The 103,874-nt window shown below is 47.4% G+C and overlaps 6 protein-coding genes across 21 annotated transcripts in view; 1 reads left to right on the forward strand and 5 right to left on the reverse strand.

The window, feature by feature from the left end:
* The window catches only part of Flywch1 (FLYWCH-type zinc finger 1), a 22,739-nt gene extending 6,618 nt beyond the window's left edge, over window positions 1-16,121 (reverse strand). The window contains 4 exon segments of the mRNA XM_032912588.1: window positions 788-1,204; window positions 1,585-1,710; window positions 1,713-1,939; window positions 15,937-16,121. Coding sequence (XP_032768479.1) covers window positions 788-1,204; window positions 1,585-1,710; window positions 1,713-1,836 — 667 coding nt within the window. The 5' untranslated portion in view covers window positions 1,837-1,939; window positions 15,937-16,121.
* Window positions 16,122-20,854: 4,733 nt separating this feature from the next.
* On the reverse strand, window positions 20,855-29,425 carry Flywch2 (FLYWCH family member 2). 3 transcript variants are annotated; one of them, XR_004389012.1, is made up of 4 exons: window positions 28,569-28,682; window positions 23,725-24,153; window positions 21,522-22,855; window positions 20,855-21,390 (listed from the first exon to the last, which is right to left on the reverse strand). XR_004389012.1 is itself a non-coding variant. In XM_032912008.1 (3 exons), the coding sequence occupies exons 2-3, from the start codon at window positions 24,044-24,046 to the stop codon at window positions 20,942-20,944; spliced, it is 420 nt and encodes a 139-aa protein (XP_032767899.1). In that variant the 5' UTR covers window positions 24,047-24,153; window positions 29,346-29,425; the 3' UTR covers window positions 20,855-20,941. The 3 variants fall into 3 exon arrangements, 2 of the variants coding, with proteins under 2 accessions (XP_032767899.1, XP_032767897.1); XM_032912008.1 differs by lacking the exons at window positions 21,522-22,855; window positions 28,569-28,682 and adding an exon at window positions 29,346-29,425 and having other exon boundaries at window positions 20,855-21,039; XM_032912006.1 differs by lacking the exon at window positions 21,522-22,855 and having other exon boundaries at window positions 20,855-21,039; window positions 28,569-28,676.
* An 8,964-nt stretch (window positions 29,426-38,389) lies between these two features.
* Srrm2 (serine/arginine repetitive matrix 2) lies at window positions 38,390-72,194 on the forward strand. Of its 14 annotated transcripts, XM_032913665.1 has the most exons (16): window positions 38,390-38,707; window positions 40,266-40,381; window positions 54,422-54,692; window positions 55,549-55,656; window positions 55,825-55,989; window positions 56,962-57,039; window positions 57,424-57,486; window positions 57,732-57,764; window positions 58,055-58,105; window positions 59,275-59,367; window positions 60,066-60,255; window positions 62,569-69,152; window positions 69,864-70,151; window positions 71,246-71,359; window positions 71,462-71,569; window positions 71,680-72,187. In XM_032913665.1, the coding sequence occupies exons 3-16, from the start codon at window positions 54,451-54,453 to the stop codon at window positions 71,687-71,689; spliced, it is 8,127 nt and encodes a 2,708-aa protein (XP_032769556.1). In that variant the 5' UTR covers window positions 38,390-38,707; window positions 40,266-40,381; window positions 54,422-54,450; the 3' UTR covers window positions 71,690-72,187. The 14 variants fall into 14 exon arrangements, 9 of the variants coding, with proteins under 9 accessions (XP_032769556.1, XP_032769555.1, XP_032769557.1 ...); XR_004389105.1 differs by lacking the exons at window positions 38,390-38,707; window positions 40,266-40,381 and adding an exon at window positions 50,641-51,070 and having other exon boundaries at window positions 70,454-71,359; window positions 71,680-72,194; XR_004389107.1 differs by lacking the exons at window positions 38,390-38,707; window positions 40,266-40,381 and adding an exon at window positions 50,641-51,070 and having other exon boundaries at window positions 70,499-71,359; window positions 71,680-72,194.
* Window positions 72,195-72,247: 53 nt separating this feature from the next.
* Window positions 72,248-76,934, reverse strand: Elob (elongin B). Its single transcript, XM_032913445.1, has 4 exons — window positions 76,855-76,934; window positions 76,616-76,750; window positions 75,199-75,304; window positions 72,248-72,421 (listed from the first exon to the last, which is right to left on the reverse strand). Exons 1-4 carry the CDS (start codon window positions 76,855-76,857, stop codon window positions 72,309-72,311), a joined length of 357 nt encoding a protein of 118 aa, XP_032769336.1. The 5' UTR covers window positions 76,858-76,934; the 3' UTR covers window positions 72,248-72,308.
* A 5,152-nt stretch (window positions 76,935-82,086) lies between these two features.
* Window positions 82,087-84,422, reverse strand: Prss33 (serine protease 33). Its single transcript, XM_032914297.1, has 6 exons — window positions 84,363-84,422; window positions 83,967-83,990; window positions 83,689-83,851; window positions 83,287-83,558; window positions 82,888-83,057; window positions 82,087-82,725 (listed from the first exon to the last, which is right to left on the reverse strand). The coding sequence occupies exons 1-6, from the start codon at window positions 84,406-84,408 to the stop codon at window positions 82,567-82,569; spliced, it is 834 nt and encodes a 277-aa protein (XP_032770188.1). The 5' UTR covers window positions 84,409-84,422; the 3' UTR covers window positions 82,087-82,566.
* Window positions 84,423-91,992: 7,570 nt separating this feature from the next.
* On the reverse strand, window positions 91,993-99,796 carry LOC116910406 (serine protease 41). Its single transcript, XM_032914248.1, has 7 exons — window positions 99,730-99,796; window positions 99,607-99,633; window positions 99,489-99,521; window positions 99,103-99,271; window positions 98,016-98,296; window positions 92,569-92,726; window positions 91,993-92,232 (listed from the first exon to the last, which is right to left on the reverse strand). The coding sequence occupies exons 1-7, from the start codon at window positions 99,794-99,796 to the stop codon at window positions 91,993-91,995; spliced, it is 975 nt and encodes a 324-aa protein (XP_032770139.1).
* Window positions 99,797-103,874: the final 4,078 nt, after the last annotated feature.

Raw genomic sequence — 103,874 nt, forward strand, 5'->3', positions numbered from 1 at the left:
ATTCAGCAGATTATGTTCTGGGTCACTCTTGTCCATATTTCTCTAGGGTTTGTCTAAAATTTTGTGTCTAGTTTTGTGTTTTACCATGTGTAGAATTAGGCCCAATGCTTCAGCATGCTGGGCAAGTGCTCTGTCACCAAGTAACACCCCTCGCCCCTCCTTTTCAATAATGTAGACACACCGTCAAATCCTCTTAACAGAAGCTCACTGGAAGAAGCTCCCCTCCCACCAGTGCAGCCGCCCAGACCCTCAGATCCCGTGGGTGAGGAGACACTGAGCCGCCTGGAAACCACCCCACCCACTCCACGCAGACCCCCTCTCACCTAGCCAGGCAATGCAGAATATGACAGGGTTTTCATCAACCCACAAGCTCTACAACAGTCCAAGTTGCCACAACCACTTCAGGCACAAGCTCCAGAGACCCCAGACTTCATGGGAATTCTGAGGCTGCAGCCCTTTACCTGTGCGAGTGGGACTGGAATTTGAACCTGGGACTCAAGGCCAAACCTTGCACCTGGGAATCCTGCCCAAACTTTATTCCAGAACCACAAAAGCCTGCCCATTGATATGCAGAATTCTGGGCCCCATACCGGGTTCTGCTACAACAGAAAACTTGAAAGGCCCAGGATCCCCAGACACAGAGCTGTCTGACCCATGGTGACATGAATGTGTTTGTATTTTTGACTGAGCACTTTTTGAGAACCCATTTGAAACCCCACATTTTTCTTTGGGCATGAAGACTCTAAGGGTTCTTTCCTACCCCTGTGAGGGTTGGACCTGTACTCACCCACTCCTGGGGTAGGGCGTTTCTTGGGAGGCAGGCTCTGCAGTGCCAGGGAGCGGTACCCCTGCTCCTCCTCTGGGGGTTCGATGCTTGGCTGAGGGGTGGGTTCCGGCTCCACAGGGTACAGCCACAAGCTCACCCCATCTCCTTGGCCTTTAGTGCCCGAACTGGGCAGCTTTGCCTTCTGGCGCCTTTTCTTTCCCAGGCCTTCCTTTTCAGGTGGGTGACAATGGTCCCGCATCTCTGTGACTCGAAAGCCACGAGTGATTGCCCGGCCCCGGCAGCCCAGCTCTGAGTGCTGGCGGCATTTCCAGTACACCTTGTCCCCCACGGCCTTCTCCTGCTTGTAAAGGAACGACTTGTGCACCAGAAGGCGGCTCCCAGATGGGGTCTTCAGGAACTCCAGGGGCTGGGGGGCCACTGGGGACATGAAGAGTCGGGATTAGCTTCTCTAGAGCAAGGCTCAAGGTCGGGGCCCTGGGGATGGGACTCGGAATAGGTCAGAGCACTGTAGGCAGAATGCTTTATTGGGCTCCTAGCTGCCAGGCAAGCCCAGGTTCATAGATGCTCTTGTGATAAGGGGAGGATTTAAGGAGTTTAAGAGAATTCTGCGTATAGCTGCAGTTCTCATGAACCTGGGGGAAAGGGCCTGGTGCCCAGGACACTGAACGTGCTTAGAGTCTAAGAGGCTCAACTGGAAGGAGGAGTGGGGTATCCAGTCACCCTGGGATATGGATGGAGGTAGGTATGCAAATTGACAGATTTGACGGAGCCAGGATGGCAGGGCCGGGGAATCTCACCTGCATCTACCCTACTACGTTTCCGGTGAATTATCCGTCCCTGCTTCTTGGCCGGCAAGGCCTGGAGGGTGTTGTTAGGTAGGGTGGTGGTGCTGGATGTCTCCTGGGATATGACATCTGTCGGCTTGGTTTCTCCTTGTCCCTGGCCGGGACCAGACTAGAGGACTCTTGAGGTTTCCGAGCTCCACGGGATGGCTCCTGGCCAGCTCTCAGGCTCTCACCCTCCTGCTCACTGGGCTCAGGCAGGGGCATCCTGGGACCGAAAGCATGGCCCTCAAGGCCACCTTCAGCCCTCTGGCAAATGGGTCTCTCCTCTTCCTCCTCCTAGGCCAGAATGTGACTCAGAGCCTCGGTCCTAGGACAAGAGCCAAAGCAGTCAGTGGAGGCCCCTGGGCCTGGGGTTCTAACAAATGGACCAGGGATGGAGCCTGGGGGACATGGAATTTGCTTGGTGCCCTGGGGCTGAGAGGCTGCAGAGGGAAGGGACCAGCAGGAGCCCGGAGCCAATGCACTATCAGTGCCTTTCCTGACAGCCCCATCCAAACCTCCCTGTTCAGCAGTGAACACTGCCCAGTAAGTGCCTCTCCAGGGCTGCTGCTGCTGCTGCTGCTGCTGCCATACTAAGTTACTGAGCTTCAACCTTAGAAGCCCCAGCAATGTCCAGCACAGACCCCTTCCTTCCAGCATCAGTACTACATGGTGACCATCTAATAGGATAAGTAAGGACAGAGGTACTGAAGCCTGACATGCCTGAGCATGAAGAGGCCAAAATCCCACTGTGCCTGCTCAGATGCCTAGGTGCCTACCTGGGCTGTCTTTGGTCTTGTGCCCTTTACCTCAATGCTGGGCACCTGTCACGAAGAACCCAGGTCAGTGAGTCCTGGTACTCTGCGTGTCAGAGGGCTGAAGCCTAGCCCAGGGAAATGTGACCCTCTGGGCTCACACAGCTTAACCTCTGACCTACCCTGGAAGCCTCAGCTCAGCCAGAGTGACCTTGCAATTACTGTTGCTGGTGTTGCCCCGGCTGGCCAGGCCTCCAGTCTAGAAAAAGACGGTCAGATCTGGAGTAGCAGCCCAGGGTGGGCTGACCTTCCTGTATCTCCTGAGTAATATGGAGTTAACAAGGCGTCTCACCTTTTAGGAGAGCCATTAAACAAGATTGTAGCACACCAGTTTTAGATTCTCTACTTTAAAAAAAAAACCTTAGTGTTACACACCTTTAATTCCAGCATTCAGGAGGCAGAGGCATTCAAATCTCTGAGTTCCAGGCTAGCCACGACTACATAGTGATACCCTATTTAAAAAAAAAATTAAAGATTTATTGGGTTGGGGATTTAGCTCTCAGTGGTAGAGCGCTGCCTAGGGCGCAAGGCCCTGGGTTCGGTCCCCAGCTCCGAAAAAAAAAAAAAAAAAAAAAAAAAAAAAAAAAAAACAGGTAGAAAAGATTTATTGTTATTAATTATTGGGGGGATTTTTGCTTGTTTTTGAGACAGGTCTTATTATGTATTTCTGGCTGTCATGGAACTAGGCAGATCAGGCTGGCCTTGAACTCAAGATCAACCTGCCTCTGCCTCCCTAGTATTGGGATTTAAGGCTATGCCACTATGCCCAGCAAATTAAGATTTAACTTGTGCGTGTGCGTGTGTTCTCCTGTGATCAGATTCCCTGGAACTCTAGTCTCAGGTAGTTGTGACCCACTGATTTGGGTGTAAGGAACCAAATTTCTGTATTGTGAAGAGCATTTTATCGCTCTTAACCACCAAGTCATCTCCAGTCGTATTTATTCTTTTACAGGGTACCAGCCTGTGTTATGATCCCAAGTCCTTCCACTCAGGTGTACAGGCAACTAGATACAGCGAATCACACGGGAATGACCAACCCTAGCAAACACCTGGAGTTCCATCACACATGAACAAGGAATCCTACCCTCACATGTAAAGGACAAACAGCAACAACAAAGAAACAAAAACAAAAACAGGTGAAGAGAGAACGAATGGGCTAGGTGGTGGCGCACGCCTTTAGCTCCAGCACTGGGGAGGCAAAGGCAGGTGGATCTCTGAGTTCAAGGCCAGCCTGGTCTACAGAGCAAGTTCCAGGACAGCCAGGGCTACATAGAGAACCCATCTCACAAAACCGAAAACAGAAAAACAGTATGAATATGCATGAGTGTGGCATATAGGCCAAGTGGGGTCTGAGGGCACCACCCAGGGCTGAGGAGGGAGAGCCGGAAGGAAGGGTTTAACTGGGATGGGGATGCATAATGCACACATGCCCATGAAACATGATCAATAATGGTTTCAAGTTTCATACCGTGTTTCACCACACATCCAAGAACCACCTGTCGTATCCCATTCCCTCCCATCACAGGCAAACAAGATTCATAATTTCTGAATAACTGGTTCTGTTCCCCCCGCCCTGCCCCCATGGAGAATTTCACAGTTCTGAAGGAGCTGGGAGATCGAGTTCAGTGTCTAAGTGCTTCTTCTCCAGGTGGGAGGCCCTGGTTCCATCCCCAAATACAACACCTGGGGTTTTTTCTTTTTGTTTTGTTTTTAGTTCGTTTGTTTTTGGGGTTTTTTTGGGGGGTGGGGGTTGGAGACAGGGTCACTCTACAGTCTGTCCTGGAACTCCTATACAAACCAGGCTAGCCTCGAATTCACAGAGATCCTCCTGCCTCTGCCTCCCCAATGCTGAGATTAAAGGCATGCGATACCATGCTTGGCTTCATTAATACCCTCAGTGACAGAGGCCAGTAAGAAAAAAATCAGTCACTGGGCAGTGATGGCCACACCTTTGATCTCAAGAGACAGAGGCAGGCAGATCTCTAAGGGTTTGAGGCCAACCTGATCTACAAAGCAAGTTCGAGGACAACCAGGGGTGGTACACAGAGAAACCCTCTCTGAGGTGTAGGGGAAAGAAAAGAAAAATCAGGGGCTAGAGAGATGGCTCAGCGGTTAAGAGCACCGACTGCTCTTCCAGAGGTCCTGAGTTCAATTCCCAGCAACCACATGGTGGCTCACAACCATCTGTAATGAGATCCGATGTCCTCTTCTGGTGTGTCTGAAGACAGCGACAGTGTACTTATATATAATAAATGAATAAATCTTAAAAAAAAAAAAAAAGAGAGTGGGCCAGTACAACATAGGGACTGAAAAAGTTGCTGGGTGGGATCTGGAGATTGGGAAGCAATTGCTAAAAGGTGTAGGTTTTTATTTGCAGTCATGAAAGTGTTCCAAAATTGGCCATGGTGATGACTGCAGACTGTGACTGTATTAAAAACACCAATGGAGGGGCTGGAGAGATGGCTCAGCAGTTAAGAGCACTGACTGTTCTTCGAGAGGTCCTGAGTTCAATTCCCAGCTCCCAGCAAGCACATGGTGGCTCACAACATCTATAATGGGATCTGACGTCCTCTTCTGGTGTGTCTAAAGACAGCAACAGTACTCACATAAAATAAATCTTAAAAAATTAAAATAAACACACCAATGGGGTTTAGGGATGGAGTTCAGCTGGAATGCTTGCCTGATGACAGGAAAGCCACTCTTAAGCCCAGACCCAAACAAATCGAATGATGACAGAGTTCACTCCGGAGTCTGAGGCCAGCCTGGGCTAATCAGATCTTATCAAATCGAAATCAGGACCAGAGAGATAGTTTGGCAGGTGAAAGCTCTAACTGCCGGAACCCACATAAAAGCAGAACTGATCCCAGAGCTGTCTTCCAACCTCCATGCAGGTGTCGTGTTATGAGACCCTCTCTCCCATCACACAAACACAATAAAAAATAAAAACCAGATAGACAGTGTAAGATGTTGGCATTCATGTTGGTGGGGATGTGGGTGTTCTCTAATGCTGTGTGGGTTTGGTCTGTTTACCTCTGTGTCTGTGTGTGAGTGTATACACACATGCTTGAATGTAAGTGTGGGCAAGCGCATCATGGCGTGCATGTGGAGGTGTCATGTGTCATGTGTCTCCTTCACTCTGCCTGGGACAAAGTCGCAGAATCAGGGAAAAGACTTGAACATTCACTCAAGTCATACAAGGTCCTAAAGAAACCTTCCTGACTTTTGCAGGCTTACCTCAGCTGTGGAAAGGAGTGTATCAGATTCAGCGCAAGAAAGGCGATAATTGAGTCTTTAGCCTTGAAAAATGCAAATACTGGAAATGCAGGGAAGTAATTAGACCACTAAAGGCAAGGTCCGCACCAATAGATGAGTGGATTAGATATACAGCTGATGTTGGATCTTGTTCTCCTGATACTACTTTGATAGGAGAAGCTGCCACTGACAGCCAGAGATGACCCAAGATTTCAAATGTTTTAATTCAGGTGAGCAGGGCCATCTCAGATATTACTGTAATAAAAACCAAAGTGATACAAAAGGGGGACTGTGCCTCCTAGAATGTGTCAAAGATGTGGCAGGCGGGACATTTGACTAGGAAGTACAGCAACAACAGACAGATGGGACCGCATCCTGACAAAAATCCTCCAAGGGGGCCTCAGAGGCCCCAACACCAGGCAGGGAGAGTTCTCCTCCTCAGAACGATTAAACAACAAGATTTCAAAACGAATATTTTGGCTAACGCCTATAGAGGACCAAAGGCACAAACTAAAATACTGGTAGATAATATCGAAATTGAAGAATGGTTGACACTGAGCAGATGTTACATCATCTCTCCAAAATCTTGGCCCATTAGTTGGCTTACTAAGGAGTGGATATGCAGTTTCAAGGTGTTGGCACTTTATCCCAAATAAAACAAAGCATCAGGTGGTTTTAAATGTATAGGACCAGAAGGCAGGTAGGAAAATTAAGGCCATACGGGCTGATATAGCCATTAATTTATGGGGAAGAGATCTACTACAGCAGTGGAAAAACTCAAATTAATATCCCTCAGTTTCAGGTTCTGGCCCTAAAATTCATCAGACTTAATAAAAACTTTTAAATTAGTCAGAATGTTATCATGACAGTTAGAGACTGTCCAAGCTGTCCATAAGCAAGATACAGCAGAGGCTGACAATTTAGTGCTACTCTCAAGGAGCCACTGCTGTTAAAACAAGAACAGCCTTGTTAATTATAGGCTGACTGACCAACCCATCTGGATTGATCAGTGGTCCATGACAAAAGAAAAACTACAGGCATTAGAGCAGCTAGTCCAGGAGCAGCTGGAGGCTCAGCATATAGAGGAGTCCACCAGCCCCTTGGAATTCTCCAGTATTTGTCATTAAAAACAGTCTGGCAAATGGAGGGTATTGACAGATCTCAGAGCAATTTAATAAGATTATTCAATGATGGGTTCCATGCAGCCTGGGATCCCACTGCCTTTTTGTTGCCTAGGGAGTGGCCTATTATAGTGATTGACTTAAAAGATTGCTTTTTCACTATTCCTCTACATGAAGGCTTATATGAAAGGTTTGCCTTTTCGGTGCCTACCCTTAATAGAGGTCGCCCATAAAAGATATCAATGGAAAGTCCTTCCACAAGGAATGTTAATAGCCCAACCTTGTGTCAATATTTTGTACAGCAGCCATTAGATATAATTCGCAAAAAAAATTTCCCCAATCTATTATTTATCATTACATGGATGACATTTATTGTCTGATTCAGATATAAATATCCTGGAAAGAATGTTTGATGAAGTAAAAAAACATTACCATGTTGGGGATTACGAATCGCTTCCTGAGAAAATACAAAGAGGGGATTCTATTAATTATCTAGGGTATAAAATAAGTGTAAAAGAATTAGCCACAAAAGGTGCAAATCAAAAGAAGCAAATTAAGGACACTTAATGATTTTCAGAAACTACTTGGAGACATTAACTGGTTGAGGCCTGTGATTGGCTTGACTACTCAAGAGTTGAGCAATTTATTTCAAACACTACAAGGCGATAAAGAATTAAATAGCCTAAGGAAACTATCAGCTGAGGCTGAGAAAGAGCTAGCTTTTGTAGAAAGGAAACTGCAGGATTTACATCTGGACTGTATTGATCCAAAGATGGCCTGTATATTAGTCATCTTGCCCTCTACTCATTCCCCACAGGAATTCTCATGCAAAGGGAAGATTATATCTTAGAATGGATATTTTTAGCACATAAACAGAGTAAGAAACTGAAAACCTACATTGAGAAGGTCTTGAATTGATACTTAAAGGAAAAATTGAGACTTCGCCAATTAGTTGAATGGATCGGCTGAAATTGTGGTACCTTTTTACTAATGCAGAAATTAACTCTTTTGTGGGTACAAATGAACATTGGCAAGAGCATGCAGTAATTTAGGAGACATTAACAACAATACCTTTAAAAAAGCAAAAAGACTTCAGTTCATAAAACGAACTAACTGGATCCTCCCTCAGTATAGTAAAGGAACTCCAATATCTGGAGCCCTCACATTTTACACTGATGCAGTAAGTCAGGGAAGGCAGGATATAAATCGGAAAATGTAAACAAAGGTGACTGAGAGTCCTATAAGTCAGTTCAAAATCTGAACTGTATGCAATACTCATGGTGTTGTCAGATTTTCGAGAGCTTCTTAATATAGTAACTGACTCTCAATATGCAGAAAGGGTTGTTTTGCACATAGAGACTGCTGAACTTATTCAGGATGATTCCGAATTGACATCACTATTTATTCAGCTACAACAAAAAATCAGAAATAGGAGTTACCCACTATATATAACACACATAAGATCCCATACAGGTCTGCCAGGCCCTCTGACACAAGGTAATAATGAAATTGACCAGCTACTGATAGGAAGTGTACTAGATGCTTCAGAATTTCATAAAAAACACCACGTTAACAGCAAAGGCTTAAAGAAAGAATTTTCTATCACTTGGCAACAAGCCAAAGAGATTGTGAGGCAATGTCCCATTTTGCTCGTTATATAATCAAACTCCATTGCCTACAGGAACTAACCCTAAGGGTACCCAAAGAATGAAATTTGGCAAATGGATGTTCTCCATTTTACAGAGTTTGGTAAAGCTGAAATACATACATCATACTATAGATACATATTCAGGATTTCAATGGGCAACTGCCTTAACGTCAGAAAAAGGCCGATTCTGTAATTACACATTTGTTAGAAGTTATGGCTATAATGGGAATACCCTATACAAATTAAAACGGACAATGGTCCAGCATATATCTCTAACAAGATTAAGCGCTTTCTTTGACTATTATAATATAAAAAACATGTTACAGGTATACCACAATCCTACAGGACAAGCGATTGTGGGAGAGATCTAATCAAGTCTAAAGGAGATGCTTAACAGGCAAAAAGGGTCAAAAAAACTTCCAGAGATAGGATACATAGTGCTTTATTAACCTTAAATTTTTAAATGTTGATGAACAAAACAGCACAGCTGCTGAAAGACATTGGATTGTGGAAAAGACTACTGAACTAAACCAGCCTGTTTATATTAAGGATATTCTGACGTCAGAATGGAAAATGGGAAATGTGTTACGCTGGGGAAGGGTTATGCCTATGTTTCTACAGGAGAAGAAAAGCTGTGGGTTCCTTCCAAGCTGATAAAATCAGAAATGACAGGGGAGACCTCCTGGAAGTCCTTGGCAACACAGAAGAAAAAGGAGACTAAGGCGATCAACAAATAGGGTGATGTATATATGAGGTTGTTTAGGTCTCCGTGTATGAACTGGCTGAGACTGAAATGTCTATAAACAGCCAGTGATATTTTGAGTGCAAATTCTCATAACTTGTAATTATGTATTACAAAATTATGTTCTGGTTTGATTATATGATTAACCTAACCTGAAAAAAGGTAGTCATTTTTTTTTGATTTTTTTACTAAACTGTACCCTGCTTATCCCATTTGAAAATGCTTATAGAACTATATAATGCTTGTAAAGTTTTGTGTGCTGGATGATGAAGAGAAAGATAGCTCTGAAATGATACACACTCTGGGATGCTGAGATTCCGGACTTTCCAGTCCAACTTTCGTGTTTGATTCTCCCTTAATTACACTGAAGATGCTTGATTTAAAGGCCTGCTTTCAGAACTTTCCCAGAATGGACATCTTACTTATCCAGCCCTTCAGACTGTCATAGTCAAGATATCAGCTAAGCGGCGAACTTTCTCAGCACAGAATGACTGGCAGGCAAATCCCGGCTAGCTCTACTTGACAAAGCCAACTTTCCTAATACCTTGGGCCCCAGAAGGAATTCTTAAGCCTAATCCAGCTAGAAGCAGACAAGAGATCGTCGTCCCATTTCCTTATGTTGGGGTGGATGGTTCTGTTTATTTTAAGAACTGTGGATAAGTTTTCTTTTAAGGGATACAATACAAATGTAGCTTTGGGCAGGGGAAACTAGAGAATGTAAACTCAGGGATTGCTACTTTTCCTTTCCTTTTTTGTATCCTTCTTAGATATAGTAATACGCATAGAAATTAGAGAAATAGACAAACAGATAGATTGGTAAACTTACTCTTAAACAAAATTTTACCGCTATATTTTACATTGATAGAAATGTTTTGTAATTGATACAAAGTTGAAGCTGTAATCTTTTCATTGGTATAGAATGCATTTTACACAACAAATGTAGGTTTTCAATAATGGTATACTTTCTTGTTGATTTATAATTGAGATTAATATTGCTACTTTAACATGGGCATTGTGCCTCCACTATGCATCTAAGAATACAAGTCTTAGACCGGTCCTATAACTGCTGTTATACATTATTTTTAGTTGATTAACCAGTACCAGCTAAGGGTCAGATGGCAAGGTTATGGTTCCTAAGTCAGTTTAGATGGGTTTTGTAAATACTTGATTAGAGAGGGCCAACGGTACTCTATGCTTAACAGTTCAGAAACGCCTATGTAGATAGGAAATCTTCAAGGGCATCAGAAGTCCAAAGAATAACCTGTTTATGGACATTCTTCATCTAGATCATTTTACTAGAGACTTCACCGCTTTGACAGGGCCCCTTAGACTCGAAGAAGAACTTGAGCATCAATGGAGTTGCTCAAATCATTAGTAACGAACAGCCACTGAGCAAATTGCTTCAATTCATCTACAGACAAGACACTGTCCAGAAAGGGACAAATTATGCAGAATAGTCGACTGATAATCTCTGCGAGGCAGGGTGATCAGCCCTTCAAAATCTCTGCATTGATAAGGTCCTGTCAGATGATCCTGGGCCAGAAGGCTGAAGACTGATGCTCCAGCATTTATTAAGGAATAAGGGGACTGTCCAGGTGATCAGAAGTCTTTATAAAATTGGCTAAGCTTGGAAGCCATGTTTTGTGCTTCCTATGTTTTCAGGTAATATTAATCATTCTTGGATTTCTGATGTGGTTGGAGACTAGTAGTCTCATAGACAACCCGAATGGTTTAGTATTGAGAAAGATGATAAATCTGTTAGAGTAGTTTTAGGGTGGCATAGGATCTAGAACCAGGATATAGTCAAGTATAGTTTTTAGTATAGATGACATGGTTAATGAACAAAATTGATGGACTGGGTGATCAGCGTATTGTGGGTGTTATAAATTGCAGAATGGTAATGATGCTTAGTTCACCTATGTATAGGGAAAAGTTTTAACTGGACAAAAAGGGGAAATGTTGTGGTTTGCCTTGCCAAGATGTGGTGTGGATAACATGGTTGGTGAACAGAGTTGGTGGACTGGGTGATGTGCATATTGTTGGTTTTATAAATTGCAGAATGGTAATAATGATGCTTAGTTCACCTATGTATAGGAAAAAGTTTTTTAACTATGGACAAAAGGGAAATGTTGTGGTTTGCCTTGGGGTTTTCTCTGAATTTGTTAAATAAAAGGCAAGAGCGTGAGATTTGGGCAGAGGTAGGAGTTGGGGGTGAGGGGATTAGATTCAGAGGGGGTTGACAGTTGACAGTTGGAGACAGTTGAGCGAGTGGAACCTGAGGGGGGTGAGGATTGACAGTTGAGGGAGGAGGGGTTAGAGGGAAGCCAGGAGGAAGAAGAGAGGAGTTGGAGACGATGGGGAACTGAGAGGAGTTAGAGGAACCAGGGGGGAGAAGAAGCTGGAGACTTGGTAAATAAAAGGTGCAGGGATGAGTAATTTGGGAACTGGGATTAGGACAGTGTAATGTGGATCTGCCAAATCTAGACGCTGGATTGCTTTTAATGCTAAAATGAGTGTGTTTTTTTAAGAAAGAGTCTCAATTTAAGTAAGTGTGGCTGGGTTGTGTTTCTGCCAAGATATCCAGAAGATATCTGGGGAAGCGAGGTGTGGAACCCTAGCAGGGAAAAACACCCTGAGGGAAAACATTCCACCCCCGGTTTTCGTTTATACATTTTTACTTTTACTTTATTTTTATTTATTTACGACAACACTTCACCTCATTTGAGGTAGGACTTCTCACTACTGTGAAGGAAATGCCAGCGAGCTCATGTGTGAAGGGTCCTGAGCTCCTCCTCCTCCCGCCTCACCCCAGGCTGGGATTACAGATGCTTGAGATGCCGCACCCGCTCTAAGTGAACGCTGTGATACAAACCCTCGTCCTCACGCTTGCATGGCTGGAGCCTGACCACCTGGGCCAGGTCTCCAACCCCATTTCAATTTAAAAAACAAACTAAATTACCTTTTATTTATTGCCTGTGTGCATGTGTGCATACATTTGCTTACGTGTGACGGCACAGCGCACAGAGGTCAAAGGGGATGCCACGGGCAATTCTTTTTTTTTCTCGGAGCTGGGGACCAAACCCAGGGCCTTGCGCTTCCTAGGCAAGCGCTCTACCACTGAGCTAAATCCCAACCCCGTCAGGCAATTCTTTACGGCTGGAGAGAGTCTGGCTATCTAACCAGGCCCTCGGCTAGGCAGCAAGCCTTTATCTGCTGAACATCAGTATTTATTCGTTTAGGATTACGACTATTTTCTAACTGTTTCAAGACCAGGTCTCATTTTACAGATCATGCTGTCTGGAACTCAAGGAGATCTGTCCAGGCTGGCATCAAATGCATTAACTGGTCCTGAATGCCCGCTCCTCCTTTCTCTGTCTCCAAGTGCGGAGAAGGAAGGACTGCAGATGTGCCGCCGTGCTCTGCCTTGTACAGTTTCCTTTGCCTGATGACTTAGGCTTTAATATGCTCATTTTGTAACACCGACCTCTCACTCAATAAAGACTGTGAAGAAAACAGTGGTTTCGGGTCAGACAGATGTGAACAGGGCACCTAGCGTCTAAAGTTTGCCGTTTTCCTTCCTACCTCTGCTCCTTCAGTACTCAGGTCACAGCGCTGGGTGACTATGGCACTCCCTTGCCTGCTCCGACACGTGGCCATGCTGGTGGTCACAGCTGCTCAGGGCACAGTAAGAAGCCCTGCAATATTCAAATTTGCCAGTGCCTTTCAGACATAACTAGGTCCAATCCCTAATGACTGACTAAAGCCTGAAAGTCAGAAGCCTCTCTTGTCAGCTAACAGCAGAGCAACAGTTAACTTCACATGGGAGATAAACTGTACTGCCATGCTCCTTGCTGGACAGGAGGCCTGGGCCATGCTCCAAACCCTTTCTGGTTAATCTCACTTGCAAAGTAGGAAAAGCGGTGAACGAGAGATGGTTTGGTGGGTAAGAGTACTCGCTGGGGCTGGAGAGTTGGCTCAGTGGTTAAGAGCACCCGACTGCTCTTCCAGAGGTCCTGAGTTCAATTCCCAGCAACCACATGGTGGCTCACAACCATCTGTAAAGAGATCCGATGCCCTCTTCTGGTGTGTCTGAAGACAGCTACAGTGTACTTATATATAATAACTGAATAAATCTTAAAAAAAAAAAAAGAGTACTCACTGTACAGGTGTGAGGAGTTCAGCTCCCCAGCACCGATGGAAAATCGGGTCACATGCCTGTCTATAACTCCAGACTTGGGGTGCACAGCCAGGCAGATCTCAGGAACTTGCTGCCACCCAACATTGCTGAAATTGTGAGCTTCAGGATCTGTGAGAGAGTCTGTCTCGTAAAATAGGATGGGAGACCCACTCCTGGCTTCTTCCTCTGACCCTCTGACCCCTTCCCCAAGTAGCAAATGATATACTGCAAGTGAGATTCACCCACAAACATAAATCGTTTCACAAGTCCAGTTCTTCATCCAAGCTCAACATGGTCCTGAGCTAAGGAAGACGGAGATTCTGTTGTTTATTTTTAAAACGAAGTCCTGAGGACAGCTGTGGTAGCATATTCCTTTAATCCCAGCAACGTGGATTAAAGAGAGGCAGAAGGATCTCTATTAGAGGCTAGCCTGGTTTATCAGGGAGTTCCAGGCTTGTCAGGGCAGCACAGGGAGACCCTTCCACAACCAACCAATAAACAATAACAAAAACAAAACAAAACAAAAAACAAACAAACAAACCACCTTACTGAGTGCAAACAAACACCCCAAACAACTCCCTCCTGAGCCAAGCATGGTGGGCCACACCTATAATCCCAGCTACAGAGAGTCTGAGGTAGGAGGCTACTTGAGTCTGGGATCTCAAGATTATTTTAAACAACACAGCACAATCTTGGCCTCAAAACTTTCAATTAGAATTTTTAAAAAGTGAGAAATGTCCTATATGATTTTGGTGGCTGAGTAGGCGTAGGCAGAGCACTGTACCTGGTTAATAAACGCTGTGGTTACATCACAGACTGGACACAGTAGTATTCAGCTTCCTTCCATTACATCCTGGCAGTCTGTGTGCAGGCATCAGTCCCGGGACAGGAGAAGGTGGTAACAATCTCCAGACCTCTTACCGTGGACTTTCACAAGCTCTGCACTGGTGACATTCTAGACCTGATCTGATTTCACTGTGATGGGAGGGCAGGGTATGGTGTTTGTTGGCACCTTTGCCCTTTATGAACTAAATAAAATCCACTACCAAGTCACTGTGGAACCAATACTCTTGGGTGTCTTCTGGTGGTGGTGAGGGATGGGACAGTGAACGGAGGACACTGTTCCAAGGCAATTTAGCAACGCAGAGACTGCAGCAGGACGTGGTGGTACCTACCTTTAATCCTGGCACTCAGGAGGCAGGGGGTGGAAGATCTCTGTGAACGTGAGGCCCATCCAAAGCCCAAAGATCAGGGCTACATAGAAAAGCCTTATCTTGAAACAAACAAACAAACAAACAAAAAGGAATAAGGCAGAGAACGACAAACAGCCTCTGCCTGAATGTACACACATACACACACACACACACACACACACACACAAAACAATAAGGAAAACCCACACCAGACATGGGAAGCCAACTGGTATATTTTCCCAATCCTCCTAGATCAGAATCTTGGCTAGATGGACTCCTTTACCTAGCCTGATATACCTCTGTATGTAATCACAACCGTCTTCCGTCTGCTTTCCTGTAATGAAGGGCTTCCTTCCTCACTGCCTCCTCTTCCACCCAGCTAGATCTAGACCATGCTCTGATGCTCTTCACCTCTGACCACTCCAATTCTTTCCAAGAGTACTGAGAACCTGACAAGTTACTCTTCTTAACAATTAAGCTTCACATCCCTCCCCCTGCAAAAGCCATCTCCATCTGCATCGGTGAGCATATATTATCAGCTCTCCCCTGCTTCATACGCTGTTTTTTTTTCCCCCACGTCAGACTAGTGGCACTTGGAAGAACAATGAGGTAAACATATGTGATTCATACCAGAAATCTAAACCAAGCCCAGTAATGGTAAGGACCCTGGAAATCAGAGAAGTTAAAAACAAAACAAAACCACCACCACAACAAAAGGATCTTTCTTTGGAATGGTTATCTGATTGTAGGGTAAGGAGTAAAGGAGGGTTTAAAGCTGTCAGATAAACTAGGTCTAGAATAAACGGGGTTAACAAGTCAGTCATTTGGAATGGAATGGAACGGAACAGAAAGGAATGAATTAAAACAGAGCCTGAATAGATCTGCGTCATGTGAGATTGGTTCGCGGCTCTCTTTAAACTTGTGATTCACGAATCTATCTTCGGGCACAGAATATATACATAAAACATATTTCTCAGTCTAGAATGCGTCACAAAGTTTGAAAGCCATAATGGACAATCTATAGTCTGAACTAGGAGGGATAACAACCGGCAAAAAAAAGTGCAAGGTCACTGGGACCTGCAGCCGCCAAGGATGGGCCGCGACGGAGGACAGAGCCGCATGGACACGCACTTGGTAGGGTGGACACAGTCCAAGGAAGATGGGCGAATGTGTGGTCCCGGATTTAGGGGTTTTTAAGAACCGTACAGGGGTCGGGTGGGCTGATAGATCAGGTAGAAAGGAGGCGCACAAGGAAGCGCCCCAAGTCCGGGCTGCAGAGCTGGAGCCCCTCCCCAGCACCGGGTGCGACCCTAGGTTAGCCGGACCAGGCATCGCTTCGCTGGCCCGACCCTCCCGCCCGTAGGGGCCCGTCCTCACCGACGGCAGCGGGCCCTGCCTCTCCGGCGGCTGAGCCGCCCGGTCCTTCGTGTAAATGTCCGCCAATGGAGGCGCCGGCCTAGCAGCCGGGGCTGCTCTAAGAACCACGACCCCGCCGCCCGCTCCCGCCGCCAACTGCCCCCTGGGGAGCGAGCCCGTGCCCGCGCGCGCGCCCCCGCGAGACACTGGCTTGGAAAGCCTAGACACTACTAGCGAGCATGCGCGGCAGAGGCGCGGAGCCATTCCTGAGGCGGATACCATTTCTCCGGGTCTTCTTTGCGCAGTGTCAGCCTGACACCCTAACCAATCAGAATCAGGGGCGGGTCTAATGACACGAAGAAGGCGGGACAACTCCAGGTCGTGCTACTGCATCCGGGGGGCGGGGCGACAGGTGAATTTGTTTCAGGGATGCAGGCTGGGTGTCATCACTGAAAGGATACCGGCGGTGTTGATAGCGAGAACAGGACCTTTTACAGGATTTGACTGCATTCTTACGAAGTTGCAGTGTTGGCTTAAGTGCGTCTTCAGGCCTGTGACCTTCAGAACTTTCTTTTTTACGTTTTAAATTTTGTATTTTATTTATTTTATTTTTTTGAGACAGGGTTTCTCTGGGTAGCCCTGGCTGTCCTGGAATACTCTCTATAGACCAGGCTGTCCTCGAACTCAGAGATCAGCCTGCCTCTGCCTCCCCAACACTGAGGAGTACTGGGATCAAAGGCGTGTACCACCACCACCCAGTCGTCTTCATTCCTTTCTTTCTTTTTTTATTTTTTAAAAAACATACGTCTGACATATTTTAAATATATTTTTTGTGTGTATTTAGGTGTTCTGTCTGCATGTATATCTGTACACCATGTACATGTCTAGTGCCTATAGAGGCCAAAACATGTGGGGGGCATAGGATCCCCTGGAACTGGAGTTACCCTGAGTTGTGAACCACCATGTGGGTGCTGGACATCAAACCCGGGTCCTTTGGAAGAGCAGCCCAATGGTCTTCATAACTGAGCCATCTCTCCAGTTCCCAAGAACATTCTTATGTAGCACATTGAAGCCCTTAAAGATCCTCCACTCCCAACCCAGGACAATCTGAGATTTGAAACACTGACAGTAGCTGAGCACAAGTTTAAATAAGAATCCAGGAGCTGGATGGGCATGGCACAAATGAAACGGAAGCAGGAGAATCAGGAATTCAAGTCCATCCTCAGCTACATAGTGAATGCAAGGCAAGCCTGGGCTACATCAGACCTGGGTCTTAAAAATAACAGGCCTTGCGGTCCCCAGCTCCGAAAAAAAAGAAAAAAAATAACACTATAGGTGACCAAGTAAGAGAAAGTAAAGAGGTTTTCCTCCCAGAAATCTAAAAGCTAAAAAACAGGAGAAAAAAAAAAAAACTGGCGAAGCCTGCTGTAGAAAGGCGAACCTGTAATCTCAGCATTGTGGAGACAGAGGCAGGAGAATGAGGCCATCCTGAGCTACACAGTGAGTCCTGGGAAGCTGATACTACGTAGAATGTCTCCAAAACCAAACAATGTTAGAAAGATGGCTTAGGCAATGGTTCTCAACCTTCCTAATGCTGGGACCCCTTAATACAGTTCCTCATACTGTGGTGACACCCAACTATAAGATTATTTTCGTTGCTACTTCGCAACTGTAATATTGCTATTTATGGACCATAATGTAAATATTTTTGGAGACAGAGGTTTGTCAAGGGGGTTGTGACCCACAGGTTGAGAAACACTGCCTTAGAGGTTCTCAACACTTAAATTGCTCTTGCAGAGAACAAAATTCTAAGGGGTCCGACACCCTCTTTTGTCCTCCTCTAGAATCAGGCATGTACATGTTATTGACACATGCATGCAGGAAAATGCTCATACACATGAAATAACCTGCCTCCAATAACTAATTAATAAGTAAATATATAGACAGATAGACAGACAGATCTTTGAAAACAAACAAAACTGAGTGTGGTGGCTACATCTGCAATCCAAGCCCTTAAGGATTTTAAGACAACCTTAAAAACAGTAAGGACAGTGATAATTTGGCCAGGTATGATGGTCCACACTTGGGCTCCTAGCTACTTGGGAGGTTAAGGAAGAATAATCAGGAGTTTGAGGACACAAGGAGCCCTGATTTAAAAGCCAAATCTTAAGAATAGGCATGGCGGGGGTTGGGGATTTAGCTCAGTGGTAGAGCGCTTGCCTAGGAAGCGCAAGGCCCTGGGTTCGGTCCCCAGCACCGAAAAAAAGAAAAGGAAAAAAAAAAAAAAAGAATAGGCATGGCGATTGCTTACCTGCAATCCCAGTATTAAGGAGGCAGAGGCAGGAGGATTGCTCCCACAGGGAGGGTGCTCTGCCTTGTACCTCTTTTCTTGCTTTTAACACGACTGAGAAGTCCTGGGATTAGCAGTTTTCACATTTGCCTTGCTGTCCCTTCACCTCAGAGTTGACGAAACACCAGCTTCAGGCAACACAGGCCTACTGCTACCCACACGTCTATTCCACACGTGAGGAGAAGCTATAAGCCCTCTGCAGTTTGGTAATCTCCAAACTGGGCTCTCAGCTCTCCTTCCCGTGTACTGTGTGCTCCTTATGGTCTCCACACTGGGAAATTCAGTAGCCCAAGTAGACAGAGATCCCTTCCCTGGTAGTGTTGGTATGTGGTGTGGGAACGGGGCAGGAAATGGGGGCAATAAATCTAATATACCATACGGTGCGAGAAGCCACGTGCACTTAAGGAGCCCTTGCTCCCGCAGTCTGCAGTGCAGAAGTGACTGAGAATGGTAGTCCAGGACCGCACTCCAGGGGGCGCTCACAACCCACACACCTTAGAGATGCTGGTCTGACGCGAGTGAGCGCCCCCATCTGTGTGGTCGCCAGAAACAACTGTGAGATAGAGTCTCTGGGATGGCGATATAGGAGTATTGGATAGAGCCGGTCACTCTAGCCCATAGGCTACATACAGAGGCTGGAGGAAAACAGACATTTTCACACAAAGGAAAGGGTAGCCTTGTTCCCTTCTGACCCCTCTTCTTCCGTGCTTCCCTCTAGTCATTCACCCAACTCTGTTGTTCTCGGGCCTCCTGTGTGTGTGTGTGTGTGTGTGTGTGTGTGTGTGTGTGTGTGTGTGCGCGCATGTGTGTGCAAGGATCCTTCTGTCTATGAAGTCTGGGGTTATAGGGCCCCACCACAGCACCATATTTTGTTGTTTTTTTTAAAGCATGGATGCTAGAAATCCTGTCCTCACAATTGAGCAGCAGAAGCATTTACTCACTGAGTCAGGTCCTGTTCCCCCACCACATCAGTCTCCTAAATACTGGAATAAAGGGATAACTACCACACCCTGCCCAGGTCCAGTTACCAACTGACAAAACCAGACGACTACTAGCATACAACGAAAGAGAAACCACAGTGGGTTCTATTCTAAAGAGCATTGGGACAAAACAGCTAGCTTCCAGGATTGGAACAGAATAGCGATATTACAAACAATAGCCCTTGTGGGGTGGAGCAACCACTCTGTGGTTAGGAGCACTGACCCAGGGCAAAATTAATAAATTAATAAAGGATTTTTAAAAATTAAAAAAAACAGCCCTGTAAAAATAATACACCAAAATGGCAGGAGAAAAATGCGCCAACTCTCTGTTTCTGAGGCAGTCAGTTCTGAAAATACGTTTGGAAGATAGGGCTTCTGCATCCTACATTGAAAAAGATAACATTTTTCATACTCAGGAGTGGTTTTCAAAGAATAAGGACTGTGAGTAAAAGAGCTGGAGGCCAAAGCCTTCACCCTTTAAGTCTCTGGGAGTTCCCAACTTGGGGATTAGAAAGCAACTGTGCTTTCCTTTCTCTCCAGTCCCCGTGTGTGTGTGTATGCGTGTGTGTGCTCATGTGTGTGTGTGTGTGTGTGTGTGTGTGTGTGTATGCGTGTGTGTGCTCATGTGTGTGTGTATGCGTGTGTGCTCATGTGTGTATGTATGCGTGTGTGTGTATGTATGTGTGTGTATGTGTGTGTATGTATGCGTGTGTGTGCTCATGTGTGTGTGTATGTGTGTGTGCTCATGTGTGTGTGCATGTGTGTGCGTGTGTGTATGTGTATGCACGTATGTGCTCATGTGTGTGTGCTCATGTGTGTGTGCTCATGTGTGTGTATGCGTGTGTATGTGCGTGTGTGTGCTCGTGTGTGTGTATGCATGTGTGCTCATGTGTGTGTGCGTGTGTGTGTGCTTTGCACTCTTGTTAGGGGCTCACACTGTGTGTGTGATCTCTTGGGTAGCCTTGCACTCTTGTGAGGATTCTGTGCAGATCCTTGACAAAAGTCAGGTGCAACTCATCCTTCTTCAGTGGTGCCTATAGGAAGGAGGCTGGGGCTCTGTGCCAGGGAGCCAGCAACCTGAGGGCGTCTTAGGTCGGGAAGGACAGCGGCTCACGGCAACCTTGGAGGATTCAGCTAGAGGAACTCTGAGGCCTCTTGTGGAGGGAAGGGTCAGGCAGGAAATCAGGTTGTCCTGGGTCCAGGGAAGGAGCTCTCAGTGCCCCATTTCAGCAACACAAAGACAAAGACTAGGGAACCACTCTGAGTTATGTCAAAGCTCATTTTCCAGGCCAAGGGAGTGTGACCACGAGGCTAGGAGTTGGAGACCTCAAGAGAGACTGCACCAGGTCTAATGGTCAGGCCAGGCGAGTCTGGGATAGGAAGGGACGTCAGAGAGGAAGTTTCCAGAGTGGTGGGGTCAGAGCTGAGCATCAAAGACCCAAAGTTCTGCTTTATACCTACCTCAGCCTAGCAGTGGTGTCGCATGCTGACAATCCTTGAAGTTGGAAGGCAGAGCCAGGCGGATCTGAGTTCGAGGCCAGCCTGGCCTACAGAGGGATTTCTTTGAATGAGAAATCCTATCTGGAAAAACAAAAACAAAAACTACCCATGGTGGGAAACAGCAGCTTCTTTTATTTTCTCTTTCTTTTTTGTTTCTTACTTAGAAAAGTAACTTATGCAGCAGCAGTTGCCCAGGTTATGGAGAAGCGCTGGGGGCCTTGGGGAATACAGTGGTCTCCGCTGGACTTGAAGACGACCCTCCTGACCCTCCATTGTCTTCTGGTCCATCTGTATCTGGGAGAAAGACAGAGAGGCCAACTTGGTAACTGAACTAAGTATGGCTGGCAGAGGCTGGCCCTGGGCTCCTCCTCTTCTTCTGTAAGCTGAGGGCCATTCTCACCCTAGCATCTTAGGGGTCAGCGTAGGGCTAGATGGCTTTGTTAACTGACTTAGAGAACTGCCACAGTGAGAACACTATTCCTCAAAAGCCACAAACCTAGGGTCACAAACTTGTGACCTTTCTTAAGTCGTTTCCAAGAAAAAGCTGAGCAGGAAGTGACTGAATGGCCACTACCTGGCCAGGGGTGGGGCAGAGACAGGGAGGTCTGCTTGTAGGACAGCAGGTTGTCCACTGATCAAAAGCACCTGCCCGGGGTTGGGGATTTAGCTCAGTGGTAGAGTGCTTGCCTAGGAAGCACAAGGCCCTGGGTTCGGTCCCCAGCTCCAAAAAAAAAAAAAAAAAAAAAAAAAAACCAGCTGTCAAAAGTCAAAAGCACCTGCCCAGCACAGCGCTGAAGGGGGTGCCATCCTTCCTTTGTCTGTCACATCTGGAGAAGTGAGTTTTGTTCCAGTTCTCACAGAAGCCAAAGCACGGTGGAGCCTGAACTTACAGAAGAAGCAAGGCAGGGTCTCCCATGGTTGGAAGGGCCCCACATGACGGCTCTATACCCAGCTCTTGTGGGAAGACTGCTTTCCCAGCCAGAGTCCATCCCTCTCCTTCTGTGCAGGAGGCCTCAGGGTAGTGACGCTAAAATCAGTCTCCTGTGGGGCTAGGAGACCCCTTTTTCTACCCCTGTGCTGGTGAGAACCAGGTGGGAGGACAGGAATGCACCCAGAGCAGGATCGACTATAAAAACACTCACAAAAAGATAGCTTACCAAGGTATTCCTGGACTCCGCCGTACTGCTCATGTTGTGAGTAGGAGGCTGAGGATCCTTATGGTCCCCAAGAAACTCTAGGCTTGTAGCTATATGGGCATCCATCTTGGCTTGCCTGAGATTTTAGCCCCCTAATGGTGGGGATGGGCTGTGTGACTATGAAACTCTGACTTTAGGCCATCCCATTAAGTTTCTCCCTTGCAGCCCAGCTGTCTGGTGGTAGCACGGGGGCTCCCCCTCCTTTCTCTTGCTGGTTGAGCGCATGGGTGATCCCCAGGGGTCTCCTGTGCAAAGGCAGAACATGGAAGCCCAGGACTTTTCTCATCCCCAGCATCTCAGGGCCTGACTGGTGCTGCTTCTGTTGGGAAGAGATTGGTTCATGTATCTGCCGCTGAGTTAACCCAAAGGTGTGTTGAGTTACGGTATCTCCTGCCTCAGGCCTGGGGGTGGAGGGGGAACCGCTAAAGACTGACACCCACCCTTAAAGGTAAAAGTCATACAAATGGACAAGAAGGACAATGACAGAGATGCTCACATGGACGACAGCCAGAGAACACACAGGAATTGTCAATCATGTGCACATACAGAAAGACACATACACACTAAAACACACAGGTTAGGGACAGTTCAGCTTCACCCAGGAAGGTACCTTGTACCCTCCCTGGGCCTCCAGTGCTGTGGGCCTAGAGCTCTCCTTCTAGCTCTAGTGACTTTGGGGACTATGTGTGCTGGCACGTCTGTGTATAAGTACATCCTGTGGCCATCATCTCTGCCATCTCTGCCTACCTCAGCCCCACCCACCAATTTCCTGACACTGATGAGTACTGAAGCTCGGCCACTTGCTGTTCCCCCAATCCCTTGAATGCTCAGAGGATACCTGCCAGTCTCTTTTGTTTGTCCTCAGCCAATCGGTCTGCTACCTGCCACCTCATTCCTCCCATAGTCTGAGCTGGCTGTAGAGAAAGGCACAGTTTGTTTCCATCACCCACCGGCCACCCAGTCACATTGGAGGAAGGGGCAGAGCCATGGTGGAGTGACCAGTAGGACTGAGGTTGCCCGTCGCCTCCTCTCATGTCAACACTGTAAAGCATGAGGAGAGAGCACTGAACCTTCCCAGTAAGTCCTATGTCCCCATCCACCTGCAACTCCTAAGGCTACCCCTTTGCTGCCTCCTGAGAGTTCCCTAAAGCTCTGCCCTGTCCTTTGTGGAGGCTTCAGTGTGGTGAGGCAGAGGAGGCAGAAAGGAGACTGGGGTTGGGGATTTAGCTCAGTGGTAGCTTGCCCGCAAGGTGTCCCCAGCTCAAAAAAAAAAGAACCAAAAAAAAAAAAAAAAAAAAAACAGATGCAAGTCAGATACAAACGTGACTACACTGACTGAAGAAATGAAGGTGCTTTGTTCCTGGCTATGAAATGCTTGTGGAACGTGTGGATGGTGGACCTCGGGCCTTTGGAAACACCCGTATGTAGCTAAGACCCTGAGAGTGGTCCACAGCCTGCTGCATGCAGTTCATGGCAGCAGGCCCACCTCAACCTCCGACACTCCCATGAGGAAGCAAGGCAGGCACACCGTGCAGAGGGGACTCTTTATGAACTCAAAGGGGCAAGGACACTTGGCAAGCCTAGAACCCCAGGCTCACCAAGAAATGCGCAGCCAGCACCCGTACGCTGTGCCCTCCATTTCCCACCTGTGCTCAGAGACCTAGAGAGGCAGGCAAAGAGAGCAGCAGGGACTCTTAGAACTGGAGCCAGATGCCTGGCCTGTGGCAGCTCTGGAAGGGCCCAGCTATCTTTGAGGGGGCAGTGCCAGCTACAAGAGCCTCACCCAGGTTCGGCTTGCTGCGCTTCTGTTCAGGCTCCGGGGGAGTTGCTTCAATGGCCCGTTGAGCCTCAGGATGAGTCTTGAGGAGGGCCTTAGCCAAGGTGGCCGGGCCTGGCACTCCCAGGGACATGATGCAGTGCACTCCTTTACGCTTGGCCCCAGCCACTTTGGCGCTGTCTTTGGAGGCTGTCAGCAGGACCAGTTTGGAGAATTTTCTGGGCTTCCTGGGGGCTGCTGGGACCACATCTGTGCCAGGCTGAGGAGCTGGCTCCTGGGTGGCCTTCATGCTCTCACCCTCTTGCTCACTGGACTGGGGCTGGGGCATCCCAGGACCAACAGCCTGGCCCTCAGGCCACGCTCAGCCCTGGCAGATAGGTCTTGCTTTTTCCTCCTCCTCCCTGGCCAGGAACCTGGGAGTCCAGAGGCTCTGCCCTAAGGGAGGAGGCAAAGCAGTCAGAAGAGAAGGATGGGGTGCTACCAAATGGACTTGGGGTGTAGCTTAGGTTGATAGTGGGAATGAGTGATTTCACTCCTTACCAGTTTCCTATCTTGTCTGTTCATGAACTCATTCCCCTGCCCCCGTGGCAGTATATTTAACATCTAAAAACATATAAGATATACTTATTCACAAGGTAATTTCCCCATTAGTCCATTACTCAAAAGAAGAGGGTCTCCTGGGCACTGTAGATGTCAGACAATAAAATGCACATGAGTGGGCTTGGGGCAGCTCCATGGCAGTGCTCAGGTACAGCACGTGACAAGGTCCTGTTAAGAGCTCCAGAACTTCAAAAACAGCTAAGCAACAATCAAATAGGATGAATGCAAACCACTAGAATAAAAGCAAGCATATTAAAATTTAAGAGCAGGTATGTATGGTGGTAGACGCCTTCAATTCCAGCATGTAGGAAAAAGAGGCAGGCAGATATCTGAGTTCGAGGCCAGGCTGGTCTATATAGGGAGTTCCAGGACAGCCAGGACTATTTAACAAGGCCTTGTTCAAAAAGCAGAAAGACAGACAAACAAACAGAATCCTACTTTTAGGCTGGGGATTGCACAGCATTTTAGTTGTCAATCCACAGCATGGGGGTGGGCTGGGGGGATCTTGTTTCAGACTTATAAACACAACACAAGTAGGCAAAGAAAGAAGTGACCCAGAGTGCTGGGGGTATGGCTCAGTGAGCAAAGTCTTGATGTGCAAACGTGAGAACCCAAGTGGATACCCAGCATTCATATAGAAAGCCCAGTGTGGCAGCCTGGGACCCTAGCACATGGGGGAGGGGAACAGAGTCAGGTAGACCCCAGGGGATAGTTTGCCTGTCAGTCTGGCCAAAACAGTGAGCTCTAGGTTCAGTGAGAGAAGACCAAGTGGAGGTAGAGGAAGACACACACATGCTCAGGAGAACACACCTGAGAGCATAGACACACTGCACGTCACATGTATACACACACACCACACATGCACACACACAACAGAGCGGCCCAGAAACCTCTTGGATGAATTAGTATGAGGAAGTGGTCAGGCACCCTGCCCCCACTGGCCTTCCTGCCCAAGTCCAACACAAAGCAACCTGAGCCAGGAATGAGATATGAGTTCACTTTTGACCTTCAGTACTGGAACCCAGTGACCTCCCTTCCAAGAATTACCATCATCCGGTTCAGCGGTTAAGAGCACTGACTGTTCTTCCAGAGGTCCTGAGCTCAATTACCACAACCATCAGGTGGCTCACAACCATCTGTAATGGGATTGGATGCGCCCATCTGTGTGTCTGAAGTCAGTGACCCTCATATACATAAAATAATTTGCCTGAGCTAACTGGCAGATAGCTGGTCCACCGGCGAATCAAAGTCAACATTATCTGTGATGAGTCATACCTGTGCTATCCTGGGATAAGGGCCTTCACCTCTGTGGGACCCTAGGTCCCACATTACAGGTTGTTCTGCAAAATGCCTGGCTAAATCTCTTCAGATCTGCCAAGATTGTAAACAGTGCCTATGGTCTGGGGTGAATTTGGGGTGACAGTCAGAATGAGAGGTCCCACCTTTCACTATCACCCCAGATTGTTTTTGAAAGACTTATTTCTATTATTTTTAATGTATATTATGTATGTCTGTGTGAGTGAATGTCTTGTGCACAGGCTCCCTCTGAGGCTAGAAGAGGGTGTCAGATCCCTTGGAGCTGAAGTTACAGGGAGCTGTGAGCTGCCTAACACGGGTGCTGGGGACCCAACTTGGGGCTTCTGGAAGGGCAGCAAATGCATAGGGCTAGAGAGATGGCTCAGTGGTTAAGAACACTGACTGCTCTTCCAGAGGTCCTGAGTTCAAATCCCAGCAACCACATGGTGTCCTACAACTGTCTGTAATGGGGGTTGGGGATTTAGCTCAGCGGTAGAGCACTTGCCTAGCGAGCACAAGGCCCTGGGTTCGGTCCCCAGCTCCGGAAAAAAAAAAAAAAAAACAAACAAACAAAAAAAAAACAACTGTCTGTAATGAGATCTGATGCCCTCTTCTGATGCATCTGAGGGCAGCTACAACAGTGTGCTTATACATAAAAAAAAAATGCATAAATACATATTACATACATGAGCCAGGTTTGAGCCAGGTTTGGTGGCTCACACGAAATCCCAGTTGTCATGCATTTCAACTTCCAAAGTGGCTGAGGAGACGTGTTGCACAGGCCTAAGACATGAGTCCAAGTGCCCACCACTTATATAAAAACCTGGCTGAGGGGTTGGGGATTTAGCTCAGTGGTAGAGCTTGCCTAGGAAGCAAGGCCCCAAAAAAAAAAAGAAAAAAAAAAAAAAAAACCTGGCTGAACAACCTGGCTGAACATGTCTGAAACCTAGCACTGGGAAGGAGAGACATTCAGATCCCTGGGGCTTGCTGGCTGACCAACCCGCTGAGTCAAAATGGGAAGCTTCGGGTTCAAGGGAGCCACTCTGTCTCAAGGGAATAAAGTGGAGGTGGGAATGGAGGAGACACGTACTCAATATCCTCTTCTGGCCTTTATGTGCACAGAGGCATTGTACATCTTCACACACACACACACACACACACACACACACACACACACACACACACACACACATCTGCAAAAAGAAGTGAAGCCAGAACTGGTGTAGCCCAGTTAAGAGCTTGCCCACATTCACTGCCCAGCCTTGCAGAGTGAAGCAGCTCTCATGACCTTGGTCGTGACTAAGGATACCCAGACCAAGACAATGAGCAGGAGTCCTTCACATCTTAGGTCTGTGAGCAGCAGAATAATGAGTCCTGAGATGTCCGGGTCCCAGTACCTAGAAGCTGGTGCGGTGGTGGTATACACCTATAATCCCAGAGGTAGGAGAATTGGGGGTTCAAGTCAAACCTACGTTTAAGAACCTGTCTTCAAAACAAGGGTTATCAAAATGGCTTAGCAGGTAATGGTGCTTTCTACCGAGCCTCAAGACCTGAGTTTCCTCCCAGAATCCACATTGTAGGAGAGAGCCAACTCCTACAAGTGGTCCTCTGCCTGCCTGCCGCAGGGCACATGCACACAAAGGACCCAGGGCTGGGGGCTGGATGGCTCAGTGGTCAGCTGCTTCCTTCTCTTCCTGAGAACATGAGTTTGGTTCCCAGCGGCCACATCAGGAAGTTCAGACAACCACCTGTCCACCTCAGAGGACACAATGCCCTGTCTGGCCTTCACACGTGTGGCACACAGACGCATGAAAATAAAAAGGAAAGAGAAAAAACTGTGAAAATGTGATGCGAAGAACAGGAAGGACAAAGCTAGAGGCAAGGTTCGTTATTTGAGAAGGGGCTTTGAAGATGGAGGAAGGGCAAGCCAGCCAGACGAGGTAGGTTTCTAGAAGCTGCAAGAGGCAAATTAAATGTTTCTCTCCTAAAGCCTGCTGTATTCACCCTGCTGTGTAACACCCACATCTGACTTCAGGCCTCTAAAGCATATGACAATATGTCATTTTAAGTCATAGATTGGTGGTGATTGTTGTTTCGGCGGCAACAGACCAGTTAAAAGTCCAAACTCTTAACTGATGAGGCCCTGCAGGCTTAGAACTTCAGCTGTCACCCTGGGGTGAGAGACAGAACTACCTTCATGAAACGCGTTCTCACTGGAAGGACAGGCCCCTTACCCTCTCTGGGCTGGTTTGATCTGTGTTGCAGGAGATGCTAGCATCAGATGAAGGGTAAGTCTTTGAACTCAGGTTACTAACAGCTGCTTCCACTGTCCTGCACAGTCCTGGAGAATTGTAATTGGACTTCCTAAAGAACCGTCGGACACTAGGGTGTGCAGGGCACACCCCACATTCCACAGAAGAAAATGGCAGTAACCCTCCACTCAGGTCAAGAACTGTATAATATGCAGGACATAGCGAAACTTCCCCGATATGGGGGTCCCAAATAAGGGTACCTCCCTTCCCTAATCACCATGACTCAGAATGATATTTTCCACCACCCTTGCCCCGCTCCTTGTGCCCCTCCAACCAATGTCTCAGTCCCTGGAGCATCTCCCCAACTCCCAGCCCTCAAACTCTGCTACTGGGACATGGACCCCCACAGGACATAGGCAACAAAACTGCAGGGGATAAGGATGGGCATACCAGGCTGGGGGTAAGGCGCACTGGGGGTGTGTGTCCCAGATTGGGGATGTCCAGGGGTAGTGTGGGTTTATAAAAGCGAAGTATGGAGAAAGGAAGAGCCTCGCGAATGGCCGACAAGAAAGCGGTCTGAATCTGGGGGTCGGGGACAGAACCAGGGACCCCTCCTAGCACGGGTCCCAGATCCCGGGACCGCCAGTCTGGGAGTCGCTTCTCGAGCCAGGACCCTCCCGCCCGCTGGGGGCCCGTCCTCACCGACGGCAGCAGGCCCTGCCTCTCGGACGACGGAGCCGTGGCGGGTCCCTCAGCCTCAGTGCTTTGGGCCCCCGCCTTGGCTCCCGCCGTCACCTCAAGCTAGGGTCACGGGGCGAGCATGCGCAGTATGGCCATGAGGGGGCCCCATTCCTTTGTCGAATTCCGCCTATCCGGATATTACCTTCGCTGCGATGAGTAGAACGCCCGGTGAATAGGCGTGAGGGGCGGGTCCATTACCCGCGAAGGGGGCGGGGCCAATAGGAATGGAGCAACCTGGGTTTAGGATCCCCGGTATGGTTTACTGACGTCTTTCCATTTACTTCCCCCAGTATTTGACTCTGACTCTCTGCGAAGGAACCTGGGATATTAATTTAAAGGTTTTTGTCTGTCCCGTCAAGGGAAAGGAAATGTGTTCTTCATGGAAACTAACTGGATTATTCAAATACTCCTAACTGCGCAGTGTCCTTGGTCATTAACCCAGCCCTCGCCCATTGGTCAAGCATTCATCATTTGTTCAGCCTTCGCCCATTGTTGTAGTCACTGCCTGCTGAAATAGCCGTGGCTCAATGACTTTGTCCCAGCACCCTTCTACTGTGGAGGTGGAAGCCGGGTTGGCTCAGGGCGCTGCTTTCTTTCTGTATTTGGCGTGCTCGCGAATCCTATCATCCTGGGGTTGCCGGCCCTCACCCACCTGCAGAAAGGCTATTCCCCCTTTACTCCCACATGGTCCTGGCTCCGCAGTTCTTTGGGTCCCACCCTCTTTTCTGGTTCCCTTACCTCCATGGCTCTATCCTTTCTCCCGAGTCAACGTCATTTCCTGGGCCTTCATGAATTACATCATTTGCAATCTATCATAGTCTTGATTGTTTCTAAAATTATTATGTTATAATAATATATTGTATATATGTTAAAATTGTATATTATATATAATCTTCATATATAAATCACTGATGTCACGCCTCTCTCTCAAAAGAACAAAACAAAGGGTCCAATGAGGGGGGGCTCCCTTTTAGATAGCTGGGCTCAACCAGTCTCTACAGCACTTGCTGCCAAACCTGGCTCACCCACGTTTAATCCCTAGGACCCACATAAAGGTGGAAGGAGAGAAATGACCCACAAACCCATGACCACACATAAACATAATCAAGGGCTAGAGAGAGATGGCTCATGGATTAAGAGCACTGGCTGCTCTTCCAGCACCAATATGGCTGCTCACAATGATCCAGAGCCCCTGGAACATAACTCCAGTTCCAGGGCATCTGACGCCCCCTTCTGGCCACCGTACATCCAAGCAAATCACCCAAACGCAAGTGTAAATAAATATTAAATAAAAATTGTGGAAGCTATTTTCAAAACATGAAACCAATAAAGATCTTGTATTTAAAAAAATTAGGGGGGCTGGAGAGATGGCTCAGTGGTTAAGAGCACTGACTGCTCTTCCAGAGGTCCTAAGTTCAAATCCCAGCAACCACATGGTGTCTCACAACCATCTGTAATGAGATCTAATGCCCTCTTCTGGTGTTTCTGAAGACAGCTACAGTGTACTTATATATAATAAATAAATCTTTAAAAAAAAAAATTAGGGCTGGGGAGATGGCTCAGTGGTTAAGAGCACTGACTGCTCTTCCAGAGGTCCTGAGTTCAATTCCCAGCAATCACATGGAGGCTCACAACCATCTGTACTGAGATCTGATGCCCTCTTCTGGTGTGCATGAAGACAGCTACAGTGTACTTATATATAATAAATAAATCTTTTAAAAAAATAATTAACACAAACACACACAGTAGCATATGACCGTACTCTCAGAGATAGCAGGACTGAGAGTTCAAAGCCAGTTTTGACTACATAGGAAGCTATTAGAGGGAAAAATATTTATGTACATTTTATATTTTTTCAATAGTCTCTCACTATGTAGCTCTTGAACTCATAACAGCCCTCCTGCCTCAGCATCCCAATTTTTACCAGTGGCTAGCTAGGGTCTGGGCTAGATGTATCCAGGTCCTTGGTTCTTTTTCAGGGAATCGACATGAAGACACAGATGTGCAAAGGTAGCAAGGAAATCTTATTCAAAGCAAAGAACGGCTCAGATGCACTGTAAATTCTGACTGCAGGTCCTGTTAGTGGAGCTTTCTTTTGTGGGGTTCAGTAGTTACCAGATTTGTACTTTGGGTACTCCTCTATTTTGATTGGTAGCTTCTGCTCATCGTGCAACTGATTTTAAACATATGCATGCCCATTTACGGATAGGTCTAAGATGCGAATAGAGGATTTTTCCTAAATGTTCACTTGGGAGATACACTTTGGCTTGTTACACTTTGTCGTGGGTTCTATGAGAATGTCCTCCATGAGCTCCTGTATTGGAACACTTGGTTCCTAATTGCTGGCGCTGTTTGGGAAGAGTTAGAAAGTGTGGCCATAATGGAGAAGGTATGTCACATGCAGCAGGCTTTGAGAGTTTAAAAACTTGGGCTGGAGAGATGGCTCAGTGGTTAAGAGCACCGACTGCTCTTACAGAGGTCCTGAGTTCAATTCCCAGCAACCACATGGTGGCTCACAACCATCTGTAAAGAGATCTGATGCCCTCGTCTGGTGTATCTGAAGACAGTTACAGTGGCCTTATATATAATAAATGAATAAAACTTTTTTTTTTTTTCGAGCTGAGGACTGAACCAGGGCCTTGTGCTTGCTAGGGCAAGCGCTCTACCACTGAGCTAAATCCCCAACCCCATGAATAAATCTTTAAAAAAAAAAAAAAAAAAAAAAAAAAAAAAAGGGCTGGAGAGATGGCTCAGCAGTTAAGAGCACCCGACTGCTCTTCCAGAGGTCCTGAGTTCAATTCCCAGCAACCACATGGTGGCTCACAACCATCTGTAAAGAGATCTGGTGCCCTCTTCTGGTGTATCTGAAGACAGCTACAGTGTACTTATATATAATAAATGAATAAATCTTTAAAAAAAAAAAAAGACTTGACAATGCGGTCTCTAGCTGTGGGTTGTCTTGGTGTTGTTTATATTTTTATGTTAATTCCGTTTCCTCAAAAGAGGTTGCCCCATGAGCAATCGATCACGCACTCATGATCAGGCAATCTCATGTGAACCTTCTTCCCGTTTTAACTGGTCAATAAATGCTAGAGCCTGTGATTGGCCAGTGGAGGGGAAAGGTGGGACTGGAGGTTTGAGAGTGGGAGCAGGTAGAGAGGGAGACGAGGACAGAGAGGGGAAGGAAAGAGGACTGAAGAAGAGGAGGAAGAAGAGAAGAGGAGAAGGAAGAGGAAGCTATGATGGAGCAGAAGCCCATGGCCAGGAGAAAGCGCAAGTAGCAAGGGGTCTCATAGCTGGGGACAAGTTAGTATAGTGCTAGATCTGACCAATCTAGGCTTATAGTTTATAATTATAAGAACTGGATTGTGTGGTTTCTATATGGGGTTGTTGGGGTTGGAAATTCCAGCAGCAGCCTCTCTGTGGTGCTCATGGTTGAGAGGTGAGCTCTCAGCTTTCTGTTCCTGGCTGCCATGATTTCCTGCAGCAGGAATGTTCTGGAAACTTAAACCCAGACCAACTTTCTTCTACAAGCTATCTTGGTCCTGGTGTTTTATCAGAGCAATAGAAAATTAACCAATACACACATGCTCCTAAAACGAGTTCAGGCTGTGTCTTAGTTAGGGTTTTATTGCTGTGAAGAGACACCATGACCAAGGGACAACATTTAATTGGGGCTGGCTTACAGGTCAGAGGTTCAGTCCATCATCATCATCATCACGGCAGGAAGCATGACCATGGCAGCATGCAGGCAGCAACGCCCGTGGAGAAGAGCTGAGATTTCTGCATCTTGATCCAGAAGATCTGCAGCCAGGAGAGCACTGCATGTTCCACACTGGGTAGAGCTTGGGCATAGGACTTCACACTTCCTCCAGCAAGGCCACACCTATTCCAACAAGGATGCATCTCCTATGATCCGTGCATATTCAAATCACCACAGGCTGGATCATCCCTCCTACCAAATGTATGTATGTATGTATGTATGTATGTATGTATGTATGTGTTGTGGTTTGCCCAGATGTTACTGTATTTTGATGCTAATTCCACTGCCCCAAGGACAGCTGCCTAGTCAGGAATCAGGTGACTTCACCAGAGCCTCCCCAATGAAGTTGTAAAGTACAGGTGAAGGGCAGGTACAGGATAGAAGGAGGCCTGTCATTGGAGGAGAAGGAAGGATGGGTGGGAGAGAAGTTTGAAGGAAGAGGAGGAGACTAGAGAAGAGACAGTACAGAGGAGAGAAAGGGTGAGAAGCCATGGCAGGTGATGTTAAGATTCTGCTCTGTGTATTTACAGGTTGTTATTAATGTTCCTAAGGGATGGATGGTACCAGGCTTTGTATGTTTAAGTGGGCAATTATATCTTATCAATTGGATCTAAGATTATTGTGTTGTGTGTTCTTTTATGTGAGGGTTTGAGTGTAGGAAAGTGTGCGGCTGGGATGTGTTTCCGCCAAGATATCTAGCAGATATCTTGGGACGCCGAGGTGTAGACCTAGCGGGGTAAAAGACCACCATTACTTTTTTTTTTTAAAGATTTATTCATTTATTATATATAAGTACACTGTAGCTGTCTTCAAACACACCAGAAGAGGGCATGGGATCTCTTTACAGATGGTTGTGAGCCACCATGTGGTTGCTGGGATTTGAACTCAGGACCTCTGGAAGAGCAGTCGGTGCTCTTTAACCACTGAGCCATCTCTCCAGCCCTACTTTTTTATTTTTATATTTTTACAACAACATGTATGTATGTATGTTTGCATGTAATACTGTTGAATAGAAACTGTACAAATTTAGCCAGGTGTAGCAGTGCATGCCTTTCCAGCACCTGGGAAGCAGAGGCAGATAGATGGATCACTGTGAGACCATTTCAGGATAGCCTAAACTACATAGAGACACCGTGTCTCAAACAACAACAAACAAACCAACCATACAAGTTTGATAGTCATTAAATAAGAAGAAACATTTTATTATTTAGAAGGGCCTGTGCACTCAGAATGCAGATGGGCAAAGGTTTCAGACTGCCACGTGCATCGTTAGGGGCTGGAGGGATGGCTCAGAAGGACCAGGGTTCAATTCCCATCACCACACAGCAGTTCACAACTGTAATTCCAGTTCCAGGGGATCTGACCACCTCACACAGACATACATGCAGTCAGAACACAAACATACGTAAAATAAAAATAAGTAATAAATTATTTAAAAGTAAAAGCATGCGTATAGCCCAAAGCAAGTGGAATCTCGGAAAGCTAGTCCTCATTCCTGTGTACTTCACAACTGTGAGATTACAGGTGTGTAATACACAGAAAGATTAGAGTCCATCTCCCCTCGGCCCCTTTAGACCATTACTTTTTTTTGAGACAGGGTCTCTCTATTATGTAGCCCTAGCTGTCCTGGAATTCTCAAAGTACACCAGCCTCAAATTCACAGAGCTCTGCCTGCTTCTGCTTCCTAAACACTGGTGTTAGAGGACCACGGCACCGCACCTGACAAACTCTTTATTATTGAGGAATTCAAAGAGATCTAGTCACATGATGTTAACATTTGTCATATAGAGTCTTAAATGGAGACATTAAAAACTTATTCATGGGGCTGGAGAGATGGCTCAGAGGTTAAGAGCACTGACTGTTCTTCCAGAGGTCCTGAGTTCAATTCCCAGCAACCACATGGTGGCTCACAACCATCTGTATTGAGATCAGATGCCCTCTTCTGGCCTGTAGGCATACATGCAGGCAGAAAGCTGTATTATGTATACATAATAAAGAAACAGATATTTAAAAAAAAAAACTTATTCATTAAAAATAGTAGGGCTAGGGACTGGAGAGAGGGCTCAGCAGTTAAGAGCACTGACTGCTTACTCAGAGGTACTGAGTTCAATTCCCAGCAACCACATGGTGGCTCACAATCATCTGTAATGGAATCTGATGCCCTTTTCTGGTGTGTAGGAAGAGAGTGACAGTGTACTTACATACATAAAATAAATAAATCTTAACAAAACAAAAACAAAAAACAAACAAACAAAAAAAGTGGCCCAGGTAGAACTTGGCAGTCATATGTCAGGTTATTGGCAGGTGAGTAGACAAAATAGCATGGAGGGTTGATGTCTTTACAGCTGTAAAGGCTTATTATAAACATAAAGGTTGTGTGTCTTTTATCTGGGAATTAAATGACCCAAGGCAGGGTAGAATCCCCAATTGAGAGTAATTATTACCAACAACACTGTTCACTCCAGAAGATTCCCCCTCAGAGGCCGGAACTCAATTATATCCACTTCAGTGTCCACTGCAAGGCACACTGTGCAGCACCATATTGCTCTTGGCTATTTCTCTCTCTGGCTATGCCTGCCTTGGGCTCCCAGCTGCTTAGAGCAACACAGGCAGCTGGATGAATCAGGACTCCAAGGGCAGGGCAAGCATTCTACTCCTGGTTTTGTTATCTTTACATTTTTTTCTTTGTTGTTCTAATAGGATCTCTCTGATCCACCTATACTGGCCTTGGACTTGTGATCTTCCTGTTATAACTCCCAAGTTGCTAGGGTTATACACCCCTGAGTTCTTACCGACACACACACAGGAAAGGATTTGGGGCCTTCTGTTCTGACTGGAGACACAAGGAAAAACCCTCCCAACCCTGACAGTCAGGGGAGTGTGGAGTCTTCTGGACAAAACATTACCATATGTCGTCAGTGTCCAGTACAAGAGGATTCTAACCTTGCCCAGGAGCTAAAGCCATAGAAAGTTTCAATACCCTTCAGGCTGGGCTCAGGGGAGGTGGGGATTTGCTATGGAGATCAAGTTGAAGCCATGGGTCAACTGAGCCCGCCTGGACTGGTAACATCCCTCCCTGATCCCTCCTGAACATAGGAGTTCCTCGAAACCAAGAAAAGCCTACACATCACTAATATAACTTTAGTTTGTCTTCTTGAGATAGGGTCTCTACCCTCCCAGGTATATGGTTACTGCTGTTCCGCGCTGGCTTACTCACCGTTCTACCGCTGTGAACATACACACAACTGAGACAACTCTCATAGGAAGCCTGTAACTGGGGGCTGGCCTACAGTTTCAGAGGGTTAGCCCATTAGCATCACGGCAGGGAGCATGGCCAGACGACTGGTGTTAGAGTAAGTAGAGATGAGAGCTACAGACTGATCCATAGACAGAGAGAGAGAGAGAAAGAGAGAGAGAGAGAGAAAGAGAGAGAGAGAGAGAGAGACAGAGACAGAGACAGAGACAGAGACAGAGACAGAGACAGAGACTGGGCCCCGTATGGGCTTTTGAAACCTCAAAGCCCACCCCCACTAACACACTTCCTTTGATAAGCCTATAATTCCTTATCCTTCTAATCATTTCAAATAGTTCCACCCCCTGGAAAACAGGCATTCAAACATATGAATTCTATTCTCATTCAAACCATCACAAACACCATGGGGGGGGGGAGCGAGCTAAACACAAGATTTATGTGTTGTAGGCAAGATCTCTATTTAAAAATGTTGCTTTTAGTTCTTTAGAGATAGGGTCTCATGTTGCCCAGGCTGGTCTGAAAATCTTGTAGCAGAGGCTGATCTTGAACTCCCGATTCTATTGTTTCACGTACTGAGCGTACCTTTCACGTCCTGAGAGTACACACTTGCGACTACCTGTTAAACACCACCTATTGGCCTGCAACTCTCTAGGTTATCCAGCATGGCCTGGAACTTTCCAAGCTCCTAGCTTAGCTCCCTGAGCTTACAACATGAGATTACAACCACTACTGGCTTTAGTGTTTTTGTTTGTTTGGTTAGTTGGTTGGGTTTTTTGTTTGTTTTGTTTTTTGTTTTTAGAGACAGGGTTTCACTCTGTGGCCTGGCTGTTCTGGAACTCACTCTGTAGGCCATGTGGTGGAAGAGTGACCCCAGTTCTCAAAATGTGTCCTCTGTTCTGTACACATCACACCCAGGCCCTCGATATTCAGGAACACACACACACACAACACACACACACACACACACACACACACACACACACACACACACACACACACCTCCATGGTCTTCAACCCTAATTTATTTGTGTGTGTGGGTTTTTTTTAAAGATTTATTTACTTAGGGGCTGGAGAGATGGCTCAGAGGTTAAGAGCATTGTCTGCTCTTTCAGAGGTCCTAAGTTCAATTCCCAGCAACCACATGGTGGCTCATAACCATCTATAATCAGATCTGGTGCCCTCTTCTGGCCTGCAGGAATACATGCAGGCAGAAAGCCGTATGATGTATACATAATAAATAAATGTTAAAAAGAAAGATTGATTTATTTATTATATGTAAGTACACTGTAGCTGTCTTCAGACACACCAGAAGAGGGCATCAGATCTCATTACAGATGGTTGTGAGCCACCATGTGGTTGCTGGGAATTGAACTCAGGACTTCTGGAAGAGCAGTCAGTACTTTTAACCACTGAGCCATCTCTCTATGCCTATTTGTGGTTTTTTTTTTTTAATGTTAACTTGTACAAAGAGAGGTAAATAATTGTAAAATAAATAAATAAAAGCAGTGAATTAAAAACTCACATTTTTGTTTGAATTGAATAGTACAAGACTGTATTCCCAGTCATTCAGGAGGCTGGGACAAGAGAATTACAAGTTCATGGTCAAACAGAAGACATCTAGTGATACACTATGTCAAAATAAAAGGTTAAAAAAAAAAGGCTAGACATGATGGTGTGAATGAAAATAAGTATCAGATTCCTCCTAGATATGGTTGGGGAGAAGGTTTTGATTGTAGATATGAGGGGGAGAATGGCTAGAGGCATCTGGAAAGGGCCATGAGAGGAGAGACAGAGGGACAGAGGAGACCAGGAGAGGGAGAAGAACCAAGAAGCCAAAAGAATGGAGACCAAGAGAGTTCCTTGGCTGGGCTGTATAGGAATGAGAAGATGGGGAACATAAGGGAATCTCAGGGGCTGGAGGATTTAGGATACAGAGTGGCGAGGAATGCTCAGAGAAGCCAGGACTCTAACAGGTGCTAGTTGTGCTGAGGGGCTTGACGACCACTATTAGCTTTGATAGATTAGTAGCCACCTCAGCTCTTTGTTTCTCCTGTAATCCCAGCGTTTAGCCGGTTAAGAGGATGGTAAGGCCAGCTTCCACTTACTCAGCAAGTTGGAGGCCAGCCTGGGCTGCCTGAAATTCTGTGTCCAAAACCAAAATCAACCAAACAAAACAAAACAAACAAACAAACAAAACCCAACACATCACAGTGGTAATGTATTAACACCCTTAGCTTCATGAGACCCTGTCTAAAAACGAAATCCCAAAAGTAAAAATAATAAAGAAGTAATATTAACGACATGTTCGTGTGGAAAAATCAAGGCAACAGTATTTTATCCCCCCACCTCCACCCCCACCCCATTTTTACTTCTATTTCCTCCTCTGCCTCATGGCCTGTCACAGTGTCACTCTAGTATGGTGGCTCACTCCTGTAATCCTAGCACTTGGGAGGCAAAGACTGGAGGAGCGTGAGGCCAGTCTGGATTTCTAGCAAGCACCAGGGTAGCCTGAACAGTTTAAAAAAAAAAATAAAACAAAAAACAAACAAAAACAAAAAAACCAAGCGACTGTGAGGGACTCCGGAGCCCGCATGCTCCGGCTCTCATGGCAGCGCACAGGCAGCTGGAGCAGTTGTGCCTTTGTTCTGAGCGCCCCGGTCCGCTGTTTGAGAGTCTAGGGCAACCCTGCTCCAGCCGGTTCCCTAGTCCCTGAGTCCTCCTTAGGGCGACAAGGAGGCGGCTGCGGGGGTCCTGGGCTTCCGCTAAGCGTTGGAGGAGGAGGAGGAGCAGCAGCAGCAGCGGTGGCGCGCCACACTGTTCTCAGCTGGAATCCATTAGGCCTGGAGGATTTTCGAGAAGAGGAGGCTTGGATATCCTGGGAAGGGCAGGAGGGTACTTCCTGGAGACAGACCCTGGGAGGCAGCGTCTCCCTTTACTAATCCCGGGTGTGCAAAGTACCTCTGGGTTGTCGTTCTGTCAGTCAGCTACCTGGAAGCTACCTGGAACCTTAATCCGGCATTTTCACATCCTGTTGTCGCAATGCCACCAGTGTGAGTCCACTGAGGAAGAGCAGGACAAAACGAGGTACTTGGAATGGGCTTATTTCTGGTGGGCAGAAAGGGATGACAGTTAGTCACCAGGGCTCAAGAGAGTGTCAGAGTGGCACTGTGTGTCCTTCACTTGTAGTGCTGAGAGACCACCCCCACTCCCTGCCCCCCACCCCACCCCTCAGGATGCACAGGACCCATAGACCAGTGCTCTGAAAAACAGCCTGCTCCCAGTCGAGGGCCCAGCCCGACCTGAACTAATCAGGTGACATCCTCTAGGAGGAGCAAGAACAAAGCCAGAGGTTATCAGTTCCTGCAGTGCAGAACACTGTTCTCTGAGCACAACGGCCTTTGTCGTGTTTTTGTCGATATGTATATATATGTGTGTGTGTGCGCATGTGCAGATGCCCACAGAGGCCAGAGGAGCTGGATCCCTCCCGGGCTAGTATTAAAGGAAGTTGTTACTGGGAACCAAATTCTGGTCCTCTGAAAGAGCAGTGCGAGCATGCCTCCCTCCCGCCCCTAGAAGTGTGGTTTTTGAGACTGGGTCTCATAATGTAACATTCACTGGCTTAGAACTGTGCAGACCAGGCTGGCCTTAAACTCATAGAGATCCACCTGCCTCTGCCTCCCAAGTGCTGGGACTAAAGGCCTGCGCCACCACTGCCTGGCACTGTTGTCATCTTGATCAGAGGGGCTATGACAGTTCCCCAGAAATCCCCAAGGTAAGATCTGAGCCTTTCCTTCCTGTCAGCTGTTTTTGATTATTGTGTGTGTGCGTGTGTCGGCCTTTTGAAGACAGGGTTTCACTCTGTGGCCCCGGCTGTTCTAGAACTCACTCTGCGGACCAGGCTGGCCTGGAAGATCTGCCTGCCTCTGCCTCCAGAGTGCAGGGATTAAAGGTGTGCACCACTACCACCCTGTTGATTTTGTTGTTACTTTTTTTTAAAAAAAGATTTATTATTTTTTTATTTATATGAATACACTGTAGCTGTCTTTAGACACACTAGAAGAGGGCGTTGGATCCCATTACAGATGGTTGTGAGCCACCATGTGGTTGCTGGGAATTGAACTCAGGACCTCTGGAAGAGCAGCCAGTGCTCTTAACCGCTGAGCCATCTCTCCAGCCCTGCTGTTACTTTTTGAGACTGGGTTTCTCTATGTACCCCTGACTGTACTGGAACTTGCTCTGTAGACCAGGCTGGCCTCCAACTCACAGAGATCTGCCTGCCTCTGTGTCTCGATAGCTGGGATTAAGGGATTGCACCAACATCACCAGGGATGTGCCAGCTGTTTATTACTCTGCCCCAGCTGCGTGTGGTCTCCGTGTCTCAGTAGGTAGCATGTGTATAGGTGGAAGGTTAACTGACGTGGGGAACCTCATTTAAGCTGCTGGAAAGTCATCATCAAGGTTGGGGTGAGATATTTGTGTAGTGAAGCTGTTTCAGGGTCACCCATACTCCCATAAGTAGCCCCTCTTTCATACTCTGTAGATAAGCTCAACAAACTAACTGGTTCAAATCACCCGACTTTGGTACTTTAGCCTGTCATTGGTGCCTGTTCCGGGCAAGTAAACTTTGTTTTTGTCTCCCCAGGAAAGTTCCTGAAGCACTTCCTGTGTCTGACCATTGTCCCTCCAACACGTGTGACTTGGGTCTGTAATCAAGGGAACGGGAGGGAGAGCAGAAGCCACCAGGCAGACTGTAGACAGGTACGTGCTACTATGTCTTCCTCTGTCTCTTGTTTTGCTCTCAGGCATTACTGAGACCTGGTATGTGTGTGCGCACACGTGAGCACCTGGGGAGACGCCGGAGGTCAACCTTAGTTCATTCCTCTGGTGCCACCCACTTTGTATGTGTGTGTGTTTTAAATTTATGTGTATTTATTTTGTGTGGATAAGCATGTGGAGGTCAGAGGACAGTTTGTGGGACTCAGTCCTTCCCTTCCTATGAGGGTCCCTGAAACTGAACTCAGGCCACCATGTTGGTTAGCAGGTGTCTAACCCACTGAGCCATATTGCCTGCCCTCCTTGTCTTCTGAGACAGGTCTCCCAGTGGGATCTGAAGCTTGCTGATTAGGCTTGGCTGGCTGGTTGTTAAGTCCCAGGGGGCCCACAGTCTTGACCTTCCGACTGCTGAAGCTACAAGCGGGCACCATCATGTCTGGCTTTTGTTTTTACCTGGATTTTGAAGCTTGAATTCGGTCTTCCTTCTTGCACAGCAAGCACTTTACTGGCTGAGCTGTTTTCCCAGCCTCCCCTTTTCCTTTTAGTAAAGGCATTAGTCACGGATTTAAGGTCTGACCTAAATTCATGACGTCTTCTTAAGACCCCTTAATTATATACGTTTATATACATATATATTTTTTTTCTTAATTATATCTGCAAAACCTGTTATCTGGGGCCAGACTACATGTCTGGGTGGACATACGTTTTGAGCAAGACTGCTCAAACTGCTTTACTGCATGACGCAACTTTTCAAATGAAAACTGAAAGCCCATTTGGGAGGCTGTGGGAGGCTGAAAGGAGAGCAGTGACTGGGGCCAGGGTGGGTGGTGGCAGCTGAGAGCCACAGAGAGACAGGATGAGGGAGAGCTGCCAGTCTTCTGGTCTGTAATGTTATAACCCAGCCAAACAGAGCTGACAGGAGCGTATTTGGGGAGAAGGTTATGTATTACATTTAAAACATTTTATTGTCATTATTGTGTTTTGCATGGAGTGGTGTGTGTGTGTGTGTGTGTGTGTGTGTGTGTGTGTTACAATGGGTATATGGAGGTCAGAGGACAATCTGGGAGTTGGCGCTCTCCATCCACCATGGGGTCCTAAGGATCAAACTCAGATGTTCAGGCTTAGAAACAAAGCAGGATCCCACCAGTCCCTCCTTTTTCTTTGTAGAAAGACAAGAGGAAAATAGCTGAGAGGTCCTGGGATGTAGGTCAGTAGTAGAGCACAGGAATACACAAGGCCTGGGCTCAGTCTCTGGCATACTTCTCACAAGTGAGGACAAAGGACTTGAATAGATTTCCTTCAAAGGTAAGAAAATCTCCAGCACGTCTGATTTCGTTAGTTCTTGGAGACGGCCAGTCAAAGCTATCGTGGTAGTTGGCTACCGACTATGGCAATGTGGAGATGGCTCAGCAGCTTACGATGCTCTTCAAGGTTTCCTCCATCACCTACATTTGGTTCTCAGAGTTAGGATCCAGGGCCTTCTTCTGGCCTCACATTTGTGGTAAACAGACATACATGTAGGCAAAACACTCATAATATAAGTACATCCTATACCAAAACATTATAGTAGATCATTGGCTGGGCAGGTGGCTCAGAAGAGTGCTCAAGTGCCCGGTGTACACATGGCCCTGATGTTAGCCTGCGATGAGGGGGCAGGTGCAGATTATATCATTTACACCTACTGGAATGGCTACTATAAAAACACCAAAATATAAAGATCATCATGTGAGACAACAGTTCTCCTTAGATTTAAGAAATGAAAAACGGGCTGGAGAGATGGCTCAGCGGTTAAGAGCACTGACTGCTCTCCCAGAGGTCCTGAGTTCAATTCCCAGCAACCACATGGTGGCTCACAACTATCTGCAATGGGATCTGATGCCCTCTTCTGGTGCGTCTGAGGACAGCTACAGTGTACTCATATACATAAAATAAATAAGTCTTGCTAACATACCACTTATTTAGCGTACTAATAAAAATTCACAAGTATTACAACTCCCTCTGTTGGAGAGGCTGTGGACAAGCGGCCCATTCATAGTCTGATAGTGGAAACTGAAAGGAACCTTGTGTCACTGATAAATGCTTATGCTTGCTTACCCGCCTCCTTCAAGATGGTCATTCCAGGGTTGGCTTCCGTTCATTCGTTTTTTTTTTCCTCCGTGCTGGAGACCAAACCCATGCATATTAGATGAGTTCTACCACTGAGCCTCGGCTTCCAGGCCTGCGTCGTTGCTTGGAAACACTTGGGAGTCATTTCTCTCTCACACATGCTCTTAGTATACTGCCTACCATGACGCGATACAGCCAATGACTGGGGGCCTCATCAGAATCCGCACAAGGCCACCTGCAGCTTCAGCCTCTAAAGCTGGGATCTGAACAATTGTAAGGTTGCCTGCAGTGTTTCATAGCCCTAAGGAATAGGAACTAATAGACCTCTGTGATGTGATTTTGTTTTTTGGGTTTTTTTTTCTTGTTTGTTTATGTGAAGTGCCCAATGTGAAATGTGTTTAGAAGGCACATCTGAATAACAGTTTATTCATCAGTACTGAGAGGCAGACATGGAGGATGGTAAGTATACTTAGATCATGAGCTCACAGTGACACCTCCAGTTCTAACTAATATTGCCAGGCTTGCTCCATCCCTCTACCTGTGCATTTGTGACTCCCTTCCCCAAATATAAGACGCTGGAGAGATGGCTCAGAGGATAAGAGCCCTGGCTACTCTTTCAGGGGTCTGGAGTTCAATTCCCAGCAAACACATTGTGGCTCATAACCATCTATAATGAGATCTGCTGTCCTCCCCCCCCCCCCACCCCCCCACCCCCCCCCCCACCCCCCCCCACCCCCACCGCACCCCCCTACCCCCCCACCGCAACCCCCCACCCCCACCCCAAGGACCGAACCCAGGACCTTGCCCTTGACCAAGCTAAATCCCCAACCCCATCTGGTGCCCTCTTCTGGCCTGCAGATATACATGCAGGCAGAAAGCCGTATACATAATAAACCAATCTTTTAAAAAAAGAAACCTAGTTTCCATCTTCCGGATACACTTCTACTTTGCTAGAAATATAAAAAGTGGCTTCAGGATTCTACTCAATTCTGGCATGGGCAAGAGGAAATGCTTATGCAAGAGTTCCATACTTGCTTTTGTTTTTTGTTTTGTTTTTTTTTTTAATCTTAAGGCTGAGGACATACCCTGTATATACAGTATTTACAATTTGCTCCATAGGAATAGAGGTGTGTACTAGCATGCCAAACTACACACAGATATTTAAATAGATTATTGCCTTCCCACATCCTCTGTTCTTTTCTTGGAAGCTGAGCCTCCAGGCAGCAGTGTGCTGATTCTGATGAGGGTCCTCCATCATTGGCTGAGTCACATGGTGATAGGCAGTATACTAAGAACATGTGTGAGAGGGAGAAATTACCTCTAAAAAAATGGAGTCTAGAGAGGCTGGACTCCCTTGATCCCTTCTGAGGATCCACCCGCAGTTGACTTACAAATCTTCTTCTAGGGCAGGTGAGATGAGCGTTTAAAAACATTTGCCGGGCTGGAGAGATGGCTCAGTGGTTAAGAGCACTGACTGCTCTTCCGGAGGTCCTGAGTTCAAATCCCAACACCCACATGGTGACTCACAACCATCTGTAATGGGATCTGATGCCCTGTTCTGGTGTGTCTGAAGACAACTATATATGTAATAAATAATACTTATATATAATAAATAAATAAATCTTTAAAAAAAATTTGCCATTCAGCCTGATGACCTGGATTTCATCCCCAGGAGTCACATGGTTAAAGCTGCCCTCTGACCCCCACATCCATACATAATCCCACACATTTAAAAGTAGGTGTGAAAAAAACCAAAACGGGTTGGGATTTAGCTCAGCGGTAGGCGCTTGCCTAGCAAGCGAAGGCCCCGGTTGGTCCCTAGCTCCAAAAAAAAAAAAAAGGAAAAAAAAAAAAGAAAAAAAAAAAACAAAACAAAATAGGAAGCTGGTACTGAGCCTGACACCTGAGTTTGATCTCTCAGACCCATTTGGTGAAGAAGAGAAATAACTGCAAATCCATGGTACTCATGAGCCTTTACATGTAAAGATACACACACACTAAAGAAAAGTGGAAAACTATTCTTAAGCTGCTTTTGTCTTTCTCCTGAGACAGGGGTTTCCTATGTAATACAGGCTGGATTCAAACCTTCTGTGTGACCCAGGCTATGCCAGAGTTAGACCCTCCTCTGCCTTAGGGTCCTGAGTGCTGGGGTTATCTGTGCACTACCCTGGGCTATACCTTTTACTTTTCTTCCTTTCTTTTAAAAACAATATCTTATTCTGTAGTCCAAGCCTATCTGGGACTCACAATGCAGACACACCTGGCTTTGAACTCATGGCACTGCAACCATCCCGCGCCCTGCTTCCTAGGTGGCGAGATTACTGCCGTGAGCCTACATTTGTCCTCGCCTCAACCTTTGAAGATCCTGCCACATCTGAATACCTCCGGTCTGGGCTCGAGCCTCCAATCCATGAGTCTTTGGGGGAACTCATTTAAACTACATGCAAACCAAAGCTTAAGGGCAAACTAGAGACCTTACAGCCAAGAACCTTGGTTGAGATGGGCGTAGTGAATGCTTACGCCTCATCTCGGTACTTGGGAGGCTGAGGCAGGAGGATCACTGGCTGTATAGTGAATTCCAGACAAGCCTAGACTACAAAATGAGACCCTGTTCAAAACAAAAGCCCAGGGGGAGAAAGGAGGAGAACTGGTTGATCACTTGTGACTAAGTGATTTAGAGTTCATGTTAGCAGTCATGAGACTGACGGGAAGCACGCGATTAAACCGATGTGGTAGCATCCTTTCCTGTATCTTCTTGCCTAAAGTGTGCTGTGTGAACATAACCTGACCATACGTACACCAGACAAACCAACTGAAGGAAATTCTATTAGTAAATGGTCAATGTTCTTTTCCTCTGTTTTTCTATTCTGAGATAAGGCAAGGCCTTGCTATAGAGCCCTGGCTGGTGTGAAGCTTGTTGCATGGACCAGGCAACTTCCAGTTTGTGTGCCCTTCCTGCCTCTGGCTGTGAAGTACTGAGGTTAGAGACATGGGACACCATTCTCAGCTTTAATACTTTACAAAACGTAGTCACATCAATGTCACGAGTCGAACAGTGGAACTCTTATACTTTAAAAGGCATGACAACAGAACTGGGTGTAACTGTGTACGTGGAAGCATTTGGAAAGAGCCAGCAGGGGGATTAGGAGTTTAAGGCAACTCTTGGCTGCACAGGAGGACTTTGTCTCCTCCAAACAAAAGAACAACAAGAAGAACATTAGAGTATTGGGCATGGTGACACACACTTAGGAGGGGGAGACACAAGAGAGACAGGAGCTATAATCCTAGCATATTTGTGCTCTTGTGGTATAACATATTAGATTCTAATCTAATTAGAATTTTGAGCTTGTGTCTCAAAAGAGACAAGTGGTGGCACGCACGTATTTTTAATTCCAGTATCCAGGAGGAAGAGGCAGGTAGATCTTTGGAGTTTCAGGCCAGTCAAGAACATGCAGTGAGACCTTGTTTCAAAGATAAAGAGTTGATAAAGTATTTGCCTTGCAAACAGGAGAACCCAAATTCGAACCCCAGAACCTGTATAAAAACGCATTAGGGAATAGTGGTGCGTATGTGTAATCTCAGAACTGGGAACTCTTTAAAAAGAGTTCACTGGCTAGCCATCTTGGACTATTGGGTGTTCAGGTGAGCAAAAGAGCCTGTCTCAAAAAAGGTAGCGCTTGTCCTGTTTTGTTCTGGTTCTGTGGTAAGCTAGTGCTGGTACCTACATGGTGATAGAAGAGAACTCACTCCAGTAAGTTCTCTGATCTTCATGTGTACACTGTGGCAAATGGATATGTGTGAACAAAGTAAAAATTATTACTTTTAAGTTTGTTTTTTTTTTGTTTTTTTTGTTTTTGTTTTTTTTGTTTTTTTTTTTGAGTCAAGTTCTCCTTATAGCTTTTGTTGGCCTGGAACTCCCTATGTAGATCAGGGTGGCCTCAAACTCATAGATGTGCTTGTCTTGGCCTTCCTCATGCAGGGATTATAGGCATGAGCCATCACACTCAGCCGTGTGTGTGTGTGTGTGTGTGTGTGTGTGTGTGTGTGTGTGTGTGTATTCCCTGGGCTCCATATACACACATGCACATGCACTAGCACATACCTGTGAACACATGAGTGTTCAGTAAATTTAAAAAAGACATAACTGTGTGCAATGCATGCGTGCATGACTTTTCCTGAGAACAACAAATATCTATCTACTCTAATTAGGGCACCAATAGTGGGCCAAATAAACGATTCCACCCAAATCGTGTTTGGTAACCAAGTAATTTATTGGTGTTATAAGAAGATGGGTGAGGACTCACAGAGTGCTGGTGATCTGGGCAACTGTGTTACAGCACACCCATTCTAGTGTGGACAAGGACACATGGCAGTTGCATTGCTGGGCCCACTGCCCCGTTTGCAGGCAAAGCCATTAGAGACTTTCTTCTTACCTAGCGGTTGTTTCCTGCCTGTGTACTTTGAAGATGGCCTCATGTTGTGAGCTTTGTACATTTTGTTAAGATGTTGAGTCTTAAGTACCTTCCACCAGGAGGGGATGTTTTAACTCAGAAGAAATAATTAAACAGGGGTTGGGGATTTAGCTTAGTGGTAGAGCGCTTGCCTAGCAAGCACAAGGCCCTGGGTTCAGTCCCCAGCTCTGAAAAAAAAAAAAAAAAGAAATAATTAAACAGCCCAAGTGGTTCAAAGCATGCTTCTAATGTATATATATATATATATATATATATATATATATATATATATATACATATATATACATGATTAGAACAAATAAACTCTCAGGATTTGTATGTTAAAAAAAAAAGTGAAGGTTTCTCCAGAGAAGAATAATCTGCATAATCTTTGTAAATGAGGTGGATTTTTTTTCTCCTGTTCTTCCTTTGTTCCAAGCTCTTAAAGCCACTAAGCAACATTGTTCTATAGCACCATCATCAAACTGGATCTATTCTTCTATGTCAGAGTACTGCCCTTCACCAGCAACAGACCTCTGACTATATTTGTTTCTTTGGCTCTATCTCACTGTTCAATATCCTTGGCTTCTTCCCTCCACCGTGTGAACCACTCCAACCGTGGATCGGCCTCTAGTACAGCAGTCACCAATCCCTTCTAGTTAGGGGAATAAGCTGTTTTGAGCAGCCCAGTTATTTATAATGTTTCACATAAATCGAGTGCATCCCATATGAAATCACGGCCTCTTTAAACTGGCTTAGATCTGTCATTTCTACAGGACTCCATCCTATCTCATCATAACCCTGTTCCACACCATTAGCAGGCACATGCTGGGACTACTGGGAAAGCTGAGGGTGATCTGTAACCCAGGGCCACCTCTGCTCTAATTCTGGCTGTGCACTTGGTTTGAGATTAGCCCTTCTTTTGAAACGAGCAGTTTCATCAGATTGTCCTCCTGCTTTTTCAACTTTGTTACTGACCTGACCACCTACCAGCAAGTTTCTTTCCACTTTTCCTCTTGCAGGAAACTTGCTTCAATCTCCACCACAACCTCTCCAGTTGTGCCACCTTTTCAGAGAAGAGAGAGCAGAGTGACCCCTTTTGTTTTCCCATTTCAGCCATGTTTTGTTTGTCAGGCTCCTCCATTTCCATCTGTAATTTTTCCAACTGTTCAGCCAGTCTTTCAACCTTTTTTGAAACAAAATATACGAAGAAGATTTAAAAAAAAAAAAAAGCCCAGAAAATCCCCTCTGGGAGCAAAGCAGGGGATATCCCAGGGGTAGTAATGGCAATACATTTTTTGCTTGCCTCTTGAAAAAACAATCCATTTTTTCGTCCCCTGACATTTCCTCTATGGCATTTGAAATCAGATTCCCCATGTTTACTCTTAACTTTTGAGCCCCACAGTGAGAAGCCACTAGTAGCTGGTCTTTGCTACTTTATGGGTTCTTCTTTTACCCACCCTTTATCCGATAACCCTTACCCTGGTTTCACCTACTATCGCTAGATAGTATAGAAAGGAAGGGGGAGCAGGGAGGGAGAGAAAGAGATTTTCTTTCCTTTTGTTTCTTCTTTGATCACAGCTAATAACAAACTGCAAACAGCCGCCCTGAAGACCAGCAATCCCCAACCATGACTCTCGGGGCTCTAGTATTTTTATATACTCTCTGAAAAGTTCCCAGAATTATAAATGTCACACAATCCCAGAAATTATCTGCAGCTGGCAAAAACATGCTTCTGCTGGTGTATGAGACAAATCATAGCCCACACCTCCATAGCTGGGATTCAAACCCAAACATATGCATACATATCTGTGTTTTAAAGAATTTTCACCACATCCGTAGATTATAACAATGCTTCTGCGTTACATTTATTTATTTCATGTATGTGACTGGGGGCTTGGAGTTGGTGTCGTGCCACACTTTAGGAAGTCAGAGGACGACTTTGCCCTGTTCTCCCACCTTACGTTAGGTTTAGCTCCTTTCCCAGCTGAACCAATCTTGTTAGCCTACATTCCTGCTGCTATTACTGTTGAGAGAGGGTCAGCTCGGAGCTTGGGCTGGCCTTGAACTCAATCTCTTGGGTCCTGGGATTACAGGCATGTGCCAGCATGTCCAGCTTTTACGCTAATTTGATTTTGAAAGTTGCACTGTGGACATATAAAGGAACTCACTGCTGTTATAGAAAGAGAACATTTTCCCCATGCCGTTGTCACAAACATTTAATACACTAATACAGACACAAAATTTGGTACAAAATAGGAGAAATTTAGATGGGAATTTCCCTTACAGGAACGTTCTAGATAGAAGTGATACAATCTTTAAAGAAGCCACCACCCTTTACTTTCAACCTAAAATGCCTTTACTGCAAAGGTGTGCCCAGCTTATGGAACTGTAAAAGTGTTGGGAGACTTGAAGGTAACAGGGGCAGCACAACTCTAGAGCACAGAAATGGAACTCAGATTCCTACACAGATGGCGGCTTTCACAATCTTGGAATTCTAGTACCTGAGTATATTCTTTTGTTGGTAAATTGAAAAGAAACAATACCAGATCTCATTTCTCATACTCGAGCCTGCTGAGCTCGGTACTACATCTGTTAAGGCCACAGGGCATTAGCTTGAAGGGTACAAGGCCAGCTTCTTACAGCTCTGCTTCCTGGAAGAAAGCTTCCTGGCCACCTTTAAACAGCCCTAGAAAAAAAGGACTTTTAAAAATTAATGGGAGTAGGCTGGAGTGAAGGCTGAGCGAGATCTTCGCGCTGCTCATTCAGAGAAGCTAAGTTTAGTTTCAGCACCCACCTAAACTGGCTCACAAACCCCTTAACTGAATTTCCGGGGGATCCAGTGCCTTGGACCTCTATAGGAACTGCACTCATGTGCACCCTGAACAGACAAACATGCATACATTTCACTGTTAAAACACTAAGTTAAAAGAAGACTTAAAAAGGGGTTGGGGATTTAGCTCAGTGGTAGAGCGCTTGCCTAAACAAGGCCCTAGGTTGGTCCCCAGCTCCAAAAAAAAAAAAAAAAAAAAAAAAAAAAAAAAAAAAAAAGAAAAAGAAGACGAAAAGGAAGACAAAGAAAAATGATGAGCAGGGAGTGTAGCTCAGTGGTGGAGCCCTGGCTACCAAGAATGAGTCACTGGCATAAACTCCCAGAACCATATTATAGGCCGCAGGAAAAGGAATTGTACTCCTGACACATCCCTTCACATGGCATAGATTCTATAGGCGAAAAGAAATCACTTAGTCTCTTTATCCAATGGTAAGAGAGAGTATTTTTTAGTGGTCTACCATCCCCACTTCAGCTCGGTCTATAGAGGTGAAAAATGGACACCACCAGAGTGGTTTGGCTTTTGCTTTAGAATCCGGGTTCAAGTGGTTCCAAAGCTGTCAGGAGGCTTGACTCTGAAGTACCTCTTCCTGAGAGCAAGAATCGGTGCTATGGGCCCTCGGACTCGCTAAAGAAACCCGCGGACACCGTGAAGAGGTAAAGCTGCTGAGCCACTGCCGCCCTACACAAGCACACAAAATGGCGACCCTGCCTGGTGGAGGCGTTGCACGATTTTTTTTTCTCTTTAAAACCGAACTACAACTCCCAGAACTCTGTGCGCGGAAGGCGTACGTCTGAGCTACTCTCCCCTGTTGGGGGTTGCGGGCCCCCATACCCCTCCCCCCTCCTACAGAAAAAGATTTTTCAGCAGACGTTGCAGCTTCGGTACGGAGCCACGCCTTTCCCCGCAGTGCCCGACGGGACTCGGGGATTTTCGATTTCGCAGTCGAACGTCCCTTGCGCCTAAGAAAACTATACTTCCCTGTGTGGCTTCAACGCCTGCGCACAACGCACTACGGTTCCCAGAGGGCCCAGCGGCTCTCGTGATTGCGTGCTGACGCAATAGGTCGTGCTGACGCGCAACGCTACCCAGGCGGGGTGCGAGTGGCGCAGTCGAAGCCCGCTGCGGCCCCTGAGGAAGCGAGGAGGCGGCGGTGGCGGCGGCTGAGGCGGGTGGACCGGCGAGGCGGCGGCTTCAGACTCCTTGGGATTCGAAAACTTAAGCAGCAACTGCGGCAAGACCTCTGTCTCGCAGGCGGCGGCCGGAGGCAGCGGCGGCGGCGGCGGGTGAGAGAAAGGGAGCGCGCTAGCTGGGTGGGGGAGGGGCGGCGGGCTCGGCTGAAGGCCAAAGCGCGGGGAGAACGGCCCAGGCCGCCGCGCGCACGCGTGCTCGTCGCCTCAGCCGGCGCGGATGCCTTCTCTTCCCTTCCTCCCCTCCCCCGCCGCGGTTCCCGTCGCGCGCGGCCTTCAACTTCTCCGCCCCTCCCCCACATGACAACGGCGCGCGCCGCCGCCTGTTCTTGTCCGCGCGCCCCCGATGAGACAGCATTGCGCGAGGCTGATTCTCGCCTTTGCTCTACCTGGGGCTGAGGAGGCCATCGTTCCGCGGTCGCCCTCTTCCGTCTTTCAGGTGGCGGGGAGGGGGCGGCAGCCGGGGCACTTGGCCCTCGCCCGAGCTTCGGACCTGTTGGTATTTCTACTCGATCAACCCTGGCCCGGGGCCCCGGCCTCTGCCAGGAGCCTGAGAAACGGCCAGAGCCGCACAGACTGCGGGGCGCCGCGCGACCCCCTCCCCCATCCTTAAGGCCGACAATAGACTGGGCGGCCCAGTGGGTGCTGGGAGACCTTGAACTTTAGGAGGCCCGGGTTTAAACGGTTCGTCTTCGTTAGTATCAGAGGCTATGAGTGTGTGCGAGGTGGCGCGGGTGGGGGAGAAATCCCCAAGTCTTAAAAAGTAAGGACAATAAAACCGCGAAAGTTCAGTCTGCGTGTGTAAGGAAGACCAGTGTGCTCCTTCCAACCTTGCTATTTTTCACGAGCTAGGACCTCTAGTCTTCGTTGTCCAGGCACGTACTGTGTAGATCAGGCGGGCATCGAACTCGAGATCTGCCTTCGTCTGCGGGATTAAAGGCATGAGACACCATGTCTGGCTCCTACCCTGCTTTTTAAAAAAATCTCAAATATTAAAGCTAGGGAGCCTTTTGGAGCTTTTTGATGGGGGAAAAAATTCTTTTTGGCCTGGCTTGTGTCAGCCATCGCTTGGCTATGAAATTCTTCCTTGCCGTTCCCATTTTACAGTTTTTAAAATTACAGTTAAGGAGTCAAAAGTAAACTGTTGCCTTTTCTCTGTGGTAGTGGGCTTAGGTTACAGGATTTATACTGTAGCTTGTATGTTTCACGGTACCTACGCAGTTAAGCCTACGCAGTTAATAGTGTCTCAGCTCTGTTTTTTACTCAACGTCCTTTTCCTTGATTATTGCATTTCTCTAGGTAGCTGTTTCTTGAATATCTTAGTTAACTAAATTTTTCCTCCCTTGCCATCTGTTCTTTGAGAGGCTTGCATACTTTGGGCCCCTGTTTTAAGTGCTTCCTGGTTTTACTAGTTGTGGTTTCCCTTTTAATGTTTTGAGCACTGTTTTTGGATGCTGGGATGTAAGCTCCCCCACCCCCTTTAGCTCTTTCCTGAAAATTCTCCAAAACTGATTTTAATATATTTGCTTACCTATCATTCTTCAGGTAGTGTGGGAAGCTTTTTGTAAGAAATGGTGGAATTATGAGTGAGTGGTTAGAAGGACTTTTAGAAGTTTTTTGCAAAGGACACAAGATGAGAAAACAATATAAGCCCCAGATTAAAGGAGGAAAGGATTGGTTTTTTTTTTTTTTTCAAAACTATTAAGAGTGGTTGTTGGAAGCTACTACAGAAACATTAGATTTTTTTGGCTGTAAAAAGGTTTTGCATTTCTTAGATTTAGCCTTATCTCTTATTCTTGACTCTGCTAGATTTACCTTTCTTGCTTTTAGTTTTCTCTTGTGTTAGCTGTTGAGATTGAGTAGGACTTAGGTTAGGCTTGAGGGGATGGCATGGGACAAAAGAACATCTGGGTGTTTGCTTTACAACATCTTTTTCTTTTTCACACTTTGGTCACATATCCCCATCCCCACTCCCAGACTAGGTTTTTTCTGTGTAGTCCTGGTTTTTCTGGAACTTGCTATATATACCAGATTGGCCTAGGACTCAAGGTCCACCTGTCTTTGCCTCCCAAGTTCTCGTACTAAAGGCAATGCCACCAGAGCCTGGCAACACACTTTTTTTTTTTAAATGCCGGCATTGATTTGATATGATACTACTTCAAGAATTTTAGTCCATCTCTCCATCTCTTCCATCTGCTTTTACTAACCTCTACTTTCTCCTGTGTGTGTGTATGGGGATGTGTGGGTGTGGTGTGTTTTGATGCTAGTTTTCTTTTCCATGTTTGAGAATTTATTTTGAAGAAAATGTGTTGGAGGAAAAAGTAAAACATATATAGTGAGGAGGGAATAGAGATTGAGTACTACAGTCCAAAAAACTGGAACTTGGGAGTTCTTAGTACTGCTGAGCTTGGAACAACAGGAAAAGCTAGAACCTTACAGGATAAGTGTTAAATTGAAGAGTAAAGCAGGACTTAGAAAAAATGAAGTGCCAGAACAGGGATTGATTGATTGATTGATTGAAAGTCAACAATTTTACATTAAAGATATGGAATTTGAACATTTCTGGGTACTTTTAGAGAAAGAATGAAAACAGTTGGAGCAGAGAAAGAATTTGTGTTCAGGTTGAGTTGAAAATAGGCAATATTTAATAAGAGCAGGCCAGACTTGGAGGAGCTACAAGTCATGTGAAAAACCTTACTGGAAAGGAAACTACAATAATAAAATCACTGTAGTCGGTAGGAGCTATGAGTATTTGGAATCAAAAAGATGGCTCATCTTCCCCATGTGAAGTATAAGCTTACATATCCATGATTTCTGTGTTTTTGATGTGCATGCTTGCCTGTAGTTTGGGTATGAAACTGTATAGACACTTGGTTTATGTTAACTAGCCAGTTTACCTATTTAGATACCTAGGACTGTTTAATCCATTTTGTGTTTGTTCAAGTTAGCTTAAATATTTATTTTCTTGGAGGAGACTTTGAAAATGGACTTGGGCTTTTATTAGGTGATACTGATCATGGTGTTTGTTGTGCTATTTGGAGGACTTGGTTACCAGTAGCTGCATTCAGAGTGTTTGGTGAAGATACTGTTTGTGTGTATTGTGGCCAAAGAATGAAGGGATAGTGTGGAGAGAAACTGGATTCTTGTTTTTTTAGAGTAGAGAAAGGGAAATATAAGTACAAAGAGTGGCTTAGAATTTGAAAGTACATTGTGAGAAAGGGCTTAAAAGTAGATGGTGAGTGGAAAGGATGAAGTGTGGGGAGGATAAAGGGAGGGATTTGTTTGTTGACTAGTGCAATGAGGAAACCTCATTTTGCTAGTGGAGGTTCAGTGTGAGACTATGTGTTGAATTAGGGACTTAAGTAAGAGAGCCAGGGATGTGGGAGATGTGGTAAGAAGTTAGATTGGAGCTAGGAGCCTGACTGGTGTCTCCCCGCTCCCCCTCAGGAGCGGTGGTGCCCCCTGGGCACAGGGCCATGTACAACGGGATCGGGCTGCCGACGCCCCGGGGCAGCGGCACCAACGGCTACGTTCAGCGCAACCTGTCCCTGGTTCGGGGCCGCCGTGGTGAGCGGCCTGACTACAAGGGAGAGGAGGAACTGCGGCGCCTGGAGGCTGCCCTGGTGAAGCGACCTAATCCTGACATCCTGGACCACGAGCGCAAGCGGCGCGTGGAGCTGCGATGCCTCGAGCTGGAGGAGATGATGGAAGAGCAGGGGTGAGGGAATGGGTGGGGAGAAGCCAAGCACTGATTGAGTGCTTAGTTTGGGTGTTAGGTGGGATGTGTGGAAAGAAACTAGAGCTGGTTGAAAGAGTCTTAAAGAGGAGTTTGTAAGGGAGAAAGAAAATGAGCTTTTGAAGAATTGAGGCATGGGCCAGTGCATAGTTAGACGTCAGTGAAACTGGAGTAGTAATAGCACGTAAGAGGGTCTGAATTATTTAGCTGGATTTATGAAGGGGAAGGGGGACATGAATGAACAAAAATGTGCTGTGTGGGAAAGGATAAGTTGTAGAACAGCTAGGTAACCTGATAAGTGTTGTTATTGGTAGGAAGAGAAAAGTAGGTGGATTTTGAAGGATTGCGGCTGTGGAAGGTGGTAAAGGCAGAAGATCGGAATTGAAAGGGAATTTGAGTAGAGGATATTATGAGTTGTCAGAGAAGTGAAATTTTGGAAAAGGAGCACATTAAGGGAGAAAACTGTTTAGAGCAGTGGTTTTCAAACTTGAGCAGTGGTATCCTTTTATATATTTTGTCTTCCTTGAAGTCCCAGGAAATAAAAAGATCTATTGTTGAAGTTGGGAAGGAGCACTGGGAACTCCACCAGCAAGCCGTCCTCTCTTGGCACCTGAATTGTAGCATGTTTAAAATCCACTGTTCTAGAGAGCATAGTGTAGAGAAGGAAGGAGCGTTGTGGAGAAAGATCAGGAAAACTTAAACTATTCGAGTAATAGTACAAAGTACTGTGTGCATGGAGAAGGAAAAAGGACTACCCTGTTGGAAAAGGAAGCAACTAAAAACTGGGACTTGGGAAAACTCTGGTCATGCTCTAACCTTGAAGGGATTTATCCTTCAGGTACGAAGAACAGCAAATTCAGGAAAAAGTGGCGACCTTTCGACTCATGTTGCTGGAAAAGGATGTGAACCCTGGGGGCAAAGAAGAAACCCCAGGGCAGAGGCCAGTGTGAGTGTTGTTTCTTTGGGATCTATGCAGTAACAACTACTGCTGACCTTTCTCTTTACCTGGGTGGGACTCAGTTTTGCCTTCATCTTCCTTAGTCCCTAGCCTAGCTGTTTGACTCCTTCTCAGAACTAAATTCTGAATTAGGGCTCTGTCCTTTGTTCTCTCCAGGGTAACTGAGACCCATCAGTTGGCAGAACTGAATGAGAAGAAGAATGAACGACTCCGTGCTGCCTTTGGTATCAGTGATTCCTATGTGGATGGCAGTTCTTTTGATCCTCAGCGACGTGCTCGAGAAGCTAAGCAAACGGCTCCTGAGCCTCCCAAACCATACAGGTACTCAGGAGAGAACCTGAATCTGCTTCCTAGTTAATTATTAGTCTATTATGTATTATTGCTAGAAGACTATTTCCAAACTTTATTAATTTATTTGTTTGTTTTTTGAGCCAGTCTCAACTATGTAACTCTGGCTGTCACTGGAACTATGTAAAACAGGCTGACCTAAAATCACAGAGATCTGCCTCTGCCTCCTAACTGTTGATATTAATGACATTTCATTTGCCTTGACTCCTGGCTTATTTCCATACTTTTAGATTTTGTTATTTTTGAACCTTTTTTTTTAGCCATATGTGAGTCTCTTGCTTATATGTATGCTTTTGTGCTGTGTCCCTGGTGCCCCTGGAGGCCAGAAGAGGGCATTGAATCCCTTGGCGCTAGAGTTACAGATAGTTCAGAGTCGCCTTAGTGCTGGGAATGGACCCCTGGAAAAAGCAGCTGGTTCCCTTTACTGCTTATCCATCTCTCCAGCTCCTATTTTTCTTTTTCTTTTAAGAAGAATTATTTAAGCTGGGTGTTGTGGTGCACACCTTTGATTCCAGTACTCCAGGCAGATACTAGTGGATCTCTGAGTTTCAGTACAGTCAGGGTTACATGGTAAGACCCTGTTTCAAAACAATAATAAAACTACTTGACACATGACTTTTAGTCTCAGCGTTTTGGGGGCAGAGGCAAGAGGATCTTTGTGAGTTGAGGTCACCTTGCTCTGTAATAGGTAGTTCTAGGACAGTCAGGGCTTTCTATATAGTGAGACCTACCTTGAAACACAGAAGCACACCCAGGACTTACATCTCCCCCTCAAGACAAATTTCTCTTTGTAGTCCTGGCTGTCTTAGAACTCACTGTATAGACCAGGCGGGCCTTAAACTCAAGAAATTCACCTGTCTCTGCCTCCCCAAGTACTGGGATCAAAGGCATCAGATTCCATTAAGAAGTTTGCCTTGGTACTAGAATCTCTTTGCCTTTTCTCAGTCTTGTTCGAGAGACCAGCAGTTCTCGATCACCAACTCCAAAGCAAAAGAAGAAGAAAAAGAAGAAAGATAGAGGACGGTAAGTTGGTTGGAAAGTTATACTAGTATCCAGGGGGAACCGCCTGTTGTCGGGACTTCTAGATGTTGAATTTGCTTTCAGATAGCAGAGAATCAAATTGCAGTGTTAGTTGAAGAGGACAGAATTACTTTTCAGGTTTCAGCTGGAAGGAATGTGTGTACTTAGTGGGAAATGGTTGACTATATGTAGCCCAGCCAAAAAAAAAAGGTAGCAATATTTTGGATTTGAATTTTATGTTTTTTGATTGAATGCAGAAGTGAATTAAGAGTAGCTGTTGATGCTTTTGGTTTTTTTCTGGTGCTTTTGAAGCATTTTTGAGAATTGTAGGTGTGATAACCAAAAGGCAGTCAAATAGAATGATTTTTGCTTCCGAACCCATTTTAGCAGGTCAGAGAGCAGTTCTCCTCGACGGGAAAGGAAGAAGAGTTCAAAGAAGAAGAAACACAGGTATGAGATAAAAAGTTCTTTTTGTTGTTTTGTTTTTTAAAACGACAGGGTTTCTGCATAACTTTGGTTGTCCTAGAATTCAAAATATAGACCAACTTTAACTTGTCAGAAATCTGTCTACCTCTGCTGACTAAAGAAACACTCCCCCACCTCTGGCTAAGGTGGAAGCTCTTGGGAGTGATTGGAGGTAGCTTAAGCGGAAGGGTAGGTGTGGGTTACTAATTGTCTCTATTTCTCATAAATAGGTCAGAATCTGAGTCCAAGAAACGAAAACACAGGTAAGAAAGCTCTTAAGGGCGATAAAGAGTGGCACATGGGAGTGGTGAGTTACTGTGTGATGACTTCATTTTACTCTATTTTTGGTCTATAAGATGTGTCCATCTCCCCTAAACTCCCCTTTGTTTTTAGTAGAGCACAATTTTTAACCTACTTGTTATCAAATAATACTTGGTCCATCTTTAACCTACTTGTTATCAATAATAATTGGGCTGTTATTTCCAGTTCACTTCAGATTCAGATTTTACTATTTTAAAAGTAACTTTTTAAGCAACATCTCCTTCTTTTCTAGGTCTCCTACTCCAAAGAGCAAACGTAAATCAAAGGACAAGAAAAGGAAACGGTAAGTGTATTTGGAGGAAATAGAAAAATGACTCCCTTGTGGGGCAAGGGTTGAAATCAGTTGTGCCAGGGTTGGGGATTTAGCTCAGTGGTAGAGCGCTTGCCCTGGGTTCAGTCCTCAACTCCAGAAAGGGGAAAAAAAGAAAAAAGAAATCAGTTCTGCCATTGATTGACTGAGAGATGGGTTGTTGAAGAGGAAAACTCAGAAACTGAAACTGAGTGGGTTCTTTGGATCAGGATGTAAAGGCCCTTCCTACCAAAACCAGAGTTTTATCCCTGGGACTTCTGTAGTGGAAGACAGAATGAACTCCTGTAACTTGTCTTCCTACTTTTATAGACTTACTCAAACTGAATGTAATTTTAAAGATTTACTTATTATATGACTATACTATAGCTGTCTTCAGACACCAGAAGAGGGCATTGGATCTCATTACAGATGGTTGTGAGCCACCATGTGGTTGCTTGGAATTGAACTCAGGACCTCTGGAAGAGCAGTCAGTGCTTTTTAACCACTGAGCCATCCCACCAGCCTATAATTTAAAAAAAAATTTTTTTTTAAAGACTTCCTTATTTATTTTATGTATGTGAGTACACTGTAGCTGCCTTCACACACCAGAAGAGGGCATCAGATCCCATTACAGATAGTTGTGAGCAACCATGAGGTTGCTGGGATTTGAACTCAGGACCTCTGGAAGAGCAGTCAGTGCTCATAACCACTGAGCCATCTCTCCAGCCCTAAAAAAATGTTTGACAGAGGGTCTTTTTATATAGTTCTATTATAGAACCCACACTGTAGATGAAGCTGGCCTCACCTCTCAGAGATTGACATGACTCTGCCTCCCAAGTCCTGAGATTAAAGGCAGGACCCACTATGCCCAGCCAATTTTTTAAAAAAAGATTTACTTATTTATTATATATAAGTGCACTGTGGCTGTCTTCAGACACACCAGAAGAGGGCATCAGATCCCATTACAGATAGTTGTGAGCTGTCATGTGGTTGCTGGAGTTTGAACTCAGGACCTCTGGAAGAGCAGTCAGTGCTCCTAACCACTGAGCCATCTCTCCAGTTGCCATTTTTTTTTTTTTTTTTTTTTTTTTTTAAAGAAATTAGTTTGGAGAATTCATGATAGGTATGACAGTCTCCTGAGCTTTGTGGTGGTTTTCCTTCAGGTCTCGAAGTACAACACCAGCTCCTAAGAGCCGTCGAGCGCATCGGTCAACTTCTGCTGACTCTGCTTCTTCCTCTGATACATCTCGTAGTCGGTAAGGGGTGGTCCAGGAGGAATGGAGGGAGAGGGAATGATGGGTTAATCAATTTAATATTTATTGAGCGCCCACGGTGTGCTAGGCGCTGCACAGACCATTCCGAAGACACGGTCCCTGCCCTCTAGGAGCTGACAGGCTAAAGCAACAGGATGGACAGACATATACATTTCCCCTTGTCTTTTTTATTTTATTTTATTTTTATTTTTGTTTGTTATGATGTATATGGACTGCCAGAATAGGGCGGGGGTGGTTTGGTGGTGTCTGGGGGAGGAAGGAGTCCTTACCCTGGCTTCCTTAATCGGGGAAGGCTTCCTGAAGGAGGTGGGCTCAGAGGTGAGTTATGAATGAAGTGGGTAGGGAAGGGCCTGGGTGGAGGGTTTGGGTATGTTGGAGGGTGGGGAATAATGGGGTAGAGGGACTTAAATTATTTGGGATTATATTGGGAAGAGATAGAACAACAAAGAGGACTCATTTGCATCTTTGAAAATGAATTGTCATGTGACAAAAAGGTTTTTTGTTTATTGTTTTGTTGGTTTTTTGTTTTGCTTTTTGTGTTTTTTGTTTTCATTTGTTTTTTGTTTTTGGAAAGAAGGTTTTACATATAGGAAAGTGGATTGCCAGCTGGGGGTGGAGGGGGTTTTCTGTTCTTCCTTGAGCTGATTTTCCTGGTCTCCTTACCCTTCATTAACTCACAGGTCTCGAAGTGCTGCTGCTAAAATTCATACAACATCCTTGACTGGGCAAAGTCCTCCCCTTGCTTCAGGGCATCAAGGGGAGGTAGATGCACCTAGTGAACCAGGTGCCACCAACATACAACAGCCTAGTAGCCCAGATCCCTCTACAAAGCAATCTAGCAGTCCTTATGAAGACAAAGATAAGAAGGAGGTATGTTCTGAGTTCGTTGGGTTGCAGGGTTTTACTCAGGGTTGCAGCTTAAATGGGCAAATGTGGTAAATAGTGTAGAGTAGCTTATTAAGACGAAATCTTATCCTTTAGATTATGGTCAGGTTCAGAGATCAAGGTTGGCAAGCAGCTATAGAAGGCAGTAAGTGTGTGTGTGTGAGTGGGTTGGGTGGTGGTTTCAGAGAAGCATACCGATAATATAAGCAAATATGGAGATTTTTGGACAGTTTTCAAAGAAGATAGAATGAGAGAAAGAATTCTCTGGGTTAGAACTCAGCAATGTGGATAAATTTAGTGGTGCATGATGTCCATCTGTAAATATTCTATAAACAACTGCTGAGAAATATTTGATTCCTCATTCAGTTACCAAGTCCTTTTACACACCTGCAAGTACTTAAGAGGACCTACTAAATTGTGAAGTCTTCAGAAAGAAACTTCAGTGGATATTAGTAGGTTTTATATCAGTAATTTGTTTATATTCATACAGCGATACAAAAGGTTTTATTTTTTTGAAACCAGAACATTTATTTTATGACTATTAAAATCCTTAAGATGAACTGGATGTTACAACAGCTGAAGTGGCCCTCTTGGGTTGATGTGTTACTCCTTCTAGGAATCCATGTCTGAATCTATGACAGTTGTAGGCACGGTAGTGCTTTGTCTCTAATTCTTGAATCCAGTTAAACTTCCTCTTGCACTTGGCAGAGTAGCCACATTTGCCACGGGTCAACTTCTGAACGTGGTGGTATGCGCCTTACAGCCACAGGAGCGGCACCATGTGTTCGTCTAATTGTGACACTTTATAAAGGATGATGTTTTCTTTTGTTATCTTGCTTCTGCCCAACAAAAGATTTTTTAAAAAATATTTTAACTTTATTAAAGTATATATTTCCTTTTTTATGCTTGTCATCAGTTATTAAAATTTTCAATCCTTAGACATGATGCCACCAACATAAAATCATGAAGGAATTATCTTTTTAGTAGTTCCTGTTTTATATCTTCTAGATCTGTGGCTGATTGTTTCTACTAGATTCAGTAATTAGTGTAACTTAATATCTCCCATGTTGTGGCTTATTTAAAGATAAGTTACAAGTTGATCATCTCAGAAAACTTAGCTGCTTGCTATAATGCTTTGGTGTTTTCTGTAATTAAGGTGGTTTTATGGTTTGGCCTTATTTGTGTAAGACCTTAGTAAATTAATTTTTGTGTGTATATATGAAGGGAAGGCACATGTTATGTGTGCTTGGAGGTCAAAGGACTTATATATGTGTTCTGTGGATTGAACTCTGGTTAGCAGGCTTATGTTGCAAGTGCCATCTCATTGGCTGTTGGTCAGTATTTTTGTTTTTGAGACAGGGTCTTACACAGGCCCTGGCTGTGCTGCAGTTCACTACATAGTTCAGGCTGGCCTTGAAATCACAGAGTTCCACCTGCCTCTGCCTCCGGAGTACTGGAATTAAATGCATATATATGGTCATGCCAGGCCCCTCTTGGAAAATTTTGACATAAACCATACTCTTTAAAACCTTGTGCCCATTTCTGATATTTTAACTTAAGTCAGTCCCCATATTCAGGTATAAAGTTATTGTCACCCAAGGTGCTTTCTCTTTTTGTTTAATTATATCTTTTTTGGGTGGTGTGGTAGTATTCATTTGTAACCCACACATACTGCCAGACTCCTTCCCTTGAAAAGGAAAAAGCATGCAATGGAGATGATTTATCTGATGAATTCAAAACACTCATCAAAAGATATTGACTAAATTTAAGAGAACAGTGCACAGAGTGAAAAAAAATTAACAAGGAAGATAATAAAAAACTGGGAAATGACTCAGGCGAGTAATTGGTATGCAAGTGTGAGGCCTGGTGTCTCATCTGTAATCCCAGCATGCAAAATGGAGACAGGGCTATCTGTCTATAAGGCATATAATCAGGTTTTGCCCCCTGCTACCTTATTTTCTCATTGTAAAAAATGCATTTATTTGTGTGTGTGTGTGTGTGCGTGCGTGCGTGCACGTGACAGGTGCACATGTACGGGTTATTGAACAACTTTGAAGAGTAAGTTTTTCTCTTTGCCACTAAATGGGCCCAATGGTTTGTAGCCAACTAAGCTATCTTACGGACTCTTTATTAAGCATTGCATGTTATCTTGTTACTGAGTGCAACTATGGGTAGGGAAAGTCAATATGGTATAAGAGGTATGTAGAGTAAATTTTTATTAGAAACTGTTCATATCTTACAGGTAATAATGAAGTTTTGGTGTTTTATTACTATTCCCACTTTTCTTTTCACTCTTAGAAATCTGCAGTTCGACCTAGCCCCTCTCCGGAAAGGAGCAGCACAGGGCCAGAACTACCTGCCCCCACTCCGCTCCTTGTTGAGCAACATGGCGACTCCCCACGACCCCTTGCAGCAATCCCGTCCAGTCAGGAGCCAGTTAACCCCTCATCTGAGGCTTCCCCAACTCGGGGCTGTTCACCACCTAAGTCTCCTGAGAAACCTCCCCAGTCATCTTCCTCAGAGAGCTGCCCACCATCCCCTCAACCTACCAAAGTTTCTCGGCATGCCAGCTCTTCTCCTGAAAGTCTTAAACCCACACCAGCTCCTGGGTCCCGTCGAGAGATTTCTTCTTCACCCACATCTAAGAATCGCTCACATGGCAGAGCAAAGCGGGATAAATCTCATTCTCATACCCCTTCTCATAGAGCAGGGAGGTCTCGTAGTCCTGCCACTAAGAGAGGACGATCTCGGTCTAGAACCCCCACCAAGAGAGGTCACTCTAGGTCCCGGTCCCCTCAGTGGCGAAGGTCACGATCTGCACAGAGGTGGGGAAAATCTAGAAGTCCCCAGAGGCGTGGCCGATCAAGGTCTCCTCAGAGGCCAGGCTGGTCCAGGAGCAGAAATACCCAGAGAAGAGGCAGGTCTAGGTCAGCAAGACGAGGCAGATCACATTCTAGATCTCCAGCCACTAGGGGCAGATCCCGATCTAGAACACCAGCTAGAAGGGGTAGGTCTCGGTCTAGAACACCTGCCAGGAGGAGATCACGATCCAGAACACCTGCTAGACGCAGGTCTCGGTCTAGAACACCAGCTCGCCGGGGCCGGTCTAGATCGAGAACACCCACTAGGCGCAGGTCTAGAACACGATCACCAGTTCGAAGGAGGTCTCGAAGTAGATCGCAAGCCAGGAGAAGTGGCAGGTCTAGGTCCAGAACACCAGCCAGGAGAAGTGGCAGGTCAAGGTCTAGAACACCAGCCAGGAGAGGGAGGTCACGGTCTAGAACGCCAGCCAGAAGAAGTGGTCGATCTCGGTCTAGAACACCAGCCAGGAGAGGGAGGTCACGGTCCAGAACACCAGCTCGACGACGATCTCGCAGTAGAAGTCTTGTGAGACGTGGAAGATCTCACTCTAGAACACCACAAAGAAGAGGACGATCTGGCTCATCCTCAGAGAGGAAGAACAAATCTAGAACATCACAGAGGAGAAGCAGATCCAACTCAAGCCCAGAAATGAAAAAATCTCATGTTTCCTCAAGACGGAGCAGGTCTCTTTCTTCACCAAGATCCAAAGCGAAATCTTTGAGGCGAAGCCTTTCAGGTTCTTCTCCATGTCCTAAACAAAAGTCACAGACACCAACTAGGCGAAGTCGTTCTGGTTCTTCGCCACCTAAACAGAAGTCGAAAACACCACCAAGACAGAGTCATTCAAATTCTCCTCAGCCTAAAGTAAAATCTGGAACACCACCAAGATCAGGGTCTGTAACAAACATGCAGGCTGAAGAATGCTCTACAACACCACAGAGACAGAGCCATTCTGAATCATCACCTGATGGTGAGGTGAAATCAAGGACCCCATCAAGACAAAGCTGCTCTGGGTCTTCTCCTCGAGTAAAATCTAGCACACCTCCAAGACAGAGCCCATCCAGGTCATCATCTCCACAACCCAAAGTGAAGGCAGTAATATCACCAAGACGAAGAAGCCATTCTAGCTCCTCTTCTCCAAGTCCTAGTAGAGTGACATCTAGGACACCTCAGAGAAAAAGCAGATCAGTATCTCCTTGCCCCAAGGTAGACTCTAGATTGTTAAGACATAGCCGTTCTAGATCCTCCTCACCAGATACCAAAATGGAACTGGGAACGCCACTGAGACACAGTCACTCAGGGTCTACATCACCGTATCCGAAAAGTATGCTCCAGACTCCACCAGATCAAAATCTTTCTGGATCAAAGTCACCCTGTCCCCAAAAGTCTAGGGATTCACCAACAGGAAGCTCTGGATCTTTTTCCCTCTGTCCAGGTGTAACCCCTAGTAGTAGTATATTACCAGGAGAGAGCAGTTTTAGCTCCTCATTTGTGCAACAGAAAGGACAATCTCAAACTTGGCCAGACACTTCAAGTCCAGAAGTTAGGCAGATGCACTTGGAGTCTCCATTGCTGCAGAGCAAATCTCAAACATCTCCTAAGGGTGGTCTTTCCAGATCTTCATCTCCAGTAATTGAGCTGACAGCCAGATCGCCAGTAAAACAAGATAAAAGTGAACTATCAACAGATCCAAAGTTGAAGTCAGGAATGTCTCCTGAGCAAAATAAGACTAAACCTGACTCTAGCCTATATCCTTTAGTAGACTCTAAATCTCTTCTGGTACAGAGCAGATTGGAGCCTTCTGAATTAAAAGAGAGACTAGGTTTAATTGAAGAGGATGTTGCGTCATCGTGTGTACTAAGAGACAAATTTAGTCCTACACAGGATAGGCCTGAGTCCTCCACAGTGCTGAAGGACACACCTAGAGTACTGTTAAAAGAAAGAAGTGGAGCTGGGTCACCCCCAGGCACAAGAGACCAAAAAATTTTGTTGCCTAATTCAAGTCAAGATGAATTAATGGAAGTAGAAAAATCTGAGCAACCTTTAAGCCAAGTTCTACCCACTTTATCTCCAGAACATAAAGAAATGTCTGCAAGTAACTTTGAGTCATCTCCTGAAATAGAAGAAAGCCCTGCTGTATTGTCTACACTTGATCAAAGCCAGTCACAGCCTTCAAAAGCAGCAGAAATCCCTGCAGTAGCTTCATGTTGGGTTGGGCCACAAGTTTCTCCAGAACATAAAGAACTATCTCATTCTCCTCCCAGGGACAATAGCTTTGAGTCATTAGAGTTTAGAAACTCAGGCCCTGTTTTAGAAGTAAATACTGATTTTTCTCCTGAGGTTAAAGAAGAATTGAATGGACCATTCCTTAATCAAACAGAAACAGATCCATCTCTGGACATGAAAGAACAGTCAACAAGGTCCTCCAGGCGCAGCAGTTCTGAGTTATCCCCAGAAATAGTGGAAAAGGTAGGAATATTTTCAAGTCAGAGTGTATCTTCACCCCTACTTGAGACTGTACAACAAAGAACACCTTCCAGAGAAAGAAGTAGTTCTGTGTCTTCTCCTGAACTGAAAGATGGTTTACCCAGAACCCCATCTAGGAGAAGCCGGTCTGGGTCTTCTCCAGGACTTAGAGATGGGTCTGGGACTCCTTCTAGGCATAGCCTGTCTGGGTCCTCTCCTGGGATCAAAGAAACACCTCAAACCCCATCCAGGGGACGAAGTGAATGTGACTCTTCTCCAGAACCTAAAGCATTGCCTCAGACTCCTAGAGCCCGAAGTCATTCTCCATCATCCCCAGAACGTAATAACAAGAGTGTCACCCCTCAGAGAGAAAGAAGTGGGTCAGAGTCATCAGTAGAACAGAAAACTCTGACTAGGTCCTCCCCTGGGCAAAGAAGTCGATCTGGGTCTTCCCCAGAGCTTGATGGAAAACCCAGTGTGTCCCCACAAGAAAGAAGTGAGTCGGACTCTTCTCCAGATTCTAAACCCAAGGCTCGAACTCCTCTCAGACAGAGAAGCCACTCTGGATCATCTCCAGAGGTTGACAGCAAATCTCGACACTCTCCTAGGCTCAGTAGGTCTGGCTCATCTCCTGAAATGAAAGAAAAGTCAAGAGTGCTACAGAGGGCTCAAAGCGGTACTGATTCTTCTCCTGAACACAAGATACCTGCTCCTCGGGCCCTGCCCAGGCGTAGTAGATCAGGTTCATCAAGCAAAGAGAGAGGCCCTTCCCCTGAAGGAAGCAGTAGTTCTGAGTCTTCTCCAGAGCATGCCCCTAAATCCAGAACTGCTCGAAGAGGCTCCAGGTCCTCAGTGGAGCCAAAGACAAAGTCTCGCACGCCACCTCGACGCCGGAGTTCTCGCTCATCTCCTGAGCTAACCAGGAAGGCTAGAGTCTCTCGAAGAAGCCGGTCTGCCTCCTCATCACCAGAAACCCGTTCTAGAACTCCACCAAGACGCAGAAGAAGTCCTTCAGTATCTTCACCAGAGCCAACTGAAAAGTCAAGGTCTTCAAGGAGGAGGCGCTCAGTTTCTTCTCCCCGTACCAAGACAACTTCAAGGAGAGGCCGGTCTCCTTCACCCAAACCTCGTGGACTCCAAAGATCCCGATCCCGCTCACGTAGAGAGAAAACCAGAACAACCCGACGTCGAGATAGATCTGGATCATCTCAGTCAACATCACGAAGAAGACAGAGGAGCCGGTCTAGGTCACGGGTTACTCGGAGACGGAGGGGTGGCTCTGGTTACCATTCAAGATCACCTACGAGACAGGAAAGTTCCCGAACCTCCTCTAGACGCAGAAGAGGCCGCTCCCGTACACCCCTGACCAGTCGGAAGCGATCTCGATCACGCACATCACCAGCTCCTTGGAAGCGCTCTAGATCTCGAGCCTCACCAGCTACTCATCGGCGATCCAGGTCCAGAACACCCCTGATCAGCCGACGGCGATCCAGATCTCGTACCTCACCCGTGAGTAGGAGACGGTCAAGGTCAGTGAATAGGCGTAGATCTCGATCAAGAGCATCTCCAGTGAGTCGAAGGCGATCCAGGTCCAGAACACCACCAGTAACTCGTCGTCGTTCAAGGTCCAGGACACCAACAACTCGCCGTCGCTCTCGTTCTAGAACTCCACCAGTGACTCGCAGAAGATCCAGATCCAGGACTCCACCAGTAACCAGGAGACGATCTAGAAGCAGAACTTCACCTGTTACGAGAAGAAGATCAAGATCCAGGACATCCCCAGTCACCCGGAGAAGATCGAGGTCTCGAACATCTCCAGTCACCCGTAGGCGGTCCCGTTCCCGAACCTCTCCAGTGACAAGACGCCGTTCCAGGTCCCGAACTCCTCCAGCCATTCGGAGACGCTCTAGGTCTCGGACACCACTGTTGCCACGCAAGCGCTCTCGAAGCCGCTCACCACTTGCTATCCGCCGCCGTTCTAGGTCTCGTACACCTAGGGCAGCTCGAGGCAAGCGATCTTTAACAAGATCTCCTCCAGCCATCCGTAGGCGGTCTGCATCTGGAAGTAGTTCTGATCGCTCACGTTCTGCCACTCCTCCAGCAACAAGGAATCATTCTGGATCTCGGACACCTCCTGTAGCACTTAGTAGCTCTAGAATGAGCTGTTTTAGTCGTCCTAGCATGTCACCAACTCCTCTTGACCGATGTAGATCACCTGGAATGCTAGAACCCCTTGGAAGTGCTAGAACACCCATGTCTGTGCTCCAGCAAACTGGTGGCTCAATGATGGACGGTCCAGGTCCTCGGATTCCTGATCATCCAAGATCATCTGTTCCAGAAAACCATGCTCAGTCTAGAATTGCACTTGCCCTGACAGCCATCAGTCTTGGCACTGCCCGGCCACCTCCATCCATGTCTGCTGCTGGCCTTGCTGCAAGAATGTCCCAGGTTCCAGCTCCTGTACCTCTCATGAGCCTCAGAACAGCCCCAGCTGCCAACCTTGCCAGCAGGATCCCAGCAGCATCTGCAGCAGCTATGAACCTTGCTAGTGCCAGGACATCTGCTATTCCAGCATCTGTGAACCTTGCCGATTCACGAACACCTGCTGCTGCAGCAGCCATGAACTTGGCCAGCCCTAGAACAGCAGTGGCTCCTTCAGCGGTGAACCTTGCAGATCCTCGAACCCCTGCAGCTTCAGCTGTGAACCTAGCAGGAGCTAGAACACCAGCTGCATTAGCAGCTTTGAGTCTCACAGGCTCTGGGACACCTCCAACTGCTGCAAATTATCCCTCCAGTTCCAGAACACCCCAGGCTCCAACCCCCGCAAACCTGGTGGGTCCTCGATCTGCGCATGGCACAGCTCCTGTGAATATTGCTGGCTCTAGAACCCCTGCAGCTTTGGCTCCCACAAATCTCTCCAGTTCCAGGATGGCTCCAGCATTGTCTGGTGCAAATCTCACCAGTCCCAGGGTGCCCCTTTCTGCTTATGAGCGTGTCAGTGGCAGAACCTCTCCTTTATTGCTTGATCGAGCCAGGTCCAGAACACCACCATCTGCCCCAAGCCAGTCTAGAATGACCTCTGAGCGTGAGAGGGCTCCTTCCCCTGCTTCAAGAATGGTCCAGGCTCCTTCCCAATCTCTTCTCCCTCCTGCACAGGATCGGCCTCGGTCACCTGTGCCATCTGCTTTTTCAGACCAATCTCGTTCAATTGCCCAGACCACTCCTGTAGCAGGGTCTCAGTCCCTTTCATCCGGGACTGTAGCAAAGTCCACATCCTCTGCTAGTGACCACAATGGCATGCTTTCTGGCCCTGCCCCTGGGGTATCCCATGCTGAAGGTGGGGAGCCACATGCCTCTACTGGGGCCCAGCAGCCTTCTGCATTGGCTGTTCTGCAACCAGCCAAGGAACGTCGGAGCTCTTCCTCCTCTTCATCATCATCTAGCTCCTCCTCCTCTTCATCTTCATCTTCGTCATCCTCCTCTTCCTCTGGCTCCAGTTCTAGTGACTCAGAGGGCTCCAGCCTTCCTGCTCAACCTGAGATGGCACTGAAAAGGTGAGGGAATTAAGGGTTCTAAGGAGAAGGGACTCGAGTGGGGGAGTTGGGAGGGAGAAACCTTGTCACAGGCACTTGGCTTTGAGAAAGTATGGGGGACCTTGGCCTTCAAGCTGGGAGTAGAAAGAATGCTGGGTGGGGGCTTTGTGGGGAGGAATGGGACAGATAAAAATCTCCAAAGGTTAATTCTCCAGAGGATAATGATAAGTTTTCCATCTCTACAGAGGACAGAACTAGAGGAAATGGACTTAATTTTACAGCAGGAGGGATGGCAGTTAGACCTCAAGAGGAACTCCCTGGGCTGGAAGGATCTTCAGAGGTCATCCCATCCCTCTCCCTGCCTCCAGGCAGGACGGCCCCTCCCCAGCCAACCTGCACTCACAGGGGCCTCCCCAAGCTGCGGCTCTCCAAGGAAGGAGATCACCCAGCTTCAGCTTCCACATCTGAGTCCAGGGGCCTTAATCCTTCATCAGGGACATTCTTGAGGTTTAACCTTGATCCCTTGTGCTTCGGGCCCCAGCCTGTTGCTTGTGTTAGCAGAGGTTTGGTCAGCTCTGTGCCACTGCTCCAGAGAAGTGCTCACTGGCCTGCCTTCGTGTTTTCCCAGGGCCTTTCAGGCACCCCTCCCCCACTGCCGTTCCTCCAGGCCAAGGAAGGTAGGGTTGGGGTTGGGGCATCTTGTCTCCTTGTGACACCTTTCTTCTCTCACAGGGTTCCCAGCCCCACCCCAGTCCCAAAGGAGGCTGTTAGAGAGGGACGCCCTCAGGAACCAACCCCGGCCAAAAGGAAGAGGCGCTCTAGCAGCTCCAGTTCCAGCTCCTCCTCCTCCTCCTCTTCCTCATCCTCCTCTTCTTCCTCCTCTTCCTCTTCCTCTTCTTCCTCTTCCTCCTCCTCCTCCTCTTCCTCCTCTTCTTCCTCCTCCCCCTCCCCTGCTAAGCCTGGCCCTCAGGCATTACCCAAACCTGCAAGCCCCAAGAAGCCACCCCCTGGCGAGAGGAGGTGAGTGCTTTCTTGCCTGTTGTGGAAGGGGGGTTGGGGTGAGTTCTCCAGAAAAGGGACCCTGGGTGAGGTTCCTGCTGGGGTGCCTCGAGTGGACGTCTGTGTTTGGTTGTACGGGAGAAGGAGTGCCGGACTCCTCCCATTCTCCCACAGTGTTGTATTCTGGTCAAGGGCTGCACTATCCAACTGAGGTCCCAGGCCATATCTTGGGAAGTCATAGGATTCTTCCTCCCTCTCCCCTCCCCTGACAAGCAGCCTGGTCCCAGAGGTTCTAGCTCTAAGTCTCCCCATTGCTGCTGCAGGGCTCTGGTCTGGCCACCGTCATCTTCTCCCGACTCTGTCCACAGCCTCCTCCCTGTCTCCCTGCCTCCACGCCATTCTCTTCCACACGTAGCCAGAGGGATCTTTCTAAAACGCACATCTGGTTACTTCCCTTCACTCCACAAATCCTTCCGGAACGCCCTGTGGCCTGCAGGATAAAGTGCCACCTCTGCGGGAATGGCGTGTGAGGCTCTTCGCCAGCTGCCCTTGCCCGCCCTGTGCTCCTCCTGCCCGCCCCCACACATGCCCCGTGCTCCGGCCATACCCAGCGCCTTGCAGTCTAAGGAGAGCCCCATGCCTTTGGACATGCTGTTCCTTCTGCCTGGGATTTCCTTGTCTGCCTGGTGAACTCGTTCTGCAAGACTGCATTCAAACAGCACCTCCGAGAAGACTGCCCTGCCATTTCCCTGTCCTGCCCAGGTCCCCATCCTTGCTCTGGATCCCCAGGCCCATGTATATCCATCCTGCTGGGCTGTTTTCTGTGTAGGGGGCATGTGTGCCTTCATTGTTGACCTCCATTACTACCAAACAAAATTCTTCCAAGGGCAGGGACTCTTTTATCTTTGCATCCCCCGCTGCACCCTTGTGCCCTGTCCACTGGGGCACTCGGTGGATGGTGTGCGGGCGGATGGGTGAGTGCGGAAAAAGGTGGGTCTGAGGCTGGCCCTGTGTGGTGTGAGGTTTGGTGGTCAGGACCTGGGTGGGTGGTCCTGAATGCTTGGCTGGTGGGTTTGGGAGGATGTGGTGCTATAGAGGCCTACTCTGCTCTCTAGGTCTCGCAGTCCTCGGAAGCCAATAGACTCCCTTCGGGATTCCCGATCCCTCAGTTACTCACCTGTTGAGCGTCGACAGCCCTCGCCCCAACCCTCACCAAGGGATCAACAGAGGTAGGGCCTATAGCAGATGCTAGCATCTTGGCTTATCTAGCCACCATTAATTTGTAAGCAAAAGATTTTGGTACTGTTCTGAGACCTAATTTTCTCTTGTAGCAGTGAGCGGGTTTCCTGGAGAGGCCAGCGAGGGGACAGTCATTCTCCTGGCCACAAGAGGAGGAAGGAGACACCTAGTCCCCGGTCTAACCGTCACCGCTCCTCCAGGTGTGTTCCCTATAAATCTGGCCCTTCTGAGAGCCAGATAGTTAGTTGGCACAGGGATATTTGTAGTGATCCAAAAAGCCAAACTTGGTGACCAGTCTTTTCTGTTCCAGGTCTCCATAATCTGGATTCCACACCTCATACTCTGGAGACATGAGTATTCCTCATTTTCCCAGAAGAATCACGGGAGGAATCTTGTATGCCTTCCCTTGAACCTTGGCAGCATCTTGAGGGGAGAGCTCCCCCCACCCCCTTTTTTTTGTTCCTGTGAAATGTTGATCTCTGTGAGTTTTTCCTGGTTCATGTGTTTTGGGGGGTGGAGTGGGAGGGAATGTTAGTTTAGGGAGGGAAGGGCACAGCTCAGGACATCTAGGATTGTAATGATCCAGGGAACTAGTCCTCCAAATTCTAGGGTGACTGATGGTTTGGGGACTTGGTAAGTCAACACGACTTGGAAGAAGAAGGAGCTGAAGTTGGTTGGCCCTGCTGCACCCCCTTAACAAGGTTGTAAAACCCTCTCCCCCCCCAACTTTGTTTCTTAAGGCATTTTGGTTTTTTAAAATCTGTACAGCAAAAAGCAACTTTTCTGTCAAATAAAAATGAGAAATGCAGTTGTCTGTAGTTACTTGTGGGTAAGAGCCCTTATCTGTGTTTTTAAAAATGAACAAGAGGGAACAGCCAGTAGAGAGCCAAATCTTTTTTTATTGGGGGAATGGGTTTCTAGGGGGTAGGCCTGGGGCCCTCACTGCACAGCTTGTTCATTGGCACTGCCTCCAGAATCCTGTGGCTTCATCACATCTGGAAGCTCCGGAGGGCTGGAGAAGGGTTCAATACGCAGCGCTTCAAAGGTGTCATCTGTGGAAGGGAAAAGAGTTATAGAGGATTCTGAATGAGAAGTTTCCTTCCTCACTTGAAATATCCAAGGCTTTGCCTAACTGTATCTGTCCTCAGAGGCCTAACTCTGCCTTCTGACCCCATTTCGTGTATAGAACCCAAGAATATCACCTTCCGAAAAGAAGTGACTTCCCTCTTTGAAACAGTCTGAAAGCACCAAGCAGGCATTAAGAACGAATACATATTCATTGGCCTTCTCTTTCAAAATACTGGGTATTACCATTGTTGTTAATTGCTTATTTTGAGTCCGGGTCATATACCTCATACTGGCCTCAAATTTGCTAATGTAGCCACAGCTAGGATTATATGCATATGTCATACCTAGGTGTTTTTTAATGCAGGACTGGGCAATCAGACCCTCAAGCTTCATGCCTGCAAGTAATATTTTATCACTTTAGCCTTCCTTTTTCTCAGTGCCCACTGTTAGCACAAAACAAATGACCCCAATCCCTGTCTTTTATGCTTGTGTCCACCTGGAAACTCCTGGCTGTCAGTGGTAAAACTAGGAAAGAAGAGGGGCTTGACCAAGAAGTCAGGGATGTGGACAATTGGACCCAGGTGCTTTCTATTAAAAGCACTATGCACAATTAACCATTCTGGCCACACATGCTAGTGGTGCAGAAGCTAAGAAACTAATCATCAGCCAAGTGGTGGTGGTATACACCTTTAATCTGAGATGTTGGAAAGCCAAGGTCACATGGAGAAACTTCCGGGAATTCTGGGGAGAACAAAACAAAAAAAACCTGACCTCTATCCCTTACAAAACTAGAAGTCTACAATGATAGTTCTTAACTTTATTATTTCCCTCATTCCTGTTACTTAAATGCCATTTGCCAAACCTTCCTAATAGTTAAATGTTGTGTTAATAAGCTTGCTTTATCCTTCAGCATGGACATTTGAGTGGCAGAGAGGAAGGGAAGGCAACCTAATTAGGTCCAGAAACCTAATGCTGTCAGCTGCTTCCAGAAGTGCTTCTGTAAATCCTATCATAACACATTCCATTTGCCAGAAGGGTACTAAACTTTGGTCCTGAGTCCTGTCCATATCTAATGCCGTATCAGGAGTTGTGAAAATACAAGTCGCTGCCCTTAACTTTGACATAACTATAAAATTATGTTAGCTTCCAGGGTCCTAGATTTTGCTTGGAGAAAAAGGATGACTTGAGACACCACAGCTTTATCTTAGCTTAAGAAGCAGACCAACTACATTTGTTTTCCCCATAAAATTCTTTAAGGAAAAAAAAAAAGCAGACAAACTGTATTTTTAGCCTCAAGAGCCCATATAAAAAGGGAACCTATCCAGCCTGTGAATCTTCAGCCCTATTAAGTCTCATTGCTTCACAGGAAGTTAGTTACCTAGGGGCAGATAACTCTCATACTTACGGGATTTATCTCATGATAAAAGGATATTTGCAGAGGGCCCTACTTGGGGTGTGTATGGAGAAGGGAATTGCAGACAGGGTGGGGCAGAGAGAAATTGGCTAAACAAATGGATGTAGCTTGGTGAGCTGAGATTAAGTACAAAAACTAAGTATAACTAAACTATACTTTCCCATCGTAGCCCCTGGTCAGAGTTCTTTAATGTATGTATGTTTGCCAATGAAGGTCAAAGGCATTGGGTTTTCTGGAGCTGAAATTATGGACAGTTGTAAACTGCCATGTGAGTACTGGGAACTAACACCCAGGTCCCCTGCAAGAGCCAGTAGTCTTAATTTTTCCTACATTTTCTTCCTCATATACATAGTCCAAGCCCCAGGACCACCCCTGCTTAAATTCTCAGAGGCAAAGGATACAATTATTAAATCCCTACCTGCCCCGGCTGTCCTGGAACTCCTTCTGTAGACCAGGCTGGCCTTAGCACAGGATTAAAGGCATGCACCACTGGTATACGTGATCTAACTTCCCCAGCTCACTTCACAAATCTGGTACAATTTGTCTGGGTGTGTAGCACACATCTTTAATCAGCACTGGGAAGTTGGAGACAGAGGCAGGCAGATCTCTGATGAGTTAGAAATAATTTGCTAAATATAGCCTGGCTGTATCTAGCTCCAGCCATCTAGGTGCATTATAGTCTGCCTGCCATCCATAGCATAGCACTTTATTGTCTTGGCTTCCAAGTCTGCAAAGTGAAGACAATGGCCTCACAGGACTACTAAGATTAAGTGGGTTTGGTGGTGAACTCCTTTAATTCTAGCACTTGGGAGGGAGAACAAATTTCAAGCCAGCCAGGACTAAATTCTGAATCTAAAACACAAACTATCTAGATTTATATATCTGTCTAAAAAAACAAACAAAAAACAATGAGGTGGGACAAGGCCAAGTACTCAATAAATCCTGTTACATGTGGCTGGTACCAGGAAACCTGCAAGTTATTTTTAATCTCCATACCTTCTGTTTGTTTAAATTTTTTAAAATTATTTATATGTGTGGGCATTTTGTCTGCATGTAAGTCTGCTCTGTGTACATGCCTGGGGCTTGAGGACACTGAAGTGGGCTTCAGTCAAGTCTCCTGGACATAGAATTATAGTTCTGACCTAGAATGGAACCCAACTCCTCCAGAAGGGAAGCCCTTAAATTGCTGAGCTATGTGTCTAATCCCCAGGTTTTGCTTTTTAACAAGGAAACAAATACCTCATGCTCTTTGTGGACTGAAAAGGCATTTCTTGAAAGCTCAGAGGAAGTTAAAGCTTCCCAAAGTTCCTCTTCTTTGGATGCTACCATCCAGGTTGGCCATCTTACCTGCTCGAAAGGCCAGGCCCACTGTGGCTGGGGCCTGTGGCCTTGCTGTCTGACTGGTGAAGCCACATTCGCCCAGAGTTTTTCCATCATCAAGGAGCTGGTCGTCCTGAAGAGAGAAGTAGGATTTGGGGAGAGGTCCTAAAGGAACGTGTCCCAAAGAGAGCCCATTGGTCAGGAACTTAGGGAGAGTTACCCCTACGTATAAAACACTATTCTAGGACTATATCAAAGAATTTCCAAATCTGGCTGCACTGATGGCGCACAGCAGTTAAAAGCTCAGGCAGAGAATCCCAAGGACATTTTCTAGCACCCATATAGACTGGTTCACAGTTCCATTTCCGTGGATCTGATCCCTTTGGCCTCCAAAGCACCTGGACTGTATATATGGGTAGGTACCACACAAAAATTAAAACACACAAGGGTTCTGGATTGGGTTTTCCAAGCTCTCTAGATAAATCTAATTTAAAAAGGTGGCTTGATTTTCTTTGAGAAAAGAACTCATACAGTATTTTCTCGAACTTCTGAGCCTCTGACCTCCACCTCCCAAATAGGATTATTGCCCAGTTTTTCCAACCTGGTGATCTAACCTAGGCTTCCATGCAGGCTATGTTAACATTCAACAGAGTTCCATCCCTGACTCCTAGCAAATCTCTCTCTTTTTAAAATCAACCTTAACCTTAAAATGGGAATTGCTGGAATTCCCATCTCATACATAGGTCAGCTGGAAGTTTTAATAACCTAGAGAGGCATAGAAAGCAGCACTAGGAACACTATGTGGTTCCTAGAACAGCAGTAGGGTCTTTCAAGCAAAAGCCCAATGGGTATGAGAGAGAGAAGCCCCTTGGAGACAGGAATCCAGGTTCTAATCTGGAGCAAAAGGTTAGCTCCCGTTTACAGATAATTAGCTCAATATACTTAGCTTACTAAACATCATGCTTCTGGGAAACCTGAATCGGGTTTGGGGCATAGGGTCCAACTCCACAGCCTAGCTTACTGAAAATTGGAGCTGGCTTCTAAAGTAAAAAGGTGAGCTTGAATGCGAGGTGATTCTAGAACATCAGAAGACTGGCAAGGGTAAACACTGGTTGGGTGAATCACTGGTGGGATCTTGACCTATCTTCTAGACAACACTTGCATTCCTCGAGTTCCACTCCATCCTCTGACACTGGGGTCCCGGTGGGCTCCCGGCAGGCCGAGGGTGGCTAGCAATGAATAAACCCTGGCTCTGCCACGGCCTTCGGCTGCCTAAGATTATCGAGGCCTCGGTTTCCCCAACCGTTGAGCAAGTCGGCCTGGCAGGGCGGGGCGGCTGCCCGGGGAACCGATGCCGCTGGCCTTTCCGTACGATCAAGAGACCCCCTTGTTAAGCGTCCTGCCTGGCCTCCACGCGCGCAACCGCCACGCCCGCCCCTCGCACCTTGTACAGCCGCTGCTCCTCTGGCGGCCGCTTGAGGATGCCCTCGACGATGCGCTTCAGTTCGAACACCGTGCTCGACTCCTTGGCGTCCGTAAAGATGGTGGTCTTGTGGCGCCGGATCATGAGAAACACGTCCTGAGGACGGCGAGCCCGCGTCAGCGTTAGCCCGCGGCCCCCGGCATGGCCCCGGAGCCCCCGCCGCCCCCGGCCCCGCGCCCCTCCCCCCCGCGCCCGCTCACCATCCCGGCGGCTGCTTCTGGCTCGACGCGCCGGCGCGGCCGCGCTCCGCCCCTTCCCGGCAGCCTAAGCGCGACCCAGAGTGCTCTGCGCGGCCCCGCCCGCCCCGCCTCCCTCATCCCGCAGCCCCTCCCACGCCATCGCCGCCATCTTAAGCGATCTGGAAGATACTTCCTGTGCGTGGCCGCCATCTCGGTGTTTGGGCTGTAGGTGGTTATATGTTGAGGCCCTCACGGATCATGCTTTGGGGCGTAGGGAGTGAGTCACGGAGAGCGATTCATGCGCATCTGCCATAAACAAATTTTATCTGCAATTATGCCTGTGCACCAGTTACATGCAACGCTTGGGGAGGCCAGGAGAGGGCGTCGGGTTCTCTGGTCGTGTAGGGTGCTGGAAATCCAACCTAGCTGGCTGCTGAAACAGCAGCCAGTCCTCATAATCATCGAACCATCTCTCCGGTCCACATTTATTTATGGGTCAAGCTCATGCAGGGATTGTGAAGGGGTAACTTTACAGCCATTTTGAGATAGTTTACAATTTTTGGATCTTACCGCCACTGTGTAATGTCCTCATCCAGCTTCAGGCTCGGGTCTAAGGATTTATTAAATCCAATCCAGCCATGAGTGTGTGGCCCGTTAGGAGGTAGAGGAAGCTATTGCCTTTAGAGACCGGTGCTGTAGTTATTAGGGTCAACCCTAACTAGTCTTGGCCACCTGGTCCCAGTACACCAACTAAAAAGTGTTAATAGTGAAAAGCAGGGATAGATTTACTTAATGTGGCCATAGGAAGAGGTCCAGCGATTCTCCCAAGGCTGCTGAGGAGTTCTTGAAAGGGGTTTAAACCGTAAGCAGTGCTAAGCAAGGTATGGCCCACCATTTGACTGTCCTTCTACAAGATGGTATGATGAGCTGTGACATCTGTTTCAGGGCAAGACCTTCCGTATTCCTGAAAGACCCACCCCATGAGTCTTAACTCAGAGCTGCAACAGGCTTGAACGAGCCCAGGCACGCCCAGATACCTAGGGCCGAGTCACCGTTAAAACTAACAGACCATAAAAGGAAAGGAATACAGAACAGACTAGGAGTACGGATCTGGCAGGAAGGATAAGTCCTAGCCCCCCCGACATTCAGGACGTCCCAGCCCGCACTCTTTTTTACCATGTTACAACCTCATTGAATATGATTCAAACCTGCCAATGTGTGTAGCTATACCTTATTACCTCATCTTGTGAAATAACCAATCATATGTGAACATGTCTATATGCCTCGTTTAAATCCACCAATCCCCGTAACTATGCATCTGCTTCTGTACGCCTGCTTCTGCTTCCCCAAACCCTATAAAAGCCCCATGCTGGAGCTGCTGGGCGCGCAAGTCCTCCGAAGAGACTGTGTGCCCGCAGGTACCTGTGTTTTCCAATAAACCCTCCTGCTGATTGCATCCGAGTGGACTCGGCTTGGTCATTGGGCGCTTGGGACTCCTCCTGAGGGAAAGGTCCTCTCCGGGGGTCTTTCATTCCAACATGAGACTCCTGGGAAAATCCTGATTACTTGGGGACCATTGTTTTAACAGTCTTTTTTTTTTTTTTCTTTTTAATCCCCATCCCTGTTTTAACAGTCTTGAGAAGGCTAGGGTTGATTCCACAACAGACTTCAAATTGGCAGTTAAGGAAACTAGGCCTGGGGTTGGGGATTTAGCTCAGCGGTAGAGCACTTGCCTAGCAAGCGCAAGGCCCTGGGTTCAGTCCCAGCTCGGAAAAAAAAAAAAAAAAAAAAAAAAAAAAAGGAGACTAGGAGACTAGGCCTAAAAACTGGGCAAGCCCAGGCAAGTCATTTACTAGTAGAAAAAAACCCCAGGCTCCAGCCTTCACACCCAGGTAATGGAGGCAAGGACAATGGGTCAGCAGCAGTTTCCAGACCTCCCCAGCAAATTTCCAGCCCCCACACCCTACTGTAATGGTATGTCCGTAGAGATGGAACCAACAGATTAACATAGAGGTCATCTACCCCAGAATTCCCTAATGTGCTTTAATTCAGGCCTGCCTGCAAGCTCACTTGGGTGTCTCTATCTTGGTAATGGGAGACCCCAGCATGCCAGACTTCTGCAGAATAAAACACTCTGCATTTACATACTGTTTGAATCTGGGGTATCATTCTTTGCTGAATCATGGACACTTACTGTGTTATAGCCAAAGAGGGGTGGGGAACACCAGGACAATGGCTCTTTGGATGATCTTTATTCCTTCCAGTACCAGGTACATTTCCTGGGGTTGAAGAAGACAGGATAGTGTCCCCTTTATCCAGGAGCCTAGGTTAACAGCCCACCTTCCCTCCTAGATTCAGTCCCCAGAGGAGTCCGTAGACTTGATTTTTCAGGCCCTTGGAACATTGATATGTGCCATCCTATAAGATCAAAGGCCTTCTCAACTTTCTACCAGAGGTGGGCAACCATCAGAGTCCAATTTCAGACAAGACTGGTGGGTGGCTCTAAACTCCACATGGCTTTGAAGTTGTAGAATCCTGGAGAATGGTCCGTCTGAGCTTGGTAGGGAGGTAGGAACAAAGTGCTAACTAGTTTACCGGTACTTACCAGGCTGGCCTTGAACTCAGGAGTTACCACACCTATCTAGAGTGAGCGTGGCTCATTCCAATCCTATTATAATACTAAATTCGCTGCTAGAGGCATTCCCGCCCTATTTTAAATGATATGTTTGTGTGGGGTCTGTGCATTCAAGTGTCACGCTTGGGGAGGCCAGAGGTTCCCTGTAGCTAGAGTTACAGGTACAGGTGGTTGTGGGCTGATGGCTGTGGGTGGTGAGAATTGAACTCAAGTCCTCTGCAGAGCAGTATGTACTGTTTTGACCAATGGGCTCCTACTTATTTATGTATTTATTTAGGTAGCCTGGGCTGGCCTTGGAGTCTTGATTCTTCTACCTCATGATCTCAAACTGTACATTTGCAAGAATTCACCTCTTCATGTGACAAGTCTTTCTGGTATTAACTTCGGTGTGTGTGTAGTTGCTGGGAATTGAACTCATGACCTCTGGAAGAGCAGTCAGTGCTCTTAATCACTGAGCCATCTCTCCAGCCCTTGGTGAGTCTTCCAATAAATACCCCTTTCTCTTTTTTTCTGTTAGACTCTAAGGGAAGCTCCCCCAGGGCTCTCATCTGCTAAAAGCAATCAAGGTCATTTGTTTCCTGTCTGCTGGCCTGGTTTGCTTTAGACTGGTGACTGACAAAACTTGCTCCCAAGGTGACCCTACAGCTTTGGGCAGTTAACCTCATCCTAATTTTTCTTAATGAGAGAATAGGGGGCTGGAAAGATGGCTCAGCAGTTAGAAGCACTGGGCGCTTTTTTCAAAGGTCCTGAGTTCAATTCCCAGCAACCACATGGTGGCTCACAACCATTTGTAATGGGATCCGATGCCTTCTTCTGGCATGCAGGTGTACATGCAGATAGAACAACTCACATTAAAACAAAAACAAAAACAAAAACAAAAAGCCATAAGAAAAGAGAACAGGATTGGGGTTTTAGACAGTAGCTAGTAGGTTTGCCTAGCATGCATGCATGAGGCTTTGGTTTCAGTATAGGGATTGGGAGAATTAACAAGTCTATGAAATTTTTCTTTATGTCTTCAGACAGGGTCTCGAGTAGCCCAGGCTGGCTTTAAACTTTCTGTGTAGCCGAGGATGACATTGAACATCTGATCCTCCTGCCTCCACCTCACCTCCCAAGTGCTGGGGTTATAGAGGAATGTATCATCATGCTCAGTTTTGTGGGGTTCTGGAGCTCAAACCTTGGGCTTTATGAATTCCAGCAACTGAAGTACACCTGCATCCTCTGAGACTTTTCCTAAGGGAACAGTGATTTGTTATTTGAGCTAGTAGCCTCTGGCTCCTTGGGAAGCCTGTGAAATCTCTCCCCCATCATGTGCAGCATCCCTCATTGGTCTTCAGTGCAATCCTAGCCTCCAAGTCTCCCATCCTGTCAGCTAGTGGATCAGGCTTGCAATGAAGGACTGTAGCCAGTGGATCGGCTGCAGCTGACCAGAGCTTCTGGTAGTTTCAGCAGGATGGTCACAGCTTGGATCTGGCCTTGCTGTCAGAAAAGACGCAACCTAGAGACCTGAGATCTGTGCCTCACCGTCTACTACATGCACTGACAATCCACAGATGGGCTAAGAAGCCAGACAAGGAGACGTCCTTGGAGAAAGCAAGGGACATCTGAAAAGCTGACTGCCTAGGGATGAACCCTGACCTGCCACCCTGCCAGTTGTGACCGGTCTCAGGTGTGAGTTTGGGCCAATAGGAAACCCACAGCTTTGATGTAGTGGGGCAGTGCGTCTCCTCCCTCCCCTCATTCAAGCATGTATCACATAAGCTGTGGTGTTGTTAATGGGTCCTTCTTCTCTGCTCCTAGAATCTCTTAGGCTACCTGATCGGTCATACATAAGAATTACCAGGCTGTCTGAATTGGAATTCATGACTTATATCACGGTACACCCGAGGCCCCGAGGTTGTTCTCTTCAGGGTTTCCTCGTGCACTACCCTCTTAGGCTTCCAGGAGGACTGCTTGACTGGCCCAGGCAAGGATGACAGTGGTGGTAGGTAATGGAGAAGGGCATGAGCTGATGCACTTGCAGTGACATCATGAGCAATCAGGATTTTCTCCACAGCAGCCCAGGGTCCTGCCATCCACGTGCACGTGGACATTTGTAGGTTGCCTTGCAATAATTATGAACTTCCCTGAGCATACTCATCCTTCATCACCCACCAGAGGTGGGCCAGTCCTATGATTTAGTGGGCTGTTCTCAGCCTGGAGCTCTGCTCCTGTACAATCTCTTCCTTGGGGCCAGTGAATACAGTCTGCAGGATTCCTAGCATTCAGGGTGAGACCGGAGAAGAGGAAGCTGGGGAAGAATCAGACACGCTCAGGCCTTTGGTCATTCACCACCACATTTCTGCCTCCTCATGGCTAAGCTCCCGAAAGATGTTTTGATGTTCTCTGGGTCCCACATAGTTTCTGTTCTCTTTAGGGGCTCAACTCTCTCTATCAACAATGAGTGGTACTGGGCTTCCTGAGCCTGGGATGTGACAATAGGCTAGCCTAGTCTCCAGCACAGTTAGGATATATATATATATATATATATATATATATATATATATATATATATATATATATATATATGCCAAGTAATAAATTGGTGCCACAAAGGTAGCAGCTTAAAACAACATAAATTTATTAAATCTAAAAATTTATGGATTAAAAGCTTGGGCAGCTCAGTTGTGTCCTCTGTTGAGGGCTTAGAAGACGAGGGTTGGGGGAGACTATATCCAGACTCTGGGGTGTTGGCAGAAAGAGGTTCCTGGTGGTCACAGACTTCTCTCTCCCCATTGGCTGTCAGTCAGCGACTGGCCCCCTTCACCTTCACAATCAGCAAAGGAGATTCTCCCTGGTGGAGAGTTCCTGTTAGGGTTCAAATCTACCTCCACGAAACAAAGGGCATACAGGCCAGACAAGCCAAATCCTCGCCAAAAGGAGAAGGCAGAATGTGACTGCAGGGCACTCACAGAAAATCCCTGAGTGACAGAAGACGGCCCTGCAGGAGGAAAGGGGGGAAGGGGATAGGAGATGGACTCCGAGCGTCTTTCCTATAAGAAAGGGGAGCATGGGATGGGCCAGGAAGCTCTAAATTCACATCATCAAACCCACCAGCATCAGAGGCTCAGGCAAGCCTGGATCCAGGGACTATACTTGGCCACGTTGGTATAGACACCTGGACGGTTGGGCAGGGCACAGCCCTTGCCCCAGCTCACCACACCCACCAGGACCCAGCGTCCAGACTCGATACAGGTCAGGGGTCCTCCAGAGTCACCCTGCAGGAAAAAGGCGAGCTTAGGTTATGGCGCTTGCAAGGCCACTTTCCAGGTTCAGTTCCCTGGGGTTTTAGGTTGGGAGTCTGCAACCTCCTCCGTTCTGGATTCTAGGGAGGTAAGCGGTTGGGGAACCAATTCCAGAGGCTGAGGTAGCAGACAGACCTGGCAGGCATCCTTGTGGCCTCTGCGGTAGCCAGCACACAGGTTTCCTGGTAGCACTATGCGCTCACCCTTGGGCACGTTGGCACCCATGTGGTAGAGGCGGTCACAGGCTCGAGAGTCCAGCAGTGGCACCCTCACTCCTTGCAGGGGTCTCCCCTTTGGGAGTGGTACTGAGGGAAGAGGGACAGATTTGAGACTCAGGAGACAGGACAGCTTGAAGTGGGGCTCGATGGAAAAATGAGCAGGAGGGTCTGATTTGCAAACCAAAATTCCTTGGTTCCGATAGAAAGGAGGTTTGGGCTCATGACTGGGTCTCGCACTGGGACTGTGAAAGACCAGGATTCACAGAGGGAGGAGAAAGGGATGCCGAGGCCGCCATAACCTGACTATAAGCTTTACCTCCTGGGCTAAGGCTACCCCAGCCAGTGACCCAGCATGGAGACCCTGGTGGTGGATGGGACCCCGGTGCAGGCAGGCAGACAGGCTGGATGCGGGCACTCAGGGACACTGGGTGACTCAGCTGCAGCAGTGCCAGGTCACCACGGGCCTCATCCTCAGAGTAGTCAGGAGGCAGCAGCACCCGCAGCACAGGAACCAAGAGTTCATGGGATGATGTGACATCCAGACTCAGCGCCCCGAGGAGCACACTGTACTCTGATGGCAGGACCCGCCTGCGGAACAGACACCGGCTGCTGACAGTACCCGGATCGTGGGCCTGTCGGGAGCCGGCCCTGCCCACTCCTCCCCAGGCAGTGCTTCCCCCTGTCTTTCCTGGAGCTGGACCAGTGAGTGAGCACTGACCTGGAGAAGCAGTGACCTGCCGTCAACACCCACTGGGGTGCAATGAGTGACCCTCCGCACACATGCGCTCCACGGTGCTGAATGCTTGTTTGCCACGGCCACTCTCCATCCTGAGCATCCCGGCCCCCAACGATCCGACTGGACATACGGGGCTGCCCACAAGCTGTGACCGGACCGGAGGGCACTGAGGGTCGGCTGGGACTTGGGGGTCTGGGAAGTAGGTGTAGGAAGGGGGACAGGGCCGAACTGAGGAGGAAGTGGTTCCCAACCTTCCTTACCTGCACACTCCTGCATCCTGGCCCCTGCAGGAGGAAGCAGGCAAGGGACTGGATTAGTGATTTGGTGCCAGGTAACAGAGCCTAGGTCAGCGATTAGATTAGGTAGAAGGTGGAACATATTTGTTACACCGACCTCATGCTAAGCTTCTGTGCCATGGGCAGCCTCCACCACCCTCAGAGCTGGAGGGAGGGTGGAGGTGGGACTTCAGCACTACGCACAGCACACCACATTCACACCCAGATTTGGAGAGCCCAAGGGCAGTGCCACAGAGTGTCTGTGCCTTGGAATAAAGACCAGATGCCCCACAATGCTCTAGGGGCACCAGGTTCCAGGAGAGGTGAGGTAAGCAGCCTAAAGTCTTCATGGAGGCACCCCTAACCCTCAACCCCACTCACCTAGCACCACCAGGAGCAGGATCTGGAGGTGGGAAGCATCCCTCATTGTCTCTTCAGGAACAGCCTGGTGCAGGCAGCTTGGTCTCTGGTCTGGAAGTGGCAAGGAGCATTCTAGGCTAGGGAGCATGTCCTACCTGGCCCCGAACCTCTGTGGCTGGAACCCTGGAGCCTCACCCTCTGGTCCCCATCTTTCATTTTCTAATGCCCCTTGGGTCCAGCTCTCACCCTTGAAGCCTGGTGTCCTCTCTGATGGGGTCAGGGGAGAGCCCGGGGGCTTAAAAGACAGAGGAGGTGGAGGCCCTGGTAATTATCAAGGCCAAGGCGGAGCTGTGGCCGCACCTGAACAGCTTTAAACAAAGATGCTTTGAACAGAACTTAAGAGGTGCAGGGAAAGGACACCCGGTGCCGAGAAGCAGGGTGGGGAGGGGCTGGGGGCCGCTGCGGTCAGGCCAGGAAGCTCCAGAAGATCCTTGGCAGCTCATCTCTAAACCTGATCCTGATCCTGCTGCCCTGGGAAACCAGCTGCTGGGGCTTCTGAGCTCTTCTATTGTTTCGCTCAGTAATCCCGGCTCAGCCATGGCAGCTGACCTCACATGGGCGCTCAGACCCCAGACCCACTCTCTAGATCTCAGGCCTGCGGCTGACTGCACATGAACCCAACCAGAACAGCCAGGATTTTAGGTCAGTATGAGCTTGGAGTGGAGAATGACCAATTTCGAATTGCCACAACACCTTGGCCACAAATAGCACTATGCCCTATCAGGGATATAGTTAGTGTATTGTACTCTTTGGTTTGTGGATGTCCAGGATAGAGCAAGGAACACTAGAACTGAGCTGATGCCATGACTTTGGATCTACAAAACGATGAGATAAGAGACCTTTTTTCTTTATAAGGTTAGCCTGCTCCTGGTATTTCGTTATAGTCATGAAAAGCCAGTGAAGGAAAGGATACATTCATTCTAAGAGAGTTCCCAATGGGCAGAACTATGCTCAGTACAGGGCTGGTATTGAAGAACTGGGACCAAGGAGAAAAGGCTGAGCAAGAGAACAGGCTGAGGCAAGATGGAGAGATACGAAGACGAGAGGACTCTATTGTGGTTCAGTGCTTGGATACAGGGAGGAAGCCAGCCTTCAGACTTGGCTTCTGCTGTCCACGGCCAAAGACCAAACTTAAGACCCACATTTAAGGGGTTGGGGATTTAGCTCAGTGGTAGAGCCCTTGCTCATTTGAGGCCCTGGATTTGACCCCCAGAAACACAGAGTAAGATGTGGGGGGAGGAGGAGGAGGAGGAGGAGGAAGGAACAGAGGGCGGGTGGTGATGGTAGTATCAGGTAGTATCAGTTGATCCCACTGGCTCAGCTCTCTGGAGTTTGGCCTTGGCCTGTCCTCCCTCCAATACTGAGCCCTTGATAGAGTTACTCAACCTCCGTCACACCTCACTTTTCTCATCTATAAAGCCGAGCACTTGGGTGTTGTGAAGATTAGCTGGGTGAGCCGTGGGGCATGGAGTTTGGAGCAATGCCAGACACATGGCCAATTCTATAAAATTGCAGGAAGAATGGAAGAGGAACTCGCCCATCCTCCTCGAACTTCAGGGACCTTCTGTTGCTCCAGGTCGGGCTGCCCCTAGAAGGTGAGTCTGAGAGCCCCCAATGCAGTGTCCGTGGCTGTTAGAAAGATTACACACTAGTGGGGCTGGGAGTGGCCTGAGAGGAGCTCTGGGGTCAAGGGCGAAACTTTGGGGTGGGCACCCCATCTGGCACAGGTGCAGTCTGGAGTGAAGTAGCAAGGCTGGAAGACATGGAAAATGGGATGCACAGGACAAGGAGAAGAGTTCTGTCTGAGAGTGTGACTCACAGGGGAAAGTCTGCCACCTCTGAACCTTGGGAGAAAGAAGAGAGCACCCCCAAACCCAATCCAAGCGGAGGCACAGACTGTGTGCTAAGCCCGTCTCCCTGTTAGACTCAGTCTTATCATAGGGAAGAAACAACGTGCAACAACATGCATCCTGCTCTACCTGGGCTTGCATTCCCAATAAACTTAACACGCAGCTAAGCCCTGATCCTAAGACCCTAAGTCGCATTGCACAGGCCATGGTGAGAGCAGGGGCGTGTGGTACTGGTGTGATGATGTGGTACTGGTGAGATGTGGTACTGGTGTGAGTTACTCAGGTGTGGGACTGATGTGATGGGGTACACTAGGTGTGGGTTATGGTAGGAGTTCTTCCCATCACTCCCCATCCCAGGCTTCTCAGCCTTCCAACAGCCTGGAGGAACAACCAACACTCCATAAGTCACTGTTCATGGTGCTTTAACAGGAGAGGGTCTGAGGCAGGTTAGAAAAACAAAGAAAGTTAGACACAAAGCAAAGAAAAGGTAGGCCTCTCCCTGGAGTCTGACTGGTTTCTCCCATCTTCCGGACGCCACCTCTTAGCTGGGCAGTGGTCGGGTAGTGCTAGGGAAGTTTTAGTGATTCCCCCTGTCGGCGCCTGCACCGACACGGTACCGAGAATCGGGCGAAAGCCTGCGAGATGAAAGAAACACACACACACACACATACAGGTTATTGTGTCAAGCCAGGAGAGGAAGAGAGGAGAGAGAGAGAGAAGAGAGAGAGAGAAGAGAGAGAGAGAGAGAGAAGAAAAGAAGAAAAGAAGAGAGGAGAGGAGGAGGAAGGAAGCGGAAGAGAGAGTGAGAGTCTCCTGTAGCTTTATTCACCACTTATATACCCAAGTTCTCCAGGTAGAAAATATCTGGGGAGCACAGTGGGAAACCCTGGCTCGTGACTACCTGGCTCTCGACTTCGGTAACAAAAGACCGACTACGAGACCTGAATTAATTAGGGAGAAATCCGAGAAGACCAGCCTAAATCTCAAGGATAAAGGCTGAGGAAGCAAAAGGCAGAAGTAAATTGACCACCACCCAGGTGTGGTCCAGGTGTGTCGGTTCCACATGCATCAGCCGGGCTCAGCAGAGGTCATGCAGTGGAGACACCGGGTGTTTACTACTTGGTCTTTTCTTCCTGTGCGGTAAATACGTGGGAGAGGCCTCTGTCCAACAATCCCATGACTTTATGGCAGTAATCTTAACTGTGGCCATACAGTTACAAAGCGGTCAGGCTCAAATCCAATATGGCTCACTACATCCCCCAAACCGGACAAGAGCCAATTCGATGCCATCACAGTAGGGCCTTTTTATTTGAGCTAGCTCAGGGCCCCCCAGAGCACCGCGGTCACGCAGGATAGTTTTGGTGATGAGGAGCCCCAAATATCTTTGGGGGCAAGGCTTATAGAAGGCTATGGGGGGGTGTTTAAGCATCTAATTGGAGAGCAACCATGGCCTTTAATAATTGGCTGGTGCTGAGAGCCATAAACTTCCCTCTACATTGGTGGTGGTTAGGCAGGGCGTGGGTTGTAACCTAGGGGTGCAGATCTGTTGGGGTAATGACCTGGAGACGCTGGTCTTGTTAGGGGTGAACCCAGAGACTGGAGCTAGGTTCGGGTTTTGTTAGAGGATCACTTGGAAACTAATGCTAGGTTAGTTTACCTGAGTTCAAACTCAGGTCAGGTTCTCTAAAATGGAATCTGAATTTAAAAGATTTGGCTTCTCAGTAGTTCACACCTTTAATCCTGGCATTTGAGAGGCAGAGGCAAGTTGGAGGCCAGTCTGGTCTACAGAGTGAGTTCCAGGACAGCCAGGGATAAAAAAGAAACCCTGTCTTGAAAAACAAGAACAAAACCAAACCAAAACAAGAACAAAGGATGCCACCAATCAACAAAATCTGTGCAAAAGATGCTTATTTAGAGACTATTCTTTTTTTTGGGGGGGGGCAGTTCTCATTGTGTAACCCCTGCTGGTCTAAGTCACTATGTAGACCAGGCTGGCCTTGACTTATAGAGATCCACCTGTTTCTGCCTACTTCTGCCTCTGGCATGCCAAAATAAAGGCCTTGAGCCCCTACCCTTGGCCAATATTCCTTTTATATAGAGATACTTAAAATAAGAATGATAAAACAGAATAAATAAACAGTGCTTATGGTGTGGAGTTGCAGATGGCTGGGAGCAGCCCAGGTGGGTGCTCACATCCAACCCAGCTGCCTGGAAGGGCAGCCAGAGATCTTAGCTGCCAAGCTGTCTCTCGCATCCTTTATTTACCTTTTGAAAGAGAAGCAATTTTTCAGGCACCAGATGTGTATGTGGTGCACAGACAGACATTTTGGCAAAACACTCATGCATATTAAAAGGGAAAAAAATAATAATCAAAAGAGACGGGAGAAAGGGAAGAAAAGGAGATTTCTTAGCAACTTTTTGTAATTCGAGGAGCCACCCAAAACCACATATATGGCTGCTGCCCAGACACCCGTTGTGGCTCTCTTGAAGAACCCATGCCCACACTTGGTGTGTCTTCTCCTTTCCCTGGGCACTCTCCTTTTTTTAAATCCTTGTGATGGTTAGTTTTTGTTTGTTTTTGTTTCTGAGACAAGGTCTCTCTCACTCTCTAGCCCTGGCTGCCCTGGAATACACTAGACCAAGCTAGACTCAAATTTAAGGCAGCGTTCCAGGATGCCTATGTGATGGTTCGTTTAACCGTCAGCCTCTCAGTATGTAGGATCACTTTGGAAGGAGGCTCTCTCTCTCTCTCCTCCCCTCCCCCCCCCTCCTTTCTCTCCCCCTCCCTCCCCCTCCTCTCCCCTCTCCTCTCCCCTCTCCGTGTGGGTGTGTGTGTGTGTGTGTGTGTGTGTGTGTGTGTGTGTGTGTGTGTGTGTGTGTCCTTAAGTTTTTTGAGACGGCATCTGTGTAGTCCAGGCTGTCAAAGAACTTAATTTGTAGACCAGGCTGACCTTGAACTCACAGAGAAAGGCCTGCCTTCACCTCCAAGAAGTGTTGGGATTAAAAGGGTGCCTTTACCTTGCTGAAGGAAGGGGATTTCAGTGAGGGATTGTTGGGATCAGTCGGCCTGTGGCCACGTCCTAGAGGGGGTCATCTTGATTATGCTAATTGATATGGGAGGACTCACAGAGTGGGTGGTGCTGTTTCCTGGATTTGAGTTCTGTTCTGAAGAAAAAGGGAAAGAGCAGGCTGAGCGCTGGGAATCGTGCATGGATTCATTCTTTCTCTGCCCTTGACTGGGCATAACTGGATGCTTCAAGTTTCCTGCTTTGACTTACCTGTAATACTAGACTGCAACTTGGAATTGCAAGCCAAATAAGTCCCTTCTGTCGAGGCCTGCCCCTTAGCATCGCTGCAGCCATTTTGTTCCAGGCCCACCAGCCATTTCAGGCCTGCCAGTCACTGGCACAGAAAAATACCTTGACTCAGAGCAGGGTCATGCTGACCACATACCCTGTTATGTTCTTTATGTTATGAAGCTGTCTTCAGACACACCAGAAGAGGGCATCGGATCTCACAAATCGTTTTGAGCCACCATGTTATTGCTGGGATTTGAACTCAGGTCCTTTAGGAAGAGCAGTCAGTACATTTTTTTTAATTATTATATATAAGTACACTGTAACTATCTTCAGACACACCAGAAGAGGGCATCAGATCTCATTACAGATGGTTGTGAGCCACCATGTGGTTGCTGGGATTTGAACTCAGGTCCTTTGGAAGAGCAGTCAGTGCTCTTAACCACTGAGCCATCTCTATAACCTGCTGCATTCCCCAGCTGCAGTCCTCACTCAAGACCAAGCAAGCAAGCTAGGGGTCAGCTTGAATTGTTAGGTCTGGATTTCTAAGGAAACAAGGAAAAAAGACCAACTACCTTACAGCTCCCCTGTATCTGTGAATGAATGAGCGCACTGTGGTCTTTGCCTTTAGAGCTGGCCCTGAGCTTGTTGCCCTGGCTGATCAGTCATGGAATGTGTGTTCAATAAGCCGTCCCTTTAAAACTGAGATCGCTGTTCCGGTGGTTTGTGGGGTGACTCCTGGACCCTAACACCTTCCCCCTTAAGGCTGCTCTTGTGGGGTAGTCTATCATAGCAACAGAAATGAAGCCGGAACATTCCTCTGCAGAAATCTGTTAAACCTTTTTTTTTTTTTTTTTAAAGATTTATTTATTTATGATATATAAGTACACTGTCACTGTCCTCAGACACACCAGAAGAGGGCATCAGATCTCATTACAGATGGTTGTGAGCTACCATGTGGTTGCTGGGAATTGAACTTAGGACCTCTGGAAGAAGTCAGTGCTCTTAACCGCTGAGCCATCTCTCCAGCCCCTGTTAAACCTTCTTAATAAACTCCCATTCTGCTTCTTACTATGCTAGGATGATTGGCTTCCGATAAGTTGCAAGTTGACACAAATCTAGACCTATCTGGTAAGAAGGAAGATTAATTGAGAGAATGCCTCTATAAGATTTGACTAGCCCCGCCCCCCCCAAATTTATTCTTTTTTTTTTTTTTTTTCGGAGCTGGGGACCGAACCCAGGGCCTTGCGCTTGCTAGGCAAGCGCTCTACCACTGAGCTAAATTCCCAACCCAAAATTTATTCATTTAATGTATGTGAGTACACTGTCACTGTCTTCAGACACACCAGAAGAGGGCATCAGATCCCATTACTGATGGTTGTGAGCCACCATGTGGTTGCTGGGAATTGAACTCAGGACCTCTGGAAGAGCAGCCAGTGCTCTTAGCCACTGAGCCATCATCTCTCCAGACTGTTTTTGTTCTTTCAAGACAGGGTTCCTCTATCATTCACTTTGTGACAAGGCCAGGCTTGAAATTACAGAGATCTACCTACCTCTGCTTCCAGAGTCTTGGGATTAAGGGTATATGCCGCCATGCCTGGCTGGCTAGGCATACTTTAATCCCAGCACTAGGGAGGCAGAGGCAGGCAAGGATCTTAGAGTTGAAGGCCAGCCTGGTCTATGGAATGTGTGTTCCAGGACACAGCATGCTCTGTCCTGAATAACCAAACCAACCAACCAACCAACCAACCAACCAACACACACCAAATTTGCTTGTGCACAGTCTGGTGGGTATTGTCTTGGTGAGTGACTGAGATGGGAGGGCATAAGTCACTGTTGGCAGCACCATCCTGGGGTGGGTGGTCCTGGGTTTTATGAGGAAGCAAGCTATGAGGAGTGAGCTTCCTCTGTGCTCTCTGCTTCAGCTCCTACCTCCTTGTCCTTGCCTTGAGTTCCTGCCCTCACTTCCCTCAGTGATGGAGTGTGACCTGTGTGTGCTTTCTCTGTGCAGCCCTGGCTGTCCTGGAACTCGCTCTGTACACCAGGCTGACCTCAAACTCAGAGATCTATTTGCCTCTGCCTCTGAGTGCTGGAGTTAAAGGCGTGCGCCACCACCGCTGGGCTTGGCTGTGGTGTTTTACCACAGTGGCAGAAACTCTTAAATAGATACCAGTTTATCCCGAAAGTCTGTTCTGCATCTAGTCAGGAATCTCAGCTTCCCGTGGAGTGGGGGCTTCTGTCCACACTCCCCTGTCACCGACAGTGGGCTGTCTGCAAACAAAGCCCAGACAAGTCATCGTGGGCCCTGGGCTAGACTACTCCAGGTGAACACAGGGAAGTGTCCCGGAAGTCACAGCTCTCCATAATGTTTGACAAAGCATCAGCTCAGATATGCACAACGAGTTTATTGGCAAAGAAGACAAGAGAAGAGCTTGCCTCATGGGCTCAGGTGGGCCTCAGGAGCCAGGGAGCCTGGAGCGGAGTGAAGAACAGCAGTGGCAGGGCCAGGTCATGCCTGACTGCACCATTGAGGATCATCATGGTCTCAATCCAGTCGTAGTGATGGCTGACGTTGGTGTAGATGCCAGGCAGTTTGGGCCGACCACAGCCTACTCCCCGGCTCACGATTCCAATCTGATACCACAGACCATCCATGTTGCAGACCAAAGGTCCTCCTGAGTCACCCTGAGGAGCAGCACGGGTGGGGTTGGGGAAGAGGCCACGGGGACAGGGAACGCTGTGGGGTAGAAGACGGGCGAGGTCTCCTCCTGGCAGCACAGAGCCTCTGCCTCTTCATCAGGAAAGCAGGGCCGTGGTTTCTACCTCTGAGGGTCTCAGGGACGATGGAGAGAAATATCGTAAGTGGGAAATGAGAGGTAGTTTTATAGGCTGGGTAATTAAAGGTTATTAGTGATTTCTCACAGATGAAGCGAAGGCAGGCTGATGGCAGACCTGGAGAGAACTCTCCCAGCCTGCGGTGAGGGAGAGGGAGGCTTCCTCAGAGTGGGCAGGCATACTCACACTGCAGGTGTCGGCGCTCCCGTCCTCCGCACCGGCACAGAACACATCCCTGGTGATCAAGTGGTATCGGGAGGCAAAGCTGAAGAGTTCCTGGCATCTGCTGAGGTTTAGGACGGTGACCTGTACTTCTCGGAGGTGATAGGGCGGTGGCAGGGGCTCTGGGGGCAGGGAGAGACAGAGCACAGTATTATGGTCTCCTCTACTCCCTAGGGAGAGACAGAGCACAGTATTATGGTCTCCTCTACTCCCTAGGGAGAGACAGAGCACAGTATTATGGTCTCCTCTACTCCCTAGGGCAAGAGGACATAGCTTCCGTGATGGTGGTGTCCCCTGCTGGTCTCCCCACACCAAGGACAGTGCAGTTCCCTGAGTCACCCAATTCCTCCATGTCTGTGCTGGAAGGGCTAGCTCCTGAGCGTGCCAGTGGAGAGAGTCCCGTGCGGGAGCGCAGGCAGAGAGGGTTTAGGGATGCTGAGATGATTCAGAGACACAGGATCCCAAGATGGAGATCCCCAAATTCACCAGCTTCGTGGTGAGTGCCTGGATTCTCAGCACAGAGGTGACAGGGTTGTGAGTTTGAGGCCAGCCTAGACTACAAAGGAAAACATTGTCTTTAAAATGTTCTCAGGGTTGGAGCTGGAAAGCTGGTAAGAGCACTTACTGCCCTTGCAGGGGACCCAGGTTTAGGCCCCAGAACCCACATGAAGACTTACAGTTGTCTATTTCCATGGGAAATATTTTGGTGCGTGCCTCTTCTGACATGTATGCACAAGCGCATGCGTACACACACACACACACACACACACACACACACACACACACACACACTAAAATAAGATGAATATTTAAGAAATATTCTCGGGCTGGAGAGATGATGGCTCAACGGTTAAGAACACTGACTGCTCTTCCAGAGGTTCTGAGTTCAATTCCCAGCAACCACATGGTGGCTCACAACCACCTGTAATGGGATCTGACACCTTCTTCTGGTGTGTCTGAAGACAGCTACAGTGTACTCATATAAATAAAATAAATAAATACATCTTAAAAAAATATTCTTAGGGACAATAGGATGGGCTCATGGGTAAAAAAGCACTTGTAGTACAAACCCAAGGACCAGAGTTCAAGCCTCACGGATACCTGATTGCCTGAGTTCAGTCCACAGAACCCAAGGGATCACCAGGTGTGGAGGTGCGAATCTGTTCTCTTTCTTTCTTTCTTTCTTTCTTTCTTTCTTTCTTTCTTTCTTTCTTTCTTTCTTTCTTCCTTCCTTCCTTCCTTTCTTTAAAGATTTATTTATCTTATGGATGTGAGTACACTGCTGCTTTCTTCAGACACAACAGAAGTGCATCAGATCCCGTTACTGATGGTTGTGAGTCACCATGTGGTGGCTGGGACTTGAACTCAGGACCTCTGGAAGAGCAGTCAGTGGCTTTAACCACTAAGCCATCTCTCCAGCCCCCAAGTTGTGCATCTGTAACCCCAGCAACGCACTTCATGATGGGAAGCAGAGACAAGAGAATGGCACAGGAACTCATGGGCTGGCCAGTCTTGGGTGCGCTATGCTGCAGTAGCAACAAGAAAAACAAGAGGGTGGTCCGGTCCGAGCCACAGTTCAAAGCTATTCTCAGCTAGGATGTAGAAAGTTTGGGATCAGCCTGGGCTTTTCAAGACCCAACCCCAAAAATAAAGCAAAAAAGAAAAAAAATTACCATATCACAGACCAAAACTTATGAGACATTACAAAAGCAGTGTTTGGCAGAAACTGGAAACTGCCAATACTTACATTAGCAAAGAGGAAACCCACAAATCAACAACTTCCCCTTACATCTAAAGAAATAGAAAGGACGGGCAAATAAACCCAGAGATGGCCGGCTGAATGGAGATGGCACACCCCTTTAATCTCAGCACTCTGCCCATGAAGCGGGACCTGGGGATTGAACTTAGATCACTAGGCTTGGCAGCAAACCTCTTCATCCACATGTCAGCCCACACCAGTGCTTGAATCAGTCTCTCTGAGCATCTCCCTCTTACCCGTCATGCTTAAAATGTCTATCACAATATTGTAACGCCACAACTCTACTTCATAAGAACAGTAACAAAGACAGAAGGTACAACCAGGAAATCTGAGCGAGAATCGTACTCCAACAAATTAGATCACCTGCCCACCAAGTTGGCACAGAAAAACCGAAGGAATCTCATACACTATTAAACAGACTCAAGATAGAGCCATAATAAACAAAGACATAGGATCAGCAATCAAGATTTCCTGACAAAGGAACGTTCCCCAGGGAGCGGTTGGGGGTGTCACTGTTGAATCTACCAACATGCAAAGAAAAAAAAGATCTGTGATCCTTCCTGAACTCTCCCTAACAACAGACCAGAGAAACATTTCCTGATTTACACACCCGGCCAGTGAGATCTGGCTGAAGACAGACAAACATAAAAGCCAAAATGAAAACCAGAACTCAGGACCCCTTATGCATATCCTGAAGCCAAGTGGTGGTGGTGGTGCATGCCTTAAATTCCACCTAGTACTAGAGAGGTTGAGGCAGGAGGATCTCTGAGTTTAAGGCCAGCCTGGTCTACATAGTGAATTCCAGGACACCCAGGGGTATGTAGAGAACCTATCTCAACAAATAAATAAAAAGAAATAAGTAATAAAAAATACAAAAACATCTCAGCATGTGGCAATGAGTCCATGAGTGCAGGAAAAGGCTGTGTGCCATGAGTAACCACAAGGGACCGTGGTACAGGAGATCGGTGGGAAAGCTGCATGGGAAATCAGCACAGCAGAGACACTTACCAGCAGAAGAAAAGCCAGTTCCCACCAATGCAGAGAAAGCATTTGATCAAGTTCTACAGTCTTCCACTAACAAAGCAGCGGGGTTCAATAGCCAGGCTTGGCCTCCTGGGCCTGTAATCTCAGTGCTGGCGGTGACAGAAAGGGACAGGAAGGTCTCTCTGGTTCACAGGGAGCCAGCCCAGCAATGTTGGTTCGTTCATGGTACAGAGAGATTCTAACTCAAAAAAACCAAACCAAACCCAGTGCGGGACCATCGAGATGGCTTATCTGGTAAAGGTGTTTACTGCTGAGCCTGACGTCCTAGGTTCTATTCCCAGAGCCCACGAGGTATCAGGAGAGAACTGATTCCTGCTACTTGTCCTCCGACCTCCACATGCATGCTGTTGTATGCATGCACTCCTCCCCAAATAAAGTTTAAAACTATATGTCTTTATGTGTGCATGCTTTGTGTGTGCATATTTATTAGTGTGTAAAATACACACACATAGAAACTGAGGTGGAGGGGGTTGGGGATTTAGCTCAGTGGTAGAGCGCTTGCCTAGAATTAGCTCAGTGGTAGAGTGCTTGCCTAGAAAGCGCAAGGCCCTGGGTTCCGTCCTCAGATGGGGGGGGGGGAGAAAGAAAAAAAAAGAAACTGAGGTGGAGAACATTTGAGGAAGATGCCCAAAGGTTGACCTCTAACCTCTATACACACGTGCACACACACTTGTAATACTCATGGACCTGGACCCGCACATATGCATGAAAAGGCACATATACCCCCCTCACCATCCTCCGCCAAATTCCCTGCTGTTTCATAAAAGTACTGAGCCAGCTAAGAGCCAAAGGAGATCACCTCCACAAAGCCACAGCTCAATTGTGCTTCATGGTGGAAAAGAGAAAGCTTACTCTCCAGAGTAATAATGAGGCGAGCATGCCTCCTTCTTGTGCACGTATCCTGGAAGTTCTACCAGAGCAATTAGGTAAGAACGAGAAATAAGGGCTAGGCAGATGGCTCAGTGGTCAGAGGCTAAGCCAAGTTCAATCCCCAGGCCACATAATGGAAGAGGAGAACCAACTTCTTTTGTAAATTGTTCTCTCTCTCTCTCTCTCACACACACACACACACACACATACAACACACATGCATGCACATGTAATATACATGAAACAAATGCACACACACAGTACACAATATAACATATATACGCAATACACATGCACACACATATACACTCATACACACATACCAAACACACAACACCCATGCACACAGAGTAGATGAATATCATTTTTTTCTTTTTTTCGGAGCTGGGGACCGAACCCAGGGCCTTGAGCTTGCTAGGCAAGCACTCTACCACTGAGCTAAATCCCCAACCCCCCATTTTTTTTTTAAAAGAAAGGAATAAAGGCATCCAAGCTGGAAAGAAAAAAGGCTAAATCTTAAAGATGGGGTGATATGTGAATGAAGTCAGACCCACAGGACCACAAACTGTATTTCATTTATGGGCAGAAAATGATGGTTCCATGCTCAGAAAGCTGGGTCGTGGGTTATCAGGGTCTGTAGGGAGGAGTAAAGGCCGGGTGGGAATGAAGGTCCCCAGTTGAACAGTATTGTGAACACACTGAATGGGGCGGGAGCACACTCTTTTTGTAGGGTTCCTTAATTGTATGTGAATTACTATTTAAAAGGAGGCAGTTCCCGTTAAGACCACAAGGGGGCAACATTGAGGACACTGGGTTACATTTAAGAATCCCAATAGAAAAGGCCATTTTTCTCTGACTGTACTTGTGTACTTGTGTAGCAGAGCCTGCAAGGAGACAGAAAGCAGGTCTGAGCTGCCGAGGGCTACGGAATCTAGGGAAATGAGATTGAGGGAAATGGCGGAGGGTATGAAGTTTTCTTGAGTTGTGTGGTGTTGTTTGTTTGTTTTTGAGACAAGGCTACAAGTAGTCCAGGCTGGTTTCAAACTTGTTATGGAGTCCAGGATATGGAGTCTAGGACAGACGTGAACTCCAGACCTTTCTGCCTTCCCTTCCCAAGTGCTGGGATTACACCACAATGCCCACTGAAGTTTTGTTTTGTTTTCCAAGACAGGGTTTCTATTTCTGTAGTCTTGGAACTCGCTCTGTCGCCCGGCTGGCAGCTTTCTCCTTGAAATGACGAAAATGTTGTAAATAGACAGAGGCGACAGCCTATGGCCTCACCACTCTGAACACGCCTGATCTTGGAGGCTAAATTGTCACCTAGTGAGGACTTAGAGGTATGATAATGGTGACAGTTTCACGGGAGTGTTACAATGTGTGATTTCAACACTGTTCACGTTCATAGTTTGGGGCTTGTAAATTAAATCAGTGTCAAGGAGACCGTCCTCAGAAGGCCTTAAGCTCTCATTCCGGCTAGCTGAGGAATGCAAGCCTGGCTGAGCCCCTCTCCTGTGTATCTGGCCACTGCCGGACACCTGCTCTAGAATAGAAGGGAGCTAGCTCCTTGCAGGTGGGAGCACGGTGAGAAGCAATAGGGGTGAGGGGTAGGGTGAGCAGGAAGACAGGAGGCTCTCAGAGCTCCAGGAGCCAGACAGAGTAGAGCTTTGGGGCCTGCTGTGGTTGAAACGGGGGACAGAGATAGCGCACCCACATGCCCACCCTCTGTTACTAATCTCACTCAAATCCTCCTGAAGGGCTCCCCAGCCGGTCACCCAGCACCGGGGCTGGTGCTGGAACATGAAGGTGGAAGGTTGCACACAGATAGGCTGGATGTACTTGTTGTAGGTGACCGAGGAGGCCAGCCTCAGCAGGGCGAGGTCATGGAACTTCAGTTTGTCTTCGGAGTTTATGATGATGTCCTTTACCCTGTACCGGCCAGAAAAGGCCTCCCTGTTCCAGAAAGAAGGCTTGGAAGTCAGCTGCCCAAGCTGGACCGTCCACTTTTTTGGATCAAGGAACCTAGCAGGGAAGGAGAAAGTGATCAGGATCCTCAGGAGGCCTGCTGCCTGCCTGAGCCCACTGGGTCTCTGTGTGAGGGGCCAGCACTATTTATTTGCTGAGACACCCTTTGTAGGAACAGAGCCTAGGCAGGGCATAACCCTTCTCCTGTCACTCCGAGGAGAGAAACATGGAGACCACAGTCTCATGCAGTCTGGTCACTTCTTCTTTTTTTTGGTTCTTTTTTTTTCGGAGCTGGGGACCGAACCCAGGGCCTTGCGCTTCCTAGGTAAGCGCTCTACCGCTGAGCTAAATCCCCAGCCCCTAGTCTGGTCACTTCTTAAGGACACTGGGCTTCTCTAAGGAACCTGTCTAAGGAATCAAAAGCTGGAGAGGCTACGGTGGGGCCTGACAGAATAGAATGGATATCTGGTATGGGGTTGGGGATATAATTCTGGAGTGTTTGCTTAGCACGAGTGAATCCCTGGGTTTGACCCCGGGGGCATTGTATAGACTCAGGCACGTGTGTGATCGTTGCATGCCAGGAGGTAGAGGCAAGAGGATCAGAAGTTCAAAGTCATCCTCTGCTAAGTAAAAAGTTCATGGCCAACTTGGGACTCAAAACCGACCAACCAACCAACCAACCAACCAACCAACCAACCAACCAACCAACCAACCAACGTTGGTGTGGGTCTAGATAGAATCTGCCTCCAAGGGAAGGTGGAACGAGGCCGGGAAGGTTATTTGATTGTAAGCAGCTGCAGCTCATTTTGGAGCTCAGGGTATCAGGAGGCTGCCCCATCCGGTTCCAGCCATCCCAAACTCACTTTCTAAAGCAGTGTGCAGCAGTAAGCACCCATCGGTGGCTGAGAAGGCTCCCTCCGCAGCGGTGGGACTTCTTCAAGCGCAGGCTGGCCTGCCACGGCCAGCGCCCTCGCACGGATTCTATCCCGCCCACTATCCGGGACCGAATGTCATTCCGGCGGCCACACGGCACTGGGACAGACAAATAAGACACAAGGCTGAGCAGCTGAGGAAGGCCCGTAGGGTCCCCTAGGGTACATGTTTATGGGAGGAGCTGGGGAGCACCATACGACCGTACCCCCGCCCCCCTCCAATATCCCGGGGTTTTGTTGAAGAGCCAGGAGATGGCGCAGGAACCCTTCCCACGTGGTTCGCAGACACCCAGCCGTCCACAGAGCCCATCAGTCACTTGAGAGAAGCTTGATGTCTGTATTCTTGAGGCCTGTGGGGGAGGAGTAGAGAAGATGAGGCGACCTCCTCATGCCTGGCCTCTCTAGGAGTTTCTCACAGGGACTACAGTTCCTTACCTGCCGCCTGGTTTTCTTCACGCGATCCTGGGTGGAAGTGAGAGGGCGAGCTTCAGTGGGCTTCCAAGTTTCCCACAATCCCCCATCACCCCCCAGTCTGGTGGATGAATCTCCTTAGCTCACCAGGCTCCCCCAGCATCACGCACACCACCACCAGCAGCAGTAGCAGCATCGGGCCCTGTACACCCATGGCGGCCTCTCTAAAGACAGATGCCCAGCTTTAACGTCCAGCCGCTAAAGGTTCAGTGGCGCCCCCTAGGGGAGAAGCCCCAGAGTAGGAGCTTGGCTCGGCCACCTTTCTCCCAGCTTGACTTGAGACAGGTCCCAAAGCACACTCTTTCATGCGGTGTATCAGTCGATGAACCACAACCATCTTTTTTCCGTGTCAGAGCCCAGGAGCTGGATGCCTTCTCTCTTGTGTACTGACAGCTTTCTGTAGGACCAAGGCACTGACCCCTAGCCAGCACTCCTAGGAAAAGCTCATGAACAGGCCCTAGGGTATGCTGGCTTGTGTTATAAACAGTGATGACCTTGGGTGCTGGAGAGATGGCTCAGCTCTTAAAGAGCACTGACTGCTCTTCCAGAGGTCCTGAGTTCAATTCCCAGCAACCACATGGTGGCTCACGACCATTAGTAATGAGATCTGATGCTCTCTTCTGATGTGTCTGAAGACATATACATAAAATAAATGAATCTTAAAAAAAAGTGATGGCTTTTTGCTGGGCACACTGAACAAAGGGTGGCCCTACTTGAGGACAGACAGAGCTTAGAGTCCTATACTCTGTCTGCTACCATTGCAATGAGCCCTACACATTATATGGTGATCACTAGATACTCTTACCCTTTGTACTGGGTCATGTGAGGACCTATAAACCATGCTGGCTCATCAGCCATCAGCTTTGAATGCACAGCCAGCCGGACATCCACACCAAAACCCTCTGGCTCCATAACTGGTTAGAAGTTCTTACGGAACACAGAGGACATGATATGTTCACGGTCAAGGTTTATACAGTAAAGGACACCTATCAAAATCAGACCAGACTAATGGAGAATGCTTCGTTCTCCCAGTCCTCCCATGACTCTCAGGAAGTTAGCCCAGCACTGAGCAACAACCAAGAATGAAGACCTGTCCACGGGCACCAGAAGGACCTATCGAGAAGGCTGAACCGAGGGCTGGAGTTGCTCCTCAGTGGTAAGATGCTTACTTAGCTGCACCAGGGTCCTGGTTTTTGTGCCCGTCACTGGATAACTGTGATAGCTACTTTCATCCCTTAGCTTGGCAGGATTTGGGATCACAAATCACGTGGGAGGGGAGTCTCAATGAGGGCTATCTACATCGGCAGACCTGTGAGAGATCTTCTCGGTTGGCTTGACTGAAATGGGAAGGCCACTGTCATAGTTCACTCTGTGGCTGTGATAAACGGCATGACCAAAAGTAACCTGGTATGAGCGGTGGGTGCAAGGAGGGTGTATTCGGCTTACAGGTGACAGTTCACCCCCAAAAGAAGCCAGGGCAGAAATCTGGAGGCAGGAACTGAGACGGAGGCCATGGAGGAGTGCTGCTTACTGGTTTGCTCACCCAGGCTTGTTCAGCCTCTTTCTTCAACACTCCAGGACCACCTGCCTAGGGGTGATGCTGCCCACCATGGGCTGACTCTTCCTTAGAAAGCCCAACAGTTATGCCCGCAGGCCCGTTGGATGGTAGCAGTCTCTCAGGTGAGGTTTCTCCTTCCAGGTGACTTAGCCTGTCAAGTTGACAACACTAACCAGAACACCTACCCTAAATGCGGGTCACCTACCTCAGGGGCTGGATGCTGAGCTGAATGCAAAGGAGAGAGGGGGCGAGCAAAGAGCTGATTACTCTCAGCGTCTTCCCAGTGGATGCAGAGTGAGCAGCTGCCTTGAGCTCCTGCCCCTGCGATTTCCTGTAGTGATGCACTGTAACCTGGGGGCTATGAGCCAAAAGAAACCTTTCTTCTCTTATTTATTTATTTATTTATTTATTTATTTATTTATTTATTTTGGAGGTAGAGTCTCTCAACATAGCCCCAGAACTCATTATGTAGACCAGGCTGGCCTTGAACTCATAAAGATCTACTTGCCTCTGCCACCCAAGTGCTGGGATTAAAAGTGTGCATCATCACGAATGGCCTTATTTATTGTTTGTTTGTTTAAGATTTATTTATTTTTTATGTATATGAGTACACTGTCGCTGTCTTCAGACACACCAGAAGAGGGCATCAGACACCATTACAGATGGTTGTGAGCCACCATGGGGTTGCTGGGAATTGAACTCAGGACCTCTGGAAGAGCAGTCAGTGCTTAACCGCTGAGCCATCTCTCCAGTCCCCCTAATTAATTTTTTAAAAGAGTTATTTTGGAGAGAAGGCCCAGCGGTTAAGAGTACTTGATATTCTTGCAGAGGACCTCAGTTCAGTCCCCTGTACCCATAAGACAGATCATGACTGTCCATAACTCCACTTCTCGGGATCTGATGCCATCTTCTGACCTCCGCAGCACCAAGCACACAGGTGCTGCACAGATAGGCATCCAAACACAGCACTCATACATATAAAATAAAGGAAGTTTAAAATAGTATTTTGCTATCTTGAGGCAGGGTTTCTCTGTATGCTCTGTCTGTCCTGGAACTCAATTTATAGACCAAGATGGCCTTGACCTCCCAGAGATCAGCCTTCCTCTGCCTCCTAACTGCTGGGACTAAAGGTGTGCATCGTGCGTCTGGCATTGGTGGCTTTTTCTTCTTTCTTCTTCTTCCTTCCTTCCTCCTCTTCTTCCTCTTCCTCCTCCTCCTTCTTCCTCCCCCTTCTCTTCCTCTTCCTCCTCCTTTCTTTTTGAGACAGGGCCTCTCTGTAACAGCCCTGGCTGTCCAGGAACTTGATCTGTAGACCAGGCTGGCCTTGACCTCACAGAGATCTGTCTGCCTCTGTCTCCTGAGACTAAAGGCATGTGCCACCACACCTGGCTTTCTGTCTGACTTCTAAAATTTTTTTAAAAAGATTTATTTGGTGTGTGTGTGTGTGTGTGTGTGTGTGTGTGTGTGTGTGTTTGGGTGCTGGAGAGGACCAGAAGAGGGCCTTGCATCCCCTGGAAATGAGGTCATAGTTGGTTTTGAGTTTTCTGATGTGGCTTCCAGAAATCAGATTCTGATCTTCTTAAAAAAGCTCTACCACAGCTAAATCCCCAACCCCAGATTCTGATCTTCTAAAAGAGCAGCAAGCACTCCTACTGCTGGGCCATCTCTCTATCCTGTTACATTTATCTCTTTGTGTGTGTGTGTGTGTGTGTGTGTGTGTGTGTGTGTGTGTGTGTGTGTGTGTGTGTGTGCATGTGTGTGCATGTGTGTGTGTGTGTGTGTGTGTGTGTGTGTGTGTGTGTGCATGTGTTGTGTGTGTGTGTATTGTGTGTGTGTGTGCGTGTGTGTGCATGTGTTGTGTGTGTGTGCGCGTGTGGTGTGTGTGTGTGTGTGTGTGTGTGTGTGTGTGTGTGAGTGTGTGTGTGTTGGTGCTTGTGTGCCAAGCAGGAGTGTTGAGCTCAGAGGACACCTTTCAGAAGATGGTTCTCTCCTTCCACCACGTGGGCTCCAGATATTGAATGCAGATCATCAGCCTTGGTGGGGAGCGTCTTTACTCCCTTGCCATCTTTCAGGCCCTCCCAACTTATTTTTGTCAGGGCTTTTTTTTTTTTTTTTAAATCACAGTTGTGGGGAGCTCCGCACACACCAGGCCACAAGAGGCAAGAAGGAAATCGGTTCGACAGGACTCAGTAGCCAGTGTTGGTTCTAGAGTCTGACGCCAGGCAGTTCGTCGCAGGCGTATTTAAGTACAGCATAACTTGGATAGAGGTTTCCCGGTGTAACTCAATCCTGTGTGCACAATGAGGCATAACTAATTACACTGAAACTCTTCTCAAGGTATATGTCACTTCTTCCATGAAGATAAGCTCTGGAGATAGGCTACATGTGTTACCGCAAGGGCCTGGGGAGGCTCTGGAGTGGTCTGAGTCATACAGAGGGCACAGAGGTCACCCAGACTATTAACTACCCCCAGTCCTGCTTGTGGGAGCCTGGGGGAGCCATATCTGGTGCAGCCCTACAGATATCACAGGGGTCATCTAGGCTATGGGCCACTAAAGTGGAAATTTCTGGTTTCTCTGGAGACTCAGTTGTGTCACATAATGTTTCCTGGAAGCTGTCTTATGAGAGGATGTTTTTGCTGAAGCAGACACTTGGGAGGATGCGTGGGGTTTAG

This window comes from Rattus rattus, chromosome 9 (genome assembly GCF_011064425.1).
Source record: "Rattus rattus isolate New Zealand chromosome 9, Rrattus_CSIRO_v1, whole genome shotgun sequence".
NCBI classification, from domain to species: Eukaryota; Metazoa; Chordata; class Mammalia; order Rodentia; family Muridae; genus Rattus; species Rattus rattus.

Coding starts and splice junctions, on each gene's coding strand:
- Prss33 (XM_032914297.1), bottom strand. CDS start 84,408: ATGAGGGATGCTTCCCACCTCCAGATCCTGCTCCTGGTGGTGCTAG. Junction 83,991..84,362: donor CCTGCTCCTGGTGGTGCTAG/GTGAGTGGGGTT, acceptor TTCCTCCTGCAG/GGGCCAGGATGCAGGAGTGT. Junction 82,726..82,887: donor GCCACAAGGATGCCTGCCAG/GTCTGTCTGCTA, acceptor TTTTTCCTGCAG/GGTGACTCTGGAGGACCCCT.
- Elob (XM_032913445.1), bottom strand. Junction 75,305..76,615: donor AGGAGCAGCGGCTGTACAAG/GTGCGAGGGGCG, acceptor TTCTCTCTTCAG/GACGACCAGCTCCTTGATGA. Junction 72,422..75,198: donor GGGCCTGGCCTTTCGAGCAG/GTAAGATGGCCA, acceptor TCCCTTCCACAG/ATGACACCTTTGAAGCGCTG.
- Flywch2 (XM_032912008.1), bottom strand. CDS start 24,046: ATGCCCCAGCCCCAGTCCAGTGAGCAAGAGGGTGAGAGCATGAAGGCC. Junction 21,040..23,724: donor GCGCAGCAAGCCGAACCTGG/GTGAGGCTCTTG, acceptor TCTTTCTCCCAG/ATACAGATGGACCAGAAGAC.
- LOC116910406 (XM_032914248.1), bottom strand. CDS start 99,796: ATGGGTGTACAGGGCCCGATGCTGCTACTGCTGCTGGTGGTGGTGTGC. Junction 99,272..99,488: donor AGACATCAAGCTTCTCTCAA/GTGACTGATGGG, acceptor TGTCTGTCCCAG/TGCCGTGTGGCCGCCGGAAT. Junction 92,727..98,015: donor AGCCCTTCAGGAGGATTTGA/GTGAGATTAGTA, acceptor CCCTGCCCCCAG/AGCCCCTGCCACCGCCCTAT.
- Srrm2 (XM_032913665.1), top strand. CDS start 54,451: ATGTACAACGGGATCGGGCTGCCGACGCCCCGGGGCAGCGGCACCAAC. Junction 57,040..57,423: donor AAGAAGAAAGATAGAGGACG/GTAAGTTGGTTG, acceptor AACCCATTTTAG/CAGGTCAGAGAGCAGTTCTC. Junction 71,360..71,461: donor TCACCAAGGGATCAACAGAG/GTAGGGCCTATA, acceptor TTTCTCTTGTAG/CAGTGAGCGGGTTTCCTGGA.